This window comes from Lithobates pipiens, unplaced genomic scaffold (genome assembly GCF_037356315.1).
Source record: "Lithobates pipiens isolate NorthernLeopardFrog02 unplaced genomic scaffold, aLitPip1_a1.2 Scaffold_19, whole genome shotgun sequence".
NCBI classification, from domain to species: Eukaryota; Metazoa; Chordata; class Amphibia; order Anura; family Ranidae; genus Lithobates; species Lithobates pipiens.
Window position 1 is genome coordinate 105,593,286 of NW_027507764.1, and position 132,166 is coordinate 105,725,451.

Genomic DNA, 132,166 nt, shown 5'->3' on the forward strand with positions numbered 1-132,166 from the left:
TTGCAGTCTTTTGTGTTATTTGTGGATAAGACTATTTATCTTCGCAGATGGTAAAGCTGCCCATTCCTCTTGGCAAAAAAGCCTCCAGTTCCTGTAAATTCTTGGGCTGTCTTGCATGAACTGCATGTTTTGAGATCTCCCCAGAGTGGCTCAATGATATCGAGGTCAGGAGACTGAGATGGCCACTCCAGAACCTTCACTTTATTCTGCTGTAGCCAATGGCTTGTCGACTTGTGTTTTGAATCATCGTTATGTTGGAATGTCCAAGTACGTCCCATGGGCAGCTTCTTGGCTGATGAATGCAAATGTCCCTCCAGTATTTTTTGATCCCAGGTGCAAGATTCTGTGAGGACATCATAGTACCCCCTCCCAGAGTTATCGAGCAGCACTGTTGCTGTCAATCGGCTATGGCGCACTTGTTAACTGGTTAAAGCGGAGGTCCACCCTAAAGTGGACCTTCCACTCATTGGAATCCTCCCCCCCTCCGGTGCCACAATTGGCACCTTTCAGGGGGGAGGGGGGTGCAGGTACCTGTACAGTACAGGTATCTGCACCCACTTCCGGCGTAGATTCTGCAGAAGGTACGCCCCTCTCCGCAGAATCTACGCCCCTTTCCGAAAGTCCCCCGCTGCCTGCTGGGAAACACACGGATCCCAGAGACAGCGGAGACCATCCTTATTGCGCAGCGCGACTCGCACATGCGCAGTAGGGAACCGGGAAATGAAGCCGAAAGGCTCCACTTCCTGATTCCCATACCCAAGATGGCGGCGGCAGCACCCGAGAGACGATCGGGGCGGGTAAGTGTCACTATTTTAAAAGTCAGCAGCTGCAGTATTTGTAGCTGCTGGCTTTTAAAAAAAAAAAAAAAACTGCGGACTCCCGCTTTAAACATCCTGTATGTAGAGATCTCTACATTTGGAGACTTAACAAATATGTTGAGTGACATGTTATTTTGCATAGTGGATGTCTTATAGCACAGTGCCTTAAAGTATTTATTCCCCTTGAAATTTTCCAAATTTTATCACGTTACAACCAAAATCATGAATGTATTTTGATAGACCAACACAAAGTGGCACATAAATGTGAAGTGAAAGGAAAATGATAAATGATTTTCAATTTTTTTTACAACAAAAGATCTGAAAAGTGTGGCATGTATTTGTATTCAGCCCCCATTTCTCTGATACCCCTAACTAAAATCTAGTGGAACCAATTGCCTTTAGAGGTCATCTATTGGGCCTTCCCTGCCTAAGAGTACAAAAGGCATTGCTGTGATTTCTCTTCTTCTGCTTCTTGCCTCCAGATGGCCCTGTCTTCAATAGATTTAACTGTATAAAATGATGGAAAAATCACAGGCATGGGCAATATGAACATTTAGCCCAGGATACTCATACTGTACAGGGACAATAGAAATAGGTATACCAAAACTTCATGCTCTGTATAGGCATGCGACCACCTTATGGATGATTCCATTTGGAAACAGATATTTGTCAGGCTCCAAAGTTGAGGACAAATTTCGAAGAGGCAATTCAATAGAAAAGGTAATCTAAATGACCTTTCCTGGTCAATATTCAGCCCTTGTATAGGGATCTTTAGTCTGAAAAGGTTTAACTCAATAACGAATATTAGATTTGCTTTACTATAGTGCCATACTAGTGCACTTATAATAAGACAGTTGAGTACTGTACATCAGTGGTCATCAACCCTGTCCTCAGGGCCCACTAACAGGTCAGGTTTTATGTATTACCTTACGGAGATGCAGACTAGAATACAGTATCACCTGTGATGTATTTCAGTTATCTTGCAAACCTGGCCTGTTAATGGGCCCTGAGGACAGGGTTGATGACCACTGCTGTACATCATTTGTCCTAACAGTCAATTTTGTCATGTTTTCAGGGCAAGCTTTTCTGAGATCCACTCCTACGGTTTAAGCTATACCACATGAGCAAAAGAAAGGGAATAGATCTCCCATTAGCTTGTCCTGAAAAATTAACTAATAGTGCACATAAAGTGTCATGTACAGTACTAAACTGTGAATATTTGGTAAGGCAGCACAAAATTACACCAAAGATAGAAACAATTTGATAAGCCAGAGGATGCAGAATATTTGCACATATGTCATCGGTCTCCAAGCAGTTGTAGCAGTATGGTGCCTGCAGCTACAAGCATCATCCCAGTACCGTTTTCTTTTCTTTTTTTTTTTAGAGGCTAGCTAGCCACTCAATTGCTATTACAAGCAGCGGAAGGGAATGTTCCCGCTCCCTCACACAGCTTGCTCAGGCTTTCCCATCCCACCAGGAGATACGAGCTACCAGCTGGTGCGTCCAGCGACTATTTGGACACCCAAACAGGGATGTCACCCATGCCATTGGGAAAAAAAAAATCAAGAGCATTCAATGCTTTTAAGTACAGAGTACAGGGTTAAGTACAGAGGAGTGATTTGGAGTCTTATTGACCCCATATACCCCCATAAATAGTATCTGTCACTGACTATTTTTTGATCACTTTTATTGCTGTCACAAGAAAAACATCCTTGTGACAGCACTAAAATTGATTTAAAAAAAGAAAAGCAAGAGTGTAAAAAAAAAAAAAATGAATGTGCCCCCACCCCATGCTTGCCCACAAAAGAAAATGCATGTGTTGGTCCTGTACACTCGCAAACACTGATCGTTCCACACATGTGAGGTATCACAGCGAACATCAGACTATAAGCAGTAATTCTAAAGTGTAAAATGTTTGGTATCAATTTACTCAGCATAACATCATCTTTTATATATAAAACAAATTGGCTTATGTATTTTTTTTTGCATTCAAATAAGTATATTTTTCCCCAAAATATTGTGTTTGAAAAACCAGTGCGCAAATACCATACAAAAAAAAATTGCAAAACCCACCAATTTAATCTCTAGGGCCTCTGTCTTTTGATGCATTCCAGTGTATTTTTGATGCAGGTCAGTGCTCCCCCCCCCCCCCCTCCTTTTTTCTTAACCTTAAATAAGGACATGTGTGTTTCACTGCGTTTTCTACTTTTTTTCTGTAACGCACTGGAACTTCAAGCATTGGTATGAACTATGCAATTGAAAACCATATAACCTACTTTCCATGCGTTTTTGATGCAGAAAAAAAACGCACTGGACTGCATGTGATGTGAACTGGCCCTAAACTAGGGTCCAGTGCATTTGATGCGTTCCAGTGCGCTATTGATGCATTTTACAGCGTTCCCGTACAGTCCAGTGCAGGAAAAATGCAGCCTGTTCTACTTAATTTTTCTGGAACGGTTAGCATTGGTGTGAACTATGCCATTGGAAACCATATAACCTACTTTCCATGCGTTTTGGAGGCAGAATAAAAACACATTGGACTGCATGTGGTGTGAACTGGCCCGTAAACAAAAAGTGCCAGAAAAAGCCAGCTCCTGAAGTGGTAAATGGCGCACCACACCACTCCCTACTGTTGGCTCACTCCAGCCTGAACAGACAAAACTAGTCTAGTATATTGATAAATATACCAGACTGCTAGGCTTGTATAGCTTTTCTTTTTTTTTCAACTGAGCCTACAGAGGACCGTCCTCACCACAGCAACCAGCACCTATGTGGAGCCTACTATATGCCTGGTCAGGGGAGGGATTTAGGTCTTCTTACGCTGGTGACAGTTGAAAGGGCTGTGTCTTCCCTGCAGACAAGTGCTTGGGAGCACCCACAAAATACAACTTGGAGCTAGCCAGAAGAAACCAGTTTGTTCTGTCCAGAGAGAACACCACAACATGAGTGACCAACAAACTGCACCCCAAGACCAGGCTAGGGGAGCTGAGAGACAGCAATCAGTGGGACAACTATCTGTACGTGAAATTCTTAAAAGTAACTCCACTTTTGTTGAAAAAAATAAATAAAAATAAACATTCCCCTCTGGGTGATCTGTGTACATTGCAGGGATGTTAACAAACGTTGTTGCAGATTCCAACCACTTATTAGTCTGGATAAATAGCTGTTTGTCTGTGTCCATGTGCAATATGAATCTGTATGGGAATGTTTTTTAATTAACAGTCAGCTGCTGCACCTGCAGGTTTCGAATGAGGAAAGTGAGAGGGTCTGCATCCCTTTAGATGTGATTTTTTTTCCTTTGGGAGTAGCTCACCAAAAATGACATTTTTTGTTGCAGGCGATGCCAAAAACTCTGATTTGTATCTTGGTGCAGACTTCTGGGAAAATCAATAAGCCAATCACACCAGCAGGAAGTTACATTTTCAGGGGGCGTTCTGTACACCATCTATGTACAGAGAGCCTTCAAATTGCATTGCATTTTATAGAAAATGACAGCAGTGCAGATTAAAAGGAAAGGTCATTTTTAATAACATTCAATTACAATATGACGTGGGTCGCAATCGTATCCACATTTATTTATTTTGTATTGCTTTTTTTTCCATGAAAGTGCAGTTACCCTTTAAAGTTTGAAGAATCCAAGTTTATCCGTTTAATATCAATTGTAACCTGGATATTTTAATTTTCCTTTTTATGTATTTTTTCCCTTCCCGCCACTCGGCCACCTTTCTCAGGTAGGTGATAAATTACGTCTCTGGTGCTGTGAAGCCTCCTGGGATATGCAAGTTCTTAATTACTACAGACAATTGCAAATTTAGAGATCAGCAAGATCTACCACTAGTGAACAAAATCCAGGTTTGGAGTACAGGTGTTCACAGGCATCAGTGACCACATCCCACATAAAATCTCAACTCATAAATGGCCTTACGCTGGTGTAACCCACTGGATATAAAAGCTAAATCTACAAAGGGCCCATGCATAAAATTGTTTACTACCTGCTGTGTCCTCATAAATTTCCCAGCACTTTTCCATGGGCAGGGAGCAAGAGGTGCCTTGCACAGCAGAGAATACAAGTCCACAGGTAAAGACTGATGCACGAGTATGGGCATGTACAGCCATTTACTTATATTGGCAGTTGTACGTAACCCCTTTAGCTCCCATGGTGTGGTGATGCCACAAGGATTTACACTTGAAGCTTGAAGGGCACAGAAGCTATTAAACATTTACATGCATGAGGCCAAAAATGTATTGTGAACTATTTATGGTCTTAGATCTCTTTGGAGCTCCAGCAGCAAGGCTTACCCATCATTTTTCTAAAGCCAAATACAGAAATCCCATGGAGACCACTGATAACAGTTATGGTAGGTGGCAAGTAAGAGGCATAGAATAAAACAATCGAAAATTACCAAAAATTATATATTTACCTACAGTATATGACCACAGTTACTTCAACCTTCATTATGACCACAACACAGCATGGAAGCATGAGATGGGTGACAATTGCCTCAGAAAGTCGATGGCCTGACTGGCAAAACCTTTCAGGCTTCCAGCCTTGCTCCCAGGATGCCAGCTTTTGGGATACCTCCTCCCCTATCTCCTCCATCCATTTAAGGGAATAAAGCTTCTCTGGATATGGACTTATAGACCACCTTTCTATAAGAACAGCTTGGACTTTTCAAGCCCCACATGGATAATATGGAAGTACTATTTTATCTACTTGAGTGTTATATGGCTTGGAAACTTTTCCTGTTCAAAACTGATGGCTCCCATACTGGGCAATTATGAACTACATATCATACAGTTGGAGGAGCTCTCCTGTGTTGATCTAGTTGGCAGCAAAGGGAGGGTATAGGGTGCCATGCTACAAGCTATATGAATGTTTTATGTGATGACGGGGGCACCTGTGCCTGGGAGTTTTCCAGTTATGCTTGATACATGTGCCATAACTCACTCTGACTCCATGCTGCTCGTATGGAGGGTGGTCTTTTAACAAATTTTCTTCGAGGGACACCCTCACAGACTTAAAATATTATTTAGCCACATGCAGTGGCCCATCAACACTGTTTATATATGGGTTGGTCTCACTCTACAGTATACCAGAGGCTCCCTTAATGAACTTTGATTGACATTGAGCCAAACGTTAGTCCCCAAATATATCCTACCAAAGGATTCTTTCAGGGATTCTGAAGAACATCCAGTTACATGTAACATGGAGAAGTTTTCATTTTGTGACCTAGTTCATATAGACTGGGCCCGCTACTGGGATATACATACCTATGAACACTGGAATCACATAATTATTCAGCTACCCCCCCCCCCGCCCCCCCCAAAGGGGGGGTGTCTTCACAATTTCCCGGCAGCTGCCATTGTTGGGTTTTTAATTATTGGCTAGTTATGATTTTATTTTATTAGTCAGATCGTTTTGTTTTTTTATGCTCCAGGTAATGTGAGTTTTTGTATGATCCTAGGCTCGCTGCTAGGGGCTACATTTGGGATCTTTGTGTATGCACTTCTGGCCATTTGGTGAATCCTTTTCACCTCCCGGGGGACAGTTCTGTGTGGCTAGCCCATTGAGCAGGAATATATTTTTGATTTTATTAACCGTATGTGTCTTTATGATGGACCTCTGGAAGTATTAACAGAAGCCTGTGTTATGCAAGTTACAATATGATATATGTATACGCTTATATAATTAATGTTCATTATGGATCTATGTTTTAGAAGCAAAAATTCCCAGTATAAACCCTGAGGAAGGACTACAAGTCTGAAACATGTTGGGTTTCATCACAACTATTCATTGGAGCTGACCTGGAGTTGAACATGGGTAGCCCTTTAGTTGTATCTGATTTGTGCAGGGTATTATAGGTGTCATGTTATGATGCTATGTCAACATATGTATGTTAATTTGCTGTAATGTCTTGTTACAAGGACAAATGTCTTTTAATGAATTTGTCTAAAATAAAATTATCACTTCTGTGACCCGTTTTCAGCAGACAGTGGGCTGAAGTTGTCAACTGACGTCTCCAAGCCGGTCCAGGCTTGGGAAGGATCGTGACCATATGGTTGGGATCCGCCCACATCCCTGTACTGGTACCTAGCTCAGCCTCTAAGCAAGCCATAGAGCCTGAGTTGGCCACTCCAGCCCACCCCCCCCCACATATCCACAGCCCTGCATTCCAGTGAGCGGGACAGAGCAGAGAGCTGCTGCCTCACTGACCAACTCCCTGCACAGGGAGCTCTGAGAACAGAACGATTGTCAGTGTTTGATCGCTCGGTTCTCGGTGTCAAAGTCAGTGGGGGACAGATGAAGCACCCAGCCAGGCAAGTATGAATCTGAAAATATCCAAACCCCATACTTCTCTTTTAACTTATTTTTCTCTCTATCTTGAGGACATATTTTATCTGTTTTTTTTTTTTTAAACACAGCATGGAAGCATAACTGACATTGCTGCATTATTTGTAATGTAAAATATAGGCAAAAATCAGCAGCGGGAGTGAGATTCATTCTAATGACATTACTAATGGTGCAGAGCTGGGAGCTCTGGTGCTGATATCTCACTGCTGGAGTCCCTAAGACACATAAGAAAGAAGACAGTAAATGATTGCAATCTTAATTAAGAAGCAGGAATAAAGGGCACAGAAGATGAGCAAACCTTTGTATCCTAAAACTGTCAAAAGCAGGAGTTACTTTAACCAATCAATGGCCAAGTGCATATAACTATTTAGAGTAACAAAGTGCCTGTACAAAAAAATATCATTCAGTATAAAAATAGATAAACAATTTACATTAGGCAATCCATTACAATGAATACAAATACCACTATTTTACACATTTACAAAATCTCCTGCAAAATTAATTGAAGTTTTTCTAACTCCTTTGGCTGAGGCTTGGCCCACTTCTTCTTTATATATTGGATCTCCACTGTTCCAGATTCTTTGGATAAAGCCAGACCCATCACATTATTGTTTTTTTCTGGTTCACCGAAAACAGACATACTCAGTACCCTGGGCAGAACAAAAAGATTTTCCATTAAATGTGGAACAGATATCGTTGTCACATGTCTGATATCAGCAGGGTATCATTTACTAATATGTGGGAGGTAAAACATACCTAAAGTCAAAATGTTTCTTTTCATTTTGGATAGAGTTTGGAATGGTGAAAACCCGGGCCAGTTTTTTTTTTCCCCCTATCTGTGCTCTACTGGAAAGATTTCTCTTCACTCCCTTCTCTGTAGATGCAACAGGAAGCAACACAAAATTCCTCAAAAACCTCAGATTTGACTAGTGATCGCCAGAACGAGTGTTCCTACTGGAAAATGTCCATCCCGTTTGTGTTGTTGGCAACTCAAGTATTTTGGTTTCTCCCTTACTTTCAATCCAAGTGGTCATCAGTACAAATCAAGAGAGTATATTTCCTTTACAGGGCCACACAGCTAGAAAAGCCTGACAGGGGTTCTAACCAGTAAAATTAAAGTATTGGCTCCAAATATGCTTTATCCATCCTAATACCACTGTAAAAAATGGCGAAGAGTTGGACCTGTTATTCTTGATTGCTGTTTAAAAACAGCAATCTGTCAGCATCGCTCCTGGTCTGCTTCTCCACATTCACTGGAGCGATGAGCTATGGAGGGGCAGGGAGAGGCTCGCCGAGACTGCCATCAATCAAGGAAGCTAGCGGATCCAGACTTGGGAAGTCAGGATTATGCGCTGCCTTGACTTCAGACCGCTCTCCACTGAAAACGGGTCACAGGAGTGCAAAACAGGTTGCACTCCTGTGACCCATAGAAGAAGCCCAGCCTAAAAATCTCAGGCTTGACTTCTCCTTTAGAGAAAAAAAAATATTAATACTGACAAAAGAAAGCTCTACCTGCCTTAAAAGAAAGATATAAAAGTAATTTGGGTACAGTGTAGCATGACTGAGTAATTATTATTCAAAACTATCACATCACTGAAAAATGTCTTGCTTTTCAGTGATCTGTGGGCCTTAGCTCATTTAAGAATAAACGCATTATTGGTGTAAGGAATGACATCTGTTATCTGAATTAGATGTGCTAAGACTTACTGAATTTAAATGCCTCATTGCCAAATGTAGGCAATATAATGAAATTTAAGCTATAGTTCAAATAAAACATGTCAATCTTGCCTGATGGTGATCAAAAAGGGAAACTACTAAAAGCAAGGATCAATCTAGATGAAGTATAGGTCTTCAACATACATTATTCTTGCAGATATAATCAACTAGGGTATAAGGAAATTTGACTTTATCCTATTTAACCCGAACTCAAGCTAAAGCCCTTTGGTTTTTAGTTTTGAATAGAGTAGGCAATGATTAGGGGCCCTGTTACGTTGTAATGTTTATAATGTTCTCTTCGGGAAAATTTTCTATCACTGTGTGGTTCCCAGGACAGAAGGTGAGCATCTCCAGCAGAGACATAGGCAATAAATGCACTTTCATTTAGCAGTATGTGCAATGGTTGAAACCCTTGTATGGTACATAATCTTTCCCAGGTAGAAGGACATTCTGCTCACTTCTTTTGTGGTCATAAATATAGGTTATAACCTTTCCTCCACAACTAAATATTGACAAGAGTTGGCCTTCAGGGCCCCTTTCACTCCACAACCCAGTGTGCTTAAACAAAGCACATTGTGTGATGCCATAGAAGTGTAGCACCCTCTACCATAGGTAGGTGCTAAAGGGGTAGTGTTGTAGGTTCTGTCAGTGCAAGTAAATTTAAGCAGGCCTATGCTCCAAGGCCTGTTTGTTTTTGATGTGGGGGCAGGGAGTGGTTAGTGCAGCAGTGGGTGTGACCACCTGTGCTTTAGTTCTGAGGCACCTCCCCTGCTTCCAGGGAGAATGTTCTGGAAAAGGGACAGGGCCTAGAACTGGAGTGTCAGGCAGCTCATGTGAGGAGCTCTGACCAATCCCCAATTGGAATTGGTAGGGGGCAGGCCTCCCATATAAGCTGAGGGAACAGGCCACTGGGGGAGTTGTCGGCTGGGTGATCTGAAGGATGGAGTGCTAGGCTGCATGAAGGAGGAACACCCCCATCTGGGGACGGTGCGGCTCAAGCAGAGGAGCTTGGGAGCTGGAAGGGAGTCTCTCCTTACGCGGTCATGGGGGGGTATCCTGGAACAGGAGCTGGAGAAGCAGTGGATCCGCACGGTCCGGGAGAATGCTTCAGGAAGGACTCAGGGCAGAAGTCGGTGAGTGAGGCACAGTGGAGACCTGGAAGAGGCATGCCAGGGGAAGTGGGTGCAGAGCCAGAGGAGAGACTGTGGGCTTATGTGTCAAATCGTTGTAGCATGAGGGGACAAGATTTGAAGTTGGGCTTGCTGGGACCAGTAAACCCTCAAATATGTTTTCAACGAAATGTTCAAGGCCATCAAGCAGGGGTATTGCAGGCCCCTGGGCTATTAAGAATCATCAAGTGAAACTATTCCTAGGACTTATTCAGAGTGAGGAATAGTCAGCTCAAGATGGTGGGACAGGATGTCTAATGCTGTGACAGGAAAGTGTGGTGCAGGAGGAGAAGTGTCCTGGAGGTAAAAGTCTGCAGGGAGAGTGCAGAGGAGGAGTATGATCTAAGCAACGCCGTCAAGATTAGAGTCCACCATTTTTTGTCTTATTTAAGTGAACGTGAAGCTTAACCACTAGTGACATTTGGCAATGTAAAGCTGGATCCACTATATCATTGCACATACCAATTTGTTCTATGGGCATCTCATACCCTTTTTCCTCCAACCAAGTTCAATTCCCTAAATAAAACAAACACAAAGCAAAAGACTGTTCATTGTCTAGAAGGGTGATGTATGATGTCTGGCAGCATTCTGCTGCAACCACTTGTCAGTGTATTTTGACAGCAGAGAGTTCCAGTGTCAGAGTACATCGGACTTTCATAACATGTTACACCCACATTCAGGACTGGCCCCCGCAGCTCCCCAATCTAAAAGCAACGGGCATGTTCCCTCTCTCCCCCCCTCACTAGCTGTCACAATTTAACCAGTATCAACTAGCCGCAGTCATTATACATTATTCCGTTCCAGACAGAGAACATCTAACCAGGAATTGCACAACACTACACTGAAACCAGTACACATAGGTACACTTGTCACAAGGGCTTGAGTCCTGCGGGAATGCATGGGAACGGAGTTCCTGTACTTTTTCCACAACAGGAACTCCGTTCCTGTTAGCAGCCACGTCCTGCAAGACTTTGAAGTATGCAAGCTGTGTGGCAGGTGCTACACCAGCAGCCACCGACACAGCTTGCAATAGTAAGTGCCACACACCAGGGGTGGACTGACCATTCAGGCATTGGCAGTAGGGGGCCCCATGACAGCTTCCTCTTCAATCTACCTGTTAATCACAGCTAGCTGGCGGGTAGATCAGGTCCCTGCTGCTAAGAGATTGTATTTAGACAGACCTCTCGTGATGCGCTCCTACCCGCCGGCCCCTCCTGATTTTCTGTCTCCTCATCCCCCCCAGTTTCCTGCTGAACCCCCCCCCCCCCCCTATCTTCAGTGCCATATGATGAGAGAACCCAGAGGAGGAGCACAGCTATACTGCTCACAGGACATGCAGGGAGAGAGGTGAGCTGAGGGAGGAACATCAGTTTGGGGTGGTAAGCTGAGCACAATATCTGGCAAAGTTTAATGCCAGGAGGGAAGTTGATGTGGAAATATGTGAAGGGTTGGAATAGCAGCGAGTGTGTGTTGGGGCCCTGCAGAGTTTGCAGCCCCCCAAGCTAACATACATCTCCTAAGCAGGAACACATCACTATATCCCTAAGCATTCTGTCCAGATAATGTGCAGTTAATTTATGACCTTTCCGTTTAACCCTGTGTTATCCAAACTCTGGAGCAGCTGTGCAAAAGATTCCATCTCAGCTATAATCCATCCATCTGTGAAGGTTTCAGAGACTACATTGATAATGGTTGTGAAGAGATTCCTGAAAAGCTGAAACCAGTGGTGACTAACAGTTTTACGGTGACAGCAGTTAACATTTTTACAGTGACATCCGGTGATTGTGAAAGGGGCTTCAGTACAATGAATTTGGTGATGTCACCCATTAGGAGTGGGCTTGGCAACAAACGCCTGTCTTCTCTTTTGTTTATTAGTCTCATTGGCCCCCCTGTGCATTTATGGGATCCTTTACCATATTTTACAAAATGGCTGACCACACATCGCAGCGCAGATGATACTAAATCTCGTTAAGTTGATAATCTTGCATGGCCAGGGCAATGTTATTCCAGTTTGTGGGATATTTTCTAATGGGCTGTGCAACATAGAATTTTCATAATAATTTGGAACAGGGTGTATTTGTGTTAGAAATTCCCTGCGAGGGAAAGATCATCATCCATTGTGGTGATTATTCTGTTGGTTTGACAAGTTAACTTATTTTGTTTTTGTAAACTGGCACTTTACAATAAATGTTGCACTGTATTTTCTGTGAAATATATATGCATATGAGCGTATCATTTTTTTTTCTTTTTTTTGGTGGGGGAGTGGATCTTGGGTGGGAGTTCCCACACTTTTTTTCCCCCAGGACTTGACCCCTGCTTGTCACCCCCTGATCACCCCCTCCCCAGTTAACCCCTTCACTCCCTGTCAGAGTTTCACTGATCACTGCATCGGTGTCTTTTGTGACGAATAAGTGTTAGGGCAGTTAGTAATAGGCCCCAGGATGTCTAAGGTACCACCCTAATAAAGGTTTAACCCCTTGATCGCCCCCCCCCCCGTTAACCCTTTCACCCCATTACCAGTGTCACTAATACAGTGTATAGCTCTAGATTTTGATCACCGTATTAGTGTCGCGGGTTAGTCAGTTAGTTGGTTAGTTTCACTGTCAGTCTTTTATAGCGTCGGGGGTACCCCCACATATTACAGAATAAAGGTTTTAACCACTTGATCAACCCCAGTTAACCCTTTCACCCCCTGTCACCAGTGATCACACTATTAGTGTCACAGGTGACACTGGTTAGTTTTTTTTATAGCATCAGGGCACCTGCCATATATTACCCAATAAAGGTTTAACCCCCTGATCCTCCGGCGGGTGACATCAGTTAGGTTTTAGCATCAGTTAGGGTCTGCGTCAGCCCTAGGCAGCATCAGATTAGTGCCAGTAGTGCCAACACCCACTCATGCACTATACAACCTCCCTTAGTAGTATGGTGTCTGAACAGATCAATAGCTTTGATTCGATGAGAACTATATTAACGTCCCCAGTAGTTTAGGGTTCCCAAAAACGCAGCGTTAGCAGGATCAGCCCAGATACCTGCTAGCCCTTGCGTTTAGCCCCTCCGCCCAGCCCAGCCAACTCAAGTGCAGTATCAAATCGATCACTGTCACTTACTAAAACACATAACTGCAGCATTCGCAGAGTCAGGCCAGATCCCTGTGAACGCTAACAGGTTTTTTTGGTAGCGTTTGAAGCAGTCGCTGACAATCAGGTGCTCTTTTTGCCTGCGAGTCGCACTAGTTGTACCGGTAAATTTAGATGCCAATCGAAGGTACACTAGTGAAAAAGCCTACACGTTTCTGAGCATGACAGATGAGAGTGAAGAGGAAGTCACTCATCTGTCAGATTCAGGCTCAGAATATGAACCGGTAGACAGCAGCAGCACCCTGACAGATAGCTGTGACGACGGAGCTGTGGTTCCTGCTAAGGTGAGGCGTACCTGACCCCGTCGTTCTTCTGTCGTTGAGGTGCAAGAACCGCAGGGCTCTCGTATGGAGCAGAGAGCCAGTACTAGTGCCGCTTATCCTTCTGGTGAACTGGCAAGCACCAACGGTCTGGTACATCCTGGTTGTAGTCAAACCAGCATTGCAGTATCACGTGGTGATGTGGCAAGTCCCATAAGTGCAGTTCAAGCTGGTGCGGTGGGTAGCACAAGTAGTGTCCCACAGCCACCAAGAAGACAAACACAGGCCTGTCAAGCCCATAGCGACTTCCTGCTGTATTTGCCAATCCTAATAAGGAGCCCACCACTTCTGCAGCATCCATACTTTCCCATTCACTGGCTAACCCAGAATTCAAGTGGAAACAGTTGATTTTACATCACTAGATTTTTATTCGCTGTTTTTCACGGAAGATCTCTATAGATCTATTGTGGATCAAAGCAATATGTATGCTGGTCAATTCATCGCCACTAATCCCCAGTTGACCCTTGCCAGAGATTGGAAATCCATTAGGGTTTCCAAATTTAAAACCTTCCTGGGCCTATCCCTCCTCATGGGCATAACTAAAGAGAGTGAGTTGCGGTCATATTGGTCCACTGAATCAATTCACCATATGCCTGTGTTCTCTGCATCCATGACCAGCGCTAGATACGAGCAGATCTTGCGATTTATGCACTTCAACAACAATGAACTCTGTTGTCATTGGGGTGACCCTGGATTTGATCGACCCTGGATTTGAACTTACTGGTATGTTGCTGGACTTTGAGTGGTTATACCAGAATGATGCCTGCAGGTTTAGGTATCACCTTAGTATTGTTCTTTTCAGCCAGCAGTCTGGCTTTCATGTAAAAGCAATCCTAGCAGCTAATTGGCCGCTAGACTGCTTTTACAAGCAGTGGGAGGCAATGTTCCCCCTCCATCTCTATGGTTTTCCTGGTCTCTCCTGTCCCTGCTACAAGCATTTTATGACTTCGGTTTTGCTTTATATAAAACAGCACCAATGGGAAATTGGGAAAGCATCTTATTATACTGATCTTGGTGTGGTCAGATGCTTTGAGGGCAGAGAAGAGATCTAGAGTACCTGTCACTACCGATTGCCATCATAGGGGATATTTACATCCCCTGTGATAATAACAAAAAACAAAAAAGGAACAGTGTAAAAAGAAAAAGAAAAAAAGAAAAGAAAGAAAGCACCCCTGTCCCCCGTGCGCAAAAGCGAAGCGCCACAGCAATTGCACCATGCATGTGAGGTATCACCGCAAAGGTCAGATTGAGGGCAGTCATTTTAGCAGCAGACCACCTTTGTAAATCTAAAGTGGTAACCTGTAAAGGCTTTTAAAAATGTATGTAGTTTGTCATTTGTAAAGTAAACAAAGTGTCAGAAAGGGCTTTGTCTTCAAGTGGTTAGAAGAGTGGGTGATGTGTGGCATAAGCTTCTAATGTTGTGCATAAAATACCAGGACAGTTCAAATCCCCCCCCCCGAATTAGCCCATTTTGGAAAGTAGACACCCCAAAATATTTGCTGTGAGGCATGTTGAGTCCATGGAATCTTTTATATTTTGGCACACGTTTCGGGAAAATTTTACTTTTTTTTTAACACAAAGTTGTCACTAAATGATATATTGCTCACACATGCCATGGTTATATGTGCAACTGCACCCCAAAATACATTTTGGTGTTTCTCCTGAGTATGGGGATATCACGTGTGGGACTATGAAAACAAAATCACCGCTTTCAGAATTTCTAAGGGCAAAAAATGGTGATTTTACTCCTCACTACCTATCACAGTTTCAGAGACCCTGAAATGTCAAAATAGCACAAACGTGGTAATTAACGATGTAACTCTCGCATCATTTGGGGACATTTGTACCCCGAAGGGGCCTTGGGAGCAAAACACGTTTAAGCATACCTGAACCGGAAGGGTTCATTACAATTGTTCTATATGATTGTAGTCAACACCTGAAGCTCAAAATAAGAAGGTTTATGGTAAACATATGTATACATACTTTTTTTTTTTTTATTATTATTATTATTTTAGCTGTTGGATTTCATGTCCTTCTTTGAATGTTCTTACCGATTAAAATGTAATGTGAAAATTTTCAATAAAAACTAATTGGAAAAAAAAAAAAAAAAAATATAGCACAAACGGCTGTCGGCTTGTAGTTTTCAATTAACTAGTTCATTCTGTCTTCCTGTCAGATTGTATCTGCTTGCCAGTACGGGATGTATGGCAACACAGCTACACTGACAGATGTTCTGGAGACCTGCATGGCACCAGTGATCTACTGATTGCTGGCGAAAATCTTTACAGACTCCAAAAAATAAATGCAAATTGTTTTACCTGCAAAAAAATATGCATATATTTATTTCATTCTAAAAAGTTAGAGGATAAGTTAAGTGTGCCTAGGCACTCCTGTGGTATCTGTACAGTTCGAAACATCAATGGGTTTTTAGACCTTCTTTTCTACTCTAGTTACTCCTGTGCCTACAGTCTTATAGCGTTGCACTGTGTATGCATTGCAGCACACAATATACAGTATTTGTTGAGATGAAATTACAATGCGTGGCAAATCACCACAACACACATACGCAGTGATTTGCCATGCTTTTCTGTCGAGAATTTTATAACATGGGTTGCTGTGTGATAGAGCCCTTAAAACCAGTTCATATTATTAACAGCCTCCATGTATTCTCAATACAGGTATCTTTTAAAAGCGGAAGGGTTGTTGTAAATCAATGAACAGCCTCCCTCTGATAAGTGTTAAGAGAGTAATGGCTAGCTACATGCAAAAAACGTGGTAGCTGCATTAGTTTCCTTTTTCAGCTTAAGAACATTTTCAGCAAGTACAGAAAATATCTGATGATCTTACCAGAAACTAAGTGTTCTTGTCAACTCTGAACTGAACTAAAAGCAAAAACAATGTTATCTTTTATCTGTAAAATTATATTCTCCCCATCCCTCGAGTAATGAATAGGAAACCTGAATAGTTATTTCAGGATATCACCTGAAGTACAAACCCACAGGTCGACAACAAAGATCTAGTCCATAAGTTGACAACATAAATGTAAATCCAATCACGGAAATGTCACATACGCTTACCGGTTAAAGTTTACATAAGAAAAGTGAAGATTTGCTATGTTATAGGGAACATCTAAAAAAATAGCTGTGCACTTCCTGTTTTAAGTGTGCCTAGGACTGAGATAGTAGTGGAGTAAAAAATAATTGCTGCAGAGAGACTACAAGCAATACTTGTGAATAGTTCTTTGCCCTCTGCCTGTCTTGTTTTGAGTATTTCTTACACATAGTTACATAGTTAGTAAGGTTGAATAAAGACACCAGTCCATCTAGTTCAACCCGAGTATCATCGGTCCTTACCCTCAAGGAGCCCACAATCCAACTCACATTCATATACTAGGACCAATTTATATATTTTTTTTTGGACAGAAGCCAATTAACCTACCATGTCTTTGGAGTGTGGGAGGAAACCGGAGTACCTGGAGGAAACCCATGCAGGCACAGGGAGAACATGCAAACTCCAGGCAGGTAGTGTCCTGGTTGGGATTCAAACCAGTGACCCTTTTTACTGCTAGGCGAGAGTGCTTCCCACTACACCACTGTGCCGCCCCACAGATCAGCTCCGCCTTCATTTCAAAAAACATTCTTCCCATAAGATTGTACAGTATGTGCATTTAATGTATTGTATGCATGGTATTTACCTGTAAGCCCTCCCATTTACCTGTAAAACCCCCAAAAGCCAGGAGACTGATGCTGGGTGTCACTGTCTTGGATGGGATGTCAGCAACCCCAGAAGACTCAGAGCTGTCATTCAAGTGGTAATCTATTGGAGCTCTTTTTAACCAAAATTCTATGGAATCCTAGGGTCCCTACAGAGGTTGCTAGGAGTTCCTTCAGCAATTTTTGCCCCTCAAATAAGTTACCACTGACACCACTGATTTTTTTTCAGCTATATTTAAGGAGGCATTGTTTCCAGTGAACACTAATATAAGGAAGTTCTTCTCACACTGATCACCAAATGAAGGCCCCCCTCTCCACTGACCACCATTCTAATGGACAAGTCACTCCCCACCAAATGTTATTTGGCACGGACAAATCACTGACCACCAATGTAAGGAAGCACTTTTCCAGTGACCATAAATATAAGGGGGCACCATTATTAAATGTTAAAAAGCACAACAAATGGATCAGTTTTTCTTTCTTCTGGCCATGATTATTATGTTTCATTTTATAATTATTACTATAATCAATTTAGTTGTATAGAGCAGGCCTGGGTGTCAAGTAGACCTAGTATGCTGCATTTCCTATTTGTTTATTTATTCCTTTATCCACAGATTTGTGTTCACAATACTGTGGGCTGTACATATTAGTAGAGGTTCCCTAAAATCTGAAAGTTAATTTTAAGAATTCCTCTGTTAAAAATGTTGAGAAAGTCTGCTCTATAGTATTCCCCTTTATTCCTCCCTGGGAAGCGATGTATTAGGTAATGTAAGGAGATGATAGGTGGAGGAGATGGCCCAGCACGGAAACCAATTGGATACTACCAGGATTGGAGACAGGTTGTGGTGTGCAAGGAGGGAGGGGTTGTGCTCCTTACACACCATAGCTCTCTCCTCTTCTGGATATGCCTTATTACCCTCTGTACAGGACCAGCAGCATTCCTACCCATCTGCTCTCTAACTTTTATAAATCTGCTGGAAAAGGAACAAAGGGTATGTCCTTTAAACAAGGGAGCTTTCACAGGAAACATGCATAAATTATGCAAAAATGCAAATATAATCTTATATGTGGAGATGTGCGTTTAAATGAACAAAAAGATCCCTGAGTTTTGTGGGGAAAAAAAATAAAAGGAAGAATAAAAAAAAAGAAAAGAAAAAAAAAAATGTAGAGAGGGATAGACGAGGACAAAAGTAAAGAATTTAATTTTAAAACCGATCATTTTAATGTGCACTTACTGGTCAGATGTGATGGATTCCTTGGCTATTGGCTGTAAATCATTTTGTAACAAATCCCATATGTGGATAGAGGATGCTGCGTCCAGGACAAAAAACATGGTTGGTCTTGTCAATGACCACTGTAGTGCAATAATGGACTGGCCACCAGTAGTATCATTCCACTGCATTACTGGATACTCCGCACTCATTGTGTGTAACCGTATACAGCCGTCTGTACATCCTGCCTTAAAAAAAAAAAAAAAAAGCACAGCAAAGAAAGACAACTAAATATTTCTGCTGTGGATGTATTGTAACTAATAAAACGTATTACATTTTTCACAAAGAGCAAATAGAAAAATAGTATAAAAAGATGAAAATTACAACCCACCCTCCTTTTACTTCATTAAAGCTAGCCACACATGGGCAAATCAAGCCATAATAAGATCTTCATAAAAAGCAATTGCAAGTTGCTTTTTATGCCGCATACACACGATCAGACTATCCGGCGGACAACCCACCGGACTTTGCAGCGGAGATCCACCAGACTTTCCTGAAAACGAGCGCACACCAATTAATATATGATCCAAGTAGATAGTCCTTGGTTCTGTTGAGCACATTGGAATAGCTGCACTTATTTTATGAGCACTTGGCACTTTTTTCACGGGGAATTGATGTTATTTTAACATAGATAAAATACATATAGTCTAATACTTGAAGTGTTATATGCATAGACTGTCTCTGGAGTGCGTTTACCTATGCTTATTTGTTTATTGCTTTATTTTTCCTAACTGATATTACATTGGATTTTAACGTGATAGTATTTAACACTAATATATCCCCGGGAGTTTATACACACACAATACTACTGGGGGTTAGCACCTCTGTAGGTGTGTTTAGAGATTTCCACAGTGCACCTTATACTTTAATTGTTCTGGCATCTTATTTTATGATATATATATATATATATATATATATTTTTTTATAAATATCCACACTGCAATCAATTTCAATATCAGGCCATACAGAACCATCAAGAGTATTTTGCACACCCAAATATTATATTTGCCCTGTGTACCATTTGAGAGTCATTTAATATTTTATTAGATAGAATAGAAGGTGCAATAGTCTCTTTCCCCACAAGCTTTTTCTATTGGACACGGTTTGGTCCATAACGGTGTATGCAGCTATTCATATAAATAGCCTTTACTAGGGGCAGCGCAGGAATAACCATTTACTATTCTTCCGCTCTTTGGTTCTTCTGCCGGGCCTCCGCTATCTTCTTCCAGCTCTTTTACTAGCGTTGGTCTAGTCTTCTGTCGCAGTCGTCGCCTTCTTCTTCACCCTTCCGATGTTGACACAACACTCTCTCCGGCCGCAATGCCAGGGACACGTTGCACGGCGACTTATATAAGCATAAGGGGCAGGGTCAGGGGTGATGTCACATGGTGACCCCGCCCCTTATGTCACCGTCCTGGGGGGTGCTGGGACTGTGACATCACCGGTGACCCCGCCCCTTATGCCGGAGGAGGAGACAACGCTAGTAAAAGAGCTGGAAGAAGATAGCGGAGGTCCGGCAGAAGAACTGGACAAGACCCCTAAAGTCGGAAGAAGACCCCCGGATGGCAGCGACAATGAAGGAGAAACCCGGGCTCCTCCGCTAGTAAAAGAGCAGAAGATAACCGAGGAGCCCAGCAAGAAGACCCCCGGAGCTGTCTAATAAACTGCTTTAGAAACCTGTGTTGTGTTTTTTTATTAACACTTTTTCCCTCAGGTGAATGGGTAGGGGTACCATGTACCCCATACTCATTTACATAGGGTGGGGGGGGGTCGGATCTTATTAAAGGGGGCTCCCAGATTCCAATAAGCCCCACACCCACAGACCCGGACATCCAACAGCCAGGGTTGTCGGGAAGAGGCCCTTGTCCTCATCAACATTCAACATAAGGACAAGGTGCTTTGGGGTGGGCGGGCCCCCCTTCCCCAAAGCACTCACCCCCCATGTTAAGGGCACGTGGCCTGTTACGGTTTGGGGGGGGGGGTGCTCGCTTGTCCCCACCCCCTTTCTTCCTGACCGGCTGGGCTGCGTGCTCAGATAAGGGTCTGGTATGGACTCTGGGGGGAGCCGCTTTAAATCCATACCAGGCGATAGGGCCTGCGAGGTGTCAATCTCGCCGATGGAGACTTCCTTCACTAGTCCAGTCTACCTGGAGTCACGTTCAAAATGAACGGACTTTACTCAATGTGTGGGCAAGTCCGTTCATTTGAAAAGTCCAGCGGACTAGCGCACAGACGGACGGATTGTCCACCGGGCTGCCAAGTCCGGTGGACAATTCTGAGTCAAGACTTCTTTCCAAGTCCACACACGCACACGGGCGAATTGTCTGGCGGACGTGTGTATGCTGCATTAAAATTCCCCGGGCTCCAGGTCCCAAAGTGGACTTTACTAAATGAGGAAACTGAAAAGCCATTTTCCTCTTAAACAAGCAAATACCCTGGAGCCACTCAACCTGAGAATTCTGTAACCATACACTGGTGGGGTACCACACTACACACACACATATTATATATTATATATATATATATACACACACATATACACACACACACATATGCACACACACACACACAGAGATTAGAGTAATTGCAAAAGTTAACCGAGAATTAGGTCTGGGCAACAATGACCTCTGGTCGCAAAATGGTTAAATCTATTATATCAGTTCTGAAAACTTTCCCCATGGGTAGGAGTCAAAAGTTAATCTATGCTCAACAAAGCAAAAGGAAAATAATAACTTCCATTTCCTTAAAGCATATCTATAACCAAAACTTTATTTTATGGCCAGACATGCGATAGGTTAAAAACATTGTCGGGTGTTTCTTGCTGTCTGCATTCCCGCATGCGAAGATTTAATCCTATTTGTGAGGAAAACTCCAAAATGTAGTCATCGGCACAGAGATATAAGAGAAATTTTCCAATGAGGATACTTTTTTTCAGATGAGACTTGTCTAGTAGCTTATATAGATGGCTTTCGTATTCCCATGCAAGTTTATGAGAATGTAAATCCCACTTGAAGCCGGTCACATACAGACTAGCAGGAGGTCATCTGCCCCTGTCAGTGATTTCTGAATGATCTCAGAAGCGTCTAGAACTGATTTCAAACTAAGGCCATTGCAACAAGCCCAAAGATTGTAGACACAGGTCTAAGAGAAATTTTAGTGTTCAGTTTTGTCTCCGAGACAGGAAGAAAAGAAAAAGCTCCCTAATGGGACACAAATGGCTAATAATAAATGTGTGTTAATTATTGTCTTTTCTATCAAAAAACTAATATAAAAAAAGTATTGGCTTTGCATATTTATTTGGATTTTAAGAAATGCTAGATTAAGCCAACCTTACTTGTACATCACTGCTGTACTAACTAGCTTTATTGCAACAATTTAAAATTAGTTACCAAAAATGCTGGCATTGCAAACGGTGAGAAATCAATTGCAGTGACCTTTGATGGCCTTAGCTTGCTGTGCAGAGATGAGTATTGTACTGGTGGTTCTATCAATCCATACCTTGTTCCGTGGGTTACTATTCCCTGTTGGCAAATTAAATTTTAAATGTTTTAGTTCACTTTTGCAGCTGAAAAATACAAAAACATACCTGTAAACTAGCCATTATGCCAAGTTGATGTGCATCTGGCAACCATTGTGTTATCATGTCTGATAATACATAAGCTCTGTATGTTCAAAGATTTTCTACGGTAACTAACAAGCAGCCCAGGGCAATACGGCACACGTCCACCCAGACAGCCGTTCAGGTGGCACAGAACCCCGATCACCTGATTCCATCCAAACAGGTTCTCCCAACAGGCCAAGGGACCCAAGAAAATACCTGCCCATTGGCTGTGACACCCCATTCATTACTAATCTGTGCTTGCAATGCCCTTGTCTTATCTAATGTCACCAGACACCCAGCCATCTAGGGACAGAAGAGAGAAGTGCAGCAACTCCAGAATTAAGGCAAAATCAATTGACCTCCTAATAATGGGCCAAGGCAACTATCACTTGGCAGATAAATTTAATAGAAACCCTAAACATCAGGGTGCTACATCAACAATTGTGGGAAATAGGAAAATCAGCTAGATATACAAATATAGAAGACACAAGAGGTGCAAAAGCATAATACAAACATTTTGTAGGTTATAAATATTTAACATGAAAAAAAAAAAACACATTGAAATCTTTCTGTACTCCATCATATAAATTCAGGTGACAGCCATCAGAGGGTCTGTTTTAATGTAAGGTGGAACACATGTTTTTGTACTGCAGCATAAAAAACAAGCTTAACTTACAATATCTGTTCCAATGACAAAATGGTTGGAGTCTTGCGGAAGGAACTTAATATTCATAGTTTCAGGGGATCCCAGAGTCAGGACATCTTTGTGAAAAAATCTACAAAATAAAAACAAAGAATACAAGTATATTAAGTGAACTGTTATATAAGTTATTTACTTGCCTAAAATCTTTTTATTTTAATAAGGCCCAGAACTACCTTTATATCTTTTTAGGGCCCATTCCCAACTATGCATTGTGGTCATGTGTGTATTAATGCAATGCAAAGAAAAGCTCCATAGGCGTTAGCATCGTACAGCAGTAATTACATGTGTGAATGTAAAGATGCTGTAGATGAGAGATGTGCATACTGGTGGCTGCAATGTACTAACACACATAGTGGTCTCAGACATTGCCCTATACACTATAGGCTATCAAATAATGAAACTTCAACTGATTTAAAATACAAAGCCATATAATTCACAGGTAATCACACATTTTAAAGTGTGATGGGGTATCAGCACTTTAACCACTTCCCGACCAGCGCACGACGATGTACGTCGACAGAATGGCACGGGCAGGCATATTGGCGTACATGTACGTCCAATATTCGTTGCCGCCGTGCCGTCGGGAGCGCGCCGCGCTCCCGTGCTGGTCAGGACCTCCGTGAGTCCGGTCGCGGGACCCGCGGACTCGATCGCCGCGGGCATCCCCGCGATCGTCTCACGGAGCGCCCGAATGGAGGAAATGCTGTATAAACAAAATTTTTCCATTCTGCCTAGCAACTAGTGACGCTGATCTCTGCTCCATGTGATTGGAGCAGAGATCAGTGTACACTAAATGAAAGCCCAACCCCCCCACAGTTAGTAACACACCCCTAGGAACACTTAACCCCTACACTGCCACCCACTGGTTAACCCTTTCACTGCCAGTGTCATTTACACAGGAATCACTGCATTTATATAGCAGTGATTACTGTATAAATGACAATGGTCCCAAAAATGTGTCAAAAATGTCCGATGGGTCCCCCACAATGTTGCAGTCACAATAAAAATCGCAGATCGCCGCCATTACTAGTAAAAAAAAAATAATAAAAAATTATTAATAAAAATGCTATAAAACTATCCCTATTTTGTAAACGCTATAACTTTTGCGCAAACCAATCAATAATCGCTTATTGCGATTTTTTTTACCAAAAATATGTAGAAGAATACGTATCGGCCTAAACTGAGGGAAAAAAATGTTTTTTTATATATTTTTGGGGGATATTTATTATTACAAAAAGTAAAAAATAATGCGTTTTTTTCAAAATTATCGCTCTATTTTTGTTTATAGCGCAAAAAATAAAAACCGCAGGGGTGATCAAATACCACCAAAAGAAAGCTCTATTTGTGGGAAAAAAGGACGTTAATTTTGTTTGGGAGCCACGTCGCACGACCGCGCAATTGTCAGTTAAAGCGACGCAGTGCCGAATCGCAAAAAGTGGTCTGGTCTTTGACCAGCAAATTGGTCCGGTCTGAAAGTGGTTAAATATAACCTTAACCTGGGGCACAAAAGGCAATAAAACTGACAAGCATTCTAATCCCTCTTTAACCCTTGTCCACCCAAGAGAAAAAAAAGGTGGGACCTGCGCACACAATAGGTCCCCTGAGGGACCTTTAAAAAAAAAAAAAAAAAAAAAACAATAAAAATAATTATTAACATATTCGAATTTATTTACTTCAGGAGTATATAATAAGTTTGGAAATTCTAGAGAGATGCTTAAATAATACATTACAAGTTAACTAAACCCATTCCATTTTAGTCGACTAAAATGTAGGACATTTTAGTGGACTAAAATGCCTAAAACTAAATTGAAATTTGCTGCCAAAATTAACACTGATACTTACTTGTCAATAAGATTTATAGATGAACTGTGTACTAGTTTCACTTTTCCTCCTGGAATCAACCCTGGAAAATAAACAGTTTGTGAAAATAAGCCTGCAAATCTATGTTTTCATTTTAAATCTCAACCTTTGTTTAAAAACAGATTTACCACTTTCTGCACTGGGTGAACCCCTGATTTTTGGTGATCTGAACAGTAGTAAGACAGATTCTTGTCTATCACTCCCATTAAAAAGAAAAGTCTTAATGCGACTTACATTGTTGTTTACTTTACTATAGCATACTTTTCTATAATGCCACTCATAGGAGTAGCAACATATTAATACTACCCATATTCCACAAAGGAAAATCTGGCTTATAAGTATATGGTTACATGCATCCTTAATTCTGTGCTTAGTTGCCTAGCCATATCTTTTTAAATGTCTCTTCAGCTATGCACTTAGATGCTCCATTTTTTTTAAAGGAATTATCAGCAGTGCTAGTGCTATGTAAAGACCAACAAAGTGGTCTCTGGAAGGGCCATAATCTAGAATGTGCCGGACTAAGGTTGCTTGCTTACCACTAAGGCCACGTGCACAGGGGCGGATTGTCTGTCCAACTTAGTCCGCTGAACCGTGTTTCAGCGGACAATCCGCTCGTGTGTGGGCTTCAGCAGACTTTTTCAGCGGACTGTCTGACGAACAAAGTCTTACGGAATTTCCGTAATTTTGTCCGTTCAAACTTGGTTTTGTCCGTCCAAACTTGTTTCAGCGGACAGTCCGCTCGTGTGTAGGCAAGTTGGACGGACTAAGTATGGCGCATGCTCAGAAAGGATTTACACGGCCGAAGGTTGCATTGCAGTGTATAGGACGTCGTTTTTCTAGTCCCATCGTACGTGCTGTACACGTCATCACGCACGCTTTCAGCGGACTGTCTGCTCATCGTGTGTGGTCAAGTCCGTTCATTCAAATTTTGAACGGACTGTCTGTCGGATTGTCTGACGAACTTAGTTGGGCAGACAATCCGCCCGTGTGTACGCGGCCTCAGAAAAAAAAAACACATAAAAAAATCAAGATGGGGGATTTTACAAAAAAAACGAACTCCATAGAAATGCATAGTAAAATGTTAAAAATGTTCAGATAAGTACTGAACAGTAACATGAATAATTTACCCAAATCACTCTGAGATCCAGCTAGGTCTACTTTTCTCAGCTCCACAACTACCTGTAATTAAAACATTTAAGTACCATAAATACGTTTTAATAACAAAAATGAATGGCAATGTTTAACATAGAATATGTTATACACTACTCAGAAGACTACACTTTTATATTAGAGAGGCCTATTCAAAGTCACAAGTCACAAATTATCTGCCATTATAAATGGAAACCGAAGCAGGCATCCTAGTAAAAATAATCATCAGTAGAAGAGATTAATGGATATATATCCCAATACACATATTATAGACCCTTCTCTATCCTAACGAGAACCTGTACTATGGAAGCCACACTAAAACATAGGCAAATAGGGGATAAAGGGCTATTTAGTAATGGCTGGAGGTACATCAAAGCCGATTATTTCTCGATCTCTGACTTATTAAGCATTCCCCTTTGTATGGATGCAGCCCTCTTGGTAGTAGAGCAGGGCTGTGCTTACTCATGTCAGATGGAGGAATAACGAAGAAGCCGCACAGGAGTTGGAGGAAGCAGCAGCAGGATTGCTAGTCTTCTGGTCCTCATGCACAGCTTTCTCTTCCACAAGGAGAACAGTAATGAGCACAGTGGTGACCTCACCAATTTCCAATTAAATGCTCAGAAAAACAGCATTTAGAGCAACAGTGCTTTATATAATCTGTACCCATCTAGGCACAGGAAGTACACTCGCATTTTAAGCTGGGATGCTAGGCAAAAGGGTAGTTTGTTCAGGTACTGTTTGGGCACAAATAACATATCTGAATATTTACTATAAGATAGCAAATCTTAACATTTTGAGTTCAGGTCCACCTTAACTGATGCACAGAAAAAGGAAAGAGAAAAAGTTGTAAAGTGACAGAATATACGGGTTAGGCACAGCTAAACCTGGAGAAGGACGCATTGTATCCCCACATCTTCCCAAGAAAAACGGAACTACAATATATTTTGCATTGATCAATAGATTATGATTAGATTATTATCAAATTTTACAAACCAAGTCACATATTTGACACTGAGCACTGCTTCATGAAACATTCCTAAGTATGCCTTTATGTAGCAGAAGGCCAATATACCACAGATCTAACAACTGTGCTTGGAAAATCAGCTTAAAGTTAAATACTGGAAATACTCGATGTATTCTATACACACATTTTCATCTGTTTTATCATTTTTAACTTACCCAAAAGATTAAATGGCCATTTTCATCTAACGATGCTATTTGAAATGACAAACCAGACACCTCTATAAAAAAATAAATAAAAATAATGTATGAAACAATGCAACTTAAAGTTGTTGTAAAGGCAGGTTTTTTTATATATATATATATATATATATATATATATATATATATATATATATATATATATATATATATATATATATATATATACACACACACACACACACACACACACACACACACACACACACACATTACTGCATTTTAGTAAGGTAAAAAACCTTCTGCATGCAGCTCTCCCTGCAAATACACATCTGAACCTGATCTCGATCCAGCGATGTGCACGGGAGCAGAGGCTATTTTGTTCTTTATTGGCTCGGATACACCAGTGGGTCATTGGCTCCCGCTGCTGTCAATCAGAGCCAGTGATGAGAGTGGGAGATGAGGCCACGCCCCGCTTTGTTTGTCTTATGGAGCATGCACAGTGGGGAGAGGAGCCAGGAGGGCTGGCAGGGGACCCAAGAAGATGAGGGTCAGGACTGCGCTGCACAAAAAGATTGCACAGAGCAGGTTAGACCCCTTTCACACCGAGGGTGTTTTGCAGGCGCTATAGCGTTAGAAATAGCGCCTGCAATCCGCCCTTAAACTGCTGCACCATTGTCTCCAGTGTGAAAGCCCGAGGGCTTTCACACCGGAGTGGTGTGCTGGCAGGACGTCAGGAAAAGTCCTGTCAGCAGCTTCTTTGGAGTGCTGTGTTTACCGCTCCTTCACCACTGCCCCCCCATTGAAATCAATGGGGCAGCGCTGAAATACCGCCGACAAAACGCCGCTATTGCGGGCGGTTTTACCCCCGCTAGCGGCCGAAATGCACTGCAAAAAAACGCTGCTAAAAATAGCGGTGTTTTACTGCCGACGCTATGGGCACGGCAGTGTGAAAGCCCTCCAAGTATAACATATTTGTTATATTGATAAAAAAACACACACACACACACACACACACACACACACACACACAAACACACACACAAACACACACACACACAAACAAACCTTTACAATCACTTTAAAGCAGACCTTCCCTCCATTCACCCACGTTGCGGGCCCCAACTCCTACCCCCGCCTTTAACTGCATTTTTTTATTTTATTTTTTAATTGGTAATTTTATTTTTATTTTTTTTGCTGTCCTGCATTTTCAGTTTTCTCACCTAGGCAAAAAAGATGTCCCCCAGCTTCCCGGGATACTCACATCATGCATCCCAGCAGGCTTTGATACAATCCACAGGATCTGTGCATGCGCACCTTATCAGGGAAATGGCTAGCTGCAAGAACACAGAAGAGACAGCTGGCTGCCAATAGCGCAAACAAGGAAAATCGTGGTGCAGGACCCAGCATGCAGCAGATCACAGCAACCCTGGATTTGTTGGGCATACTAGTATGTTTATTGTGGAAAATCAAGAGAACAAGGTAAGAGGGGATTTTTTATTTTATTTTTTTAAACAGGAAGTGAAGTTCCCATTTGAACCATTATCTACCAATACACGTTTATAAACATTCTTGTATTCAGGTTAAAACCAGCCCACGGCATTTTCCATGAGTTTGGTATTGATTTTTAAAGCCAACAATCAGCTGTCAAATAAAAGTGATCAGGGCAGCTCTAGCTAAAAAAATAAAAATTACAAATTATTTAGCATCACAAAATTAACCTTGGTTCTGTGTATTCTCTAAAAGGGGCAGTACTAGGAGGTGGATTGGGGGTTCAGGAGACAGATTTTACAATCAGTCACTCGGTTGACAGACATGCCAAGGGTGGGTTTCTGTCTTTTTCCTTGAGGAGAGTGTTTACAGGCAATCATTCAATTTTTTCAGAATGCTTCTGTTGAACATGCCTATAGAAAACCCCACACAAAGTATTCAGCGCTTTTGTTTAGCCACTTTAACAGGGTATTTTTAAAAAAAATTGCACACATGTTAAAGGGGAATTAAAGTTCTGCTGTCACAAACCAAGAGCAACACAACACAATCTCCTGCGCTCGGGAGCTTAGTCAATGTGTAAACGTTTGTTTGTGAGTATCGGTCTTGTTTTTTTTCATTTAAATAAAATGTTATCTTTTGTAATGCACAAGGTCGGTGCGCCCTCCTTCTCTTTCTATATGTTTTAACAAACAGTGAGCAGGCAGGCTCTTTATGGCAGAAGACACGTGCAATGTACATGCTTGGTCGCAGTCTTCCGAGCCATGTAAACTGAGCTGCACATGCGCAGTTCAGTTTGCACCGGAAGCCCAGTCTGTGTGTGCTGGGATGTCTGGTGAGCAGTTTTATAAAGAGTAATGGTCAAAAATTACACCTGAATGTTGTGAAGATCTGATCGAGAGCTTGCTGCCAAATGAGGTTTGACCAGCAAATAATTCCAAGGGTTCACTTATGTTTTCCTCCAGCACTGTAAATATTATATGGGTGTGTTCAATAAAGACAAGGAAAATTTGAATTGTGTGTGAGTTATCAGCTTAAGCACATTCTGTTTGTCTACAATTGTGCTCATAAGTTTACATACCCTGGCATAATTTTGGATTTATTTGCCATTTTTCAGAGAATATGAATGATAACACAAAAACATTTATTTCACTCATAGTTAGTGTTTGGCTGAAGCCATTTATTATCAATCAACTCGGTTTACTCTTTTTAAATCATAATGACAGGTGAAATACAGGACTCTCTGAAAACATGTGGTGTGGCCGTTTCAAGATGCACAATAAGGAGGACTTGAAAGATGGGCTGCATGGTCGATTCGCCAGAAGAAAGCCATTACTACCCAAATGCCACAAAGTATCCCGCTTATAATATGCCAAACAGCACAGAGACAAGCCTCAAACCTTTTTGCACAAAGTGATGAGACCAAAATTGAGCTTTATGGCCACAACGCCTACATTTGGAGAGAAGTCAACAAGGCCTATGATGAAAGGTACAGCATTCCTACTGTGAAACATGGAGGTGGATCGCTGACATTTGGGGGATGTGTGAGCTACAAAGGCACAGGAAATTTGATCAAAATTGATGGCAAGATGAATGCAGTATGTTATCAAAAAATACTGAAGTCACATTTGCATTTATCAGCCAGGAAGCTGTGCATGGGACGTACTTGGACATTCCAACATGACAATGATGACAATGATCCAAAAAACAAGGCCATGTTGGCCTGTCATTGGCTACAGCAGAATAAAGTGAGGATTCTGGAGTGGCCATCTCAGTCTCCTGATCTCAATATCATTGAGCCACTCTGAGGAGATCTCAAAAACATGCAATTCATGTAAGACGGCCCAAAAAAATTTCAGGAACTGGAGGCTTTTTTGCCAAGAGGAATGGGCAGTTTTACCATCTGAGAAGATAGAGAGCCTCATCTACAAATACCACAAAAGACTTCAAGCTGTCATTGATGTTAAAGGGGACAATACACAGTATTAAGAACTGGGGTATGTAAACTTTTGATCAGGGTCATTTGGGTAGTTTCTGTTGCCATTAGGATTTAAAAAGAGTAAGCACAGTTGATTGATAATAAATAACCAAGAGTGAAAGAAAAGATTTGTGTTATCATTCATATTCTCTGAAAAATGCCCAAGAAATCATAATTTCGGCCAGGGTATGTAAACTTATTATTAGTACAGGATACATTTCATGTTATGCTTCTCTACATTTGCACTTTGCTCAATCTAAAATCATAAGGTGAAACTCAGTGGCTTTTAAACTACAATTTTGTTGTACAAGACTTGTTATTTATAGGGTATATGTGTTCAATGGATCTTATATACCTTCTCCTTGAGAGGATAATGCAGATATCCCTGGCTCCTTTGCTTCTACAGTTGGAACAGGTTCTATGGACTTTACCTGGTGTGTGTGATTCACATAACTGAAAACACCATCTGAAAGGACACAAACTTCTATTAGTCACAGTCATCGAATGATAGTGTTGAATGTCAACTTATGCGTAAAATTGAAGAAGAAAGAAGAATACATTCAATACAAGGTGGTGCTTACACAAGGTATAAATTAAAGTGCATGTGAAGACAAAACCTTTTTTGTTTCATATAGGGCAGGCAAGGGTTAAATCCCCATTAGGATATTTTTTGCTTCCTGTGTCCTGCTGCAGAGATCTGCCTTCACTTCCTGTACCAGAAAAGCAACAGAAGATGAAAGGAAATCTACCCATCTACCCTCTAAGTGAACAAAATCTTAAGAGATTTGTCTCTTAAGGTTTTCACTCACATCTTTTTCTACTAACTTCAAATTTTTAGATTTCCACTTACTATTGGTTTATGCGAGAATGAGTATCAGGACAAAAACAGAGGGGTAATTTCCCATCAGGGTCACAGAAAGCAAAAAAAAAAACTACTGAAGGGAATGCCCTCCTTCTCAATCCTGCCAAGCTCTATTTCCCCAAGTCCGGACACTGACAAATGAGAATTGTTCACCTGCCACTTTTTATGCTCGACACGTGGATGGTGGATGGATGTTCTGCCCAAGCGAGGATCAAGTCTGCATTCTTTAGTGTGACACAATTGCTGGTGCCTCCTTGATGAATAATGTAGGCAACAGTCATGGCATTGTCCATCTGGATTTTTGTTGAGTGATCACACAAGAAAGGAGTCCAGCAAATAAAGGAACAATGGAATCACCCTGAGTTTTACTATGTTGATTGAAAGGCAAGCTTCCTCCAATGACCAAGTCCCCTGAACTTATAGGGGGTTCTGCTCCAACAGGCTAGCATCTGTTGTGAAAATCTTACACACATGGGAAGGAAAGAATCAGCACTGGACTTTGAATGTTGAGTTGGAATAGTCTGCAGTGAAACTGGGCATACAGTATGGTACAACTTCGAAGGAGACAACCATGAGACTTAAGGCCCTCAAGTAAGTGCAAATTGAGGCTTCCTCTGGTCCTGGAGGACCTGGCATGTTAACAAAGACAGAAGTATTTCCTGAGGCAGAAAGATTTTGGAGCTGGCCATGTCCAGCATCAGACCCAGTAAATCAAATCTGTAAGGGGGTCCTGCGAGGAGTCCTTCAACTTAAGCACCCAAATGAAGCTCCACAGAGCCTTCACCATCTGTTCGATGTAGGCCGATAGGGACAGGACGACTTGTTAATAGGAGATCGTCCAGGTGCCTTACACCATTAATTCCCTGAGCATAGAGTAGATTTAAAAATGGGGCAAGCACCTTGATGAAACCCCAGTGGGCCATGGACATGCCAAAGGGCAGGACAGGGCAACAAACTGGAATTGCTGAGCTCCAACTACAAAATGAGAATAGCATCGATGTGATGGAAACATGGGTATGTGCAAGTAAGCGTCACCGATTTCTATTAAGGCCAGAAAACCCCCCTCATCTTCCTAACCGCTGAGACACAAACTTTCTTCTGAGGACCTTCAGCTTCTGTGATATTCCGGGATGTACTTCTCTAAGGAGGGCCCAAACAGGCATTTGCCCTCAAAAGTTAACAGCTCAATGCATTTCTTAAAAGGGGACTTCTGCTGACCAGTATTTAAGCAAATCCTGCACGTGATCAAAGAGAAGGCTACCAAAGTATCTGCCAAGCTAATCATGGAGTAGCGCAAGGCTGTGGTCCAACTATGGACATATGGGTCTGTAAAAATGGAGCTGAAATTCCAGGCAATACGTTTGGTCCAGATAGCAATTGTCTGGCAGACTGTCAAAAACACAACCATAAGTTGTATAGGAAAGAGCTCTAGGGAAGACCTTTAACCATTTATCTACCAGGCTCTTAAACGTTGGGTTCTCCTCAAGGGGTCCATAAGGGTCTTTTTAGGGCAAGAAAATTCAGATCAACCACAGGAATTGCCCATCTCCTAAGGCAACTTTCATTAATAGGATACTGTTGGTTGAAACATTTAGGAGAAAAATCTTCTCTAGCTGAGGCCAGTCGCTATACAAAACAGGAGCAGCCAGCGCATGGACCAGAAAGGTTTTAACTGGTTTTGGGACTTTAAAGGACCCCATATTGAATATGTTTGAATGATCAGACTCTGGCTGCTCTAATCAGCATCAAGCTTCAATAATAACCTCCATAGCTGTGGAGCAGGATAGAGGATGCCTTGTAGTCCACAAGAGTAAACAGCTAGTAACATGCCCTTAGAGAAAGAAGCAACAGATGTTGTTGGTCTGGAGTCACAAATGCAAGGGGGAAAAGGTAGGGCATGCAGCACAGTAATTTCTGCAAGAATGAGGCAATGCAATAGGTTGCACAGGCATAGTGCTAGTTTGCATACCCCTGGCATGCTTTAGAGCCAAAAATGGCATCAAATTTAAATTTCTAAGCACGGTCATCCAGGATCTGACCCCACCGGTGTAAGGACAGACAGTGGTTCCAATAAACCCAAAAGGAGGAGAAAGCTGGACTGTTCACCCTAGGCTCTATGTTCACAGAAATGTTGTACTTTACTCACCACATAAGCAATAAGAACTAATAGGGGGTTAACCTCATCTGGATTTGAACCCCCATGATGGGCATAGTCCTGCAGAGTTCTTCAGAGATTGGGCTCTGCACCAAGACTACCATGGCCCTGGACCTGTAAAGCAGCCTGCATGTCCTGCTATGTGGCAAGGGGAGAGCTCACAGCAGGATCCAATGTAAAGCAACATCACAGGTTGGCCCTGCAACTTTCAATAACGGTTTGAAAGAGTTCCACTTACTTCCAATTTTGTCTAAATGATGGAAATAAAGGAAAATATTTCCAACAGAACAAAGACAGCATTCTCAAGCAACACTTTAAAGTAGAACTTTTGTTAGAAAAAAAACTTTCTTGTAACAATTTCCTTTAATAGTGTCCACTGCCTGTGACACATGTGCATTGCAAGGTACACCGCAGCTCATCCCTTCATCCATAACATGCCGAGAATGCAGCTAGATGCCAGGGACAAGCAGGAGAGCAAGAAACCCATAGGAACCTTCAAAGATGTTGGTGGATGGAGTGTTGGAAAGAATAGCAGCATGGTTGCTAATAAACTGACCATACTGTATTTGTTTAATACGAATCTATGCAGCAGGTGGCACTGTAGTATTATAGTTTTATAGCATGTATTCTATGATCTGACAGGATGTACCCTGTATGTTCAGTGCATTAGATGTTGTTGATCATGTTTCTCATGTTCTAAAGACATACATTGCTGATTCTTAATAAAAGCAAAGCTATTGCTGCAAACAAGAAGCTTTCAGCGCATGATTTCAATACCCTGCTAACAAGTTATGCACCCAGCAGGCACCTAAGCATCATGGCACTGGAGAGGATATTGCAAGTCTGTGTGTACTGTATACAAGCTACTGAAAGATGGCAAGCAGTTCATATGTGAAGTTTGCAATTGCAAAGCTGAACAATGCCAATTACCAGCTGTGGAAGATTGAACTAGAAATGTTTCTCAACAAGGATGACTTGAGCCAAATGTTGAATACAGACAGACCCACAGACAGAGGAATGGGAGAGGAAAGAACCAGGTAAAAAGCGACTATAAGCTTACTATTGCAAGATGACTAGCTTATCCACATAAGAACAGAGAAAACAGCCATAGGTATGTGGACTTCATTACAAAAACTGCATGAGCGTTCAAGCCTCAATCGTAAGTGGTTTCTACTAAGAAAATTGTAAAAGATGAGACTAGAAGAAGGCCAGCAAATGTGTGACCACATGAAAGCTATGCTAGAGATCATAAAGCAGCTACTTGCCATCGGAGAGGACATCAAAGATAACCATACTGTTGCCCTGCTCCTCTGCAGCCTTACAGAGACATATACTGCGCATATACCCATGCAGGAACGAACATTGGAATATGTCAAAGGCAAGTTAATCAATGAATATGATAGAAGAAAAAAAAAAAAAAAAAAAACACACACACCATGATGACAAAGCTCTTAAAGTGGTTGTAAACCCTTACAAACCACTTTGACCTACAGGTAAGCCTAGAGTAAGGCTTACCTGTAGGTCCAAGAAATATCTGCCAAACCTATACGGTTTAGGAGATATTTGCCCCGAAGACAGGCACCGCTGTCTACGGCGCATGCACCGTAGACAGCGGTGCACAGGCGCACTGAGCATGGCATCTTCGATAATGAAGATGCCGCGCGTCTCGGCTCCCGTGCGCATGCGCGGGAGTGACGTCATTATGGCTTCGCCGAATGACAGCGGCGGAGCTGCGAGACCCACCGAGAAGATGGATGCGGCGGACTACAGGGGACAGCGGTGACTTCGCTGGCTCCTGTGTCAGGTAAGTGACACATAATGGGCTACTATGCAATGCATAGTAGTCCATTATGCTTTGCCTTTGCAGAGAATGAAAGAGGAAGTAAACTCATCAGGGTTTACTTCCTCTTTCTTTAAGATGTGCAAAGGCACAAAGCACAACAAAATGTATTCACTTATGGCACAGAAGTCCAGAAGCTATACAGAACATTTTAAAGAGGATTATCAGAAGATAATCATCAAAGTGCTCATGAAATGCTAATGCTGTATTGAAGCAAAAGCCACATGTGCTCCCCTTCCACATGCAACTCAATGAAAAACCTATCAGCCCCTGCAGCTCTTACACAGCGACATATGCGTTCCAATGAAAACTCCCACATCAGGCGGGAAGTTTATCTACTGAATTTCATTGATGATTATTCCAGGTACACAACTACTTATCTGATGAAACACAAGAATGAAACATCAGAGAAACGTCAAGAGTTCGTTGCAATGTCTAGCAACAAATTCCAACGGAAACCAGGAATAATACGCCCCAACAATACATAAGCAAAAAGTTGCCTCATACCTGAAGAGACAAGGAATAGTACACCAGACAACCATACCATACACTCCTAAACAAAACAAAAAACAGTGTAGCAGAAAGGGGGGGGGGGGGGGGGAGGGGGAATCACACTCTTAGAGCCCATTCACACAGGGGCAACTCCTGATCCGACTTCAGGTCGCCCCTAGTCGCCTCAGGTCGCCTCAGGTCGGACAACATTTAAAAAGCAATGCAAGTGAATGAGAGCCGTCTTAATGCACACTACTGAAGTCGCTCCGACTTCAGAAAAGGTTCCTGTACTACTTCTATCCGACTTGTAGGCGACCGGTACCCATTGATTTCAATGGAGATCGCCTCCAAGTCGGATCTCCGTTTATATGGAGGCGACTTTAACAGAATTATCAGCTCTCAAGAGGGAACTCCACGGCAAATTTCTGAAAAAAATTTGGCGTGGGTTCCCCCTCCGAGAGCATACCAGGCCCTTAGGTCTGGTATGGATTCCAAGGGGAACCCCCTACGCCGAAAAAACGGCGTGGGGGTCCCCCCCAGATCCACACCAGACCCTTATCCGAGCACGCTACCCGGCCGGCCAGGAAAGGGGGTGGGGACGAGCGGGCGGCCCCCCCCTCCTGAGCCGTACCAGGCCGCGTGCCCTCAACATGGGGGGGTGCCTTGGGGGAGGGGGGGCGTGCGGCCCCCCCACCCCAAAGCACCTTGTCCCCATGTCGATGAGGACAAGGGCCTCTTCCCGACAACCCTGGCCGTTGGTTGTCGGGGTCTGCGGGCGGGGGGCTTATCGGAATCCGGGAGCCCCCTTTAATAAGGGGGCCCCCGGATACCGGCCCCCCACCCTATGTGAATGAGTATGGGGTACAATGTACCCCTACCCATTCACCTGTGGAAAAAAAGTACAAAAAAAAAACACAACACAGGGAAAAAATATTTTATTGCACAGCTCCGGGGGTCTTCCGTCTTCGGGGGTCTTCTCGCCGGACTCCTCCGCTATCTTCTTGTAGCTCTTTTACTAGCGGAGGAGTCCGGCTTTCTTCCTCCCCGCCGCCGGCCTCTTCTCCCGACTTCGGGGGTCTTGTCCCCCTCTTCGGTTCTTCTGCCGGGCCACCGCGCCTTCTTATAGCTCTTTTGCAGGCGGTGGCCCGGTCTTCTGTCGCCGCCGCCGCCGCCTTCCGTTCTTCTTCTTCTTCTTCTTCTCCAGGAAATGTTGACACGACGCTCTCTCCGGCCGGAATGCCAGAGCTGACCTGCGCTGCCACTTATATAGGGACAATGGGGCGGTGTCACATGGGTTGATGTCACATGGGTTGGTCACATGGTGACCCCGCCCCCTTACCATGTGACATCAACCCATGTGACCAACCCATGTGACATCAACCCATGTGACACCGCCCCATTGTCCCTATATAAGTGGCAGCGCAGGGCGGCTCTGGCATTCCGGCCGGAGAGAGCGTCGTGTCAACATCTCCTGGAGAAGAAGAAGAAGAAGAAGAAGAACGGAAGGCGGCGGCGGCGACGACAGAAGACCGGGCCACCGCCTGCAAAAGAGCTATAAGAAGGCGCGGTGGCCCGGCAGAAGAACCGAAGAGGGGGACAAGACCCCCGAAGTCGGGAGAAGAGGCCGGCGGCGGGGAGGAAGAAAGCCGGACTCCTCCGCTAGTAAAAGAGCTACAAGAAGATAGCGGAGGAGTCCGGCGAGAAGACCCCCGAAGACGGAAGACCCCCGGAGCTGTGCAATAAAATATTTTTTCCCTGTGTTGTGTTTTTTTTTTGTACTTTTTTTCCACAGGTGAATGGGTAGGGGTACATTGTACCCCATACTCATTCACATAGGGTGGGGGGCCGGTATCCGGGGGCCCCCTTATTAAAGGGGGCTCCCGGATTCCGATAAGCCCCCCGCCCGCAGACCCTGACAACCAACGGCCAGGGTTGTCGGGAAGAGGCCCTTGTCCTCATCGACATGGGGACAAGGTGCTTTGGGGTGGGGGGGCCGCACGCCCCCCCCCTCCCCCAAGGCACCCCCCCATGTTGAGGGCACGCGGCCTGGTACGGCTCAGGAGGGGGGGGGGCCGCCCGCTCGTCCCCACCCCCTTTCCTGGCCGGCCGGGTAGCGTGCTCGGATAAGGGTCTGGTGTGGATCTGGGGGGGACCCCCACGCCGTTTTTTCGGCGTAGGGGGTTCCCCTTGGAATCCATACTAGACCTAAGGGCCTGGTATGCTCTCGGAGGGGGAACCCACGCCAAATTTTTTTCAGAAATTTGCCGTGGAGTTCCCCCTTGAGCTCATTCTCTGCTTGGCCTCGGCAAAAGTCGCCTGGCCTGGGGCGACTTGTAAGTCGTCCCAAGTCGGGCTTGAAGTCATCACAAGTCGTTTTGAAGTCGTCCCAAGTCGCGCTGTGATCTTAACTCAAGTCGTGTCCAAGTTGCCTGACTCAAGTCGCCTACAAGTCGTGTTGCCCCTGTGTGAATGGGCTCTTATAGAAATGGCCAGATTGCATTTTGTTGGATGCCAACCTACCTCACAGGTACTGGGGAGAAACAATCATGACTGCAACCTACCTACAGAACAGACTACCCTTAAGAGCTATTAAAAGTACTCCATTCGAAATGGGGCATGGATAAAAGCCTAGCATAGGGCACATCAGAGGCATTTGGATGTAAAGGATATGCCTATATTCCAAGTGAAAAGCAATCTAAGCTGGAGAACAGTGCCATAGAGGGCATAGTAGGCTACAGCAAGCAAATTAAGGGTTACAGAATCCTACAACCAAAGACTGAGAAAGTGACAATAAGCCATAGTGTTTATTTTGATAAGTGCCCATCATCAGAAACCCCAATCCCCGAAAGCTGTGAAGTTAATATACCAAGCAAACCAGAAGAAAAGGTTGACCAAAGCAAACCCACGCAGGAGTCAGAACAAGAGGTGGAACTCATAATGCCTAAATCAAGTTCCCCACCAGATCCTGGTGAACTGCCTGAAATCGGAAGATCCACTCGGATTACAAAGGGGGTAACACCCAACAAGCTGTCATATACTGTAAAAAACACACAACATATTTGAACCAACATCCTGGGAAGACATAGAAAAACTGCCAAAATATGAAGCCAATAAATGGAAAAAGGCAGCAGAAGAAGAATTAAAGTCACTTCAAAAAAAAAAAAACCTGGACACTCAGAGCTCCCTCCTAACCGCAAAACTATAGGAAGTAAGTGGACATTCAAAGTAAAGTCAGACGCAGAAGGGAATATCCACAAATACAAAGCCAAACCAGTTGCCAAAGGTTACTTCCAGATAGTCTATGAAGATTACGCTGAAACATTCGCTCCCGTCGTAAAACACTCCACCACCGGAGCGCTTCTTAGTGTTGCAGCCGGCAAGGGCATGCAAGCCAAACACCTAGATGTTAAAACTGCTTTCCTAGATGGAGACATTAAGGATGACCTCTACATGGAGCAACCACCAGGGTTTGAACAAGGAGACAACCTTGTGTGTAAACTTAAGAAGAGTATCTACGGTCTAAAACAATCTGTAAGGATGTGGAATGAGAAAGAGAACAAAGTACTTACCAGAGAGGGATTCTCAATAAGTAAAGCAGACCCCCTGTCTCTACTCCAGGAATCAAGGAGACAGATGGATATACATCCTTATGTTGATGACATTATAACCTGATTTGAACAAGAAGGGGATCATAATCAGATAGTTCACAAGCTGAAATAAAAACTTTGAAATCAAAGAGCTAGGGAACATTAGCTACTGGGAATTCAAATAGAAAGAGAAGAAGATGGAAGTTATCTTCTCAACCAATCTCAGAAAATCTCAGAGCTCTTGGAACAATTCCATATGCAAGATGCAAACGAAGTGAAAACACCTATGGAACCAAGCTATCAAAAGAGAAATGAAGCAGAAAACTTGCTACCCAACAATGACATATCGCAGAGCAATAGGTAAGCGTCTATATGTTGCCACTGTGACAAGAGCAGACATAGCTGCAGCAGTGGGCATACTATGCAGGAAAGTTTCAGCTCCCTGTCAGCGTAACTGGAACACAGTGAATAGTGATACAGTACCCCAAAGGAACAATTCAGATGAAGTTACCAGCAACATCAAATCCAAAACTGGTCAGACATGTGGATGCTGACTGGGCAAATCCACAAGTGGATTCATCTTCCAGTATGGGGAAGGAACCATAAGTTGGTCTAGTCGAAAGCAAGCAACTGTCACTCTATCTTCAACTGAAGCAAAGTACATTACAGCGGCACACGCATGTCAAGAAGCGATATGGATTTGCCAACTTTTTGTGGACATTAGGATAGACATGTCAAAACCAATTCCCATTTTTGAAGACAACCAGGGATGTATAAAGCTTATGCAATCAGAAAGGGTCAATTCTAGGACCAAACACACCAACGTTAAGTATCACCTATTGAAGGACAATCAAGAGCCAGGTGTTATTGACATTCAATACTGCCCATCAGAGGAGACGATTGCCGATGCACTGACCAAGCTTTTGTTGAAGGAATGTCACAGTTATATCCAGAAGAAGCTGAATGTAATTTGACAAAGCACACACTGTGGAAAAAGGGTGTTGGAAAGAACAAACATGGTTGTTTCACGTTTCTCTTGCTGTAAAGACATGCATTGCTATTTCTCTATAAAAGCAAAGCTATTGCTGCAAGCCTTCCAGCGCATGATTTCAATACCCTGTTAACATGGAGCAGCAAGGGACAGCACTCCATGGTAAAGGGGAAAACAGCAGGTAAATATGTCATTACAGTTTTTCCCTTTAGGGTCCCACCAAATAACAGAATTACAGAGTATAGTTGTCGCTCTATTAATGTCCATTGCTGGTATTTTTATAGGTGGAATAGGAAATTGTAAAGAAATTACATCAAGCAAATAATAAATACCACTAACCAGTAGAAAATGTCACAGATCTGAATGTCCAGTTTACATCTTCAATCGTTAAAGTCTGATGCATGCTGAAGTCCTCTCGCAAGTCCCATACTAACACAGAACCATCTACTGTACCAGCAAACACCAGAGATGCTTTACCAGGGCTAAAACAGCAGCATTTCACCTAAGTGACAATAAAAAAAAAAAAAAAAAAAAACAGTAAATTCCGTTTTAAAATAAATTTACAGTATTCCTGGATAGCTTATATAAAAGCACAGAAAAAAAAAATGTCTACTTCTCCAGCTCCCAGGGTTGCCACCAAGTGAGATTTGGCACATCTAGATCAAGACTTGGTTCAGTTGTAAGCACCTGGTGTTCAGATGTTTTTCTGTTCAGCTTTATTATTTACTGCTCTTATATTAACAGTGCCAGAACAAAGGCTGATTGAAACAGTTCAATATGAGGCTGTGGACTCCGGCTCTGTTACTGGCCGGAGTCGTTGAAGTCAGCAGTCACATTCCTCGCAAGTAAAGAAACGGCACGAAGGGCCATTTATTCAGAGCACATGCGCTGATGATCTCATTACAAAGTGCAAAATACAGTACAAAGTAAATATCTCTTAAAGTGCGGACGTTTAGGCAATATTTACAGTACCTATAGGTAAGCCTATATTAAAGTGGTTGTAAACCCTTACAAACCACTTTGACCTACAGGTAAGCCTAGATTAAGGCTTACCTGTAGGTCCAAGAAATATCTCCTAAACCTATACGGTTTAGGAGATATTTGCCCGAAGACAGGCACCGCTGTCTACGGCGCATGCGCCGTAGACAGCGGCACGCAGGCGCACTGAGCGCGGCATTTCCAACAATGGAGCTGCCGCGCGTGTTGGCTCCCGTGCGCATGCGCGGGAGTGACGTCATCGCGGCTCCGCCGAATGACAGCGGCGGAGCTGCGAGACCCCACCGAAAAGATGGATGCGCCGGACTACAGGGGACAGCGGTGACATCGCTGGCTCCTGTGTCAGGTAAGTGACACATAATGGGCTACTATGCGATGCATAGTAGTCCATTATGCTTTGCCTTTGCAGGGAATGAAAGAGGAAGTAAACCCATCAGGGTTTACTTCCTCTTTAAGGCTTACCTATAGGTACAATGTGAAAAATAGGAGGTTTACAACCTCTTTAAATGCCTTCATTTATTAAACCTGAGGTATACAAATTAAAGGTGTGGAAAATAATTGTTGAATCGATGCAGCCTTGCATGATTCAGCATCGATCTGGAGAACGGGCCGCATCTATTGAGGGGCATGACAACATAAGAGGAAGAAAGACGGCTCTAAGTGCAGCATGTATTAAAATAAATTTATTGCAGATGGATTAGAAACACTCACATTTGAGATGTTAAATTCAGGCACGTTTGTCAATAAGTAGGTTCATCAGCTTTCTCCCGGGTCTCACGAGCTGGTGGGAGATCCTGTGTCATTAGTCCAATGGCTCTCCGGTTGTACTGTCGATGCCCAGCGCTTCCGAGTGGCTGGGACACAGACGGTGGATGCTCTGTGATGCTCCGCTGTGTCGTGCTGTACTCACTTCCAGGAACGAAGTGAGTACAGCACGACATAACGGAGCATAACAGAGCATCCACTGTCTGCCTCCCAGCCATCCGGAAGCACTGCACATCAACAGCACAATCAGAGAGCCATTGGACTAATGACACAGGATCTCCCACCAGCTCGTGAGACCTACATCACCCGGGAGAAAGCGGATGAAAATACTTATTGACAAACATGCCTGAATTTAACAGCTCAAATGTGAGTGTTTTTAATCCATCTGCAATAAATTTATTTGAATACAACATGCTGGACTTAGAGGGCGCCGTCTTTCTTCCTCTTATCTTGTTCCAGAGCCTCCTCTTGCTTTTATGGACTTGTAAATATTCAGCATCCCAGCATTCGTACATGGACTAATGTTTTTTGAACTTGTTGTGACACACTAATATATACCACCAAGCTCTCATATTTTTCCACTTCTGCCTCATTCTCTCCCCCCCCCCCCCTCCATTTGTATCTTAAAGTTATACGTATACAGCTATATCCAGAGCATGCCATATTAACCCCTTGATTGTGATGGATGACATCATGCCTTTCCTGGGACAGCCCTGCCTGTGCTCTCTAAAATTAAATCGAATCACTGTCAGTCCCTCTGTTTCATGCATTCCATCCTACCGTGTGTGAGGGTTAATGTAAACCGATGCCTCTACCTTATTGCCGATCTCTCAGGGCTGGTCAGAGTCACGTGCCCGCTGACCAGGAGCCAGCCAAATGAAAAAAAAAAAAAATATATGTATTCCCCCATTCACACAAGTGAGGTGGATGGAGGAATCCTCCCCGCTGTGACATTTTATTCTGGCATTGGGGACTCTGCACTGTCAGAAAACACTGATCAGTGGCTACAGGCGATTGAAAGTTTTCCAGTGTTGCCATTTCATAGAAGTTGATATAGCTATCAACTTTTTTCAAACAGGGAGGGCCACAGAGACAAAAATTCCTCTAGTCCCTGTTGAACTGGCCAAAATTTCAATAGTTTTGTATGTATTCTTTCATTTCTTGCTCTTTCGATCTTTGTACGAAAAGCGTTCTAATGAAACGAAAATCGGACGTTGAGTTCACATCTGACAAAAATGTTATAGTCTGCACATCCAGCTTTTGTCTGATTAAAAAGCAAAATCGGCTGTCAAAAGCACCATACTAACGATCAGAAAATCATCAGACAGCTCGTCGTACAAATTTTTCCATCCGATTTTTGTATCGTGTGTATGGGCCTTTAGACACTGGAAGACTGTTAGACAAGTTCTTGGATTACACTGCTGCAAGATAGCTTTGGCTAGAGTCCATTCCTGCTGGAAAGTGAACCTCTGGTCTAGTCTCAGAAGTCATAAACAAACAAGAACATGTTTCCAGTAGATTTAACCAGTTTTGGCTACCTCAATTCTACCTAATTTATCAGTGCCTATAAAAACTATCCTTATGCCACCATCACACTTTCTCATGGAAGCATTTTTTCTCAAGGAGAAGAGCAGTATTGGCTTTCTCCCAGACAAGAGAGGTTTCTGTTTCTTGAGATGCACGTTTCTTCTACATACAATTTGGCAAACTAAAAACAGGGTTTGATGAGGGGATTGGGCAATCTATTTGTCTTTTTCTTTTTTTTTTTTTTTAATACAGCCCAACATCTGGGTTATAGCGGTCCCATCCAAGCTATGGGGTCTCTAGCTCTTTCAGACTTACCACTGGCCTCTTGGCTTTTTCTTTTTTCTCCTTGCCACAATTTCTTATTCAGAGATATTGAATATTTTTTTCTATTATTACCAAACCCAGATTGAAACTTTTAATCCAGACATGCTTTGTCAACACCTTGGTGTTCATGTTCATTTGTATGCCTTCTAACAAACCCTAGGGCCTTTCATTAACTAGTGTATTTGAGTTTATATGGCACTTTAGTTACAATCAGGTGACTTCAGAAGTCAACGTGAATTGAGAAAGTATGGAGATTTTGTTTTCTAGCTCAAAAGTACGAACTATTTTAGATTTAGATCTGTGATATAAAATTACCAGCTACGTTCATTTTAACTTTAATAACATTACAAAATTTGGAAGAGTTCAAAGTAAACTGCATACATGTTGAAAATATAAAATTATAATTGACATAAGACTTTTAAAGAGACAATGGCTGGTAACATTCCAAATATTTTTTCCCTAGGTTTTTTTTTTTTTTTTAAAGATGCACACAAAAAACTGCCACGTACATTTTATAGATAAATGTTGATTTATTTTTTAAATCCCGAATCACATCATGGCACAATAATCTGAAACGAAGACACCTTTCACAATAAGGCTGCCCGTGCCTTAGCAGTAAAGCGCTGCTTGCTTTAGCGGCGCTTTATCGATTTTTGAGCAATGCTTTTCAGCTGCTAGCGAGGAGCTATAAACCCCAAAGAAGGGGTTAAAAACACCCGTGTTGTGGCGCTTACTATGCGCTTTTCAGGCACTTTGGAAGTGCTGTTCATTCACTACAATGGGCAAGGGCTTTTGCGTCAGCCCCAAAGATTTTTTAATACTTTTAATAATGTCCCGCAAGCACACCGCCCTAGCGTGAAAGCACTCGGGCATCATGGGAAGCAGTTATCAGGTGCTATTTCTAGTGTTAAAATGCGTGAAAACTGCCTCAGTTTGACAGGGGCCTAACAGGGCCATGCAAAAAAAAAAAAAAGAGGGTCTTTTTTAAAGGAAGGAACCACACTAATTCACGTGGTTTTTGTGTGGATACCAGAACATTACAATATGTGAAGTATTCATGTTGTAGTTCCTGCGTTTTGCAATAATTTTTAAATTTAACCAATTTCAAATTTAAGTTATTTTACGTCTGGTTATTTTATCTCAATAATTGTCTCATCAAAAGACATTTATTTCACAAAAATACATATCGCCTTAGTGTAAAATCATAATTTTCCCATTTATAAAGGAACATAACTGTTGAAAACCCCATTATCCCATGAAGTGATATTTTCTGTCACCAAAGGGTCAGTTTACATGTTGTGGTAACATATGGTAAAACATAAGCCCCAAATGTTATCTTTAGCCAATGCTTTTTCCTGCTCTACTCAAATATGCACCTCATTTAAACTCAGTGATTTCCAGCTAGAAGTGAGTGGTATTTTAGTAAGCAAAATTACTAGTCATCTGATCTGCAAACTATTGTATTAAGCGATGTTAACAGAAAAAGATATTGTTAAAATAATACACAGCAATAAAAATGCTCACATGTTAAGCTATGGAGCAGAGTGAGGGGACTTTAGGCAAAGCACTTTAAAATTCATAAAATTCTCCAAAAATTATAACAGAGAGAGGTGAATGATGAATTTCCATACCTCGGACTCACACATGAGAATGTTCTGTGGAGAAGAAGGCTGCCATATATTCCAAACACAGATTAGATACTGGTCACTCAGAAAGGCTGAAATGGATTTGTTGCTCTGACTGTGCACAGTAAGTAACAAATGTCTCTGTGCCTCAGAAAACTGCAAACGATAAACCTTCCGCCCTACAAGATATACAGAAAATACACCTGAGATACTAAATACTTCAAACATGAACCCTCTCTGAATATTAGTTATTATGAATCAATTACATATTTAATGAATATAGAATTAACAGTGGAGATTTTTTTTTACGTTTGATCAGTAATATTTTGAATTACCATTACTGTAGAGAAAACATACATTTTATTCTCCTGCTTGTTCTATTTACTGCAACATTAAAATTACATTTTTGGTAGAAAGCATGTTAAAGTTATTTATTTACAAAAGAAATAACTTTTTAGATTTTTTTTTTTGCATATATTTAATTTTTCTCATATTGCATCAGGAATTTAAGGTTCTTACTGATTTAAAATAAAACAGATATGTCCTAACCCAACCACATATTTTAAAAGTAAATCCTTCAAGATAATGTATATATGTGAATTATAATTTTTTTCCCCCCAAGAAATTAGTTAAAACAGAACCATGGAACAGGAGATGAAACGGTTAAATAGTTCTTATACAGTTTAAAATGAATGGATTAAAGTGGATGTAAACCCTCACATATACCCAGTGAAGTGAACAGCCTCAGATGATACACGGGGATGAAACAAATTTCCTACATAGGTTTTACATGTATATCTGCAGTCTTCAGCTTTATATAAGGTTTAGAAAGTTCTGATCTTGTTCAATTTTCTGTTCCTGGTTAGCACTACAATGAAGCCTGGGTATACAGCCAAGACAGCTGATTGGAGGAAAGGCACACACCCCCTCTCCTCATAGGTAGAGACTTTTATCTCTGTTTGTTGAACAGTTCAGGGCTCTGCTGATTTATAGCATTCTCTCCAACACAAAATTGAGGCTGCTTTTATCACATTACTGAGAATTTGTCAGACGTTATCAGGCTGATAACAGAAGAACAGGGCAGAAAAAAGATACGGGACATAGTTCTTTGAAGAGAGCTAAAAAAAAAAAAAAAAAAAAAAAACACTGCAGTTTTCCGCCACACATTGCTTCAAAAAAGTATTAATACCCCTTGAAATTTTCTACATTTTGCCATGTTAGAACCAAAAATGTAAATGTATTTTGTTGGGATTTTATGTGATAGACCAACACAAAGTGGCACATAATTGTGAAGTGGAAGGAAAATGATAAATGGTTTTCAATTTTATTTTACAAATAAATATGTGAAAAGTGTGGCTTGCATTTGTATTCAGCCACCTTTACTCTGATATCCCTAATGCAAATCTAATGGAACCAATTGCCTTCAGAAGTCACCTAATTAGTAAATAGAGTGTGATTTAATCTCAGTATAAATACAGTCATTCTGTGAAGCCCTCAGAGGTTTCATAGAGAATCTTATTGAACAAACATCATGAAGCCCAAGGAACACACCAGACAGGTCAGGGATAAAGTTGTGGAGAAGTTTAAAGCAGGGTTAGGTTATAAAAAAATATCCCGAGCTTTGAACATCTCTCAGAGCACTGTTCAATTCATCACCTAAAAATGGAAAGAGTATGGCATAACTGCAAACCTACCAAGACATGGCAGTCCAACTAAACCGACAGACCAGGCAAGGAGAGCTTTGGACAGAGCAGAAGTCAATAGACCCATGGTAACTCTGGAGGAGCTGCAGAGATCCACAGCTCAGGTGGGAGAATCTGTCCACAGGACAACTATTAGTCGTGCACTCCACAAATCTGGCCTTTATTGAAAAGTGGCAAGAAGAAAGCCATTGTTAAAACAAAGCCATAAAAAGTCCCATTTCAGTTTGCGAGAAGCCATGTGGGGGACACAGCAAACATGTGAAAAAAGGTGCGCTGATCAGATAAGACCAAAATTGAACTTTTTGGTGTAAAAGCAAAAAACACTATGTGTGGCGGAAAACTAACACATCAGCCTGAACACCCCATCCCCACCATGAAACATGGTGGTGGCAGCATCATGTTGTGGGGATGCTTTTCTTCAGCAGTGACAGGGAAGCTGGTCAGAGTTGATGGGAAGATGGATGGAGCCAAATACAGGGCAATCTTAGAAGAAAACCTGTTAGAGTCTGCAAAAGTCTTGGGATTGAGGCAGAGGTTAACCTTCCAGCAGGACAACCACCCTAAACATACAGCCAGAGCTACAATGGAATCGTTTAGATCAGGGATATGCAATTAGCAGACCTCCAGCTGTTGCAAAACTACAGGTCCAATCTGCCTCTGGGTGTCATGCTTGTGGCTGTCAAAGTCTTGCTCTGCCTTATGGGACTTGTAGTTCTGCAAAAGCTGGAGGTCCGCTAATTGCATATCACTGGTTTAGATCAAAGCATATTCATGTGTTAGAATGGGCAATTCAAAGTCCAGACCTAAATCCAATTCAGAATCTGTGGCAAGACATGAAAATTTCTGTTCACAGACATTCTCCATCCAATCTGACAGAGCTTGAGCTATTTTGCAAAGAAGAATGGGCAAAAATGTCACTCTAGATGTGCAAAGCTGGTAGAGACATCCCCAAAAAAACTTACAGCTGTAATTTCAGCGAAAGTTGGTTCTACAATGTATTGACTCAGGGAGGGGGGGGCTGAATACAAATGCATGCCACACTTTTCACATATTTGTAAAAAAAAAAAAATGTAAATCATTTATCATTTTCTTTCCACTTCACAATTATGTGCCACTTTGTGTTGGTCGATCAAATAAAATCCCAATGAAGTACATTTATGTTTTTGGTTGTAACATGACAAAATGTGGACAATTTCAAAGGGGTATGAATACATTTTCAAGGCACTGTATGTGCCCAGCTCAAATTTCATGAATCAGGTTTACATCTACTTTAAGTGGTATAATAAGAGCATGTCTTGGTTAATTAAGAGTGAGGATGAGCTCAGGTGTGTTCACAACTCCATGGACAGAGGAAGAAGGGGAGGATCAATGAAGATAAGGCCAAACTGCTTTTTGCAGAGGATTATCCCCTTAGGTTACACAGTGAGTACAATAAGCATGTGTTACTGCATTTACAGACCGATTTTACTGTTGTGGGTTTAGTAACACTTTAACCACATGCCGACCGGGCCATAGCCGAAAGATGGCTACAGTGCGGTCGGTTTTTTTTTTTTTTTTTTTTTAAAGTGCGGTCGGCTGATAGCGGCGGTTTACCACATGATCGCTCCGTCAAATGACGGAGCGATCACTTGTCCAGCGTCACATCATGACGCCAGTTCCTCCCTCCCCTCTCTGTAACGATCAGTACAGTGAGAGGGGAGAGGGAGAGAGATGGCAGCAGCACTATGAGCTGGATGTGTAGTACCCACAGAGCTGCTCAGTGCCAATACGCTGCCTTTTAAAAGAAACAAAGAATTTTTTTTTTTTTACCGAATTTTCAGTCTTTTTTGATTAATAGCGCAAAAAATAAAAAACCCTGGAGTGATTAAATACCACCAAAAGAAAGCTCCATTTGTGTGGGAAGAAAAAATGTCATTTGGGTACAGTGTTGCATGATTGAGTAATTGTCATTCAAAGTGTGAGAGCACCGAAAGCTGAAAATTGGTCTGGTTAGGAAGGGGGTTTAAGTGCCCAGTGGTCAAGTGGTTAATCAACATTTCTTAAAAAGTAGCGTTCTACTTCAATTCTGTTTTCAGACAAAGGAGGACAGAAAGCAAACCGTGCGGCTTTTCAACAAAGGTGAGCTTTCCTTTTTGTTGCATAGAGGCTCTTTGGTAACAAGAGGTCTTCCCTCTGCCACAACATTGGAGAGTAGATCCCTGAATCTATATTCAAATATACAGTATGTTCTTAGTTGAACACCGAACACACTAAATCACCCAATATGCATTGACTTTCATATGTAGTCCTTCACCTGAATGTTGCAGGCTTCTATACAATCGCTTTTGTTCTATTATGTTTGTTAAACTAATCTCGGTTGCAGTTTCAACTCAATTATGACTCCAGAACATGTGAACTCTCAAAAAGCACATACTAAGACCCCATACACACTATTAGATTTTCTGCAGATTTTGTCTTCAGATTTACCAAAACCATATAATATGAGGTCAAACCTTAAGAGTTTCAATTTTTATGCAATCAGGCAGGCCCTTGCACTACATGGTTTTGGTATATCTGAAGACAAAAACCTGCAGAAAATCTAATAGTGTGTATGGGGGCTTTAGACTCTGCAAAACCTTTAAAAAAAAATCATGTCAGCTAAATTCAAAAAAAGTGTTGTACATCTTCCTTTTTATTTGTTTTATGATGCGTCCAGACCAACCCCCCCCCCCATGCACTGTAGCAATGACAAGGCCAGGGGGCACTAAGATCACCACTCACACAGTGCACAGAAGTCTTTAGCTGGGGCAGCACTCTATTCAGAGCATTATATATATATATATATATATATATATATATATATATATATATATATATATATATATATATATATATATATATATATATATATATATATATACACACCCTGTACTCACATACCACTCGATGTTCAACTCCTTATTTTAGCCTGTCATTATTGACTTTACCAGTATGCAGGCAACAAGCTGTACACTGCACTTGTTACTCCCCCAGGCGGAGAATTATGCAAAAAGTATGACGTACGACCCTCTTGCGGCTGTGTGCATGTACACTAAAGTATAAACATCAACATAAATACTTCCTTTTAACACCAAGATGATTGGATTTGTATAGGTTTTGAAGAAACCATAATTATGCCTTAAAAAAGAACAAAAATAATAATCATGTTTTACCTTGAAGCAATGGCAGGTTGGTATTTAAATGGAAGCAGCCCTCACTGATGGACATGCAGGGCTCTTTAGAGTGAACTTTGCTTCGAGACTGGTACTCTGAACGATTCTCTTCAAGCAAGACAGCCATGACCTTTCAAGACACAACAGACACTTTACAAAGATGAAAAAAAAAAAAAAAAACACTAAGTGGATATTCTGTTACTTTATGCTTCTAGTGGTTTCTCTGCACCATTGAATGTAAGAATTATTGATTTAAAATCGGTGCCAATCAGTGCCACCTGTCAGTGCCAATTAGTGCTTCCAATCAGTGCCACCTGACATTGCCAATCAGGGCCGCCCAATATCATTGCCAACCAATGCCACCTATCAGTGCCAGTGTTTCTAGTCAGTGCCGCCCATCAGTGCCAGTGCTTCCAATCAGTGCCGCCTATCAGTGTCCAGTGCTGCCAATCAATGCCCATGAGTGCCACCTATCAGCGCTCAGTGCTGCCAATTAGTGCCCATCAGTGCCACTAAATGCAATCAAGGCTGCCAATCAGTGCCACCTATCAGTGCCAAACAGGGCCCATCAGTGCTGCTAATCAGTGCTTTCTATTAGTGCCAATCAGTGCACCAAGTGCAGGGATGGGGCGATGAACTCAGCAGCCAGGCACACTGTCAATGGGGGCCAGCCTGGTGGGGCACAGCTGAAATCTGTTGATGTTTACCTATTATACTAAAGATCGTCATGTGGAATTGATAATCACCACACTACTATTTACAATAAACTACTGGAGGTAAAATAAAAAAAAAATAAAAAAAAAAGCAACAGTAAAAGGTCTGCCGTTAAGCACTGTTATGTGTTCCCACACCACAAAATATAAAAGTGCAGCGCTAGCTTACTGATTAATAACTTAATAATGGTGGAATCCTCTAATGTATGGAAATCTCAGTAGGCTTCAATATTACGACGATACCGGTCTCTGATACGAAACTTCACATATAAAACACAGACAAAAAAATAAGACATACTTTATACAATGAAACTTAGCAGGGATGGTGGAAACCCCCCCTATAGATATTGGCTATAAAAAAAAATCTTCATCAGTTTAGGCCAATATGTATTCTGCTACATATTTTTAGTTTAAAAAAAAAAACGCAAAAAAAAGCGTATATTTTGACCTACTTAGGGATCCTCCTTTCCCAAAACTTAAACTCCCTGTACACACTTAATTTCCAACCTCTGCTTAAAAACATAGAGGCGGACCTTCAGAGATGGAGGAGGGGGAGGTTCTCTTGGTTTGGCAGAGCTGCCATACTAAAAATGGCGGTGCTGCCAAGGCTGCTGTACCTATTTCACACACTTCCCATTGATATCTCTGACTCCTTTACACATTTAGCTCAAATCCAAGGGAAATTCCTTTTCGCGAATAAGAAACCCTGTATCCGACTCAACTACATACAGAGGCCCAAACAGAAAGAAGGGATAGGCCTACCTGATTTTAGGAAATATTTATTCGCTTCGCAGATCTCAAGAATTATAGACTGGCATTGCCATGAACATTGCAAGGATTGGGTTAATATTGAAAAAGCATATTCAAATTTGGCCATCTCACATCTTCCATGGTCGAACCACTCAGCCCTCCTGCTTCATATCAAGACTCATCCCATTATCAACACCACACTGAAAATATTTCATAAAATAGCAGCCAAATACAGGATTTCCACAAACACCGGGCCCGTTATCTTCACTAGCCAACAACCCTGACTTTAACCCTGGGCTAAATAACAAGAAAATGTTTAGATCCTACCCTACCAAACCGCTATTGATAACACATTGTATTCAGAATAATAAATTAAAAACTCTTCAGGAACTAAGTAGAGAGACTACGTCCTATCCACTGACTGATTGGTCATACATGACTACATTTCCAATAACAAAAATAAAGAGGAGTTCCTTAGACCGGCAACTTCCTTCGAGCGCATCTGCGCTCGGAGGGAGCCCATTAGGAAAACCACATCCTTGATATATAAATGGCTAACCCAGATAGAGAAAGACAGACAGGACAGGTATAAACTAATGTGGGAGAGAGACCTTCAAATACAAATCTCAGAGGCCCAGTGGGAAAAGGCAAATGTTTTCACTCATAAGTGCTCCTTGAGTTCCCATATGCAGGAAACCTCCTACAAGATTCGCACACAATGGTACATCACCCCACTTAAGAAAAACCGTTGGGCCTCAGGGGAATCTAGCACATGCTGGAGATGTGGTTCAGAGGTGGGTTCTTTTTTACATCTATGGTGGAGTTGTCCAAAAATACTAACATATTGTAATCAAGTAAAACACTGAACGAAACACATAACAGGTCTGAATAAGACCCTTAGTGCAGCCTGGTGTCTTGCATATAAACAACCTATTGTACAGAGCATACAAGTCCCTTGTCAGACACTTACTCAATGCTGCTAAAAGTATAATTCCTTTACACTGGAATTCACAGACTGCTCCATCAATTAAAGAATGGCTTGCAAAAGTCCATTCTGTTTTTGGTATGGAAGAAACTATAGCCATTAAAAGGGGAAACATAGAGCTGTTCTTACAGAGATGGGAGCCTTGGCGTACTTTTATCACTTCAGAGGTTTATAATACTTTAACTGCCTAATTACTAGGGGGTTTCAGAGCTATACATGCTTTGTTTCACTTCTAGACCTAATTTGTGCCATTCACCCGGTTTACCCTACATTCACTTTCCTGTGATAAGATACAATCTTAGGTTTTGTTCATCTCTAAGATTATCTCTACCATATCATATAATTCTATAGACCTCATCTTTGACTTGCAGTTACCAACCCAGAAGGATCTACCCATAATATGTATATCTTGTTCGTTAGATTCAATAGCAAAGCTGTTGGATTTACTCTTGTACCAAAGTAAGTTCATTTCATGTATGCTGAATGTTACCGATATGTCATTGTTCTGTATCTTTATACTTTCTTTCAATAAACTTTATTGTGAAAACAAAAAGCGTATATTGATTGGTTTGCATAAAAGTTATAGGGGGTTATTTACGAAAAGGTAAATCTACTTTGCGGTGAAAGTGCACTTGGAATTGCTCTCTCTCAAAATCTAAGGGGTAGATCTGAAATGAGTGGAAGCTCTGCTGATTTTATCATCCAATCATGTGCAAGCTAAAATGCTGTTTTTTTAATTTTCCTTGTACATCCCCCTTGGATCTACAGCAACTTTACTTCCAAGTGCACTTTCAAGCGCACTTGCAGCGCAGAGTGGATTTGCCTTTAGTAAATAAACCCCATAGTGTCTACAAAATAGGGAATAGGTTTATGGCATTTTTAATCTGGTTTTCTTATAGATTTAAAATTATAGTTGTGGGGCCTTTTGGTGGGCATGATTTTTTTTGGGTGGGGGGGGGGCAGCATTTCATTCTTAGGCCTAGGCAGCATAATGTCTTGGGCCGGCCCTGGGTAGGAGGGTGTAGACACAAGTCCGTTTACACCTGCCAGTCCATAAGGCAGACCTGATCAGACCCTTTGTGTGTATTACTACAATGGCTAATCTTTAATGCATCCCCTGCAAGGACTGGAAACGACATAACAGACTTAATAGGAAAATACAGAACTCAACATAGGAGGTAGCTCCTACAGGTTCAAGAACATTTTAACCTGTAATTAAAGCTAAATTCTAAGCAAGTAGAATACACAGATTGAATACATGTATGAGAGCCATTTTCCTGTCAAATGATTTGCAATTCTGTCTATTAGTTCTGAGATGTACACAGATCGGTCACATAACCCTTTCTGGCAAGGCAGGAAGCTGATTTTTCTCACTCAGTTCAGTAGCACTTAGGACTCGTTTACACTGCAATTCCTAGATTCAGTTTACAGTTCTAAATGCATTTGAAATTAGTTTGCAGCATGTTTTTTGTTCTTCTTTTCACATAGTTTCATTTTACACACATTTGTGCGGTGTTCGAAGAGATTATATATATATCTCTATCTCATTAGCTTTAGAAAGCTCTTTTCATCTTGGCACAATGCCACTATAACAAAGGGAACACCAGACCCTAGATACTGGAGATGTAATTAAGGCAGGTACTGTCCTTTTGTAACCAAATCCATTTGCTCTGCTTTCCTCCTCGGTTGTCCCTCTTAGTGGACAGAAGTGTAGACTTCTATGATTACTGTAATTCTTAACTGTCAAAAGTGTTATACTACAATAAACCTTTTTATGTTCACATTATTTTTAATTGAAAGGCCAGTACAAAGGAAACAGTGATGTAAAAAAGAAAAACACCAGTGGATTCAATCAAATTTTTCTTAATTCTTTGTGGTCTATGTACCTGGGGCATGGCAGGAGGTGTGTTCTTTACCTACACACATTGTACTAAAGGTGTCGCTCTTTCCCATCTCAGAAAGTGGTGAGGTACGCCTTTATAACTAGGTACTGTCTGAATGAAAATTGAATAATTTGCCTTTTCCAATATGGTATAAAAATCAAACATTTCCGTGAGGTGTAGTTACCTCTCACATAATAATTTTATTTATTTTACACAATCTTTGTTGTATTAACATAAGCATTTAAAAGGATAAATTCACCTTTTTAAAAAAAAATAAAAAAAATAGTTTTTTTACGTCATACTTACCTGTAAAATCTTTTTCTTTGAGTACATCATGGGACACAGAGTCAGGCTAATATTCATTACCTGCTGGGTTATACTTCATCATTAGGTGAACACTGGTAGACCAAAGGTCTTCAGACAGGACGTGATCCCCTATATAACCCCTCCCATACAGGAAGTACTTTAGTTTTGTAGCAAGCACTAAATCCTCAAAAAAGAGGGGAGGGATCTCTGTGTCCCATAATGTACTCAAAGAAAAGGATTTTATAGGTATGACATAAAAATCCTATTTTATTTTTCATACGTCATGGGACACAGAATCAGGCTAATATTCATTACCTGATGGGACATCTCAGAGCAATAGCCTTGAGGGGAGGGAAGACACCCTGCCAAACAATAGCCATCAGAACTTATATGGCAGCCCGCAGTACACTGTGGCCGAAAGCCGAATCCTCGGCTGCTCGAACATCCACTTCCACATCCATCTAAAAGGATTGTATCAATAGATACTTGTTCAGGGACCTTAGGTTCAAAATGGGCATTGTGTCTCCGCTTGGTTTCTGAACCGTAAACAGGTTGGAGTAAAACCCTGTGCCCCTTTCGGATACCAGAACCTCTACAATCACTCCTTGATGCACTAGATGATGTGGTGCCTGAAGCAATACGTTTCTTTTTGGAGGATCCGAGGGAAAGCTGGATCTTAGAAACCTCTGGGTGGGGGGGTGCACCCCCCCCCCCCCCGTAACTCCAGCTTGTAACCATGATATACAATTTATGTGACCCACGCATCCTGAATTGTTTTGCAAATGCCTGCAAAATGCAACAGCCTTCCCCCCACCCGATGGGGGGAAGCTTGTACCTGCCCTAGCGCCCTGTTGGCCACGTAACCGCCCCGACGCGGAGACATTTGAGGAAGTCGTTCCTGGGTTTTTAAACAAGGGACATTTGGTGTTTTTCTTCTTCCTCTGGGAAATCTTTTGGATATATTTGTCCAAGTGATCACCGAATAAACGCTCCCCATGAAACGGGAAACCTGCCAATAACTTTTTTACCAGGAAGCTCAGCTGACCAGTTCTTAAGCCATAAAAGTCTGCGCATATGTACAGACAAGAGAGCCATACAAGAAACCTGCAGTATTGAATCCTTTAAAGCATCAACATCAAAACACAGTGCTTGAGGAATATCTGTCTTACTTTCAGGCAGATCATCCTCCTGGTTAGGCCTATCCGGCCCTTTGACTTGATCCTTTACGGACTTGCAAATACCAATTGCTGCAACAGCTGGCTGAATAGCTGAACTGGCCAAAGAAAAGGAAGCCTTTAATAACTCCAATTTCTTGTCAACCGGGTTTTCAAGCCCTGTGCATTATCTACCAGACAAGTTAAGTTCTTGTTTAAGGGAAGAGACTGCTGCATTTACAGATGGCATGCTCCATTTTGTAACAAACTTTTCATCCATGGGATATAAAAGGGAAAACCTTTTAGGATGCAAAAAAGTCAGGATGTTCCCAATCAGCATACGGTGCACCCTGCAGGAAATGCCTTAGCGCTGTAGTGTCCAGGATTTCCACTCCGCAGGGTCCAGCACCCGGAGGCCACATTACAGGATCTCGAGTCTTCTTTGCGAGACTCGGGTACCATTTATCTAAGCATAAAAGCCTGTGTCAAATGGATCCGATCGGTAAATCCCTTGATTCATTTTTGGAACCATTTGTGGGACTAGAGACCTGGAGCTCTGAGAGCTCAAACAAACCATGCCATCCACCTTGCAGACACTGGTAAAAAAAACTAAAGTACTTTATGTGCGGGAGGGGGTTATATAGGGGATCACTTCCTGTCTGAAGACCTTTGGTCTACCAGTGTCCCTTCACCTAATGATGGAGTCAGGCTAATATTTATTACCTGCTGGGTTATACTCCGTGTCCCATGACGTATGAAAAAAAAATGCATTTTTTTTTTACCTGCAATAATAACAATGTGCATTTAATTATTTTCTTTGGTTAGGGAGCATGTTAAGCATTGCAGCAGATCAGAATCAGCAGATCACTGGTGCAATCTCAGGCTCCTGTAGACTGTTGGAGTAAGCTGTCTACTTGTACCTAGTGCCCTGGTAGTTCATCAAGAACTACAAGCCATAAGCTGCAAAGGCTACCAATATTTGTAGTTCATTGATTTACAGACATGAATGAATGACTTAGCTGTGTGGGGGAGCCCAGCATGGCCAAGTTCTTTTATAACTGTGACAGCGGGTGCAGGAAGATGATCCCTGGCTCGCTATCACAAGGAGGGGAGGGGGAACCAGCAAGAGGCTGCAGGAGTGGGAAAATGTTTCACGTTCCACCCTAAAAATGGGTGGAGCATGCAATATTTTCCCAAAGGTGAACTTATCCTTTAACAATGTTTTCAGTATTCCTAGAGTACTACGAGTTATCCTAAGAAAAAGCACAGCACATACTGCCTGTTTTGAGGTAAAGTGTGCCTGGCTAAAATCACTATGCAATTTATTATTAAGGTTTTTGCAATATGCCTGCAGTTTTGTAAGAAAATGAACCAACGTACTTGAGCAGCAGAGCGAAGAAAACCCGTCAGCCGCTGAGAATCAACTTTGGATTGTCCCACTTTCCCCTGTGAATCATTTTTGTGTCCTGTAATGGAAAGACCAAAATGCGTGACAATCTAAAATTCTACTTTATAAACCTTAGTCTGAGATAAAAAAATAAAAATAAAAGATCAGCACAAAAAAAACTGTTCACAATAACTTTCTGGATTTTGCAGAGGGCACAATAAAATGACAGATAATCTGATAGACCCAGCCTGCATTTGTTTTATACCTGAATAGATTTTCACTAAAGCAACTCCTTTACAGCAACTAGAAAAAAAAAAATAAAAAAATAAAGACCCCCATTTCCTGCAGGAAGCACACATACACTGGTTCTTTCACCAAACATTTGACACATGGGCCCCAAGCTAATCAGCATTATGTCAAAATCAGATTCACCCATTTAGATTTTCCTTTCATAATTAAAAAAATAAATTAAAAAATTGTAGAAAAAAGATTGAGGTATAAAGGTTTTGAGGGTTGTCATCATTATCTTTGATTCACTACTAAGGATGAGCTCCAGTGTGATCGCACACTCCACGTGCAGAGCCGGCCAGGAAGTCGGCGTAGTGCTGCGCTGATTACAGGCAGCGAGACATCGCCCAGATGCGCGGCTTCAGGGATCGGGCAATGTCTCACTGCCCGTGATTAGCGCAGCGCCGCGCCAACTTCCTGGCCGGCTCTGCACGTGGAGTGTGCGAACACGCCGGAGCTCATCCATATATTCACTACCTAGGGGGTCAATGACCTTGGAAAAACAAGAAGCAAGCGTCAAGACAGTCTGAACTCTCTTCTTGCATACTTGTTTCAGGTCAGTGACTCATGAGGTTGTGAAGACATTATCAAGATGACAACCATGAAGCCAGAAGTTTTAAAAAGCAAGTCAGCAATGAAAGCTTTCATAATCCTATCCATAGAACGTCCCTTCAAGACAACCAAACAATTGCACAAAATAGTTTTGTTTCTACTACCAAAAACAAAATTTACCCCAAGTCAGGCCTTGTGAGAAAATAACTAACTGTTTTGCCTTTCTATAATCACACTTTTCAAATGTTGGGATGTTACATATACTTGGTTAATACAAATACATGCAGGGGGTACACTTAATTGGCAAAATTAGTTACTTCTCATTTAGACACAGTGCCTACCTTACCCAGGCCTATACACAGTGTTTAGAGGCCTTGGCTCCATCCTTTTCTGGTGCTTTTTGTGTTGCCCGTGCTTCTAATTTTGGGCATTTATTTGAGTAATGGCAACCTTGGACACATGCACCAGGTAAAACATTTCCGGAGTTTCAGGTTTTTTTTACCGAATAATGGAGCCTTGGTTCTTTAACTGCCAGTCAGAATTATATGACTCAGCCTGTCAAACTACTTTGAGGCTGGGTTCACACTCGTGCGAATTGGATGCAGGTTTCCATATTTGCACAGCATGAGATTGTGATCGGCTCTATGGAGCCAGTTCACATATCTCCACAGCGGCTTCGGTGCAATTTGCACAAGAGCCCTGTGTGTCTTTTGGTCCTTTTCAGGTCCAAATTCATCCAAAAATTTGTGCTGAAATGGTGAAAGAGGACGTGCCGGACTCCTGCTGTGAGCCACTGCGTGCTCATATGTGAACCCAGCCTCAATGTAAGATAAATGAAGAATCCCACAGGGAGAGTGAAACTCCCTCATGATGGCTGCAGTGGTGTGTTAATATGAGAATTCAGGGGCAGAAAGCTTGTTTAGGGCATTAACCACTTAAGGACCAAGCCTATTTTTTTTACACTTGGTGTTTACAAGTTAAAATCAGTTTTGTTTTTTTTGGTAGAAAATGACTTAGAACCCCCAAAACATATAAATTTTTTTTCAGACACCCTAGAGAATAAAATGGGGGTCATTGCAAAACCTTATGTCACACCGTATTTGCGCATTGGGCTTACATTTTTTTTTTTTTAAATACACTTTTTTTAAATAAAACAAAAAAATAAAAAAAATCAGTAAAGTTGGTCCAATTTTTTTTTATTGTGCAAGATAATGTTACGCCGAGTAAATTGATACCCAACATGTCAGGTTTTAAAAATGCACCTAATTGTAGAATGGTGACAAACTTTAACAAACATGAAAATAGCCATAGGCAACGTAAGCAAATCTCCGTAGGCAAATTTGACAAACTTAAAAATCTCCAGAGGAGGTCTTTTGCTAGAATTATTGCTCTCGCTCTAATGATCGCGGAAATACCTCACATGTGTGGTTTGAACACCGTTTACATATGCGGATGCGACTTACGTATGCGTTCACTTCTGCGCGCAACCACAAAGGGATGGGGCGCTCTAAAAAAAAAAAAAATTTTTCCTTATTGATTTTACTTTACATTTTTAGACTGCCCCTTTAAAAAAATGTTTTGGGTCAATTTTATTCCTATTACAAGGAATGTAAACATCCCTTGTAATAGAAAAAAGCATGTAATAAACAAGATTTTTTGTACTCACCGTAAAATCCTTTTCTCTGTAATTCACCGACCGACACAGCTCCTCTCTGTAACTAAATGGGTTGTATAGCCTACCATTAGGAGAAACTAGGCAAAATTGTTACATAATACACAGAACTTTAATCCCGCCCAGGAGGGGGAGGGGGCGGGCCCCGTGCTATCAACCCTTCCCACTGCTCCTAGCAGCTTCAGTACGTCAACAAGCAGTATAACGTAGAGAAAAGGAGGGGTGGGTGCTGTGTCGGTCGGTGAATTACAGATAAAAGGATTTTACGGTGAGTACAAAAAATCCTGTTTTCTCTTAAATTCACTCACAGACACAGCTCCTCTCTGTAACTAAATGGGACGTCCCCAAGCAGTGCCAAACGAGGGGTGGGAAAAAACAGCATAAAAACTTCATCCACCATGGCAAGTGGGAACTAGTGAAACTAAACCCACAAAAAAACAGCAGTGTGTGAAAAAAACAGCACTATATAACCGGGTATCCTCAACAGGAGTGATCCCCAAGACCGCAACATTGCGAAAATAATGCAACAGTGCATTAACCAAAAAGGTACTGCGTTTTTATAAAAAAAAAAACAGGAAATATTCAATTGCAACTACACGGCCGCCTGCAAAACTTTGCGGCCAAAACAAGCATCAGCCGATGCACTGAGGTCTACCTTGTAGAACTTGGTAAACGCATGGACAGACGACCAGGTCGCCGCCTTACACACCTGAGCGAGGTGTCGGAAGGCCCAAGACGTCCCGATTGCTTTTGTAGAGTGGGCTGTGACTGGAAAGGGGGGCACCTGCCCCTTCAAGGCATAGGCTTGGACTACGATCTGTCTGATCCACCTGGAAATGGTGGCAGACGAGACCGCCATGCCCCGATGGTAATACAATGTCCTCATTGATATGAAATGCCAAAATCACCTTTGGTAGAAAGGACGGTTGCGGACGCAACACCACCTTATCCCTGTGGATGACCAGATAAGGCGACTTGCAGGACATAGCCACCAGTTCTGAAACCCTCCTGGCTGATGTGATGGCCGCTAGAAATACCACCTTCTGTAAAAAGGTCAGCAGAGGAATCTCCCTGATATTCTCAAACGGCGGCTTCTGAAGTCCCGACAACACCAGGTTCAAATCCCATGTAGGTAACAGAGGACGCACCGGAGGGACTACATGTCGCACCCCCTGCACAAAGGTACTCACTAATGAGTGAGATGCCAGGGGTAGCTGGAAAAAGACAGCCAGAGCTGAAATCTGCCCCTTGATGGTGCTCAACGCCAACCTCTGGTCTACACCTTGCTGCAGAAACAGCAGGATCCTGGATATAGAGAAGGAGCGCGGATGCCACCCTCTCTTCACACATGGAGATGTAGGCCTTCCAAGTACAACGGTATATCTTCCTGGAAGAAGATTTCCGCGCCCTCAGCATAGTTGGAATCACCGAGTCCGACAGACCCCTGTTCCTCAATACCTGGCTTTCAATAGCCAGGCTGTTAAAGCCAGCGATGGTAAAGCAAGGTGAAGGATTGGACCTTGAGATAGGAGGTCCTCTCGCAACGGCAGTCACCAGGGAGCATCTGCCACCAGGCGCACCAGGTCTGCATACCAGGCCCGCTGAGGCCAATCTGGGGCAATCAGGATTACTGAAATCCCCTCGGCTTCCACTCTGCGAAGCAGACGTGGCAACAGTTTCAGCGGAGGAAAGGCGTAGATCAGCTGGTACCAATCCCACGGAGCCACCAGCGCGTCTGATGCGTCTGCCCACGGATCTCTTGTCCTGGACACGAATCTCGGCACCTTCAGATTGAGCCTGGAGGCCAATAGATCCACATCTGGTGTGCCCCATTTCAGGCACAGCCGCCTGAATATCTCCGGATGCAATGCCCATTCTCCTGGATCCAGCATCTGACGACTCAGATAGTCCGCCTGCCAATTTTCCACCCCCGGGATGTAAATGGCCGACAGGGCCGGAACGTGTCGCTCTGCCCACCAAAGTATGTGAGCGACCTCCCGAGCAGCGGCTGAGCTTCTTGTTCCCCCTTGGTGATTTATGTATACCACAGCCGTGGAGTTGTCTGACTGTATCCTGGTCGGACGCCCTCAAAGACACGTCGACCATGTGTGGAGGCACAGGCTGATTGCGGATATTTGTCCCATTTTGTCAAGATCTCCTTCGGCAGGACTCTGGTGTGAAACTGGGCATAAGGTACTGCCTCTAGGAAGCCACCATGAGCCCCAGCACCCGCATTCAAAAGCGGAGTGATGACCACTTGCAGTTCAACAGTAGTTTGATCGCAGATCTGAGAGTCAGCAATTTGTCTGAGGAGAGAAAAACCCTCGCTTCCCTGGAGTCCAATAGTAACCCCAGGTACTCCAGGCGCTGAGTCGGTACCACCACTGACTTCTTTAGGTTTAACAGCCACCCAAACGCTTGCACGGTCTGCAAGGTGATCGCAACATCCGCCTCCAATTCTGAGCCAGAAGAAGCTCTCCGGAGGAGATCGTCCAGGTGACCCACGATCGCGATCCCACATTGTCTCAACAACGCCAACACGGGAGCCAGTACTTTGGTAAAGACTCGGGGGGCTGATGCCAGGCCAAAAGGAAGAGCCACAAACTGTTAATGGGCTTCCCCGACTGCCAAACGCAGAAACTTTTGATGCCGAAGGCATATGGGTATGTGCAAGTAGGCATCCTGAATGTCCAAGGACGCCAGGAAGTCCCCTTGATGGAGTGCAGTGACTACTGAGCGAACTGATTCCATCCTGAACCTCTGCACTTTTACAAAGTGATTGAGGGATTTCAAGTCCAAGATTGTGGTTCCCAAGAAGGAAGGGTGTACGTTCAAACAGATTGGAGTAGAACCCCTGGAAGTGTTCCGATTCCGGAACTGGTACGATCACCCCCTGATTCAGCAAGTCCATCACTGCCCCTAACAGGGCCTACCAGCAAACCAGGGACACGGTTATGCTGGAGGGGAAGAATCTGTTTGGCGGCCAAGAGAGAAACTGTAGAAATCAGGTCGCAGACCCATTGGTCGAATAACCGGGGAGGTCCAACGGGCTGCAAACTCCCGAAGGTAACCCCCCACCCGAGATGTGGGTGGGGGCAGACCTTCATGCGGTAGCACTTTTGTTCGCAGGCTTGTTAGGCTTGCGGTTCCAGGGACGCTTCTGACCGTCGGTGGGCGTCCTGTCGGGCTGGGGTCGTTTTGCCGAAGCACCGGGGCGGACGAAAAAGCCGCTTGTGAGCGGAAAAGGAGGGCCCTTGCCTGCGGCGTGGCTCATTAAACTTCCTGGCCTGTGGGAGTAGTGTACTCTTACCACCCGTGGCATTTTTAATAATGTCATCCATCGAGGCTTCAAAGAGCCGGTCGCCAAGGAAGGGAAGATCCGTCAGGGCTTTCTTGGATGCCTGGTCAGCGGACCAGCATTTCAGCCAAATAAGGTGCCTCAGCACAATGGCTGACACCGAGGCCCTGGATAACCGAGGGAGAGTATTCAGGGCCGTGTCACAAAACGTACTTAAGTCCATGCACTAGTTGGTCTGCTAACTCCACGCAGACAGGGGAGGCATTCTGCTCTCCCAATTTGTGGTGCAAAAGTTTTGCCCACTCAGTGTCTATGACACCAGTGCGGATGCCAGTACAGGTCGCACGGCTGACCCCACAACTGTAAACAAGGAACAAGCCACTGCTTCGGCCTTCCTGTCAGTGGGATCCTTGAATGCAGGTGTCCCCTCAACCGGGATCGTGGTTAATTTATTTAACCTAGACACTGGGGGGTCCACGACCGGAGGAGCCGACCACTTTTTAAGAAGGCTTTCCTTAAAGGGGTAACGCTCCGCCAAGTTTCTTGGGATCAAAAAGGTCAGTTGCGGGCGACCCCATTCCCTGTAGATGAATTTGTCAAAATAAGGCAAATACGGGAACACCTTAGGTGAATGCGCTGGCTTGTGGGACCCAAAGGGGACGGGTACATCAGCAGAGGAATCCGATGGCTACTGAATCTTCAGGGTATCACGCACAGCTGTGATAAATGCTCCAACAAGTGCCTTGTCGCGCCCGGACCCGGAATCATCTTCACTGTCCGAACGGTCCTGGTCAGCCACGTCTGATAAATCAGAGCAGGGGTCTCCAGCCACAGCAGGGCCCGAGTCTGCATCAGAGCTTTCCCCAGAAGACGAGGGGGGGCAGGGGCCTCTTACGTGCACCTTTCCTGCCAAGTGCCGCCTCTATCTTAGCAACATAGGAGTCCAGGAACGCCGTCAGGGTGTCCATGCGCACCGCACTAACCGCAGCTAACCCGGTTGCTATAGCCCGGATTTCGGGGGAAGAAACAGCAGTTTCTGAAGCCATGCTGACCCTATCCTGTCTGCCACCTGCAAGGGGACTTAGGACAGTGAAGGTCCCACCCTCCTGCTGCTGCCGCGTGGGGGGGAGATGGGGGAGGTGCTTAGCGCTAGACTCACCACCCTGGGGCGTTCTGTGAATGCCAGCAACAGTGCCTGTAGTCCCTAGGAGGTTCCCAGATGCAGAGAGGAGAAAAAAAACAGTGTCAGCAGCAGCAGCTCTAACAGCGATGCAACGGTCTGCAGAACAGCTTCAGCGTTCCACACAGAGCCATCCAGTGTCCCTCACACACAGGGAATACAGGAAGTGACAAGAGAAAGCACATTGCAAGCTGTCACAAGAGGCCAGCGGTGAAGAAAGCATTTTGGCTTTCACAAAATGGCTGCCAATGTAATCCATAGGAATCCCAGGGAAAATGGCTGCTAAAGCTCCCCAGGAGAATTTATAGCTTTCCCAAATCCAAGATGGCTGCCGGAACGGCGCCATGAGGTGAAAAGAGCAAAAAATAAAAACGAACTGCCTGCTGACACCCAGACATCCTCCACAAAAACTGCCTGTTTTGGATCCCCAGACCTGGACCAGGACTGAACAGCCACCGCACAGAGCCCCACAGGTGAGAACCAACAACACACACACACACACACACACACACACACACACACACACACACACACACACACACACACGATAAGGAAGTGAGGTGGCCCCTGAATCGACCCCCCAGGGAATTCCCAGCTGCTCCCCCCATCGAAGCAGGGCGAGCCGTACTTGCCAGTCCTGAAGAGCTGGGAGACATTCCGTGGTAGCCAACTCCTGTGCAGTTACAGGGAAGGTTACTGGCCAGGTATACTGTGATCCAGACATCAGTAGCCTGGTCATATGTATACTCCGGAGCATTGAAGCTCACCGACCACCTCTGGAGCATGAGGTATGTCGTGGCCTGCCGAGCCGTAGCTGCGGCCTGCTCGCGCTCGATGGCCGGACTGGGGAAACTACAAGGATTTCATTAACCAGCCTGTCACCCAGCCGGCAGTTGATAGAAGATCTCAAGATCTCTCATCTTGTGAAAAAAGCAGCAAACCTGCAGCAAAAACATGGACCGAGAGGGTTTCCTAGGTCATTCTCCTTGCTAGGCAAAACAAAAACTGAAGCTGCTAGGAGCAGTGGGAAGGGTCGATAGCACGGGGCCCGCCCCGCCCGGGGCGGGATTAAAGTTCTGTGTATTGTATAACAATTTTGCCTAGTTTCTCCTAATGGAAGGCTATACAACCCATTTAGTTACAGAGAGGAGCTGTGTCGGTCGGTGAATATAAGAGAAACAGTTTTTTTTTTTTTCAATGGAAAAAAAAAATAAAAAGTTGTCCCTTTAAAGCGGAGGTCTACCCTAAAGTGGACCTTCCGCTCATCGGAACCCTCCCCCCTCCGGTGCCACAATCGGCACCTTTCAGGGGGGAGGGGGTGCAGTTACCTGGATAATCCAGGTAACTGCACCCACTTCCAGGATAGCTCTCTGCGGAAAGGGGAGTAACTTACGCCCCTTTCCGCAAGTGCCCGCCCCTTCCCGCAAGTGCCCCACTGCCTGCTGGGAAACACACAGATCCCAGAGGCAGCGGGGAGCGTCCTTATTGCGCAGCGCGATTCGCGCATGCGCAGTAGGGAACCGGGAAATGAAGCCGAAAGGCTCCATTTCCTGATTCCCATACCCAAGATGGCGGCGGCAGGACCCGACAGACGACCTACAGATCGGCTTCGGGTGCCGACATCGCGGGTGCGCTGGACAGGTAAGTGTCACTATTTTAAAAGTCAGCAGCTGCAGTATTTGTAGCTGCTGGCTTTTTAAAAAAAAAAAAAAAACGTGGAGTCCCGGTGGACTCCCGCTTTAAGGCCGTTGAGTGGTAGTGATGTTTGACGCACGACTTCCTGCCTTTCAGGGGAGAACTGACAGATCTGGTAAGCGGCACCTCTCCTGCCGCCGATAAAAGTGATCTCCACATCAAATTTGCGGCAGAGACCACGTTCATCTTAAAGCGGACCACCCACCATTGAAGAAAGTACCAGGGTTATGGCAGCTATCTTCTGCCATAACAATAGTATGGAACGTTAAAGTAGCAACGTAAATCAACGGTGGGCGGTCCGGAAGTGGGTACATCCATATAGTATTTCCCTCAGGGACTAGCTCAAGACTATATCTAAACATAACAGTGTGACTCCTAATATACTGTACAAACGTTTTCGGCAGGTGTGAAGAAGTGCTGTAAAGTAAGAATGCTTTTAAAAATATATATTTAATGGTTTCTTTTTATCTATTTACAAAGTGAGTGATCAGAAGAAAATTTTAAATCAAATCAATATTTGGTGTGACTACCCTTTGGCTTCAAACCAACATCAATTTGTATACTTGCACAAAGTCAGGTGTACTATAAGGCAATTATACCAAGCAGGTGCTAAAGATAAAACAGTTTCAAATGTTTCCTTCATTTTTAGGATAACGGTACCCCTATTATTCTCCCCTTTTGTTTTGATTACTTACAATTGAGGTCTTTCCCTTAAGTTTCATATGTAGGTTAAAACACAGTCATTTACAGAAAAACCTGGGTAGGAAGCTTAAAAGGAACAGCCAGACTCTGCTACTATAGGGTGAGGTTGTGGAAAACAATTTCATGTCACCCGTCATACACCATGGCAAGACTGAGCACAGCAACAAGACACAAGGTAATTATACTGAATCAGCATGGTCTCTCCCAGGCAATTGAGAGCAGGGGTTTCAAGGTGTGCTGTTCGCGCTCTTTTGAAGAAGCGAAAAAAAACGGGCAACACTGAGGACTGTAGAGGCAGTGGTCCATCATGGAAACTTATTGAGGCAGATGAAGGACACATCATGCTCATTTCCCTTCTACATCAGAAGATGTCCAGCAGTGACATCAAAGCACAACTGGTGGAAACCAGTGGGACCCAGGTATACCCATCTACTGTCCAGAGAAATCTGGCTAAAAAAGTGGTCTTCATGGAAGAATTGCTGCCAAAAAGCCATACTGCCAATGTGGAAACAAGGCTAAGTGACTCAAAAGCTATGTGCATGTGTACCTAGAAAAATGAATGCCGATTTAAAAAGGCAAAGGGTGGTCACGCCAAATATTGATTTGATTTGGATTTCTCTTCTGTTGATTTACTTTCCATTTTGTTAATTGATAAAAAAAAATAAAAATAAACACCATTTACACTTCTATTTCTGAAAGCATTCTTAATTTACAGCATTTTTTCGCACCTACCTAAAATGCTATGTTCTTGTCACATAAATCTATTCCATCTGTGCAAGTCACAAACAATTAAAAAGTTATTGACTCTGCAGTTAGTCACCTCCACATACAACAGCTCCCTCTGCCGGATGTTGAGTCCATTTTTCTTCAATATCTATTTCTTCTGTTTGAAGGTCTCGGTCAACAGCATCGTCATTGCACTGGACGTAAGCCTTAGATTTTCAAAAATAAAGAAATATAAGCAATATAATTTGATAATCTATAAGTAGTATGATAACACAGCAGACTAGAACAAGAACAAGTTATTCAGCTTTTTCAAAACTTGTGTGTTAGATATGCCACTAGAGGGCAGACTGGAGATTACATGGAACTCGAAAGAACATACTGTACCATAACAAAATTTCAAGCTGAACTCTTTTCAGGAGGGAGGAGGACAGGAGGGATCACTCACAGGACCGCTGTGTGCCGAATCTACCACAGTTTAAAGGCCCTGGCAGGGTAATCAGCCACAGGTGCAGCTGACTTTTTCTATAGGTCTGACAATCTGGTAAGCAGGCATTTTGCTTGGGTGACGGCGACACGTGGCGACAATATATGGGATTTTGAATGTGTGGAGTGCACCTATGAACTTTGACTGGGATTTAGGAATCTGGACGTTTCTATCCCCTCACTACCCTGATCCTGCATCGCTTTTCCACTAATAAGACTGAATTATATTGGATGTCCATTTATACTTAGCTGTTTTAAGAAGGACTCTAATGTTGCAAAACACATATATGTTGATATGTCTATGAACATTATGCAGTCTCCAATGTTATCACGCGAGAGTTGCTGCTTATTATTTCCATATAATCTTTTTTCTCAATTTATCTTTTATAAGCAATGTCTAAACGGTTGGCAAAAGTGAGTATACCCCCAAGTGAAAATGTCCAAATGGGCCCAATTAGCTATTTTCCCTCCCCAATGTCATGTGACACGTTAGTGTTACAAGGACTCGGGTGTGAATGGGGAGCAGATGTGTTCAATTTGGTGTCATCACTCTCACTCTTTCATACTGGTCACTGGAAGTTCAACATGGCACCTCATTGCAAAGAACTCTCTGAAGATCTGAAAAAAAGAATTGTTGCTCTACATAAAGATGGTCTAGGCTATAAGAAGTTTGCCAAGACCCTGAAACTGAGCTGCAGCACTGTAGCCAAGACCATACAGCCGTTTAACAGGACAGGTTCCACTCAGAACAGACCTTGCCATGGTTGACCAAAGAGGTTGAGTGCACGTGCTCAGCGTCATATCCAGAGGTTGTCTTTGGGAAATAGACGTATTAGGAGTGCATTGCTGAAGAGGTTGAAGGGGTGGGGGGGTCAGCCTGTCAGTGCTCAGACCATACTCCGCACGCTGCATCAAATTGGTCTCCAACAACCACCAGCTCTGTCACATCATCATGGAGGAGTGGAAGAGGACTCCAGTGGCAACCTGTTGAACTTAATGCCCAAGAGGGTTTAAGGCAGTGCTGGAAAATATGTGGCCACACAACAAAATATTGGCACTTTGGGCCCAATTTGGACATTTTCACTTAAGGGGGTACTGACTTTTGTTACCAGCGGTTTAGACATTAATGGCTGTGTGTTGAGTTATTTTGAGGGGGCAGCAAATACACACTGTATACCCACTACTTTACATTCCCTGAAGATGAAGTGGAGCTAGGGCTTCCGCCATCTTAAAACTATGAACAAGTACCATCTATGTATTAGGAGGTTTCCAACACAGAGACCAAATGAAACCTAAAAGTCAAGCACACCTATAAATAACCATTCGTCCATTTATCGCTTCGTGCTCCATATAAAGTCCCACCTTCCCTGCAAATGAACCCCCTTTTTTTCTCTCTATGTAAATGGGATGGATACTCATGACCTTACCAGGTCTGGATATCATATTAAGTCCCTAGGGATGGAAATGCATGAGCTTACCAGGCCATGGCTTCCTGAAATTCCCTATTCTCCAAAAACTCTTTAAAATATATTTAGGGATGGAAGCATGTGGTTTAGCTCCATTCGTTTAGTCATAGTACCCTCCTGCACCTTATGACCTATGCTTCGTCTCCCCTGTTTTATTTTAAAAACTATATATCATTATTTACCTGCCATCTTACTAACTGCTTTATATACATATTTATTGTTCTAACTGGCTAATCAGCAGACTTTGGTACTGTTGTTGGTGGGTTATTCTTGGGCTGCATTGCTGTCTGGCTCTGCTCCTGTTCCGGGAGCTGTGACGCACCTTGCAGGCCTCCCCCCTCTCCCCTGGTCCTCTTGTTGGCGGATAGGGTGGATGCACTATCAATGCGCATCAATGTCATGCACCTCACGCTGTGCGTGCGGCGTCTTTTTGACGCTGCTGCGCGCAGACTGTTTATACCATGCTCGCGGTCGACGGGTGAGTTGGCTGTGGGTCCGTTGACCGGAGGCTCCGCTATCCGGCGCATGGCGTCTCTCCCCTCACCACACGGCATGGCGATGGTGGGCTGTACCCATGAAAAAAAAAAAAAAAATTACCCCCACCCCTCCAGGTATACCACTGACCACTGGGTTAAAAACTTAAATCCTTTACAGTTAGTAGTGGGAAAAGTGCTGAAGCTGTGCTAGTAAAATAGTACAACTATAAGTGCAAAGCTTTATATTTAGAATGCCATAAATATTCTAGCCCCAAACACCTATTAATTTTCAAGATGCCGTCTTCATTAAAAATTACACACCTGCTTTGTGTTGCTCTTTCCAAAGTTGCGGATGTACATCTCATATTCTTTAACAGGGGCCAGATCCAACAAAGAGAAAGTGGATGAAAAATCCAAATCAATGAGCCGGAGAATTTCCAAACTTCGCTTCCTAAAAATAGATATACTGCTCATAGAACGTAGTACAAGAAGAAAAAAAAAAACCCAGCACATACACTCTTTGGGGAAAAAATAAAAACAAACACTCTATACATAACTAGACATGTTCACATTAATTTCCCTCTAGAGATAATATTGATAAGCATATAGTTTGTCACTGAGCCAATGTGAGCAATAATTTGGTTAATAAAAAAAAAAATAAAGTGAATCACAGTACTGTGCAAACCAATCACCAAAAGGAAAAGGTTTGGAAACGATCAGGTTTTTATTGCCGTCTATGACATTACATGCAATACTGACAGTCTGTGTATCAGGGTATGACTGGGACAGGAAGTGACAAGAAATCTTCACAGTGGACACAGGAATAAATAAACCCATAACACAAATCTTATCTAATGCTTAGTAAATAACCTAGCTTTAACATTTCAAACTCAACCTAATCTTTAAAAACACGAATCTGTGCTTTGTCTAGAAAAGTGAAAGTGGTTGTAAAGCTTTTTTACCATAATCCGTTCCCTGCATGAAGGTAAAAAAGGTTTAAGTGTGTGTGTCGCCCCCTCACCCCCCCCCACCCCCCCCGAGCCCAATCTCCATCCAGCACTGTGCCCGTCTGCGGCAACTCTCTTCTCTTAGCTCTCACATGCTTTGCTGAGAGCAGCGGGAGAGATTGGCTCCCCCCCGTTGTCAGTCAAATCCTGGGACGAGGGAGCAGGGGTGGGGCCAAGCCTTGCTGTCTGTGTCTATAGACACAGGCAGTGTAGCTCAGGATCAAGCCCACAGGTGTGCCATGATAGGAAGCGGCTTCCCATCTTGGCACACCAAAAAGAGGAGGAGCGAAAAGTGCCAGGGAGTGACCCGATAAGAGTAGAATTAAGGCTGCTCTGTGCCATTCCCCAACATAGAGCAGGTAACTATAATGTTTATTCTTTTAAAGAAAAAAAAAGTTGAAAAGAAAGGCGAGTATCTACCGTTAGAAGAAGGGTAGGTTAAGTGTTGCACAGGGTCACTTTAAGCAAAGCCCTTAAAGTGGATGTAAACCCAAAAATTCAAAAATTTCAACACACTACCTTAATCTGCAAAGCAGGACAATTATTCTGTCCCCAGGCTGGCAGGGAAATGAGCAGGCACACTTCTACATTACTCCTCCATTGAAAAAAATCCATCAGCCATTAAAAAATATATAGGTGTCGCCACGGCCCCTCTCCTGTGATTGACAGCCAACACAATTAGACTCATGCACAAAGTAGCCGTGTCTCCTGCTGCTGCATCCACAGATCTTTGTCCCTCTAACACCTCCTGCTGCCCCTGGATTGGCTGTTCTGCATTTTCAGCTTTTACATGGTCGAGTATTGCATGTGATGCGAGTCCACAGCAGGGAGTGGCGCATGCGCACTAGCACACCTGCTGTACGTGCTACTACCCATGTCCATGGAAAAGGGACAACTTCTGCAGGCAATTATAGACAGGTAAAAATTATACAATCTGTTATATTATGGTACTGCTAAGGTACGTAAGGCAGATTTTCACATTTATAGAACATGGGTTTACATCCATTTTTAAGACTTAGCCTGATGAGCCTAAATCTTAAACCTAACCCCCAACACTGACCTTAACCCATCCACCAATATACCCCCATGCAGATTTGCATGTGTATAGGTCAGTGTAAAGCTTTCTGCTCTGTACTGAAATGTACAGGACCAACAACAATTTTTATTAACTTCACAAAGCTTATGCTAAAAACTTTTCCTCCAGATTGCTCATGGGCATACCCCACCAGGGGCCAGAATGGGAACATCTTCCAACACAAACACTGTACCCCTGTACTCTGGGGAAGAGGCAGAAATTTTCCAACTGGCATGGAGAAAAAATACCCACTCTCCACTCTCACATACCTTCTTTTAAATTTCAGACAGAATTTATTTTATTTTTTTATTGCTGTCAGAATAATTTTAGATTGTAACAGTTCTATTTCTCAAAATACCCAGTAGTTATCGACATACCAGTGCCTGAACTACAAAAGGGTATGCAGATCTTTATCTCTGAAACACAATGTATGTCTAATATATATATATTTTAGAAGCCACCAACTGCATTACTTTAAACAATGTGAAGCCATAATCTTTAACAAACTTTTAAAGAAAAAGAAAATATGTATATAAAATTTTGGAAAGTGAGAGGGAGGGTTATGAACAATATCAGCTTTGCCATCCTTGACCCATTGGGGAAATTTCCCTCCATTTCCTGCCTGATAGATAAAACAGGAAGTAGGAAGAATTCCCTCCAAAGTGAGGGTATCCTCGCTCGTCACCTGAACTAGTGTCCCTATTGAAAGATTCCCCCTGCAGGGCAGGTCCACAGGATGATACACCTGTCTCTCAAGTCTTCCATTTGTTCAAAGACACAAGAAACGAATTATAAGGTTTTGATGAGATGGTACTTGACTCCCAGCAGACTCCGTGCCATGTTCCCGGAGACCTCAGATCGGTGCTGGCGATGTGGCACGGATAAGGGGACATTGCTCCATATTTTTTGGACCTGCCCCAAACTGCTAACATTTTGGCACTCGGTACGCACTATATCTCAGGACTTCACGGAATTCGTGATACCTGATGATCCCGCCTTCTTCCTGCTACATGTCTCTACCATGTCGCTCAAGACCTATAAAAAAATCGATTCTACGACATTTGGTGAACGCGGCCAAGGCCTGCGTTCCCCTCATGTGGAAACAGCAAAACCCACCTACGGTGGCACTATGGCTGAGAAAGGTTGAAGAAATCAATAAAATGGAGGACTTGATTTTGACAGCAGCGGATAAACGTGAGACGTATCTTCAGATATGGACCCGTTGGAACCTATTCAAGTATTCAGATGCAGGGAGACCCTTATTTGACGCCTGACATGTTAAATAGTGTATGTTACCCGGGGGCTCTACTATTAAGCCTAGAGACCCTGCGACCTGCCTCTACAGATTTGTCTACCCGTTACCCCTTCCTCCCTTCCCTCTCCCTCTTCCCCCCTCCTTCCCCCAATCCCTGTCTCTACTTATTGCTTCTCCTTCTTTATTTTCAGACTATCCATACTATCTGTTTTCTCTGGTGATTCCAGTTCACGTAATTTACATTGCGCAGTGGTGATATATGGTTGTGGTCAATTATATATGTATGGAGGATGGTTATCAAAGTGGCTACTTTCAATATATGTCTGTGCATTTCACCGTGCCCTCGGGCAACCATTGATATTCGATCTGAGCTGGATTTTGTCTTCCACCGGTGCTGCGCACCTGTTTTCACCAATCTCTGTTACCTATATGATATGGTCACCAGACTGTTTTTTCTTCTTTGTTCTATGTACCGATAAAATTAATAAAACTATATTTGAAAAAAAAGAAAGATTCCCCCTATATTAGTGTTCTGGTGACAACTCAATAATTGGAATTTCATTTCATTTTAATCTGAGTGATGATAGCAAACAGGCCAAAATACAGAGGGCAATTGTCCCCAATAAGTGCAAAGGCAGCAATTAAACCTGACAGGTGAGGGGACGTGGTCTGGCTGCACACATGGGAATGGCAGGCTGAGCCCTCTGCTGTGCTCTGTCAGGAGATCCTAAACTGCTTTACAGCAACCTCATGTCAACCCCCCTGTGCACTGCCAGTGACAGGGACCCAAAGTGACAAGTCCATAACAAAATCTAAGGAAGCCAATTCCACAGGCTTTCAGAATTTTTTGCAAAGTCTATAATGAAAGTAAAAGTTGGCACCGGTCCCAGGAACTCCTCTCTCTCACCCACAGATTCAGCAACCTCAATAGAGTGCTGACGGTATGTCAGATATGGAGGACACAGCAGCAAGAAATCTCTCTGGTACCATTCCGCACAGGAAAGACAGGACCAAAAGAGCATCTGTACATTCTCAGCAATGCTCCAGTAAGAAGCATTTTGGGGATGAACTATCTGCCACATTACATTTAAGTGGATAACAGACTCCCTTAGCCACTGCACCAACATCTGATAACCCGGACTCTGAACATGTCCTGAAATCTATGTGGTTATCCCTACAAAGGGACATCAGCATGGAGCTATGCTCCTCCATTGCCCGCATTCACTATAGGATGGAACGTACTGACCATACTGAGAGACAGACGGAGAATTAAACTAAAGCATTTAATGAGATGGCTGATGCTCATGATAGCCACACAGAAGAGCTCTAGCTCCTTAAGTCCCAACTTGCTGATTTGGAAGACCGTTCCAAAAAGAACGATATTAAATTCAGGGGCATTCCTAAATCGTCAAAAAAACTGATTTGGCATCTTATCTGCAGCAATTTCTTAAATTCCTTCCATCTCGCTATCCTTCAGATCTCATTATAAACCGGGAGGATCATTAGGCCTAAGCATCTTCTCACATGTGCTCCAAGGGATGCCCTTGCTCAGATACATTTTATTTTTTCATATCGAAGAGCAGCTAATGAGTGCCACCAGGTCTGCTCATTCCCTCCCAGATCCCTACTCCCAATCTCTCTTTTTGCAGATATTCCTCCAGATACAGAACAACTCAGAGAATCTCTGCGATGTTTGAAACATCCTTTATAGGTGGAGATATCCCACAAAGATTATGGTAGCTAACCAAAACCAACTGGTGCAAATACTCACCCCAAAAGAGGGTCTCAATCTGCACCAAAAATGAGGTATCAGCAGCATTACAAAACCACGGACACACTCCATCCTGGTCAACACCTAATATGGCTTTGTGCCTAACCTCAGGCAGAAAGAATATCACCTTCCTCCAACTATTTCATATCCTGCAAATGCAACTCCTATATTGTAGTTCCACACCCTGAAAGACTAGTGTGCAAAGCACACTGCTTGTTTTGATTGTTGAATTTATGGATTATGCATTGGTTTAGTTTGTTGTTTTCCATTCTGTATGGTCAAATGTTTGCATCAACTTTCTGGAAAACTTTATGCAGGTACCTTTTGCTCATTGATGGGAACCACGTAGTCTCTTTTTGGTGGTTAATACACTATGCCACACGTACCAAAGATGATGCTTAAAATTGCTACTATTATTGTCAAAGGGTTAAATAGCCCATTTAAAATTTCAACTAATGTGGAAATAATTCCTTTCCCAGCGAGCCGACCTACTTTGAAAATGGAAGAGCCCTGTCTGTCAGCACAAAGCATTCCCTCATTGTTTTTGCGAATACGGGCGATGATGGTAGTCAGAAGTTTGATCGGATTTGCCTATCATCCCTTAGTTATACTCCATGTTTATTCTCCCAATATGCCCAAAAAATGCTTTTTTAGATCGCTTATGGATTAGCTCCACCCCTTTCCAAGGAATCAGCTTATCATATGTGGTAACTTTAATGAGGTAATAGATAATACGCTAGACATCTTTAATTTATGTCAACTCAGAAGACCTTTATGACCCATGGAGATGCTTACATGACAGAAAGACTACAGCATTTACTCCCATATGCAAAGAATTTATCTTTTTCTAATTAACAAAAATTACTTTTGGCAATTACTTCTGCTCAGATCAGTTCTACCACATGGTCAGACCATGCTTCAGTCTGACTCCAGCTTATATTACCTTGAACAAGAGAGCCCAATTTCTTTGGAGATTCAACACTCATCCTTATCAGGAAAAGATCAAATCCGAGATCTCACGTTTATTTCAATCAAATGTTGGTTCTGTCTCTGATAATGCATTACTGTGGACTGTGCATAAAAGCCTTTATGAGGTTTTTGGTGCTGCATGATTCTGGCGAAAATGAGAATCATGATTTTTTTGCTTAGAAGATGGATCACGATTCTCGTAGCGTAACATCATCGATTTGTGCTGCGTAAATTGCTGGCGCTATATAAATCCTGAATAATAATAATCTATAATAATCTTTCACATTAAAACAAAAAAAAAAAAAAAAAAAAAAAAAAAAAAATTGTGCTAACTTTACGGTTTCTTTTTTTTTTTATTTATTAAAGTGTATTTTTTCCCAAAAACTTGAAAAACCACTGGGCAAATACAGTGTGACATAAAATATTGCAGCAATTGCCATTTTATTCCTTAGGGTCTCTGATATAAAAAAAAAATATTTAGACTTTAAGTAGTTAAACTTCCTGCATTTACACATTGAAAGCTTGGCAGACTGCCCAGATTATTTGTTTACACAAGAAGTTCTATCCCTTTGATCTAAGTAAGCATTAGTTACAATGTTTCAAGTTCCAAACTTGGCAGATGTTTTCTTTTGACAGCGGAGTGAGCACATAATCTCTCCACTTGTTTATACTAAAGAATCGCCTACTCTCAGCAGGAGAGATCTCAGGGGGGTGAATCGAGATCGTGATTTTTTAACGATTAATCGTGCAGCTCTAGTGCCCATGAGAATAAACTTTATCAACTCTCTCTATGCCAATCCTTAACTGACATTAGGTCAGCTGAACATTCCAAACATTAATTTCAATCTCCAAGATGAGGAGGCCTACAAAAAGGATTGAGATCTCAACTACATTTCACCGCTTCATAAAAAATTTAGATTTTTCCCATGAAAAGACTTCGCACCACTTAGTATGCCCAAAGTAATAAGCCTTGAACTTTTATAGCAAAACAGCACACTAATTGGCACAATTCAAAATTACCTACATGCTAAACTCCCAGGGGAAAAAGTTGTAGAACCCACAAGATATCACCAACCATTTCAGAAAAGCCTACTCTAACCTTTACAACCTCAAAAAATCTATTTTAGAGCCCCATCCATCCATCTATAAACCTTCCAACTCTTGACACATGACCAACTTGAAGATCTTTCCAAGCCATTAACAACTTTTGAAATTACCCAGGTGATCTCACAACTACCCCTGCATAAAGCTCTGGGCCCTGATGGGTTTTTGCAAGCTTGTCATTGCCCCATCTCCAGAACACTTTTTCCTGCTTTGTACCTATGGGAAAGCTTATCAGAGAGTCCTTAGAAACACTTATTATGCCTACACCCAAACCTGGGAAAACAACAAATAATCCAGCAAATTACAGACCCATCTCACTCTTAAAACTCAAACATAAAAATGTATACTACAATTATTGCAACCCGTTTATCTAAATATATACAACTGCTAGCCCATAAAGACTAGGTAAGGTTTGTGACTGGGAGGCATTTCTCTGATGGGACAAAACAATTTATAGATCTTTTCTAGTGGGCTGAACACCTTTGAAAGCCCTCTCTTTTTGTCTCTAGATGCAGAGAAGGCTTTTGACAGGGTGCATTGATTGTAGCTGAAAGAAGTGTTACTAAAACGTGGTCTTAACGCCAACATTTTAATGGCTATTTTTGGGCCTTCACACAACACCTTGTGCCGGGTTTGGTCTTTGGGGCTTCTCTCCACTCCATTCACGATTACCAATGGCACACAACAAAGATGCCCTTTGGTCGCCTGTTATCTTTGCCTTGTCATTAAATCATTAGAAAATGTCCATTAGGTTCAACCCCTTTACCTTGGGTATCTCAGTTCAGAGGAATAAAAAAAAAAAAAAAAAAAAAAAAAAAAAGGGAGGACTATGCGGATGATGTCCTTTCTCTGTCTAATCCTCAAGTCACTACCTGCCATACAATTTACACTAGAAATCTTTGCTTCCATCTCCATATACAAAAAAATAAAAATTAAAAAACCTTCTAAATCTAGCATGCTTGACATAAATCTAAAGCCAACAGTCAAATTTCAAATCTCTACTATGACACCTTTCTCCTGGGCACCAGACACTTCTCTCATCTATTCAGGTGTTTAATTGGTAGCGCCTTCCAATACTCTGTTTACTGTTAATTATAACTCTTTGATCGAAAAACTACTCAATATACTCTATATTGCCAAAAGTATTTGGATGCCTGCCTTTACACGCACATGAACTTTAATGGGTTTAGTCTGTAGGGCTCAATATTGAGTTGGCCAACCCTTTGCAGCTATAAAAGCTTCAGCTCTTCTGGGAAAGCTGTCCACATGGATTAGGAATGTGTCTATGGGAATGTTTGACCATTCTTCCAGACGCGCGTTTGTGAGGTCAGGCACCAATGTTGGACGAGAAGGCTGTCTCGCAGTCTCCGCTCTAATTAATCCCAAAGGTGTTCTATCGGGTTGAGGTCAGGACTCTGTGCAGGCTAGTAAAATTCCTCCACTCTAAACTTCTATGAACCCCTAAAATTTTAAATGTATTACCAAGTAGTTATCCTGGACCAAACCAAACTTTAGTGGCTCTCCTCCATGGTGCCTTCTCGGACTCAGAAGGAACAACCTGCTTATGGTCAAGCACCGAAAATACTCTTAACAGCTCTTTTATTCTGTCCCAAATCACTTCACTCCCATCTAAATACAATTGTTGCTAGTGCTACTACATATGTGGGCCACTGCAGTGCAGCTCAATGAAGGCATCCTTAGAAGCATCCCTCTTTGATTACCACTCAAGGCATATGAACTGCTACTGCCTGGATCTCAGCTGGATCTCGACTCATAGGGGACTCGTAGAACTCTATTAAACTTAACACCTTCTCAGAAATGAAGGCCAAAATTTGGCATCGATAGAAAAGGCTTTTACAAATAGTTCTGCAATCCATCTTTTCCTCCACCAACTGAGATAACACCCTCTGTTGGTACATATATTACAATAGGTCAAAATAGCTTCCGCCCACATAGCACTCCTTTAAAGCCCAGATATCAGTACTATATTTATTTTCAAGATCATAGAGAACTCTGTTTTACAGATGTCAAGTGGTTTACTTGGTGAGGTGAGGGTACAATTCTTTTAGGCGTTACTCATGATCTACTGGCTGCTTCATCAGAAAGCAGTGGAATACAATTATGTGTATATATAATAGGGGGAAGGTCCCCCAATAATGCATCTCAGCTCCAATTAGTGTCACAAGGTAAAAACAAGGAGTATATATCACCAATCCCAGGATGAAAAACAGGGCACTCAGGAAAACAGGAAAACCCAAAATCTGGAGGACTCGGTGGGAACACTCATAGATCTTGATGTAAACGCAAATCTGATAGGGCAAAAAGAGAACAACATCCACAAGTGTGCACAAAATTGGTCCTCGAGGGTTTGAGAGAAGCATAAATACACTGGAGGGCGGCAGACAGGAAGAAACATTACAACATCCCCCGGACAAACTGGTTTTCCTAAGTGTCCCATTTCTAGCCAGGGACTTGTGACAGTTCTACACAGACAGACACACACACACACACACACACACACACACACACACACAATTGTTCTCCACCTCTTCCTGATGAAGTGGACCGCAGAGCTGGAAATGTGTAGAAGATTTGTACCCACAACTCACAAAGCAGACCACTTGACATCGTTTATTTTAAACAAAGGTCTTTGTGACTCCATGTAGCACCTGAAAAGTCTCATGCTTCATTCTTCTTTGTAATGTAATGAAAATTCAGGGGATGTGGTGTAATTGACAATACATTTATTGTAAGTTTTACCTTCAGTTATACAATAAATGATACATGATGGGAATTGTAGTTCCTAAACAACTGGAGGGCCATAGTTTGGAGACCCCTGACCTAGAAGTTCCTAAAGAGAATCTATGATAGTCTTGTTTGACTAAGTTGCTTAAGTGCTGGTTCACACTGGTGCGATTTCTGATGCGACTTGAGACGCACAGAATTACACGACAAAGAAAATCACATTATATCCAATGGTGCCTTTTCTCATTAATGTGACGAGGTGCAATGTTGGAAAAGATTAATGTTGTTCATAGTTACATAGTAGGTGAGGCTGAAAAAGACAAGTCCAACCTATGTGTGTGATTATATGTCAGTATTACCTTGTATATCCCTGTATGTTGCGGTCATTCAGGTGCTTATCTAATCGTTTTTTTTAAACTGTCGATGCTCCCCACTGAGACCACCACCTGTGGAAGGGAATTCCAAATCCTTGCCGCTCTTACAGTAAAGAACCCTCCACGCAGTTTAAGGTTAAACCTCTTTTCTTCTAATTTTAATTAGTGGCCACACATCTTGTTAGACTACCTTCCACGAAAAGGTTTTATCCCTATTGTGGGGTCACCAGTGTGGTATTTGTAAATTGAAATCATATCCTCTCTCAAGCATCTCTTCTCCAGAAAGAATATGTTCAGTGCTCGCAACCTTTCCTCATAATTAATATCCTCCAGACCCTTAATTAGCTTTGTTGCCCTTCTTTGCTCCATTTCCAGTACATGCTTCCTGAGGACTGGTGCCCAGAACTGGACAGCATACTCCAGGTGCAGCCGGACCAGAGTCTTGTAGAATGGGAGAATTATCATTTTATCTCTGGAGTTGATCCCTTTTTTTTGCCAATATTCTGTTTGCTTTGTGTGCTACTTTGGTGTGATTTACAGTGAGACTTGGCCCAATAAAATTTGCAAAAAACGCAGCCAAGTCGCATCAAAGACGCAATGAAAATAACAGCAAAAATCACATCACAGTAGTGTGAACCAAGCCTAAAGTGAAAAATATCAATATCCGTTTAGAATTAAAAATATTGCTTTTATTCAAAATTGGAATCCCCATGGGTTGAATGTATGTTTTGTGTTTACTACTCCAATAAAAAAAAAGGCTATACTGCTCTTATAAAAAGAAAATGGTAATAAAAAAACATCTAATTAAAAAATTTGAATTCCAGCCTAAATTTTATGTTGAATAAAAAGGGGGGGGGGGGTAAGATATGCTGCTAGGTCTGTCTAAATCTAAAGAAATTCTTGCTCCATGATCCAAAAATGTAACCGACACTTTAATGAGTGCGCAGTTAATAGAAACTGTCATCAGGGAGAGAAGTAAGGGGAGTTTCCCTATCAATGAGAAACATATACAAAAAAATAATAAAAAATCCTATTCAATTCAAGAATATAATCAATAGTTACCAATCAATCCACCAATAAACAATCTTTATTACCCCTTGCAGATCTATGGCTGCCGCAAGTATCTGCAGCATCCAACACTCCAAAAAACATACAACATGCCTGTATCTGTGGTCCCAACTGACTGCTGATACATCAGGGACACATTACATTGGTTTAGTGGCCAGCAGGTGGAACCATGGCATGTAGCAGTAGTCACATGAACTCAACACAGTAGTTTTGGATGCTGTAGATACCAGCATTTACCATATCTCTGCAGGAGAACAAAGATTCTCTACACTAGCAGTGGAATTAGTAAGTATTGCTAATCTTATTTGAAACAATTTTCCTGCAGAGATGCAAACACCATAAGAGATGTCAGTGAGCTTTACTACAGACACAGAAAGTCTCCAACTGCTCAACTAGTATATATTTAGCAAGATATGTAGAAGTGCCAATGAGCAAAGCATTTTTAGTTCAAACTGTTTAGAACATTTTGTTGGATTGGCTTGTGATGGATTCTCTTACAGACACTGTTCACCAAGAATGTACAGTATGAACACCATAACTATGGGGGAGGCTTTCCTGCAGGCAGCTTGTTGGACAAGCATAGATTCAAGAGGTCTGTTGTGTTAGGTGATGAATAGTAAACATACAGAAGCCACCGTTTAATTATGACCTAGTATAAGCTCTCAGAAATGCAACATAATTCATTAAAACTAGGTTATCTTATCTTAAGAAACAAAGTCCTCTAAACCCCAGGTGCAGTCTCACACCTTTACTTGGCAGTCCTGATTTATTGCCTGAAATGCCTTAAAATATTGTTTTTACTTAGTGGAAATACATACTCTGACCTCCTAATCCAGTACTGTGATGGCACAGATAAGTAATGACTACACCCATCATTACAAGCATCGACACACACCCCAATAAGAGCTGAGAAAAAGAGATGGTGTGTCTGAACTTTTCTGTTAGATTACAGAGTACACTGGGCAGTGTTGTCAAACTCTAGTGCCTATTGGGCTGCCCAGTTAGCCAGTAGGCTGAACGAAGAAAAAACAAAAAGGATTCCCCCATCCACCCAAGTAAGGTGGATGGAGGAATCTTCCCCGCTGTAGCACTGCAAGTTACACTTACTTTTGTTTGCTGGCTATTTGACTGCTAACTTGACGTTGCTTTGCAGATCCAAAATCTATAAATACTCCTTTATGAACCTTCCTACTGGAATTTAACTCTAGAAAAAGAGACATAAAAATACAATAAAGTCAAATTGCAAAACGGTGGCGCGCAAAATACAAAACCAAATAAAACATGAAAATGTATAAATTACGTTCATACACTCTGGTCAAATGTGAAAGTGCTCCATGTAGGGAAGGAAGAGAGCACCCACCGTCTGAAACAGTCCAAACCAGCAAGGAATTCTGAGAGCTGATCATGCAAGCTAGAAATGGCTGTTTAAAAATCCTCCCTAGACACAGGTTGATAGAAGGATTTTGGAGCCAACCCCATCTCTTTTGCAAGTCACCCCTTGCCAACAGGTGTTATAATACTTTTGAAGGCACCGATTCTGCTGTGCTGTAGCTGTACTGGAGGTGCATACTACTCGTATGTGTTTCCACTGCCCAGGGGAATACGAAATGTTAATAGTGGTTAATGAATGGCAAAACAGGGGTAGAATGATAGTCTAAAGCCATGTCTTTAATTGTATAAAAAAGAATAAAAAGAGCTAACATGTAGTCAGAATTTGCTTATTTAGAAACATAGTACAACAGATCCAGTGTACCATCACCATATACAATAAAAACAAAAACAAGAATCAAAAAACAAACTGTCGGACGTAAACGTCTGGATGTAATAAACTATGTGAAGTCTACACTGTGAAATCCCGCATATAGGCTAACAACCAGATCAATAATGCTGAGTGCAAAGATCAAGCCCCAGGGCTCTAAACCTGCTCCCCATAGAAAAAAAAAAAAAGCTGTTTAAATGGAAGGTTTTGGGGAGATATTCCCAGATGTAGCACCGTCGGCATATAAAGCAGCCTATTCTACCACTGGCAATGGTAAGAATGTTTCAATATATGATCGTGAATGCATTCACTTATTGTTGCTTAGATTATGTCATAATGATCTCTACTATGCATACAAAAGAGGGGTCAATTGTGGGTAGAACATGAACCTGTCACAACAGAAGATGATTTAACAATAATGACACTTGAAACATGGCAATGTCACTTTAAGACAAAATTATGGGGCGGCCCAACCATACCTACTCAACGTATTTAGGAGAGCATGGTGGGGTAAACGTCATCCTGACAAGACTACGATTGTACGTAAGCGAAACGCGTTGACGTCACCCACACGTCATGGGACGTTAGCCATTCATACCCCTATGGTCATGCTCCAGTAGATAAGGAAAGCTGGAAAACCAGTACCACAGCCACGATCAAATGGCAGTGTGAAGCAGAGTCGGATTAACCTGTGGGAAGCAGTGAGTCTGTCAAAATTGGGTGGATATGCCTTGTATATGTGCATATGGATTGCTACTCATACAGGGAAGAGTTTATGCAGGTGTACAGTGTACCTTCTATGGATGATCTGGAGATATCATGAAGTGACACCCTCGTGGTACCAGGATTCGTAAGATTGACTCGCTCTCCATGTAATGGTCACGGTCTCTGTTGACATTTCACCAGCGGACTGATTATCGCATATAGATGTTAGGTATTAGCACAGGTAGATGGGGCAATTCCTTTCTATTCCAGTAACTGACTGTGTCAGCTGCAAGACTGGGACTTTACCATATAGTAATATACCATAGTTAGTCAGGTTGAAAAAAAGACAAGGTAATCTAGTTCAACCATAAAAATAAATAAAAAATATCATCATTCAATCCCATATACTCAATCCTATACCCATAGTTGATCAAGAGGAAGGTGAAAAAAACCCCAGCAAAGCATGATCCAATTTGTTACAGCAGGGGAAAAAATTCCTTCCCGATTCCCGAGAGGCAATCTGATTTTCCCTGGATCAACTTTACCTATAAAATGTTAGTACCCAGTTATATTATGTACATTTAGGAAATAATCCAGGCCTTTCTTAAAGCAATCTACTGATCTGGCCAGAACAAGCTCTAGAGGGAGTCAGCATTTTCACAGCTCTTACTGTGAAAAAACCTTTCCATATTTGAAAATTAAATCTCTTTTACTCTAGGCATAAAGAGTGCCCCTTTGTCTCCTGTGTTGACCGTAAAGTGAATAACTCAACACCAAGTTCATTATATGGACCCCTTATTTATACATGTTGATCATATCCCCCTTAATCTCCTCTTCTCAAGAGAGAATAAATTCAGTTCCTCTAATCTTTACTCATAGCTCCTCCATGTCTCTTATCAGTTTGGTTGTCTTTATCTGCACTTTCTCCAGTTCTCCTGATATCCTTTTTGAGAACTGGTGCCCAAAACTGAACTGCATATTCCAGATGAGGTCTTACTAACGATTTGTACAGGGGCAAAATGATCTCTCTCTCTGGAGTCCATACCTCTCAATACAAGAAAGGACTTTGCTCGCTTTGGAAACCGCAGCTTGGCATTGCATGCTATTATTGAGCTTATGATCCACCAAATCCCCAGATCCTTCTCCACTATGGATCCCCCCAGTTGTACTCCCCCTCTAGTATGTATGATGCATGCATATTCTCAGCTCCCAAGTGCATAAGTTTACATTTATCAACATTAAACCTCATATGCCAGTCGTCCAATTGTAAATTGGAGACATCCTGTAAGGACGTTATTCCACTGCATAGTTTGGTGTCATCGGCAAAGAGTGAAATTGTACTTTTGAACCCAGACCCTATATAAAAAAGGTATTAAAAAGTAAGGGTCCCAGCACAGAACCTTGGACCATTCAGAGTAAGAGTCATTAACGCTACTCTCTGAATTCTGTCTTTTAGCCAGTTTCCTATCCATTTACAAACTGATATTTCCAAGCCTGTAGACTTTACCATACACATTAGCCGTGTGTGGGGAACTATATCAAATGCTTTTGCAAAATCAAAGTATACCACGTCCACAGCCAACCCTCTGTCCAAAGTTTTACTTACCCCCTTATAAAAAGAAATCAGATTTGTTTGACAACCTTCATGAATACATGCTGTCTGTTGCTTAAAATATTTTTTTCCAGCAAGAACTAGTCTATGTGGTCTTTTATTAAACTCTCCAGTATCTTCCCAACCATAGAAGTTAAACTAACAGGTCTATAGTTACTTGGTAAAGACTTTGTTCCCTTTTTAAATATAGGCACCACATTGGCCCTACGCCAATTCAGTGGAACTATTCCTGTCATTGATAGAGCTCAATTCTTTTAGGATCTGTGGGTGGATGCCATCTGAAACCAATTTTAGTGATTAAACACCACATTCTTCGCCGAGAAATGTAAGCAACAATAAGTGAATACATTCACAATCTATTTAAACATTCTTACCATTGCCAGTGGTGTAAGAGGTGGAATAGGCTGCTTTATATGCCGGTGGTGCTACATCTTCAATCGGGGAATATCATCCTTCCATTTACACAGCTTTTTTCTACGGGGAGCAGGCTTAGAGCCCTGGGGCTTATGTGATCTTTGCATTCAGCATTATTGACCTGGCTGTTAGCCTATATGTGGGATTTCCACTCTGATGTGCAAACTTCACATAGATTATTACATCCTGACATTTAAAGGTGACCATTTCTGTTTGTTTTTTGTTTCTGCTTTTTGTTTTCATTATACATTGTATATGGTGATGGTACTGAGTCTGATATAATGTGTTTCTAAATTAGTAATTTCTGACTACATTTTAGCTCCTTTTATTTTTTTTGATACAATTAAAGAAATGCCTTTAGCCTATTATTCAAGCCCTGTTTTGCCAATCATTAAACACGGATACTTCCTGGGAGGGCTTTACCCTCTGTTAGGAAGTATCTGAGTTTTTTTGTATGCACGTTCAGTTAATTGGCAAACACCCCACATGTGTTTATTAATTTATCCCCTATATGCTTTTTTTTTAATCCGAAAATTGTGCCTACGCATGCACAAATGAGCACAATCTACTCAAGGGATCACTGTATAGCACTCTGCCAGCAAAATCACTGCCTATTGGGTACCGCTGAGATCGCTGCCCACAGGATCCAGTGCTGATTGGTAATCTATGGCCCTGAGGCCAAGGAGGATGGTACCCAGACCACACATGCAAGGAGGGCCTGTAAGCTTGCCAAACTAGATGAAACCATTCTCTTGGCCAGTAGGGGTGTGCAGATTAGGCTATAGAAATCACTAAATGTCCACTGAAAATAATTTTCAGGGAAGAGATCACAGGCACATCCATCACCTAAAGACACTACCTAAAAACTGGAGGTTTAGCTGAGCTGGGAGGCAATTAAGAAAATGATGCTTCAAGGACTGAACCCAGGATTCAGCAGATACAAAGCAGCAGTTCTAGTGAGGAACCTTGGCCTCTAATGGATATGCCAAGCAAACTCTATGCAAAGTATGGGAACTTTGGTTCCCCAACATAACCCCTCAAGTACTTTATGGGGCAACTGAGTTTAGGAAGTTTGGACAAAAAAGGCAGGCAGAGGGCAGTGGACACATTACCAGTATTGCCTGTAGGTTCTTTCAGCTGATCTTTTCCCAATCACTGACTTACAATGTATTGTTCTGCAGCATGTCTGTGTGGAAGCAGACATCTTGGTAGAGGTAAAGCTTTGTTTTCTGCTATCTATGAGACTCCAGCGGCAAAGTTAAAATATCACCAAATCTAACTCCAAATCTCCTGAAACTATCGGTCAGAAGCAGGGAGTAGTTCCAAATAGCATAAAAAGCTTGGAAAAGATACCTCTAGGTTCTAGGTCCTGATCATGATGGTCATGTACTTTCTGTTGGTGTACAGCTGGGACTGGAGTTATATTTTCATTCTCCAGGAGCATGGCCTTTTGAATCTCCTCCAACTCTCTGTTTCTCTGAACTGGTGGCTGCTCTTCCAATGGTGTACTCTCTTCACTGGGCTCTTCAAAATCATCATCATAATTCTACAAATAATAAAGATAAACAGTGACAGACCAATTTTTTTTTTTTAGATGCATTGTTCAGAGCATATACCAATAAGTGGACAGCATATTCTGATCATTTACATTTACTTACTTCAAAATCCTCTTCATAATTAGTGGAATCATCATATGGTGCATCTGAGCGCTGTATAATCTCTTCAATGTCCTTGAAAAGAAAAAAAGAAAACACTTGCAGACAGCAATAAAAAGACAAAACATACTCCTATGTGTTCTCCATCAAACTGGAAGTAAATTAACTGCTAGTGTGCCAATACTGTGCCCGCTTAACAATAATCATGTTACATTCAGTCATGTTGGGAAAAAATACACAAGTCCATCTAGTGCGCGACAAACAATGAAAAAACAGAAAATCTCCATATACACAGCCCTATAACCACAGTTGATCCAGAGGAAGGCAAAGAAAAAAAAAAAAAAAAAAACAACAAAAGAAGCATGATCCAATTTACTCCATTTTGTGAATTAGGAATGCATCCAGCTCTTTAAAGCACTCTACTGAGCTGGCCAGAACTATTTCTTAATGGAGTCTATTCCACATTATCACAGTACTTAAAGCCCCATACACACTTTTTCTGTTGAGTTTTTCCTTCAGATTTACCAAAACCATATAATATGAGATCAAACCTTAGGAGTTTCAATTTGCATGCAATCAAGCAGGGCCTTGCACTACATGGTTTTGGTAAACCTGAAGGAAAAACTCAGCAGAAAAAAACAATAGTGTGTATGGGGCTTAACTGAAGAAGCCTTTCCACAAGAGAAGGCTAAATCTCTCCAGATGTAAATAGTAAAGAGTGCCTCTTGTCCTCTAGTTTACTATATGGATCATTTAGACATTTACACATGATGATCATATCCCCCCCTTAATCTCCTCTTCTCAAGAGAGTTGTGTTAAGTAAGCTGTATTGTTTTGGGCAACATAGGATACTCTCGCAGCCCTTGGGGGGTTTAAAAGCATCTAAAGTTAAAACTTTATTTTTAAATATATTATTCGCTATCCTTTTCTCACTGAACATCTTCCCTTTAACTTCCTGTCCTATAGGCACAACGATGCGACGGAAGTTTTCCCTCAGTTCTTGTTCTAGTAACAGTTCGAAATTTACTCAGAAGGAAATAGATATGTTGAATCTCCCCAACGGGGACACATGCAGCAGTAAAAAAAAAAAAAAAAAAAAATGACAAGCGTTCCAACCCTACCCTATGCTATCCAAATTTAAAAGAAAATGCAAAAAAAAGAAAAGTTGTGGCTTTAGATGCACTAAGATTTTTTTTTTACTGAATAAGCCCCAACTGTTCTTTAGCTCATAAAGCCTATGTTTTCTTACATAACTTTGCAGATTAAAGTTTATGTTTTCTGGCATCTGCAGAAAATATTGTAGTTGTAATTTTTTTATGTACGGTAAATAAAAGTGTGTCTTTTTTAAATCACATGGCAGTTCTACCCATTATAACTATCTGTTTCATTTAGGTCTGACATGCCTGCCCATAGATGGTCATACCTCTCACCAAGATTTCCCAGTGAATAAAGTGCATTTTTCAAATTGGAAATCTTATGATCAAAGTGCTTATAATTGAAAAAGTTAGCCCATAATGGAAGTCATGTCCCTGTCATTCAATTATCAAATGCGAGCCTTAGTCAGCAATAATAAAACTGAATAAAACTTGCGCTAAGGTGCTCCAATAATAGTGGCAAAACTGCAGAAGCTGCGCAAAAGTGCTATAACCTTAATCAGTGAAAGAAAAAGAAAACAGCGCTGGCAGAATGTAATAATATAACCAATTCAATAATATAGTGACTAATACCATATAAATCAGTATACTTGTGCTAGACAAATCAATATGCAAGCAAAAATATATATTATAATAGAAGCAAAACTATACAAATCATTAAAGTGCTTGGTGCTCATATGATGATAGAATAAAGTGCAACGGTGCTCCAAACTTGAAAAATGTGTGAGGTGCCAACACTCCCCCTTCGGTGACCCCACTCACTGGAAACATAGGACCCTCAGCTTTACAGTCTAAGCCCTTGTACACACGGTCGGAGAATCCGTCGGAATGTGTCCTATCGGACCGTGTTGTCGGATAATCCGACTGTGTGTGGTATGCATCGGACTGATTCCGTCGGAATATCCGTCGGACCCAATTTTCCAACTTGTTGGAAATATTTTCCGACCAACTGGTTCGATCGGACATACTCCGATCATGTGTAGAGAATTTTAATCGGACCAAGTGCCACGTATGCTCAGATCAAATTCCTACATCAAAGCTATTGGCTACTAGCCTGAACATAGTCCCATCGTAACGAAATTACGTCATCACGTTCCGAATGATCGGATTTTTCGACAACTTAGTCCGACCGTGTGTATGCAACAGTTTCGGACAAGATCCGACGGATTTGGTTGTCGAAATCTCCTACCGTGTGTACAGGGGCTAAGGGTCAAATTGGTTGTGATCTATAGATCTGGGGTATGTAGGATGATAGCTCAAAGGCAAAACAAGCATCAGTAAGAACATCCGAGTTCACTGTTGAATGGCACGCCATTCAGCGGCGTACTCAGATGTTCTTACTTATGCCTGTGATCCAGTAAGTGGCACTTAGTTTGTGCTTTTATATTTTATCCTAGCGGTATTTCACTATGAGCTCTCCCTTTGTTTCGCCATCTATGGAGTGTGGCGTATCCTTTCAGTCATAAAGCAATCCCTCATGAGAAGCCTTTGAGCAATCATCCTACATACCCCAGATCAATAGCTCACAGCCAATTTGACCCCTAGGCTGTAATGGGTCACCAAAGTGGGAGTGTTGGCACCTCACACATTTTCAAGTTTGGAGCACCGTTGCACTTTATTCAATCATATGAGCACCAAGTACCTTTAATGAGTTGTATAGATTTGCTCATATTATAAAATATATATTTGTGCTTGCATATTTATTTGTATAGCACAAGTATACTGATTTATATGATATTAAGTCGCTATATCATTGAATTGTTTATGTTATTACATTCTGCCAGCGCTGTTTTAGTCAGCACTTAAGCTCTTGATAGCTGACTGACAGGGGTGAGGCTTAGTACTCAAAAGGGGTACAGGATCTAATATTGACTTGGAAAGGCCTCATGTATATCCTATGCCTTGAATCCAATAAGCTCCACAAGGAGCTTATTGGATTAGAACTGAAAACTAGCAATTTCTACAGCAGGAGAGGGTCACTTTAAATATAAGCCTATGGGATGGATTTACTAAAACTGGAGACTGTAAAATCTGTTGCAGCTGTGCATGGTAGCCAATCAGCATCAAACTTTAGTTTGTTCAATTAAGCTTTGACAAAAAACCTGGAAGCCGATTTTGCACTCTCCAGCTTTAGTAAATCAACCCCTATGTATTAACGGTTTCAGTCACTATCCTCTGTCTGGGCCTACTGGAGGCTTTCCCACAGGCATTGGAAGTAAAAAGTAATAGGTCGACCCCAAAGCCCTGCGAGCAACTCCATCCACCCACAGATGGATCAAATCTCACCCGGTTCAGCAGGGACCAGCTGAGATTCAATCCATCAATGGGCAGGCTGGATGTACCAAAGTCGATCCATCGATCCACTTCAGTATAGTCGCTAGCAGTAATCACTGTGCTCTGCTGGTCAAGGCAGCCCCCCTGCTGGCAGAACACAATATTGCTGCAGGAGAGATTCTCTCATCAACAACGGTTGTGTTGATGGGAGAATTGAGTGATTCTTTCCTTTCACCTGGGGCGGAAGGAGAGAAAACTGCATAATCTATGGACTGCTCAATGAATCTGGTTGCACGGACCAAACACAAATTTAACTGAGGGGACTTATTAACTTCATTATATAAGACAATCCTTCCTGGATAGTATTAGTAGCAGTCAACTGCATTTACTTGTAGCCTGGAGAGGCTGTTTAAAATGCTTGCACGGCACACAGCTTTGATTTCCTTTAAGCGTAAAATTTTACAGTATGTGGGTATTAAAAATGTTTTCCAAGCCTAGGAAAAAAAGCTTTCATCTGTTCTCTGCATAAATGTTTCCGCTGCTGTGCACTATAATGGAATCTAAAAATACAGAGAGTGAGCACCATGCAAAGTGTAAGAGAAATTGTCAAGACCGGTTTTAAAATTCATTTTGAACAGCAATCAAAGAAAACTGCACTGGATGAACAGTGCTTAAGGAGCAGGTCTCAGCTCACATAATACACTACAGAATTTGTCAAGCAATTATTTCCAAAGGACAGATGCTCCCACTTTCAACAAAGTGCGCACATGAACAATATTTTGGCAGCCAGTCCTTTGTTCAGGCTGACATTTACTTTTAATGGATATTTTAAAGCAGGGCTTGACAAATTTGCTTGGAATCTAGGAGCCAGCTAAAAAAAGTTAGGAGCCAGGTCCGTAACGGCGATCTGGACCTGTCCCTGGCCTGACATGGAGACGAGTGAGGGGAAGATAGCGTGAGCGCGCCCCCCCCCCCCCCCCGCCACCTGTCTCCAAGTCATTGCCCATAGCTCTTTAAGGGACATTTTATTTATTTTTTTCAAATGACAATTTTTTTTTTAAATTGCATTTTAGTGTAAATATGAGATCTGAGGTCTCTCTGACCCCAGATCACATATTTAAGGGGACCTGCAATGCTTTTTTACTCTATTACAAGGGATTTTTACATTCCTTGTAATATGAATAAAAGTGACAATTTTTTTTAAAAGAACAGTGAAAAAAAATCAAAATAAAAGTTAAAATAAGAAAGAAAATGTTTTTTTTTTTAAACGCGCCCTGTCCCGCCCGCATATGAAAGCGGTGTTCAAACCACACATGTGAGGTATCGCTGTGATCGGTAGAGCGAGAGCAATAATTATAGCCCTAGACCTCCTCTAACTCAAAACGTGCAACCTGTAGAATTTTTTAAACGTCGCCTATGGAGATTTTAAAGGGTAAAAGTTTGTCGCCATTCCATGAGCGGGCGCAATTTTGAAGCGTGACATGTTGGGTATCAATTTACTCGGCGTAACATTATCTTTCACAATATAAAAAAAATTGAGCCAACTTTACTGTTGTCTTATTTTTTTATTAAATAAATTATTTTTCCCCAAAAAAGTGCGCTTGTAAGTCCGCTGCGCAAATACGGTGTGACAGACAGTATTGCAACGAAAACCATTTTATTCTCTAGGGTGTTAGAATAAAAAATATATATAAATGTTTAGGGGTTCTAAATAAAGGGAATGAGATAGGCAGGCAAAGAAAAGAGGTAGGGGAAGCTCCATTAGCATTGCTGGATGTCATACCAACGGCAACCACAAGAGGGCGCCAGATTCCAGAAGGAATCGTAGGACCGCAGAAGGCCTCAAAGCCGTGGCCTCAATTACCAGCCGCCGGCGGAACAGCCCGACGCAATCATGCCAGGGGGGTTCACGGAGACAGGATACCGCCAGCTGTGCTGCCCCAGGTGCCAGGTCGCTAATTCTAGTCGCAAATGCGACCTGGCGCCCGGGTTCTGTCGAGCCCTGTTTTAAAGTGATAATAAAGTCTTGATTTTTTTTTCCCTGTGCAGTGGATTTGCACAGAGTAACCCAGAGCCTCTTCTACTCGGGTACCTCTCCAGCACTTCTGACCCATCCCTCCTGCCGAGTGCCCCCCACAGCACGAAGCTTGCTATGTGGGCACAAGCTGGGCCACTGCTCTGTGTGTCCATTCAGACATGGAGCCGTGGCTCACTTCCACACCCTCTCTCTCTCCTTATTGGCTTACCAACTTTGATTGACAGCAGCCAATGGTGTCACTGCTGTGTCTCAGCCAATCAGGAGGGAGAGTCCGAGGCATTCGTGCCACATCACTGGATAGAGATGGGCTTAGGTAAGTATTAGGGGGCTGCTACACACAGAAGGTATTTATCTTAATGCATTAAAGTGAAAGTAAACCCACCACTCACCCAGTATAAACTAATGGCACAGTATTAATGTGAATCTATACATGCAAGCCTCCTGCATGTATCCCTACCTTGTAAATGTCCCCCCTCCCCTTTCAACAGTAGGAGTCCTGCAAAACTCTGGAATCGGTGGGTGGGTCTCTTTGCCATAGCTCGATGGGCAGAGTCGTTATGTCACAAGGCTCCCCACCCACCTCTACACTCTATTCTTTAGTTTTGAGTAACATCCAGTCAAAACTCAGGAAAGGCACCACATGACTTTAGCATGCCCAATCATACCGAGGTGTGGAGCAGCCAATCCTGGGAGAGCTGGAGAAGAAAGGAGGGGGGATGTGAAGCTTGGACCCTAACACTCTCTCTCATGCCATTCATGAGATAATAAAATCAGATGTCAGTCACAGCAGTGGGGGATGTGGGGACACAAACTTATCTGTGTGTAATTTTTTTATCTCACAAAAAAAAATAATATATATAATAATAATAATAATATTAATAATAATAATAATAATAGATAGGAGGGTTGTTTAGAGCTGGATTAACTCTTCGTGGCAAGACTGGGCATAGATGACTTGAAATCCTCTACTGTACCAGGTAGAAGTCTTCATTAAAAAATAAAATAAAAGGATTCAGGTTTAAATCCACTTTAACCACTTGAGCCTTGGAAGGTTTTACCCATTTCTTGACATACGACACTTCATCGCTTTAACTGACAACTGCGTGGTCATGCAACGCTGTACCCAAAATAAAATGGATGTCCTTTTTTCCCCCCACAAATAGAGCTTTCTTTTGGGGGGGTATGAGAGCACCTCTGTGGTTTTTATTTTTTTCTCTATAAACAAAAAAATACCGACATATTTGAAAAAATATATATACCGTACTTTTCCGTGTATAAGACGCTACTTTATCCTTAAATTGTTAGACTGAAATTCGAGCAGCGTCTTATACATGGTCAGTCAGCCTGGGAGAGAGCCGCGCGGGTGCGTAGATGGTCATAGCTTGTGAACGGCTTCCTCAAATCACGAGCCGTATGTTAGTGACGTCAGCTGGAGGTAGAGGCGGAGGTGGAGAGTGCGCAGATGCGATCCCGTTCGACGTGGAGACTGCGCAGATGCAGAGAGCGGAGCGTTTTGAGCCCAAGATGTCACAGAATAATAAAAGTAAGAGACTGTCTTATTCTGCAAAATTAAAACTCAGTGTAGTTAGCTATGCAAAAGAGCATGGGAATAGAGCTGCAGAGAGACAGTTTGGACCTCCCCCCCACTGAGAGTATGATCAGACAGGGGAGAAAACAGGAAGAGCAACTCCTTAAAGAGGGATTCCACCCAAAAAAAATATTAAAAGCCAGCAGCTATAAATACTACAGCTGTTGACTTTTAATAAATGGACACTCACCTGTCCCGGGTTCCAGCGATGCCGGCAGCCGAGGCCGATCGATCGCTCGGCTCTCGGCTGCTGCCGTCACCATTCTAGGTGAGGGAATCAGGAAGTGAAGCGAATCGGCTTCACTTCCCAGTTCCCTACTGCACATGCGCGAGTCGCGCAGCGCAATAGGAATTCTCCGCGCTGTCTCTGAGACCCGTGTGTGTCCCAGCAGACAGCGCGGCAGGACAGGATATGGCGTAGACTCCCACGGGAGTCTATGCCCGGAAGTGGGTGTAAATACCTGTCTTTGACAGGTATCTTCACCCCCCTCCCCCCCTGAAAGGTGCCAATTGTGACACCGGAGGGGGGGAGGGTTCCGTTCAGCGGAGGTTCCACTTTAGGGTGGAACCCCGCTTTAAGATGCCAAAAAAGAAGAAGGCCTTAAGGGGAAAACCAGCAAAATGGCCAAATTTGGAGCAGAGGCTTAAAACTTAGATTTTGGAGCAGCGCCAGAGTGGCTTATGTGTGTCAACCAAACTTATTCAATGTCAGGCAAGAATGTTTGCAGGCGAAATGAACATTGTTTATTTTACAGGAAAGGCAAAATGGTGTTTCAATTTCATGAGGAGAGAAGGGCTGGCCATGAGGACATGAACAAAGTTAGCTCAAAAAATGCTACCAGTTTATGAGGATAAAAATCCAAACAGGTTCACTCCTATGTCATACAACTTCGGAAAAAATATGATTTTGAACCAAGTCAGATTGCAAACATGGATGAGGTCCTTCTCAATTTTGATGTGCCTTCCAACAGAACTGTTGATGTGAAAGGAATCAAAACAGTGCCAATAAAAACAAGTGGCCATGAAAAGACACACTATACTGCTGTGCTTTCATGCTGTGCAGATGGTACTAAACTGCCTCCTATGCTTATTTTCAAGAGGAAAACCTATCCTAAAGAGACCATACCACCTGGCATTATTGTGCAAGTTCAAGAGAAGGGATGGATGAATGAAGACGTTATGGCCATTTGGTTTGCAAAGGTTTGGTCCAGAAGACCTGGAGGGCTCTTAAAGAAGCCAGCTCTGCTTGTCTTTGATCAATTCCGAGCACATTTAACAGAAAAGACTAAAAGGGTTGCATCAGATTTGCACAGCCACTAGATGTTTCAATCAACAAGCCATTTAAAGTCCTGATGAGAAGAATGGAACAGTTGGATGCAAAAAGCAGGTGATAACTTGACCCCGGCAGGAAGAGTGAAAAAACCAACCATTACCGAGGTCTGCAATTGGGTCCTAAACTCATGGCATGGCGTCAAACAAGAGGTGATTGTGAAGTCCTTCAAGAAATGTGGAATCAGCAATGAAATGGACGGAACTGAGGATGATCTCACATATTTAGACAGCGACCCAGAAGACAGCAGTGATGCAAAAGAAGTTGAAGAAATTCTGTCTGGGACTAGTGATGAAGAAGAGAACATTGATGCAACAGAGATTGAATAAAGTGATATGATGCGTAATATACTGGTATGTAAACGTTAATTACTAAATAAAACTGTGTTCTGTTTTACCTGTTTAAAATATGGATTTCTTAATTCTGGGTTGCAAAAGTGGGGGGCGTCTTATACATGGAAAAATACGGTACATATCTTTTACTTTCTGCTATAATACTACATTTCCAAAAAAAAAAAAAAAAAAAATTTAAAAGAAGCAAAAATTTCTTCACCAATTTAGGCCAATATGTATTCTGCTACATATTTTTTATAAAAAAAAAAAAAAATACGAAATAGTGTATATTGACTGTTTTGCGCAAAAGTTAGTGTCTACAAACTACGGGATAGATTTAGAGACTTTTATTTGTATTTACTAGTAATGGCGGTGATCTGCGATTTTAAGAGGAACGGCGACACTGCGTTGTTCAAATCTGACCCTAAGTGACTATAAAAATGCACTGATCACTGTATAAATGGCACTGGCAGGGAAGGGGTTAACACTAGGGGGTGATCAAGGGGTTAAATGTGTTCCCTGGGAGGCGTTTCTAACTGTGGGGAGGGTGGAAGTGGATCCACTGGAGGGAGAGAGAAAAAAAAAAAAAAGGAGCTCGTGATTCAGCTTAGCTCAAACATGATCTTTCACTTTTCCTCCCTTATAGATCAGCGGTGTGCTTTGTTTACATGGGCACACCACTGATCCGTCTCTCCTGTGAATGATCGGCGGGTCAGTGGCTATCCTGCCAATTGGCTCCCGCTGTGCCCAATCACAGTGGGAGTGGCGCGCCTGCGTGCCCCCTAAACTGCGTGCACAAAATCATGTACAGGTAGGCGATTTTGTGCACCCGGGCTGCCCTGCCACAGTAAATGTATGTGGGGTGGCGTTTATGATAAAAAAAAAAAAAAACTGTTTTTACAACCACTTTAAACTTTACATCAATGGCCTCAGAGTTCTAGGAGGGAAACCCCCCAACATGTCCGTACATTTTGGATAAGTGACTTTGAGAGTTTGCAATGCAGGCTAAAGTCACCTTTACACCAGAGAGAGTGTCACGTCCATGCTGTCGCAATTACCTTCTCATTATCACTTCCTTGCTTTGGATTGGATTTAATGGAGGGTTTGTGACGTACTCGGTTTTCCTAGAGATAAAAAAATAAAAAAGAAGGACACACTACTTAGACTGAGGACACTGCAAAGAGGAACGATGTTCTGCTACCCATAGTGGCCAGATTTCTTCTTTAAAGGATAAGTTTACCTTTACAATGGAAATAATAAAATGCATATTTTTTTGATAGGTAAAACAAAAAAATGCATTTATAATTTTTTTGTTAGGAGCCTGTAAAAGCATTACACCCATGATCAGCAGATTGTGGGTATATTGGCACGGTCCAGCAGACTGTCTGTGTGAAGATCCCCCACTTGCTGTCAAAAGGGGGGGGGGGAATTGGGGGGGTGCGGAGGTTGGTGCATCTGTAACATGTTGAACCCTGAATATGAATATAACATGTTACAAAAGGTGAACTTATCCTTTAACATCGTGCCACTTGCAGCAAAAGAAGGCAGTCTGCACTTATCATGGTTGCAATTCTCTGCAGCTTCCAATGCAAAACTTTTATAATTCGACTTATTTTTCTTTATTATGGAAGCATTTACTACATTTTTAAATAAGGATGTTTTAAAATTAAGCTTATTTATATAATTTCACACTGTTACTAAAAAGCTGGATATTTTACTTTTTTTTTTTCTCTTTAGACAAAAGCTTGTGGCGCCGCCACAGTGACCCCACAGGTATGGCATATGCATACTTACATTGGTCCAAGCCGGGCCAATTTAACTAGTCAACAAAATCCATACCTGGAATTCATAATGTAATAGATATGCTGCCACTTTTGTACCTCATTATCTGTATTCTTCTTTTCACGTTCTTTTTGCTCGCTCTTTTCTCTGTGTCTTCTTTCTCGGTCTTCCTTCTGTGAATGCCTCTCCTTGGAATGCTTCTCTTTCCGTCTGTCCACATTTTGCACAGAGTCTTCAGCAAACCTCACCTCTGTGTTACCTCGTACCTCCTTTTCACGCCTGGTATGATGCCTTTTATCACTCTCAGGATCCTTGCTGTGTTTTCGATCTCCACTCCTCCTTTCCTTCTCATGATCTCCACCAAATAAATCTTCTTGCTGCTTCTGGCGTCTGATATCTTGATCTTTGTATTCTTCATTCTAAAAAACAGACATTTCATATTATAAATACAGGGTGCAACATGTCAAGTCCTGAGCTACTAGCCAGGCCTCAAGGGTTACAGAATTAAGTTATAAAAATGTGTTACAACTTTCTGTGCAGCCTCAACTGTGGCCAAAAAATGCAGCCTGCCCGTGCCCATCAATGCCGCATCACCTGTGCAGGAGAAGAGAGGAGAGGAACAGGATTACTGGCCAGATCATCAGAGAGAGGGGAACATTGCTGTAACAGCTTTCATTTGAATTACAGAGTGTTCTCTATGCTCGCCATCACATACAGCCCTGGCTCCTGGTCCGGGTACTTTGATATACGTCACACTTCCACGTTTTGTGTATCAAAGTACCCAGGCCAGGAGACGGGGCTGTGACAGCGAGTGCAGAGAACACTCAGCAATTCAAATTAAAGCTGTTACTGCGATGTTTCCCGCTCTAATGATGTGACCGGCTCTCTCTTCCACCTCGGCGATCACTGGTAGGATGGCTCCCATTCAACCCCGCCTGCTGTGCTCGCATTGGGTTTATTAGCTGACAGTTTTTTTGTTTGTCTCTAACTAAGGAATTTCTTCCCCGAAACACATCAGATCTTTTTACTTTAGGCATGCACATACATTGAGGTTTACAATAATCCACCCTGGATTGCTGTGGGCAGGCTCTTATAACACAGTGGAGCTAAGGTAGACTTTCTCACCTATACCACTGGGCAGCACTAACTGACAGCAGGAACCAGACACATCTTCAGCAGCTGCAATGTTGCGTGCTAGAAGAATGCGATATATGCCTTTCTTTAATAAACATTTTAACAGGAATCAATATCATTAATTAGTTTACCTCCTGCTTTCTCTTTTCTTTTTCTCGTTTTTCTTGATGTCGCCTTTCCCGATCTTCACTTCTGCGTTTGCTTTTTTCTAGAAATATACATTTCGATTTAACATGCTGTGTACTTATTTATTTTTTGACCATTTCTCCCCTACCGGAATGGGAATGGGTCAAGTAAATGAGGCAAGGGTGGACTGCTAATTCCCATATACATATAGCCTGCCAAGGTTTTTAAGTTCAGCAGAGACTGGTTGAATTTTGATCTGTGTGTGTGGCCCTCCCTGTTCGACAGAAGCCCATCATCAATAGATTGACTTCTGTCGAAGGAGACTGCTGGAAAACAGTCTGTGCAGCACGGATCAGTGTATCCCGGCTTTTCCACTGTCAGAATACAACGGGACATCGGGAAGGATTCCTTCTTCGGTCCACCTCGTTTTGGTGGATGGGGGGGGGAATCAGTTTGTTTTTTTCCGAAAAAATACAAGAAGCTATGCGTGTATACCCAGTTTAACTGTTATATTATAGAAAAAGAACATGCCCTAATCATCCAAAAACATCTATACAGAGGCAAAGCACTGGATATATTTCACAGTTTTAGACCCAACCTGCTAATAAATCATTTACGATCTAAAATGAATTCCTATAATTGGTCAGCATACAACTACTGTAGGTTTCTATTTGTGGAATGGCAGTAGTAGGTGCTTAAAGTAGAACTAAAAGACAAAGTTTTTTTTTTTTTTTTTTTTTTTTAGTTCTACTTAAAGTAGAGTAGAGATAGATTAGAGCCCAGTCATTTTTTTTTTTTTTTACTGCTGTCTGTGCTCCCATTAGGAAGATTCACCCTCTCAAATTTGTCCTGTTTACCATTATCATTGAAAGTAAGGAAAAAAAAAAAATCTCAAATTTTGGGTTGTACCTAGAAAAATAACAGAGGGCAAACCTTCCAAAGGGGACACTACTTCTAATGCCTTGGGGATTCCCAAGGAATTTGCTTAATTTGCAGGGACTTCCTCTCGCTTCCTGTTTGGCAATGGGGCAGGAAGTAAAGGAAAATCTCCAAAATGGGACACAGATGGTGAAAAGAAACTGACAGAGGTTACAATATCTCGCAAAAGTGAGTACACCCCTCACATTCTTGTAAATATTTTATTATATCTTTTCATGTGACAACACCGAAGAAATGAAACTTTGCTACAATGTAAATTAGTGAGTGTACAGCTTGTATAACAGTGTCAGTTTGCCCCCTCAAAATAACTCGCACAGCCATTAATGTCTAAAACGCTGGCAACAAAAGTGGGTCCAATTTTGACATTTTTACTTAGGGGTGTACTCAAAGTGTCAATATTTTGTGTGTACACAACTATTTTCCAGCACTGACTTAACCCTCTTGGGTACGGAGTTCACCAGAGCTTCACAGGTTGGCACTGGAGTCCTTTTCCACTCCTCAATGACGACATCACGAAGCTGATGGATGTTAGAGACCTTGCACTCCACCTTCCATTTGAAGATGCCCCACAGATGCTCAATAGGATTTAGACCTGGATACATGCTTGGCCAGTCCATCACCTTTACCCCCAGCTTCTTTAACAAGGCAGTGGTCATCTTGGAGGTAGGTTTGCTGTCATTATGTTGGAATGCTGCCCTGCGGCCCAGTCTCCAAAGTGAGGGTGATCATGCTTTGCTTTGGTATGTCACAGTACATGTTGGCATTCATGGTTCCTACAATGAAATGTAGCTCCCCAGTGTCGGCAGCACTCATGATGCCCCAGACCATGACACTCCCACCACCATGCTTGACTTTAGGCAAGACACACTTGTCTTGTACTTACTGTGAAGTAATGCTTACTTCAAAGCATACAAAAAAACAGCAGTAAGACCAACGTTTTGGGACCTGGACTTCATACAGGGGGCCTTTCTTTCCCTAAAACATCAGGCTTGCTCCTGATCTTTTTGAATGCTGTAAAGTATGAGTAAAGTAAAAATGACCTCAACTACTACTCTAGTTCGGACTACCTGTATTCTGCAGTGCCACTGCTTCTTTTGCACCCAATTCTCTTTGAATGGCTATGGATGAATTTTTGCATACTGTCACCATAGGGTCACATGTAAACAAAGCTCAGCCTGTAAAGGAAGAACATATAACCATGTCTTCCTGTTTGCCCACATCTTTAGACTCCACCATTTTCTGCTTCCCATTCCTGGCTGAAAGTGTCACAGATCAAAAGGAAGGTATAGTAAGAGTTGGCAGCTAAAACTGGTATTCACACAAGTGAAACTTCTTGGGACGCAGGGCTCTTCACTAGAAGGCACCTGTAGTATGTATCACCCCTGGGTGCTTGCACTTTAATTAGTTGATGAGATCAGCATATCTGGAGTGATAAAAGCTTTTGTTTAAGGACTGTACTACTTGAGCTTGAGTCACGTGAATCAGTCCAAACTTAAGGTGGACCTAAACATAAAAAGCGAGGATTTTGCTATCCTATAGGAACATCTAAAAATGTTAATTGTGTCCAACAAGTAACCTGAAAAATGTATCTTTTGTCTGGAAAATAGCAGTGCACTCCCTGGTACATGAGGAGACCTAGGCCCTCCTATGCCTATAAACTCATAGCTATATGTAAAGCACTGCTGCTTTTAACTGCTAATCTCATGAGATTTTGAGGGAGACTTAAAGTAGTTCTAAAGCCTAAACATTTTTTAACTTAATGAATTCCTTGCATTAAGGTAAAAAAAAAAGTTTAGGCATCAGTATACCCCCCTCCCCCCCTTTTTTACTTACATGATCCCTTCAGTTGATTCAGCGCTGTTAAACATCTGCAATTCTTCTCTCTCCTCACTTCCTGGTCTCACTGGCTTTGCTGGGGCACTGGGAACCAATGTTAATCAATGGCAGGGACGGGACGGGGGGGGGGGCCTGGAGACTCACACAGACAATGGAGCTGACAGCGGGGCTCGGCAGGAGCACACACACACACACACACACACACACACACACACACACACACACACACAGCGGCTACCCATGGGGACACTGGACTTAGAGAAGGAGACAGGAGGGCCAGGGAGGACCCGAAAGGAGGAGGTTCAGGCTGCTTCTTCTTCATTCATTCTGTTTTCTGCACCTCTCCTTCCTTACCCTGTAATGCCGCGTACACACGAGCGTATTTTCCCGTGAAAAAAATCTTGGAAGGTTTTTCTGACAGAACTCCACTCAAGCGTGGCTTGCATACACACGGTCACACAAAAGTTTGCAAGAATGCGGTGACGTACAACAACACTATGATGAGCTGAGAAAATTAAGTTCAATGCTTCCGAGCATGCGTAGGAATTTTGCGCGTCGGAATTGCTACAGACGATCAGAATTTCCGATCGAAAATTTTTACGACTGAAAAAAATTGCTCTCAATCTTTTGCTGGCGGGAATTTGTCCAGCAAAAAGTCCGATGGAGCATACACACGGTCGCATTTTCTGACCAAAAGCTCTCATCGGTCTTTTGGTGGCCGAATTTCCGATCACATGTACGCGGCATAAGGGTTAGCTGTTTTTGAAGTCCATTCACAGCTGTGATTAGGGCTGAACAGTAGACTCCTGTGGGACTCTACAATGGATGATGTTCGCCCCTGGATGCAGAAAGATTGTAGCCAAGGCCAATCATCTGCCCTTTAAAGCAAATAACTGCTGTGTGTGTGTGTGTATACATGCAAACAGCGGCACATAACTGCAGCTCCTGTCAGCCTCTCAATGCTTTTGCCGCAGGACTTTGTTTATAATTTCTGCAGAAATACACTATCCATCCCTTACTGCATACTGGTAGATGCACGGAGGGTAGAGAGCCTCCGGAAGCAAGCAGCGAGGCATTTATTTTTTATTCTTTACCTCCCTAGACCAGGATCTCCAAACGATGGCCCCAGGACACATCTGCCACACTACAAGATTTTATACGGCCCTCAGCCAGGGTCAATGTGCACAGATTGAGAATCCAGGTCAGCAAAGGCTACCTCTGATCTTTGCCTCCTCCATCCCCCTCAGTCTCCACCACAAGTTCCCCCCTGCTGCATGGTCATCATTCCTGTTGACTGCAGGGACCATTCTGCTCCTACAGTCGTATTGTAAACTTTACATTCATAAAGGCCCATAATGTTGTTGACCTATCTTAAAATGGGGGACACTGATGGGGAGCCTAATGTAAGGGGGGCTCTCTTGGGGACCCTGATGTAAGGGAGCACTCTGATGGGAATTCTGATGTAAGTGGGATCATTAATTTTTAAAACTGATTTTTTTGGCTTATGAATATTTGTCATACATGATGTGGCTCTTGTACTAAAATGTTTGGACACACCTGCCTTAGGCTAAACAAGCAGTAAATACTTGCTGTGCAGGAGGGGAGGCAACTATATGGCAATTTATTTTCTACTGGATCTACATTCTCAGTATAAGCTTTTCTAGCATTAAACTATGTAAACATGGGGGTCTACCTAAAAAAAAAAAAAAAAAATAAAAAATGTATTCAGTTTGCAACTAATCAGGCAGCTTCTTTTGTTAAATCGTTAGCAGATCTAATTAAATCAGAATGTAGTGTGTATAGTCAGGCTTAGTGTATAAAGCACATTTGCTTACCCAGACTCTCTCTCACCATCCTCTCCTCCTTGGTCAGCTCAGATGTCCCATGGTCTTTAGCAGAATTTTCCCCTCTGTAAGTTTTCTCTTTAATCCTTTCTTTCTCCCCAGTTCTGTGTCTTTCAGATACACGAGGTCTTTCTGTGTCCCTTGGTTTTTCCTTTTCCCTGCGATGCTCTCGAACTCTATCCCTCTCTTTATCAGCAAGTGTGTCACTCTCAGGATATTTGTCTGTCTCTCTTCTCTCACCATTAGGTTTGCCAGGTCTCTCTACTCTTTCTTTGTCAGGATAGCCACGTCTCTCTATTCTTTCTGTTTGCCTGTCACTCTCGCTGTGTCTGTCTCTTTCTTTCCGTTCAGACTTGTGTCTGCGGTCTGCATGCTCATCTCGATCTTCTCTTTGAGGTCTTCTTTCTTTATGTCTCTTTTCATTAGAAGATTCAGACTGCATAGTCTAAACAAAACAGCAATTGTCAGAGTTAACAAGAAAAGTAACAAGTAACCGTAAAGGACATATACAGGCAAAGAATTTAAATAATTGAAGTTCATTGACTGTAATGAGATGGGCAAAAGGATAACCAATAATCTGACTCCATTATTTGGATATTTGAAAGCCTTGGCCTTTACTGGTACAGTAGCCTTGACATATAAAAGAGACCCGAGCATACCATGTCACTTGTCTGCAACAACCCAAACCTAAAACGGTTAACATTTTTCAATATTCCATAATTATAAAATAAAACTATGGGGGTTAGTTATGAAAGGCAAATCCCCTTTGCACTGCAAGTGCACTTGGAAGTGCAGTCGCTCTAAATCTAAGCGGTAGATGTGAAATGACTGGAAGCTCTGCTGATTTTATCATCCAATCATGTGCAAGCTGTTTTTTTACTTTCCTTGCATGTCCCCTTCAGATCTACAGTGACTTTACTCCCAAGTGCACTGGCAGGACAAACTAAAGCAGTATTAAACCCAAAAGCAAACATTTATTAAATTGCAGCTTACCAATTCTTAGATGTGATGGTTGTATTGTTTCCTAAATTTTAGGCTTTCTTCTACTTCCATCTGGTAATCCAGCCAGCAATTAAGCACAAACTCTCCAGCAGAATGCATCAGTTACATGCATGAGATAAAACAATTAATACTGGCAGGGTGATTAAAATAGCCAGCTTTTATGTATTAATTGCAAAACCTTTACCCAAAAAGGAAAAAAAAAAATGGTTTGCTGTAACTGCTTATAAATTGTGAGCTGGAGTTTGGCTACAATTTGTTAGTGTATCTAAATCTACTTATACATTTAACACTACCCCTCCCCTCCAAACTGACAATGCTGCCATCTACTGTGTCTCCTGTGCTCATTCCTACACAGTCATGTCTCACTAATACAGGAGGTGTGTTACTGGCCATATCATCAGGTGAAAATAGAGGTAAAGAGCCCTGTGTGTGTGACGTGTGTGCACTTTTCTATGTTCAGGTGCGAGATTATGCCGCACGACTCTGCCTGGCAGGGGAGAGTGTAGAGATGGGCGGGGAGTTCTGGGATGTCACCACTCCGCCTCCTGAGCTCCGGCAATGAGACCCGCCCACTGATCAGAATCATTTTCCCTTTGCCTGTATGAGCTGTGCTAAAATTTCAGAAGGTAAAGACACATACATGACATTTGTACATGTGGGCATATTACTATGGAGCCTTTGCAGGATGCCATGCGGGTTTACAACTATTTTAACCCACATCATAAAAACTATCAATAAATGGTGTATTATGTGCTGGTCATATTCACTCAGTCCCTATGAGATTAGTTTTCTATATTCTTCAAAAAACCTGGTTGATCCTGCTGCTCTCTAACGCCACCTTCTCTCAATTCAGCTAGAGATTTTGCAGCTGTGGTGGCAACTCTGCACGTGCTCAGTTTTCAGTGAGTTTCTATGCTTAGCATTTCCTCCCTATCACATCTGAGCAGCCCATGTGACTATGAAATCATATGTGAACGTATACACTGTGGTAAAATGAAATCCCACTCCCTCCCTCCTCCGTCTACTAAACAACTATAAAAGATATTACATGTAAATTAATGGAGGCTTTACCTCTCTCTTATTCTAAGACACAGGCTGGAGGCGTGTGACACAGCCTGTGACTGGCAGAAATCCACTGACAGGATGTTAGTGCCAAAAAAAATAATAAAGATTTGATTTCAAATATATATTTATATATGACAATTTAAAACACTTTGTTGATATTAGTTATTTATTTTTACTCTGTATTACAAAGGCTGTTTTTTTTTTAATTTTGAACACGTGACCAGCAGCAGAGGACTAGAAGCTCCTACTACCCATGTTTTCCTGCTGACAGGCTGGGAAAGATCTGGGTCATGTGACAGTTTTTTTTTTTTTTTAAATTAAAATAAATGACAGTGCCATCATCCACATACATGATATACACCCAAGGAATGCCAGAAGACATGTAGCTTTGGGTTGAATCTTAAAGTAGATCCCAACATGTTATGGAAATGCTTTCCTTCTTCAGGGAAAAGAATAGGTATAGACAATTCTAGGAATATAATAAGCTATAAAGTAATAATTCAAAACATAATATTATTGTTACAGAGTATATATGTACAGTATACAAGATATGCCCAAAACAAAAAACTAATTAAGCTTTTTTTTTTTTTAAACACCTTTTATAAACCTCTAGAATACAGGGGAAATAATCAGACCAGCAGCCTGTGAAACACTCAGCAGGCTAAAAAGCAATCAACAGTTGCTTCACTGACTACAGATGAGTCAAACTATATGTACCTAACAGCCTATACTGTAACTGGGAGGGTGTTACACCTGTGTAGCCCTCTTTTGGGGGATTATGAGAAATGGCCCTCCCTAAACAGGATATCGAGCTAAACCTGTAGGTAAATAAGAGCTTCTGGTTGTCATTGAAACTAGTGGGCTGGGTGGCAGCCGGATCTGTGAGCACCAGTGTGCCTGCCAGCTTCTGTGCATAGTACCGCATGTCCTTAGGGGGATCCTAGCCAGCGTTTAGGGGTTTTTGGAGGTTTACTTAGGCTTCTCTGTACCACACAGTCCATACTGCTGGAGGCCCGCGGCAGTGCCATTTTGGATCTCCGGACGCTGGATGTCCTCTTTTCCATTTCCCCCGGGTAGCCATCATGGATCTAAGCATACCGTGGGGTACCGTAGGGTCACAAGAGGTTCTGGAGCTGCCTGCTGTCTGTATCTGAGCCGGGAACAGGATCAAATCAGGGTAACCTGCGGGAGCTCTGTGAGATGCAGCTGCTTACATGCCAGTCCTGGCCACGCCCCTACTTGCCACTGACAGCTTCCAGGTATTCAATGCCAGGCCATTTCTATTGGCTGGGCTGAGATGGCGTCACTCCTGCACATGCAGGAAAGTTCAATAATCTCTGCAATGCCATAATTTTACATTGTGCTGCGTATGTGCAGCTCAGTGTACAGTGCGGAAAGGCAGGTAAGCAACTTTAATGCAGAAAAGATAAAGCATGTCTCTTCTGCATTAAAATCTTGGCTATTCAGTTTTCTTTTTTTTGGTTAAAGTTACACTTTACATTATTGGACAACTGAATATCCTCCCACTGTTTTCATTATTATAAAAAAGCATCTTTCAGATCATATGATTTAGAACACAAGAAGTCACAGATCAAGTAGCTGTCTGATTTGGACTTGTCTTAGAGCTACAAGCTGACAGATAACAATAAAAATGAAAGTCTACCGATTTCAGGCATGAAATCACTGCAATGTCACAGAATTAATACATTTTTAAAAGTAATGTTTGGTCCTTTGCTGTCTCCTAGATTACAGCTTTCAACAAAGACAGGCTCTGGTGAGAATGTCATGCCTCATCGATGGCCATTTGTTTTCGTACTGTACATAGCAAAATTCCAGAACAGTGAGGAGTAAATCCAAATCAATGGCTGAAGAGCAGAGCTATGATAAAACAAATCTAATACAGCATGGAGAAGACACGTCTACATAACCTTTAATTGCCTCTTCAGCTCCTCGGTTGTCCAGGTGTCCTCCTTTGATTTATGCTAAAGAAAAGAAAAATTAAGAAAAGAGGAAGTAAGGAATACAAATAAGAAGCTCATAGTTTATATTTTTTAATATATTGTTTTTAATTTAGCATTTCTGCTTTTGAACCCTTTGGGAAGATTCAAAATATGAACATACATTAATGGGCACCAAACCATAACACAAAAGAGTCTAGTGAGGTTTTAATCATTCCCAATTTGACCACATAAAAGATATGCCAAGCCTTGGTGAAGAAGGGGTTAACAGAATGAAGACTTGAAAGTACTCAAAACTGAACTCCTGACATACCCTGATGAGCAGCAGTAAGTCACTTGTGTGTATGTCCAGAGCTCAAAAAAGGATCATCAGAGCGAATATATTTTCCTAAAAAGATCTCTCTGGTCTTAAAAGGAGAAGTATAGCCAATGCTTGTTTGACTTGGTTTCTATGGATCACAGGAGTATAGTTTCTTCAGCGCTCCTGTGACCCGTTTTCAGCATAGAGCGGGCTGAAGTCCACTCTCTGCTGATGTCACCGATGTCAGTCCACACACTGTGTCATCACGACAACAAAATCTGGATCTGCCAGGTGCCTGAACTAACACCCGGCTCAGCCTCACAGCAAGCCACTGAGAGCCTGAGCCAGGTGCTCCACCCTCTCCACAGCCCAGCGCTTCAGTGAGCGAGGAGGGGGCAGAGCAGAGAGCTGTGACTGATAGTCAGATGGTTTAATGCCTTTATTCTAAGCTCTGATGTCTGAAATGCGTTGGCTGCCTTTTATGTTGTGTTGGCTCGCCCAACACATAAATCTCAAAATGCTGACCACAACATACAAAGTCATTTACAGCTCTGCTCCAAGCTACATCACCAGCATAATCTTAAAATATCACCCAAATTGTCCTCTTTGCTCCTCTCAAGACCCGCTCTCTTGCCCCCTATACCGCTCTTTCCATGGTCTTCTCCAGAGCTTCACCCTTCCTCTGGAATTTCCCATGCCAGGTTATAATTTTACTTCACCCACAATCAATATCTTTTGCATCACTCTCTCCTCCCTTTAGATTGGAAGGTCTCACAAGAAGGCCTTCTGACCCCTCATGTATTGATTTGTACTGTAACCACACTGTCACCCATAACATTTTAAAGTGCTGCACAAACCATTGGTACTATATACACATTTTTATAACAACAACTATTAACCTCTTGTTGGACTTGGTAACCCTATTGTTGGGTGTACATTTATAAATTGAGACTTTTTCTTGAACCCGTTGAGGGAGAACTGTCTGCTCTGGAAGCTGTCTCACCAAGCCATTGAGCTTCCTGTATTTGATCAAGCACAGAAATGCTGGTGACTCTTATAGTGGTTGTAAAAGGCAGAAGGTTGTTTATGTTAATGCATTAAGATAAAAAGCCTTCTGTGTGCAGCAGCCCCCCTCAATACTTACCTGAGCTCCCTCTCTATCAAGCGATGTCTACAAGTCCCTTGGCAGTCCGGGACTCTCCCTCCCAACTGACTGATACACGGCATTGGCTCCCACTGCTGTCAATGAAAAGAGAGAAAGAAAAGAGAGAGAGAAAGAAAAGAAAGAGAGAGAGAGAGAGAGAGAGAGAGAGAGAAAAGAGAGAGAGAGAGAGAGAGAAAAGAGAGAGAGAGAGAGAGAGAGAGAGAAAAGAGAGAGAGAGAAAAGAGAGAGAGAGAAAAGAGAGAGAGAAAAGAGAGAGAGAGAGAGAGAGAGAGAAAAGAGAGAGAGAGAAAAGAGAGAGAGAGAAAAGAGAGAGAGAGAGAGAGAAAAGAGAGAAAAGAGAGAGAAAAGAGAGAAAAGAGAGAAAAGAGAGAGAGAGAGAGAGAAAGAAAGAGAAAGAGACGAACTGCAGCTCTGTGTCGGCTCACAGCTGTCAATAAAAGATGTTGAAACAAAACATGTAGTATGTGAGCATAAACTGAAATGATGCATCCTGCATATCATCTCTGCTTTCTACCTGCCATCTTGCCAAATACCTCTCATGTGTGTTGCTAGTGACCTGGTTGGTCAAAGATCTGCCTGGCTAGGCAGGAAGACAAGGCAAGTCCTTGAGTGTCCTTACAGAGCCACAAGTGTGAGGGGGTCTGTCTAACGATGGTCTGTCTCACCCCTGGGAATTTTTATTCTTTTTTCCTGAATACAATAAAGAAAATGGGTACAAAATGCTATGCATTTCCTTCTTGTGTTACAGTGTTTGTTACCCCCAACACTTGATATTCCCAATATGTGCCATGTACTTGTATGGAAAAGTATCCTGTTCCCTTTGTATTGTTTCCTTGGTGTGAAATCCCTGGGGTTCCTACCAGCCCCTCTGCTTTACTATTAAAAACTGACCACGCTAAGCAGGAGAACACACCGTAGTCAGTTCTTTAACTATGCTGGGAACTCAGCCTGCTCTCCTCCAATGAACAGATCTGTCCTGACTCAGTGTACTGTTGCTTCTCCTCCTCCCCAGCTCTTATGCAGCTGACAACAAAGGGAATGGGTTGTTTTACAAGGTGATCGTTTACAATCACTTTAAAACTTTATGAACTGAGCCTGAAGTGTTGTAAATATTCCAGCACTACACATCCTACAGAGCATCTGTTGAAGAACACTTGTCGATTTTTGTATATTACTCAGCAAACGGTTTCATTTATTGAAAGCAGCTGCTCTGAAAACAGTGACGCAGTTCCATGAACAGGACACACAGCAGTCTGCCATCTAGGGAGATTATGCTTACAGTAAGCGATTCTCAGCTTTAGGGAATGAAGAGACATGAGCAGCTTAGCCTCCTGGCACTGGCAGATGGAAACCCATTGAAGCCATTGCCCATCTGCAGTATCTACATCCATACACAAATATATTTTTCTTGTTTTACTATTTCATAATGACTAGCGTCTTCAGAAAAAAAAAAAAAAAAAAAAAAAAAAAAAAAAAAAGCAAGAATCCATTCCATCCAAACAAAAGGTAAAAAATAGCTGATTAACCACTTTCAGACCGGACCATTTTGCTGGCTTAAGACCAGACCACTTTTTGCCATTCCGCACTGTGTCGCTTTAACTGACAATTGCGCGGTCGTGCGACGTGGCTCCCAAACAAAATTGGCGTCCTTTTTTTCCCCAAAATAGAGCTTTCTTTTGGTGTTATTTGATCACTCCTGCGGTTTTTATTTTTTGCGCTATTAAAAAAAAAAAACGACAATTCTGGAAAAAAAAAATGCATATTTTTTACTTTTTGCTATAATAAATATCCCCCAAAAATATATATAAAAAAACATTTTTTTTCCTCAGTTTAGGCCAATAGGTATTCTACTCTATTTTTTTTTAAACCAAAAATTCGCAATAAGTGATTATTGATTGGTTTGCGCAAAATTTATAGTGTTTACAAAATAGGGGATAGTTTTATGGCATTTTTATAATAATATTTTTTTTTTTTTACACTAGTAATGGCGGCGATCAGCGATTTTTATTGTGACTGCGACATTATGGCGGACACATCGGACATTTTTGACACATTTTTGGGACCATTGTCATTTATACAGCAATCAGTGCTATACAAATGCACAGAATCCTGTGTAAATGACACTGGCAGTGAAAGGGTTAACCAGGAGGTGGCAGTGTAGGGGTTAAGTGTGTCCTAGGGGCGTTACTAACTCTGGGGGGGCTGGGCTGTGTGTTAGTGAACACTGATCTCTGTTCCAATCACAGAAAGCAGAGATCAGTGTCACTTGTTGCTAGGCAGAACGAGGAGATGCTGTTTACATCGGCATCTCCCCGTTCTGCCTACCCGTGAGACGATCGTGGGTATTCCCGTGGCGATCGAGTCCGCGGGACCCGGGACCGGACACACGGGGGTCCCGACTGGTACGCAGGCCACTATTCCCACAAAGTTGGGAGCTCGAAATTGTTTTTGTATACTGACGCATTAAGAGTTCCCTTCACTGGAACGAAGGGACCAAGCCCAAGCCCTGAAAAACAACCCCACACTATAATTCGACCTCCACCAAAAACTTTACACTTAGCACAATGCAGTCGGGCAAGTACCATTTTACTGGCAACCGTCAAACCCAGACACTCCCATCAAATTGCAAGACAGAGAAGCGCAATTCGTCATTCCAGAGTACGTGTCTCCACTGCTCTAGAATTCAGTTATGACATGCTTTACACCACTGCACCCTACACTTTGCATTGCACTTGGTGATGTAAGGCTTGGATGCATCTGCTCAGCCATGGAAACCTATTCCATGAAGCTCTCTACACACTGTTGTGCTAATCTGAAGGTCACACGAAGTTTGGAGTTCTGAAGCTTTTGACTCTGCAGAGAGCTGGCGACTTCTACACACTTCTGCTGTTCCCAGTTGCTTCCGCTTTGTTATAATACCACCAACAGTTGGCCGTGGAATATTTAGTAGCAGGAAATTTCATGGGTGGACTTATTGCACAGGCGGCAACCTATCACGGTGCCACGTTTGAATTCACTGAGCTCCTGAGAGCAACCCATTCTTTCACCGGTTTGTAAAAGCAGTCTGCATGCCTAGGTGCTTGATATAGTATATGTCTCCTTAGGCCTCCTGTACACTGCTGCTGGTAAAGGGATGTTTAAGAGCAGTTGGGCGTTTTTTTTTCAGCTGTCCCTGAACTCTCCTCCATGTTATCTTATCAGTACATGTACACAGGGTCGCTTATAGGCAGTTGAGCTTAGAAGCCTTTTTTTGGAACGCAAAAAAAAATAAATAATAATAATAATAATAATAATAATAATAATAATGGGTTCAGACGGATGTTCAGAGGCATTTGAAATGCCTGTAACAGCTTCTAAACATGGTAACTCGTGTTTAGGCCCCATGCACACGAGACGCCAGTGCAAACTCTGCTGAACACATGTTTTTAAAAGCTGAATCCGCCATTTAGAAACGCCCATTTCGCGATTTAGCGTTTGTCTCTAGAAGTGTTTAGTTAAGATAACATCATAGACCCTCCCCAAGCTCACAAAAACAGTATTATTAACTATTTCAGCCATTTTGTGAGACCAGAGTGAGTAGCAGCAGCTATGAGAGCAGCAGTGTAATTGTATTTAGCGTGTCACTTGCCACATCACCTGCCACGAGCTGTGGATTGTCCGCTTGCCACGTCACAAGTTGTGGATTGTCCACTTGTCACGTCAATTGCCACATTTTGTGGATTGTCCACTTGCAATTGTTTAAAATATTTTTTTTATGGTTTTTCATCATTTGCCATCATTTTTGAGATTTTTAATGTAAAAAAAAACGCTTATAAACGAAAACGTGGCAAAACGCTTTTGCGTCTGAAACGTGAAAAACTTTCGCGTTTGAAACCAATTTTTTTGCTTCTGGAAAAATTAGGTTTTTGTTTTTTTACATAACTTTTATTCCTATCACATAGGGGGATCAATAGCCCCTATGCACATAGGTAGTAGGTTCTCTTTATGGAGACACCGGGGTCTATTAGACCCTGGATAGCTCCTCTCTAATCCACTGCAGCTGATGGAAAACCGACCTTGTTCCATCTGCTGCTTCCCCCAAAACTGTTCCCGGAGAATGACAGCCAAGGTCCAGGAAGTGGCATCTTACATGTCACTTAACAGCCTGTGTACACAAGTGAGGTTGAGCAGCCGGAGGTCTGTTGAGCTCCCGCTGCCCTTCCCAGCGACACCCACCATGACAGAACTGTAACTTACACATATATTTGCAAATGTGTGCAAACTAAACCCCGGTTTTTAACGCATACTGTTAGACAGGATAATTTAGTTGGTTGTAGGCTGGATGGCAAGTTGACTTTGGAATTTCTTTGGCATGTGCCACCCTTCCATATGTTCCTTGCTTCAAAAAGTCCCCATTTTGAAGGCGTATATGCAAGTTATTTGCCACAAAAAGGGTCCCGGGTACTGCCCTAGGGGACATGTACCAATGCAAAAGACATTTAAAGAAAAAAAAAAAAAAAAGTTTTTAAAGGAGCAATGATTTCAACCATTTCCCTACAGATAGAATCATTCCCTAGGTAACACATTTAACCCCTTGATTGCCCTTAGTATTAACTCCTTCCCCGCCAGTGACATTTAAACAGTAATCAGTGCATATTTATAGCACTGATCGCTGTATAAGTGTCACTGGTCCCAAAAAAAAAAAAAAAAAAGGTCAAAAATGTCCGATCTGTCTGCCGTAATGTCACAGTCACGATAAAAAGTGCTGATCACCGCCGCCATTACTAGTAAAAAAATAAAGATAATAAAAATGCCATAAATCTATACCCCATTTTGTAGGCGCAATAGCTTTTGCACAAACCAATCAATATACCCTTAGGCCGCGTACACACGGGCGGACTGTTCGCCCAACCTTGTCCGCTGAACAGTGTTTGGGCGGACAGTCCGCTCGTGTGTGGGCTTTCAGCGGACAGTTTCAGCGGACAGTTGGACGGACAAAGTCTTTCGGAAATTCCGAAAAACTGTCCGCTGAAACTGTGTTTGAGCGAACAGTCCGCCCGTGTGTAGGCTACTTTCGAAATGAGCAAACTGTTCCCGCTCGGAAAGTCCGCCCATTTCGAGCGCGTATACAGGTAGGCGGGGCCCGCGAAGGAGACGTCGCGGGCTCCGCCGCCTGGAATGGGCTTAAAGGGGAACCCCAACGCCGAAAAAAATCGGCGTGGGGGTTCCCCCAAAGTCCACACCAGACCCTTGTCCGAGCACGCTACCCGGCCGGCCAGGAAAGGGGGGCGAGCGAGCGCGCCCCCCCTCCTGAGCCGTACCAGGCCGCGTGCCCTCAACATGGGGGGGTGCCTTGGGGAAGGGGGGGCCGCGCGGCCCCCCCACCCCAAAGCACCTTGTCCCCATGTTGATGAGGACAAGGGCCTCTTCCCGACAACCCTGGCCGTTGGTTGTCGGGGTCTGCGGGCGGGGGGCTTATCGGAATCCGGGAGCCCCCTTTAAGAAGGGGGCCCCCGGATACCGGCCCCCCACCCTATGTGAATGAGTATGGGGTACAATGTACCCCTACCCATTCACCTGTGAAATAAAGTACAAAAAAAACACAACACAGGGAAAAAATATTTTATTGCACAGCTCCGGGGGTCTTCCGTCTTCGGGGGTCTTCTCGCCGGACTCCTCCGCTATCTGTGTGTAGCTCTTTTACTAGCGGAGGAGTCCGGCTTTCTTCCTCCCCGCCGCCGGCCTCTTCTCCCGACTTCGGGGGTCTTGTCCCCCTCTTCGGTTCTTCTGCTGGGCCACCGCGCCTTCTTGTAGCTCTTTTGCAGGCGGTGGCCCGGTCTTCTGTCGCCGCTGCCTTCCGTTCTTCTGTCGCCGCCTTCGGTTCTTCTGCCGGGCCACCGCGCCTTCTTGTAGCTCTTTTACAGGCGGTGGCCCGGTCTTCTGTCGCCGCTGTCGTCGCCGCCGCCGCCGCCTTCCGTTCTTGTTCTTGTTCTTCTTCTTGTTCTTCTTCTTCTCCTGGAGATGTTGACTCGACGAGCTCTCCGCCGGAATGCCAGAGCCGCGCTGTGCGGTCACTTATATAGTGACAATGGGGCGGTGTCACATGGTATATGTCACATGGGTTGGTCACATGGGTTGATGTCACATGGGGACTATGACATCGTAAGGGGGCGGGGTCACCATGTGACCAACCCATGTGACATATACCATGTGACACCGCCCCATTGTCACTATATAAGTGACCGCACAGCGCGGCTCTGGCATTCCGGCCGGAGAGCTCGTCGAGTCAACATCTCCAGGAGAAGAAGAAGAACAAGAAGAAGAACAAGAACAAGAACGGAAGGCGGCGGCGGCGGCGGCGACGACAGCGGCGACAGAAGACCGGGCCACCGCCTGTAAAAGAGCTACAAGAAGGCGCGGTGGCCCGGCAGAAGAACCGAAGGCGGCGACAGAAGAACGGAAGGCAGCGGCGACAGAAGACGGGCCACCGCCTGCAAAAGAGCTACAAGAAGGCGCGGTGGCCCGGCAGAAGAACCGAAGAGGGGGACAAGACCCCCGAAGTCGGGAGAAGAGGCCGGCGGCGGGGAGGAAGAAAGCCGGACTCCTCCGCTAGTAAAAGAGCTACACACAGATAGCGGAGGAGTCCGGCGAGAAGACCCCCGAAGACGGAAGATCCCCGGAGCTGTGCAATAAAATATTTTTTCCCTGTGTTGTGTTTTTTTTTGTACTTTATTTCACAGGTGAATGGGTAGGGGTACATTGTACCCCATACTCATTCACATAGGGTGGGGGGCCGGTATCCGGGGGCCCCCTTCTTAAAGGGGGCTCCCGGATTCCGATAAGCCCCCCGCCCGCAGACCCCGACAACCAACGGCCAGGGTTGTCGGGAAGAGGCCCTTGTCCTCATCAACATGGGGACAAGGTGCTTTGGGGTGGGGGGGCCGCGCGGCCCCCCCTTCCCCAAGGCACCCCCCCATGTTGAGGGCACGCGGCCTGGTACGGCTCAGGAGGGGGGGCGCGCTCGCCCCCCTTTCCTGGCCGGCCGGGTAGCGTGCTCGGACAAGGGTCTGGTGTGGACTTTGGGGGAACCCCCACGCCGATTTTTTTCGGCGTTGGGGTTCCCCTTTAAGCCCATTCCAGGCGGCGGAGCCCGCGACGTCTCCTTCGCGGGCCCCGCCTACCTGTGCACGCGCTCGAAATGGGCGGATTTGCCTCCTCCTTACGTGGGCGAGTCCGTTCATTTCAAAAGTTGAGCGAACTGTTTGGCAAACAGTTCGCTGAAACAGTCCGCTCGTGTGTGGGCAAGTCCGCTCATGCAAATTTTGAGCGGACTGTTTGCCGAAACTGTTTGACGAACAAGGTTGGGCAAACAGTCCGCGCGTGTGTACGCGGCCTTACTGTGATTTTTTTTTTTTTTTACCAAAAAACTAATACATATCAGCCTAAACTGAGGAAAAAATTTATTTAAAAGAAGAAAAAAAATTTGGATATTTATTATAGCAAAAAGTAAAAAATGTTCTCAAAATCTTCACTCTTTTGTTATAGCGCAAAGTAAAAACCGCAGAGGTGATCAAATACCACCAAAAGAAATATGTATAGCACAAATAACGCCCCAAAATATATTCTGCTACTCCTCCTGAGTATTACGATACCACGTGTGGGACTTTTTAACAGCCTGGCCACTTAGAGAGGCCCAACATGCAGGGAGCGCCGTCACGTGTTCTAGGAGCAGAAAGTACACAGCCAACTTGTTGACTACCTATTACACTTTTGAAGGCCTTGGAGCACCAGAACAATGACACGTGGCACTGATAGGTGGCACAGGGGACAGGTGGGCATGTGAGAACTTACTTTTCAGTGACGCTGCAGCCGTTCATCTCAACCTCCTCACACGCTGTTTCTGTGTGAGGAGGGAGAGCCGATCTCATATGTTTACATATGAGATCACCTCTCATTGGACACGCCGATCTAGTGCTAAATGGCCGCTGTCATTGGCCATTTACCACGATCTGTGATTGGCTGTGTCCAAGGGACACGGCCAACACAGAACTTCCCCGATGCATGCCCGTGGCGGCACGCAGAGGGGAAGTAAACAGGAAGACGTCCAGGGACGCCCTCCTGGCAGTTAGCGTCTGCGCTGTAGCCATATTTTGGCTATAGCGTGGACACGAAGTGGTTAATGTGCACAAGCCTCTTACCTTACTGAATGAAAAGACCTGCAAAAAATACAGGTCCCACTGCAACTATGCTGGGAAGAGAGAAAAATCAGGGTTGTGGCCAAGTAGAGGAATATTGATGAGCCCATGTGTGTTCACATCCTAATCCAAACCCACCAGTGAGCCATCTAGGTAGCTGTCACTGTACTGGGCCAATCCACTCCCCATAGAGTGGCTGAGGGGGGCCTTATAATTATTACAGTGATAGCTTCCTGGCGGGCTCACTCAGGTGGGTTCAGAATAGGATGTGAACACACCTGAGACCATAAAAACATACATAAAAAAGGAGAACTCTGCGCTTAGGTATAAGTATATGTAAAAGAATAGTAGCTAACACCACAGGTCTTGATACTAACCCAAAATATAGATTATAGATTATAATATGATTATGTGCAGCGCTTAAAAACAAATAATAAATACATTCATATGTGCAAGCATCAAGTTATAAAAGGTACGAATGAAATCACCACCATAGAATATTTTGAGAAAAAATTTCATCCAATAAACGAAATACTCCCAAAAAAGTGTGTATAAATAGTCCACCGCAACAGGTGCATATATCCATCTGTGGATAATCCAAAATTCAAACATCACGTTTAACTTTGGAATAACCACGGATATATGCGCCGGTTGTGGTGGACTGTTCATACACGTTTTTGGGGGGCATTTTGTTTATTAAACTGACTTTTTCACATTATAAATGTTATGATGGTGATCTAGCACCTTATATAACGTTAGGCTTGCACATATGAACGTATTTATTATTGGTTGTATTTATTTTTAAGGCCGGGTTCACACTGCACCCAACTTCAAAGTTGCGTGACTTTGGCATGACTTTCATGCGACTTCTACAACAAAAGTCAATGCAAGTCAGACCAAAAGTAGTGCAGGAACCTTTTTTCTAAGTCGGTGCAACTTAAGTGGCACCAATTAGAACGGTTCCATTGCACAGAATGGGGTCTGACATCTGATGCAACAAATATTCCAAAATCAGAGCGATTGTCGCCTCAGTGTGAACCAGGTCTTGTGCACATAATATCACATCTGAGACCATCTCTAGAGGAGGACCAAAAAGAAAATGTGCAGAGTAGGGCTAAAAACTGGGCAACTTCTAGATTATGGGCGGAGTTGACATTAAGGTTGTGCCAATACTTAGTATTTGCATGAGTACTCGTACTAATGCTCCGATACCTGGAACCAATACCTTTGGACTGCAATTTGAGGTCATACAAAATGAATGGGCACAAATCACCCTGCAAAGAATTGCATGCGATTTGAATATAAGTGTGATTCCTGCCGGAATCACAAGCAGTTCCCCCACCGCTCCTGTGGGAATTAGGCTTGTGACTTCAGCCTGGTTTCACACAGGAGAGGTGCGGGAAGCCACATACAATTGGAACAGGAATCGCACCACATTCCTGTTCAAATCACATGCACTTCTTTGCAGGCCATTCATTTTGGATGATCTCTAATTGCAATGCAAAGCTATCAGTCATTAATATTGGGGAGTACTTGAGCATCGGTACTTGTACTTGCCGATAAACGAATATTACCGATGCAACCCTCAGTAACATGCAAGACCTCGGGAACACAAGCCTTTTTTCTAAATGCAGGGCCACGCTTTCAGGCACAGGGGTGCACAGGTGTCGCATCCATCCTTGTGCAGGTAGTAAGGAAGTGCTGAGGCGCGTTCGCAGCGCCACGTGCCCACCAGGAAGCTGCCACTCTGCAGTGCTAATCACAGGCAGTGAGATATTTCCCGATCTGTGCAGCCAGATCGGGAAATATCTCACTACTTGCGATTAGCGCTGCGGTGTGTCAGCTTCCTGGCGGGCGAAGGCACACAAAGTTGCGAACACGCCTCAGCACATCCTTAGCAGGCAGTCCCTTTGCCCTGTATTGGGATGCATCAGGTGCACAGAAGCAGCCGCAGCTCCCAATATGACATCTGTACCAGGGGGCGATGTGGGGGGGTGCACAGACACAGCTCCCGACATGACACCTGTACCAAGGGGCGATGTGGGGGGGGGACACAGCTCCCGACATGACACCTGTACCAAGGGGCGATGTGGGGGGGGACACAGCTCCCGACATGACACCTGTACCAAGGGGCGATGTGGGGGGGGACACAGCTCCCGACATGACACCTGTACCAAGGGGCGATGTGGGGGGGGACACAGCTCCCGACATGACACCTGTACCAAGGGGCGATGTGGGGGGGGACACAGCTCCCGACATGACACCTGTACCAAGGGGCGATGTGGGGGGGGACACAGCTCCCGACATGACACCTGTACCAAGGGGCGATGTGGGGGGGGGGGGGGACACAGCTCCCGACATGACACCTGTACCAAGGGGCGATGTGGGGGGGGACACAGCTCCCGACATGACACCTGTACCAAGGGGCGATGTGGGGGGGGGACACAGCTCCCGACATGACACCTGTACCAAGGGGCGATGTGGGGGGGGGACACAGCTCCCGACATGACACCTGTACCAAGGGGCGATGTGGGGGGGACACAGCTCCCGACATGACACCTGTACCAAGGGGCGATGTGGGGGGGACACAGCTCCCGACATGACACCTGTACCAAGGGGCGATGTGGGGGGGGACACAGCTCCCGACATGACACCTGTACCAAGGAGCGATGTGGGGGGGGACACAGCTCCCGACATGACACCTGTACCAAGGGGCGATGTGGGGGGGGGACACAGCTCCCGACATGACACCTGTACCAAGGGGCGATGTGGGGGGGACACAGCTCCCGACATGACACCTGTACCAAGGGGCGATGTGGGGGGGACACAGCTCCCGACATGACACCTGTACCAAGGGGCGATGTGGGGGGGACACAGCTGCCGACATGACACCTGTACCAAGGGGCGATGTGGGGGGGACACAGCTGCCGACATGACACCTGTACCAAGGGGCGATGTGGGGGGACACAGCTGCCGACATGACACCTGTACCAAGGGGCGATGTGGGGGGACACAGCTCCCGACATGACACCTGTACCAAGGGGCGATGTGGGGGGGGACACAGCTCCCGACATGACACCTGTACCAAGGGGCGATGTGGGGGGGACACAGCTCCCAACATGACATCTGTACCAGGGGGCGATGTGGGGGGTGCACAGACACAGCTCTCAACATGACATCTGTGCCAGGGGGCGATGTGGGGGGTGCACACAATGCCTGCACATCCCAGGGGCAGTAAACACAGCCCTGCCCGGGGCCCATTCACAACACAAGGCACGCTTTTGTGCAAGTTTCCCGCAACAGTCCCAGTAATAGTCAATGACACCCCAAACGCATTGAGCGAATACAGCGTGGTTTGCGGTGACAAAAGCGCACTATTCTGCAGTACGTGAGGAAGAGCGCGCGTGTAGAAGAACGCGCGTGTTGTACGCGAGGAAGAGCGCGCGTGTTGTACGCGAGGAAGAGCGCGCGTGTTGTACGCGAGGAAGAGCGCGCGTGTTGTACGTGACACGGCCCCTGGAGCACCCTGTGTGCCCAGGACTTATCAGCGTATTCTCTAATATTCTCCTCAGTATTATGGAGGAAGAAAGAAGAGAAGGAAATAAAGGAGTGCATGTGCAGCTTAGGGTGAGGGGAGATTTCCAGTAAACAAGGTGAGGAATGAACAGGAAGCATCACTGGGTGCTATGGAACTACAAATCCCAGCACACCCATCCATACACAAGCGGGCGGACTGCGCTTACTATACTATACCTTCTCTTGCTGCATGTCCCCGCTGTAGCCTCAGTCTCCGCGATCCGTTACCATGGCAGGGACGGGGTTAGTCTTCTGCGCATGCTCCGATTCAGGCCCAACCAATCATGAAATAGTGATGCAGCAAGCAGGAGTAGCCGAGTGGGAGTAGGAGGAGCAGGATTAGTCCCCACAATTGCCGAGTAGATTCGAGGGGGGGAGAGCAAGGGTCGAGCAGAGCTCACGTCACGTCAAGTGCCCCTAGTGGAGAGAAACCATAACACACTGAAGATGTTCTTTTAGCACAGGAGGCGATCGGCAAAGTAAAGACAAGAGACATTGATGATATTATATGGCTATTTGTATTTTGAAGAATCATGATTATTAATGTATTATTGTATGTATACGTATATTCACTTACTGAAAGAATTGGGTTTCTTTTAATTGACATATATTGAGTTGGTAAATTATCACTGGATTTAAAGTGGTTGTAAACCGGTACAGACCACTTTTACCTACAGGGAAGCCTAGATTAAGGCTTACCTGTAGGTGCAAGAAATATCTCCTAAACCTACACGGTTTAGGAGATATTTGCAAAAGACAGGCAACGCTGTCTATGGCGCATGCTAATGCCGTTAGTGGCAGCTACTGCGCACATGCGTGGGAGTGATGTAGTCGCAGCTCCGGCCAATCACAGCGCCGGAGCTGCAATACCCGGAAGTCAGTCCGTTATAGATGGCGGTGTCGGAGGAGGAGAACGAGGGTTGCTTCGGGAGCTTCCATCTTAGGTAAGTTATTCATAATGAGCTAGTATGCTATGCATACTAGCTCATTATACCTTTACCTTGCAGGGTGCATTTTTTTTTTGTTTGTTTTGGTTTACTTCCTCTTTAAAGATAAAACGCATGGCACGCATGCGCCATAGACATCAGTGTTTTTGTAAAATATTTCCTTCACCGCGTAGGTTAAGCAGATATTTCTCGCTCCTAGATTAAGGCTTACCTGTGGGGTAAAGTGGTCCCAGACGGATTACAACCACTTTAATTAGGCTTTTATCTGTATACATTTCTATCAGTATTAGCAATGCAGCATCATTTCACGTCCACATTTTAAAATTTTCTATACACTATAGATTTAAGGCCGGGTTCACACTGCTGCGGGGGGAGATCCGGATGTGATTCGCACCGCACTGCAGTGCAAATCACATCCGATCTCCGTAGCGATGCGAGTTCAGCCATACAGATAGTATGGCTGAATTCGCATCGCTCCCGCAGCAAACTCGCACGGGACCCTTTTTTTGGTCCGCAACAGAATCGGATCGCATGGGTGTTCACACCATGCGATCCGATTCCTGTGCGAGTCTGCAGATCGCACTGCGATATGCGGACGGATCTGGGGGTGTCATTAACATTTCATTGACACTCCCAGCCGTTCGCATAGGGCAGTGTGAACTGCCGGTGGGAGTCATGCGATGCGGGAAAACGCTGCGGATTCGCGGCGTTCCCGCATCGCTGTGGTGTGAACCCAGCTTTAACAGCGACTAATTTACTTCTATAAATGATTTATAGCACATTATTGTAATTGTGCACAGCATCCACCAGCTGAACATGTCAGCTGGGCCATCAAAGTCAGAGGCTGTGAACTAGTGGTACCCTCTGATGGTGCACACTCTAGCATAAAAGAAAATGCACAAAAATAGCAAGAAAGAAGGAGAGGGAACCATTTTCAGTATACAATGTTTTTGTTAACTCCACCGTGGCCAGTCCAAAGTCTGTGCTGAGAAAGGAGGAGGGTCCCTTCCCCTTCCCTTTCTCCCTCCCCTTCCCCCTTTCCTCTTCCCTTGCCTTCCCCCTCCCCTTCCCCTTTCCTTCCCCCTCCTCTTCCCTTTTCCTTCCCTTTCCTTCCCCTTTCCCCTTCCCTTCCCGTCCCCGTTGCCTTGGCTGAGCCACCAAAGTCAGAGGCTTTAAGCTGCGAACTAGTGGTCCGGTCTGATTGTGCACACTTTAGCATAAAAGAAAAAGGACACAATGGCAAGGAAGAAGGAGAGGGAACCATTTTCAGTATAAAATTTATTTGTTAATTCCACTGTAGCCGGTCCATAGTCTGTGCTGAGAAAGGAGAAGAGTCCCTTCCCCCTTCCCTACCCCCTTCTCTTCTCCCTTCCCCTCCCCCTTCCCTACCCCCTTCCCTTCTCCCTTCCCCTCCCCGTTCCCCATCCCCTTCCATTTCCTCTTCCCTCCCCCTCCCATTCCCCTCCCCCTTTCCTTCCCCTTCCCTTTCCCTTTCCCCCTTTTCGTTCCCCCTTCCCCTTTACAGCCTTGTAGCAACATCAGCCAGCTGAACATGTTGGCTGAGCCACCAAAGTCAGAGGCTTTAAGCTGCAAACTAGCGATTCTGTCTGATGGTGCACACTCTAGCATAAAATAAAATGGACAAAAATTGCAGGAAAGAAGGGGAGGGAACCATTTTCAGTATACACTGTTTCTTTTAACTCCACCGTGGCTGGTCCCAAGTCTGTGTTGAAAAAGGAGGAGGGACCCTTTCCCCTTCCCTACCCCCTCCCCTTCCCCTTCCTTCCCCATTCCCTTCCCCTTCCAGCCTTGTAGCAACATCAGCCCGCTGAATGTGGTAGCTGAAACACCAAAATCAGAGGCTTTAAGCTGCAAAATAGTGGTCCCGTCTGATGGTGCACACTCTAGCATAAAAGAAAATGGACACAAATGGCAAGGAAGAAGATGAACCATTTTCAGTATACAATGTTTTTGTTAACTCCACTGTGGCCGGTCCCCTTCACTTTTTCCTTCTATTTCCCCTTCCCTTTACCTTCCCCCATCTCCCCTTCCCCCTTCCTGCCTTGTAGCAACATCGGCCAGTTGAATGTATCGGCTGAGTCACCAAAGTCAGAGGCTTTAAGCTGTGAACTAGTGTTTCCTTCTGATGGTGCACACTCTAGCATAAAAGAAAATGGACAAAAATGGCAAGGAAGAAGGGGAGGGAACCATTTTCAGTATACAATGTTTTTGTTAACTCCACCGTGGCCGGTCCAAAGTCCATGCTGAGAAAACAGGATGGTCCCTTTCCCCTTCCCCCTCCTCTTACCCCTTCCCTTCCCCCTTCCCTCCCCCCTCCTCTTCCCCCTTCCCCCTCCCCTTCCCCTTCCACTTTCCCTTCCCCTTCACCCTTCTAGCCTTGTAGTAACAACAGCCAGCTGAACGTGTTGGCTGAGCCACCAAAGTCAGAGGCTTTAAGCTGTGAACTAGTGGTCCCGTCTGTGCACAAGCTAGCATTAAAAAAGTGGACAAAAATGGCAGGGCAGAAAGAGAGGGAACCATTTTTAGCATACAATGTTTTTGTTAACCCCACCGTGACCGGTCCCAATTCCGTGCTGAGAAAGGAGGAGAGTCCCTTCCCCCTCCCCTTCCCTTTCCCTCCCCTTGCCCTTCCCCTTCCCAAGTCTGTGCTGAGAATGGAGGAGGGACCCTTCCCCTTCCCTTCCCCCTCCCCTTCTCCTTGCCCTTCCCCTTCACCCTTCCAGCCTTGTAACAGCCAGCTGAACGTGTCAGCTGAGCCACCAAAGTCAGAGGCTTTAAGCTGCGAAGTAGTGGTCCACCATGGCCAGTCCCAAGCCTGTGATCCTTTCCCCCTCCCCTTCCCTTTCCCCCTCCCCTTCCTTTCCCTCCCCCCTCCCCTTCCCTTTCCCTTTGCTTTCCTTTTCCTTCCCCCTCCTCTTCCCATTTCCTTCCCCCTTCCCTTCCCCCTTCCAGCCTTGTGGCAACATCAGCCAGCTGAACATGTGGCCTGAGCCACCAAAGTCAGAGGCTTTAAGCTGGGAACTAGTGGTCCTGTCTCATGGTGCATACTCTAGCATAAAAGTAAACGGACAAAAATGGCAAGAAGGAGAGGAAACCATTTTCAGTATATAATGCTTTTGTTAACTCCACTGTGGCCGGTCCCAAGTCCGTGCTGAGAAAGGTGGAGGGTCCCTTTCCCCTTCCCTTCCCCCTCCCCTTCCTCCTTCCCCTTCCCCCTCCCTTTCCGCAGTACCAGTGTCCACTAGCGGGTGTCTTCTAACACCCAGGGCCTGTAATAAGAGGACCTACCTCCTGGTGGCACTATTGGATCCTTGGGCTGTAGTACCGGTGCCCACCAGCGGGTGTACTCCAGCAGTGTGGAGCAGACAGCACCTTCTGCGCTCAGCTGTTACGTGAGGTTAATCATTGGTAGTCCTATAAATACCCGGCAAGCCCTCACATGCTTGCCTTGGTATCGCTCTCTCCGTGTGCCCTGACCTTGGAACCTGAACCTTGTATCTACCTGACCTGTTCCTTCCTGATCCTGGACCTGTCCCTCTTGTCTCCTGCTACCTAGATCCCTGCTCTGCAGCCCATCCATCCGTCCTTACCCATCTACTGATTCCCCTGTGTATGACCTCGGCCTGGCTTTTGTTGACGTCTCTGGTAGTTCCCATTTATTGTATATTGTGGTTGGTAGTGCACTGTTTGTTTTCACTTTCCTTTTATTTATAATAAACACTTTGTTATTTCACTCACATGCGTTTTGGGTTTCCTCTGTGCAGTCCACACAGTCTGGTCTAATCATTCCCTGATAGTATACCAAGGCCATCCCTGACCAGACGTGGCTGCATTGAGGAACCATCCTGACCTGTTAGTCTGCCAATATGGATTTCAATGAAATCACGTATTATTCTCTGCTGGCAGAAGAGGATGGTTAATATTGTCGCCAGCTTCTAAAAAGGTGGACTAGTGACCAGCTGATGGAGACCATCCGATCAGCTCATTCCCTGGTGGATCAGGGCTACATGTCATTTGAGGAAGTTCAGCCCTTAATCCAATTATGTGCAAAGCCAGCCCTGTCATGTTAGCCCCCCATTCAATTCGGGCCAAGTTGAATCTCTGGAATGGTTGTTAGAGAATGATCCAGCCTATTTCATGGAATGTTATTCCTCTTGTCCACAGTAGGTGCTGTCTGATTGCATCCATTCAGTGCAATCTCTGGTTAGTCAGGCTGTGTTTGAATCAGTGTTTGTTCAACCTGTGCTACAGGCATGGTCAGATCTCCTGCATGTAGCTAAGCCACAACATTCCAGCCCTGCCATTAATCACCTGCCTTCCCAAGTATCTATTTCCCCATCTCCTATGGCAACCTCAGCTACAGCCCAGTCTACTCCACTTCCTACCAAATACTACTATCCTGTCACCAAGTGTAGCACCTATCCTGCCTGCAATCCACCTGAATCTTCTCCTCCACCTGTAACAATCCCACAAAACCCTCCTCCTGCCACTGTTCCTTGGTCTCCCTTTTGCCCAGATACTTTCTTTTCTTACAGCCATGCACCTACATACAAAGCTGCAGTGGCTAAGTCAAAAAAGAAACAAAAGTTCTTTCCAACCCGCACAATTCTGCCAGTAACCCAACCGGCCTCCGCACCAAGCAACCCGTTCAAGCCTGCATGCATGCCAGTTGTATCCGATGGCCCACCTAAGCCTGACGTTCCAGCTTCCCAGCCTGACGCCCCAGTTCCAGCTACCCAGCCTGACGCCCCAGTTCCAGCTACTCAGCCTGACACCCCAGTTCCAGCTACCCAGCCTGACGCCCCAGTTCCAGCTACCCAGCCTGATGCCCCAGTTCCAGCTACCCAGCCTGACGCCCCAGTTCCAGCTACCCAGCCTGACGCCCCAGTTCCAGCTACCCAGCCTGACGCCCCAGTTCCAGCTACCCAGCCTGACGCCCCAGTTCCAGCTACCCAGCCTGACGCTCCAGCTACCCAGCCTGACGCCCCAGCTCCAGCTACCCAGCCTGACGCCCCAGCTCCAGCTACCCAGCCTGACGTCCCAGCTCCAGCTACCCAGCCTGACGTCCCAGCTCCAGCTACCCAGCCTGACGTCCCAGCTCCAGCTACCCAGCCTGACGTCCCAGTTCCAGCTACCCAGCCTGACGTCCCAGTTCCAGCTACCCAGCCTTCCAGTCTGATGTGTCGGCTTGCCAGCCTGATGTCTCTGCTTGCCAGCCTGATGTTCCAGCTTGCCAGCCTGGTGTCCAGCTCGCTGAGCCGGGGCCCGTCACCCAGCCCGCTGGGCCGGGGCCTGTTACTCAGCTTGCTGAGCCAGTGCCTGTGATCCAGCTTGCCCTTACAGTACTTGCTGTCTGGCCTAAGGACCCAGAGATTGCTGTCCAGCTTGACGACCCAGTGATTGCTGTCCAGCTCGACGACCCAGTGATTGCTGTCCAGCTCGACGACCCGGTGATTGCTGCCCAGCTTGACGACCCGGTGATTGCTGCCCAGCTCGACGACCCGGATGTGCCCGCTGTCTGCCCGGATGTGCCCGCTGTCCGGTTTGAAGTACCCGGTACCCAGCTTGACGTGCCCTCATCCATGGTGCGGTTTGAGGCCATTAACTTTGGACAATTACACCTAGTTGGAGCGTCCGGAGGCCACTCCTTTGAGGGGGGGTACTGTCATGAAAAGGTCCACCCGTTGGTGGCGCTGTTGATCTCTTGGATTGCAGTACCAGTGTCCACCAGCGGGTGTCTTCTAACACCCAGGGCCTGTAATAAGAGGACCTACCTCCTGGTGGCACTATTGGATCCTTGGGCTGTAGTACCGGTGCCCACCAGCGGGTGTACTCCGGCAGTGTGGAGCAGACAGCACCTTCTGCCCTCAGCTGTTACGTGAGGTTAATCATTGTTAGTCCTATAAATACCCAGCAAGCCCTCACATGCTTGCCTTGGTATTGCTCTCTCCGTGTGCCCTGACCTTGGAACCTGAACCTTGTAACTACCTGACCTGTTCCTTCCTGATCCTGGACCTGTCCCTCTTGTCTCCTGCTACCTAGATCCCTGCTCTGCAGCCCATCCATCCGTCCTTACCCATCTACTGATTCCCCGGTGTATGACCTCGGCCTGGCTTTTGTTGACGTCTCTGGTAGTTCCCATTTATTGTATATTGTGCTTGGTAGTGCACTGTTTGCTTTCACTTTCTTTTTATTTATAATAAACACTTTGTTATTTCACTCACATGCGTTTTGGGTTTCCTCTGTGCAGTCCACACAGTCTGGTCTAATCATTCCCTGATAGGAACCATTTGCAGTATACAATGTTTTTGTTATCTCCACTGTGGCCGGTCCCAAGTCCGTGCTGACAAAGGAGGAGTGTCCCTTTCCCTTCTCCCTCCCCTTCCCTTCTCCCTCCCCTTCCCTTCTCCCTTCCCCTCCTTTTCCCCTTCCCCTTACCTTCCCCCTCCCCATTCCCTTTCCGTTTCCATTTCTCTTCTTCCTTCCCTTCCAGCCTTGTAGCAACATGAATAAATTGATAAATGTGCCACTTTCTCAGTGAACAAAATAATAATGCTATAACAAATAAATTCATCAAGTGTAATAATAAACAACCAATTCATCAATGGCAAATGAAGTGCTATGTGCAAATAATCCTCAATCCAAAAATGGATGTGAAACCTTCACCGTGTAAATAAATATAATCAAATATAGTAATGCAATAATAATCAATATATAATAGAACTTAAAGTGCAATAATAACTTGTGACAAAGTCCATAAAGTGCTTGGTGCATTCAATCTTCAGTGCACAGGAATATTTCTTAAATATTGTCAGCAATTGTGCAGACTTATATATCAAATTCTTTAATAGTACTTCACCATCTGTGTGTGCAGTGTGCAGCCTCTCACCTCAAAGGAAGACCCCTACGGGTCTAGTCACACCAATGATGAATCTCTCATATAAATCCACAGCAATAGGCTCTCTCCTAGTAGTCCTTTACTAGATAGGGCAGCGATGTTCACAGATACAGGCAGGTATTTCCATTAGAACATAGCTATCTCCTCCACTTTTCACCAACAAGGCTCACATGTAATAAAAATAGGTATCCATGTGTAGTATTTCAATAAGATCATTTATTTAAAAAATGTAGCACGTGAGCAGTGACGTAACGCATAGGGAGAAGCCCGGTGAACATTATTTTGTTCACTGAGAAATCGCCACATTTATTCATTTTTCATTCACACAGCCTATTACACAGCTGTCAGGTCACCTTGAGGCAAGGTGACAGATGCACACCTTAGGGATCAGGAGTGCACCGCAAGGTTATGGACCCTACGGCTGACTGCTACGGACAGGAGACAGATCCCACTGGGGTTAGAGCGTAAGATTTCCTGGGGCGCGGAGTCTAAGAGCCATCAGGTGTTCACCAGCGCCTCTAGTGGTGAGGATGGACTTGGCTGCAACTGGCTCCAGGTCGCAACCCCCAGGGTCCCCCAGCTCACACCCACAGTAGGAAACAGGAGGACAGGGATAGTGAGGGACAAAGCCAAGATCGGGGCCACAAGCAGACAGGAATAGTCAGGGACACGCCAAAAGGTCAGGATCACAGGCAAACAGAGATAGTCAAGGACACGCCAAAGTCAGTAACGGAACAGAAGAGCTCACGGCAGGTAACAGGAAGCTAACACACAAAGGTTGATCAGCAGGGCTGGCCTGCAGTGCACAGGTTAATATAGGGCTCCCTGATAGGAGCTAGGGTGGAGCCATGCCAGAGGATGGATTACAAAAGCAGACAGGTGAGGGGCGGCTGGTCTCTAGATGAACACATGGAAACAGGTAAGCAGACAAACTATTGCATAACCATGACAGTACCCTCCCTCTTACGAGGCCTCCCCCTCCCCCGCCTGGGTCCAGGCTTAAAGGGAAACTCCAGATGGAACCTCCTCAACAGACTAGGAGCAAAGACCTCAGAAGCAGTGATCCAAGACCTCTCCTCAGGGCCAAACCCTTTCCAATGTACGAGGTACTGAAGAATGCCTTTACGGAGCCGGGAATCCAAAACTTGACTAACGTCGTATTTTAGATTATCCTCAGAGACTGGAACCAAGGTAGGGAGAGGACGAGAGGACTTGAGGGCTAAAGTCTTTTGGGAATCGGTAAGGGCATGAGAAGATCAGGAGCCTGAGCAGGGTCCCCCAGGCCCTTAAAGATGAGCTGGGCATCCAGAACAGGACCACCAGACTGGGCAGAGGTCAGTGGATCCCTGAGGTCAGGTTGGTTAGAAGGTGACATGTCACAATAGTCAAGCTGGATAGCTGAAACACAAACAGAATGCAGAGAACCCTGAGAAAAAGATTGAAAACCCCACCTGGCCGAATGAGGTATTCTACTGTATATAAAGGATGGATTGAGCCTCTTAAACGGGTTTGAACGGACATAGTAGCAGTAGGGTGAGGCCAGGTTACAGAAGGTCCTGAACAAGAAGCAGGAAGCTCATTGGGCATGGGCTGGACTGGCATAACTGGTGCAGAGGCCGACTGAATAGTATTGTCAGGTGTAGCGACCATCTCAATCGCATCACAGGGCATAGCAACTGTGGAACTTGCAGACAAGTTAGCCTGGCTGTGCGTCCAAGGGAGATTAGGGACAGGCAAAGGTAAATGGTTATGCGAACTGGAGTGAATGATCGATTCAGGTTCATAGGTGGGCCCCTCATCCAGAGTACCACATGACCTAGAGAGTGCATCAGTCCGACTATTGCAGGACGCATCCCAGAGATCGCTATATACAGCGGGAAGAGCAGAAGATACTGGGATGGTGGTAACAGGAAGTTTCTCTTTTGGGGTACCCTTGAGTAGGCAGGAAGAGGAACAGGAGGAACCCCAAGCCAGGATCTGTCCAGCAGACCAGTCAACGTGTGGAGAATGGAGCCGTAACCAAGGAAGACCTAATATGATAGGAGATGAAGCCTTAGGTAAGACAAGGAAGGATATCCACTCCTGGTAGAGTGTCCCTACTGACATCTTAACAGGAAGAGTCTGGAAGCGGATAGGGCCCCCTGGGAGAACAGTGCCATCAATCGCCAAGACCACCAATGGCGTTGTAAGGGGCAAAAGGGTAGGTCTCATGGAGGATGCAGTTTCCCTATCCATGAAATTGGCAGCGGCTCCGGAATCCAGATGTGCTGAGACCGAACGAGAGGAAGCACCGACATGAAGCAAGACAGAAAGGAGAAGACGAGAAGGTGAAGGTGATATTTCAGGGTCTAATACTCCACCTTCCAGATGTATTAGCCCTGAGTGTTTTTCCGGACGAAGAAAACGAGTGTCACGGAAATGACCTTTGGCCCCACAATAGAGGCATAGGCCCAGAGTTCTGCGCCTAGCACGTTCTTCGGGAGATAATTTAGTCCAGCCCAACTGCATAGGTTCCTCAGTAGGCAAGGGGTGCTCCTCGGATCGAAGAGAAGGGACCGGGGGCTCAGGCTGCCTAAAGAACGGGGAGTGCTTTTTTCCAGGACCCTCTCCTGAAAGCGAATATCGATCTGGTTACACAAGGTGATGACACTGTCCAGATCAGCAGGAAGGGATCTTCCTGCTAATTCATCCTTCACTCTATCAGAGAGCCCATGTAAAAAGGTTGCAACTAGGGCCTCATTATTCCAGCTCAATTCAGCTGTGAGGATACGGAACTGAAGAGCATACTGTCCCACAGACGCGGACTCTTGACGGAGACATAAAAGAGCGCTAGCCGCTGAGGAGACACGACCCGGTTCCTCAAAGATATTCAGAAAAAGTTTCAAGAAATCAGACAGGCTAGAAACCACTGGATCATTCAGTTCCCACAGAGGGGCAGCCCAAGCAAGCGCCCCGC

General features: G+C 43.6%; 1 protein-coding gene across 3 annotated transcripts; it reads right to left on the reverse strand.

Moving 5' to 3' along the window:
* Window positions 1–4,322: 4,322 nt before the first annotated feature.
* On the reverse strand, window positions 4,323–121,628 carry DYNC2I1 (dynein 2 intermediate chain 1). Of its 3 annotated transcripts, XM_077491135.1 has the most exons (23): window positions 121,522–121,628; window positions 108,099–108,152; window positions 104,095–104,548; window positions 99,490–99,566; window positions 98,323–98,643; window positions 97,501–97,566; window positions 87,730–87,801; window positions 87,425–87,617; window positions 82,689–82,785; window positions 70,535–70,664; window positions 67,883–67,994; window positions 57,669–57,754; window positions 50,498–50,627; window positions 45,610–45,782; window positions 40,706–40,868; window positions 30,795–30,905; window positions 26,992–27,053; window positions 25,791–25,842; window positions 24,646–24,706; window positions 22,777–22,876; window positions 21,889–22,020; window positions 18,464–18,687; window positions 4,323–7,820 (listed from the first exon to the last, which is right to left on the reverse strand). In XM_077491135.1, exons 1-23 carry the CDS (start codon window positions 121,534–121,536, stop codon window positions 7,649–7,651), a joined length of 3,057 nt encoding a protein of 1,018 aa, XP_077347261.1. In that variant the 5' UTR covers window positions 121,537–121,628; the 3' UTR covers window positions 4,323–7,648. The 3 variants fall into 3 exon arrangements, with proteins under 3 accessions (XP_077347261.1, XP_077347262.1, XP_077347263.1); XM_077491136.1 differs by lacking the exon at window positions 97,501–97,566; XM_077491137.1 differs by lacking the exon at window positions 4,323–7,820 and having other exon boundaries at window positions 18,507–18,683.
* Between the last annotated feature and the right edge of the window lie 10,538 nt (window positions 121,629–132,166).

Excerpts from the sequence above, each read along its gene's own strand:
- DYNC2I1 (XM_077491135.1), bottom strand. Across the intron at positions 98,644-99,489 it reads AAGAAAAGAGAAAGCAGGAG|AATGAAGAATACAAAGATCA; the intron begins GTAAACTAATTA and ends TCTGTTTTTTAG. Across the intron at positions 70,665-82,688 it reads CAAATAGCCAGCAAACAAAA|GAAGCGAAGTTTGGAAATTC; the intron begins GTAAGTGTAACT and ends ATCTATTTTTAG.